General features: G+C 45.9%; 4 protein-coding genes across 5 annotated transcripts; all 4 read left to right on the forward strand.

Moving 5' to 3' along the window:
* Positions 1–2,592: 2,592 nt before the first annotated feature.
* isca1 (iron-sulfur cluster assembly 1) lies at positions 2,593–13,347 on the forward strand. Its single transcript, XM_036936547.2, has 4 exons — positions 2,593–2,737; positions 5,530–5,583; positions 6,695–6,800; positions 10,665–13,347. Exons 1-4 carry the CDS (start codon positions 2,639–2,641, stop codon positions 10,811–10,813), a joined length of 408 nt encoding a protein of 135 aa, XP_036792442.1. The 5' UTR covers positions 2,593–2,638; the 3' UTR covers positions 10,814–13,347.
* Positions 13,348–13,906: 559 nt separating this feature from the next.
* LOC110536506 (uncharacterized) lies at positions 13,907–27,833 on the forward strand. The gene is made up of 4 exons (XM_036936549.2): positions 13,907–14,121; positions 14,761–15,192; positions 21,211–21,307; positions 23,865–27,833. Exons 1-4 carry the CDS (start codon positions 14,065–14,067, stop codon positions 23,960–23,962), a joined length of 684 nt encoding a protein of 227 aa, XP_036792444.1. The 5' UTR covers positions 13,907–14,064; the 3' UTR covers positions 23,963–27,833.
* A 7,571-nt stretch (positions 27,834–35,404) lies between these two features.
* Positions 35,405–64,869, forward strand: psat1 (phosphoserine aminotransferase 1). Its single transcript, XM_036936550.2, has 9 exons — positions 35,405–35,646; positions 36,257–36,317; positions 36,761–36,830; positions 39,458–39,663; positions 47,473–47,645; positions 48,248–48,417; positions 52,343–52,471; positions 52,894–53,031; positions 63,375–64,869. The coding sequence occupies exons 1-9, from the start codon at positions 35,590–35,592 to the stop codon at positions 63,475–63,477; spliced, it is 1,107 nt and encodes a 368-aa protein (XP_036792445.2). The 5' UTR covers positions 35,405–35,589; the 3' UTR covers positions 63,478–64,869.
* A 5,545-nt stretch (positions 64,870–70,414) lies between these two features.
* Positions 70,415–100,433, forward strand: ppil2 (peptidylprolyl isomerase (cyclophilin)-like 2). 2 transcript variants are annotated; one of them, XM_036936551.2, is made up of 20 exons: positions 70,415–70,653; positions 72,130–72,179; positions 72,338–72,383; positions 72,534–72,596; positions 72,926–72,977; positions 78,029–78,080; positions 78,420–78,511; positions 79,533–79,622; positions 79,768–79,843; positions 80,636–80,796; positions 82,456–82,531; positions 84,199–84,305; positions 87,254–87,343; positions 87,905–87,938; positions 92,352–92,469; positions 93,848–93,904; positions 95,479–95,551; positions 96,591–96,653; positions 98,021–98,172; positions 98,780–100,433. In XM_036936551.2, exons 1-20 carry the CDS (start codon positions 70,622–70,624, stop codon positions 98,871–98,873), a joined length of 1,578 nt encoding a protein of 525 aa, XP_036792446.2. In that variant the 5' UTR covers positions 70,415–70,621; the 3' UTR covers positions 98,874–100,433. The 2 variants fall into 2 exon arrangements, with proteins under 2 accessions (XP_036792446.2, XP_036792447.2); XM_036936552.2 differs by lacking the exon at positions 70,415–70,653 and adding an exon at positions 71,561–71,910 and having other exon boundaries at positions 98,780–99,700.
* Positions 100,434–144,179: the final 43,746 nt, after the last annotated feature.

Raw genomic sequence — 144,179 nt, forward strand, 5'->3', positions numbered from 1 at the left:
GGTCCATACACATTTTAACATTTAATTCAGTGATTGAAATTACGACCCCATCCTCAGTAGCCTATTCCAGCAGGCTATTGGGGGAAACAAGCACTTCTAATTTGCGAAATCGTCTCCCTATCCATGTCAGTTAATTTGTACTAAGCAAACTGCTAAATCGTTCAGTTTCCATTTGGCCTACATCTCGTCTAGGCTACCTAACATGAGATGTGGGGCTATAGGCTACCACCTGCCTTTATCTAAGCAAACCATGGCAAAGTGGAATTACAATCATAAACCCAGATTTTAGTCTGAAGCCTATGCCTATTGAAAAGTTAAGTCAATCTCGCAAATGCACCATTTTATAAGGGTTTGTCGTCTTAACATCTGGCACATAACAGCACAATGACCAGAAAGTAGCCTAACACTTTTTCATGTTCATCTAAGTTTTTCTTGCTCTGATTTTGAAATCCTCTGTCCAACTTTAATCACTCAAACTCTCCTGTCAAATGCACATGCGCAAAGGGGATTTATTTACAATTAGAAACGTGGTTCGAGCCCTGAATGCTGATTGTCTGAAAGGTATGACAACGTTACTTTTTACTGTACTAATTACATTGGTAACCAGTTTATAATAACAATAAGCCCCCGGTATATGGCCAACATACCACCGCTAACGGCTGTATCCAGGCACTCCGCGTTGCGTCGAGTTTAAGAACAACCCTTAGCGGTGGCATATTGGCCATATACCATATCCCCTTGTGCCTTATTACTTAATCATAGCAGTCAAGAGAGTAAAATCGATATTCATTTAACGGAAAATGATCTGGGAGTTAAGGGACAATTATCTTGTCACATTTAAATTACTTTACATTTTTTGTTTTATTTAACCTTTATTTAACTAGGCAAGTCAGTTAAAAACAAATTCTTATTTACAATGACGGCCTACATATGTCAAAATTATTATTTTAAAGGAAACCTGATTTTTTTGCTTCTAACGACGTTACAAGTTACCATGATCGTCCTTAACTGGCTCGATAACGTTATGGGGAAAAAATGAGTTTATTGTATAGATGTGGCATCTCCCCTCTTTGGGCTAGTTCAGGTCTTTTGGGAAGGTTTGAATGGTCAATGTGCTAGAAATGTTTGCTTGACCTGGCAACCCTGGCTAGCACAGAGTTTCTAACCCAGAGGAGCAACATCTCCGAGACCTCCGTGAATTACTTGTTCAACTACTTAAGACATTGCATCAAATCTAGATTGTGCCTTTTAGATTTCAAGAAAATGTAAAACAATGAAATAATTTTTTACATCGCTCATCGATTTCTCAAACCTGGTCTGTTTCAGACCAGAGAAGTAAAACAACATTTAATTGTTTTACATTTTCTTGAAATCTAAAAGGCACAACCTCGATTTGAGCCAATGTCTTAAATAGTTGAACAAGTAATTTTACTCAAACCTCGTGAAAGTGACAAACTGACAGTTGAAGGCAAAGACATGGCGACTTTGGCTACCGGTCGTCTCGCTCCGAACTGCGCATGTGCGGGCTGTCAGTTTGTCACTCTCACGATGTTGGAGTAATGTAAGACGTTGACCTAAAACATGGTCTCAAATCTAGGAGGTTCCTTTAGATTGCGAGAAAATTAATGAAGAATTGTCCACTTCCCCCGTTGACTTCTCAAACCCTGGGCTGGTCTGGCTGTTAGCGAGACTTTCGGGAACATTGGCAAAACTATGTTGCGCCTCTGGGTTTAGAAACTCTGCCAATATATAACTCAGTGATCTAGCCTGCCTAATGAACTTAATTGTTGCGTTGATCACATTTTTGAAGGTGTCATACAGTGTCGTAACCTCACTGGATTTCTATTGGCTCAAGCGCCTGTCATTCAATAAATCAACCTATTGTGGATCCGTTTACTAAACCGCTGGGTTGGCTGTTTCTCGCTCATGCGCACACCGGTGTTTTCATGTTCGTTTACATAAATGTGTTCTGTAGCTAAAAGGGTTTAAATAAAGATTTTTATAAGTAAACCAAGATAGACCACAGTTTACCATTTGAGTCATAGTGGGCAGAGCCAAGCACTGCTAGTGACGCATTCTTGTCAATCTACATATTTCCGTTAGAGAACGCCTACTCTGTGAAGTGCGCAGTAACTCAATTTACCTTTCCACTCCTAAACAGCGCGATTTTGTACAACCTTTGCAAAAGTCAGAGTCTGCAAAAATGTGTCCAGTCTTTTAATAACAGAATCTAGTTTTTCTTTGGAATAGAACTGTATTGAATTTAAATGTTTAATCGACGAGAAAATATCGGACCAAAATCCATCTCGTTTCATCTTCTCCCACTGTGTGCCAGTGGGCTTCCAATTCAATTCAAGGGGCTTTATTGGCATGGGAAACATGTGTTAACATTGTCAAAGCAAGTGAAGTAGATAATATACAAAAGTGAAATAAACAATAAAAATTAACAGTAAACATACAGAAGTTTCAAAAGAATAAAGACAATTACAAATGTCATATTATGTAAAAAATAGAGTGTTGTAACGACGTACAAATCTCTCACTACCATATTTGGTAGTGGGTGGAAACGCCCACCGGATACTTCACATTTATACAACCAGTGAACTATCTGAGTCATTGTTCCATCTGTGGTTCAGATATGTCATTACCGAACATGTCTGCCTCCATGGTGGCTAGGGCGACCGTCCGAGCAGTCAGTAAAAGAAAGATATTAGCCACTAGAGCGGCTTTAACGCTGGTAAGTGTGTAAAAAAATATATTATTTTCCTCTCCAAACACTTAAGTGTCGGTGAATATTGTTAAAACCGTTTACTCCGAAGTTACAGAAAGCTATATTACATGACAGCCAGCTCGCTATGTCGTCGTTTTTGGTGGCACTCATCATGTGTTAATTCAATTCTCATAATCCAAGTTAGCCGATTAAACTCAACGATTTACAATGGAGTTGATGACCGACTGGGGTGAATGGACTGGAGCTCCGACGTCACAAAATTACGGTTTATATATTTATTTCTGCATACAAACAAACTACTGATTTCAGCACCCAACGTTTTGCCCGCTGTTGTTTTGGTGCTGAAATGTCGTTTTTAATAGTTTCGGAGCTCCTGTCTGCCCACACTACCTGCTGTTTAATCCGCTAAATCCTTGCCTTCATTTCGGATTGAGGCTTTTCAAAAATGAGTGAGTGTGGTGGTGATTTGAGAACTGTGTTTTAACTAGGTAACATAGCTAATATCTCTAGCCAGCGAGCCAGTGATTAGGAATACACTAGTTTTTATCTATAGCTACAGTAGCTACCTAAAGGACGTTTGTCACTCATGTCCAATGACACAGAAAGCTACTTCCGGGCCCGATGAGAAGGGAGCAGCACAGTTACTTACATGAAATGTTAAGCAGCTTGTTAACATCAACTGTCTGCAGGCACGGGGTTTTGGAGATAAAGGCCTCTGTGGCGTTGTGATAAAGTAGCTCAGCTCACTGTAGTTGCTGTTGGATAGCCCAGTCCCTCTGTCGAGTTGACCCAAACTGCTGTTGTGACAGAACAATGACAACAACACGGTTATGGGACAAAACGTCAAGAAACATTAACAACTTAGAATGGACTTGTGATTATATGAGCTCATAGGGATGCAAACCGTTATTACCTATTTGGTGTAGAGCTGTTAGGTGACCAACTAATTTAAATGTCACGATTATCTGAGTTTGTCGCGACAGATGTAGCCAATTGAATACCCTATCATTATAGAATATGCATTTAAATGCATATTCAAATAGCAATGTCTGCCTATGCTACACATTGTCTCAATAACATTTTCTATTTGTAATACCATCAAACACCAAGTTAGTCGCAGGCTACCTCATTTCCAAAATAGGCCACCACTCATCATGCCTACTAGTTCTTTACATTTTACTGGTAAAACGTCCCAACTGAATCTCCATGTCAATCTTCTGATCTCAATCCATTTCATGGGAATATGTGTTTAGGTCTTCTTAAATAACCTTTTCTTGTGTTTTGTTTCAATCAACGCGTATGTTCTGCCTAGTGGTGTCCGCTCAGAGTTTTGGGCGCTTGAGAAAGAAAATGTGACTATTCTGCTCCAGCTAACCATCCTAAAATGTAATTAGAAATTAGGTGTGTTTTGGTGTTAATGTTATAGACCTACTATACTATTATAGTGAACAAAAATATAAACGCATCTTGTCAAGTTTTGGTTTCATGGAGCTGAAATAAAAGATCCCAGAAATGTTCCATAACAACAAAAAGCTTATTTCTCTCAAATGTTGTGGACAAATGTGTTTTCATCCCTGTTAGTGAGCATTTCTCCTTCGCCAAGATAATCCATCCCCCTCACAGGTGTTGCATATCAAGAAGCTGATTGAACAGCATGATCATTACACAGGTGCACCTTGTGCTAGGGACTTTTTTTTTTTTTCACAACACAATGCCACATATGTCTCAAGTTTCGAGGTAGGTGTGCAATTGGCCTTGCCAGAATTGTTGCCATAAAAGGTTCAATTCTCTACCATAAGCCACCTCCAATGTAGTTTTTGAGAATTTGGCAGTACGTCCAACTGGCCTCACTACCGTAGACCACGTGTAACCACGCCAACCCAGGACCTCCACATCTGGCTTCTTCACCTGCGGGATCATCAGAGACCAGCCACCTAGACAGCTGATGAAACAACCAAAGAATTTCTACAAAAACTTTGTAGAACCTGTCTCAGGGAAGCTCATCGTCCTCAGCGGGGTCTTGACCTGACTGCAGTTCGGTGTCGTAACCGGCTTTAAGTGGTCAAATGCTCACCTTCGATGGCCGCTGGCAGGCTGGAGAAGTGTGCTCTTCACAGATGAATCCCGGTTTCAACTGGACTGGGATGATGGCAGATGATGTGTATGGCATCATGTGGGCGAGTGGTTTGCCGATGTTAACGTTGTGAACAGAGTGCCCCATTGTGGTGGGGTTATGGTATGGGAAGGCTTAAGCTACGGACACGACTGCATTTCATCGAAGGCAATTGAATGCACGGACATACCGTGACGAGATCCTGAGGCCCATTGTCGTGCCATTCAGCCACTGCCATCAACTCGTGTTTCGGAATGATAACGCAAGGCCCTCTGTGTGAAGGGGATGTGTCACGCTGCATGAGGCAAATGGTGGTCACACCAGATACTGACTGGTTTTCTGATCCACTCCCCTACTTTTTTTTTTAAGGTATCTGTGACCATCAGGTGTATATCTGTATTCCCAGTCATGTGAAATCCATAGATTAGGGCCCTATTTATTTAAATTGACTGATTTCCTTATGAACTGTTTGTCAGTAAAATCAATGAAATTGTTGCATTTTATATTTGTGTTGACTGGTGTTTGTGACAGTGTTGTGGTTATACTACAATGGGATGTAAGGAGTTGAATTCTCAGATTAGCCATATATCTGGTACCAGAGATTCCTAGAGTTGCCGTAGGAAGATTGTGCGTATGATACTGTAATGGACTGTGTCGTCGACCCCTCTGGTCTCTCTCTCTCCAGACCCCATCTGCTGTGAATAGGATCAGGAACTTACTCGAGGATAAACCAGAATACGTGAGTATCCCTCCAACCTAACCCAGGAATCTCCAACTCTCCTGGAGACCTCCTTTTTAGAGCATGCTTTTGTTCCGGGCCTAGCGCTGTGTCCAGATTGGTCTGAAGGTGGTGTTATGGGTAGTGGTCTGAAGGTGGGTGTGAGGGGTTATGGGTAGTGGTATAATGGTGGTTGTGTTGTGTCTAGCTTGGTCTGAAGGTGGGTGTGAGGGGTTTATGGGTAGTGGTATAATGGTGGTTGTGTTGTGTCTAGCTTGGTCTGAAGGTGGGTGTGAGGGGTTATGGGTAGTGGTATAATGGTGGTTGTGTTGTGTCTAGCTTGGTCTGAAGGTGGGTGTGAGGGGTTATGGGTAGTGGTATAATGGTGGTTGTGTTCCAGATTGGTCTGAAGGTGGGTGTGAGGGGTTATGGGTAGTGGTATAATGGTGGTTGTGTTCCAGATTGGTCTGAAGGTGGGTGTGAGGTGTTATGGGTAGTGGTATAATGGTGGTTGTGTTCCAGATTGGTCTGAAGGTGGGTGTGAGGGGTTATGGGTAGTGGTATAATGGTGTTTGTGTTCCAGATTGGTCTGAAGGTGGGTGTGAGGGGTTATGGGTAGTGGTATAATGGTGGTTGTGTTCCAGATTGGTCTGAAGGTGGGTGTGAGGGGTTATGGGTAGTGGTATAATGGTGGTTGTGTTCCAGATTGGTCTGAAGGTGGGTGTGAGGGGTTATGGGTAGTGGTATAATGGTGGTTGTGTTCCAGATTGGTCTGAAGGTGGGTGTGAGGTGTTATGGGTAGTGGTATAATGGTGGTTGTGTTCCAGATTGGTCTGAAGGTGGGTGTGAGGGGTTATGGGTAGTGGTATAATGGTGTTTGTGTTCCAGATTGGTCTGAAGGTGGGTGTGAGGGGTTATGGGTAGTGGTATAATGGTGGTTGTGTTCCAGATTGGTCTGAAGGTGGGTGTGAGGGGTTATGGGTAGTGGTATAATGGTGGTTGTGTTCCAGATTGGTCTGAAGGTGGGTGTGAGGGGTTATGGGTAGTGGTATAATGGTGGTTGTGTTCCAGATTGGTCTGAAGGTGGGTGTGAGGGGTTATGGGTAGTGGTATAATGGTGGTTGTGTTCCAGATTGGTCTGAAGGTGGGTGTGAGGACACGGGGCTGTAACGGTATGACCTACACTCTGGACTTCACCAAGCAGAAAGATCAGGCTGATGAGGAGGTGCTGCAGGACGGTGAGCAAACACCATTATCCTAAATGACATTATCCCAACTTTATCCTAAATGACATTATCCCAACGGTATCTTAATATTTAGAGTTGCATCCTTGTTGGACCACTTTGGAAAACCGTGAATGTTGTTGAGTTATCCTCATCTTGTCAGATGTTTTTATTTAATCTACAATCTAAATGAAATCCTCAACATTATGTTGAAATGTTCTCCTTAACATGATAAGTGATTTATTATTATTGCTGTAAAATACTGTTGTGGTTTTACTGTAATGTTACAATGTCTCAGTGCGCTCCTAATGTTGCTGTAAAATACTGAGTTGTGGTTTTACTGTAATGTTACAATGTCTCCTAATGTAGCTGTAAAATATTTTATCCTTTTTAAAAAGCAGTGTATTGAGTTACAGACAAACTAGGTTTTGATTGTAAGGGATGGAAACAAAATCATCTGTATTATGTTTTTTAAAAACATTTTCACCATAAACACCCAGCTGTTAATGCTCCAATGTTGCCGTGGGCCTCTGCTCCCTCTGATCAATGTTGCCGCGGGCCTCTGATCAATGTTGCCGCGGGCCTCTGCTCCCTCTGATCAATGTTGCCGCGGGCCTCTGATCAATGTTGCCGCGGGCCTCTGCTCCCTCTGCTCAATGTTGCCGTGGGCCTCTGCTCCCTCTGATCAAAGTTGCCGCGGGCCTCTGCTCCCTCTGCTCAATGTTGCCGCGGGCCTCTGCTCCCTCTGCTCAATGTTGCCGCCGGCCTCTGCTCCCTCTGCTCAATGTTGCCTTAGACCTCTGCTCAATGTTGCCGTGGGCCTCTGCTCCCTCTGCTCAATGTTGCCGCCGGCCTCTGCTCCCTCTGCTCAATGTTGCCTTAGACCTCTGCTCAATGTTGCCGTGGGCCTCTGCTCCCTCTGCTCAATGTTGCCGCGGGCCTCTGCTCCCTCTGCTCAATGTTGCCGTGGGCCTCTGCTCCCTCTGCTCAATGTTGCCGTGGGCCTCTGCTCCCTCTGATCAATGTTGCCGTGGGCCTCTGCTCCCTCTGATCAATGTTGCCGCGGGCCTCTGATCAATGTTGCCGCGGGCCTCTGCTCCCTCTGCTCAATGTTGCCGTGGGCCTCTGCTCCCTCTGATCAAAGTTGCCGCGGGCCTCTGCTCCCTCTGCTCAATGTTGCCGCGGGCCTCTGCTCCCTCTGCTCAATGTTGCCGCCGGCCTCTGCTCCCTCTGCTCAATGTTGCCTTAGACCTCTGCTCAATGTTGCCGTGGGCCTCTGCTCCCTCTGCTCAATGTTGCCGCCGGCCTCTGCTCCCTCTGCTCAATGTTGCCTTAGACCTCTGCTCAATGTTGCCGTGGGCCTCTGCTCCCTCTGCTCAATGTTGCCGCGGGCCTCTGCTCCCTCTGCTCAATGTTGCCGTGGGCCTCTGCTCCCTCTGCTCAATGTTGCCGTGGGCCTCTGCTCCCTCTGATCAATGTTGCCGCGGGCCTCTGCTCCCTCTGATCAATGTTCTTTGACGTCAAGGTGCTACACATAGGATTGTTTAGGGTTTTTGAGTTGTAATTTCAGAATCTTTAATATATCTGCAGTAATTCTTGAATAATAGTGTTACTCGGTGTTGTCATTGCCTGGAATAGTAACCTATTGATTTCTCTCACCGGAGTGGAATCTGTCAAAATGGGGATGCTGTTCTGGCTTTGGAAATCACTTGTAGAATTTTTGCAACCAGGAAATGATTCATTGTTTGTTCAATTTTAGTTTATGAGAGAGAACCAGCCCTGACTCGTGTAGGGAATCATTTCACCGTCTCTAAATAGCAACAAAAACAAACAGTTTGAAGCTTTTTAAAAAAAAATTATCACCAGCTTCTAACATCTGTTTAAAAAAACATTTTAAAAACATGTAAATGCTATTGAAAATATTCCACAGCGATTTAGATGGTACAATGCTGCGCTTGAAATGTGAAGAAATAAGTTCAGCAACATTTGAAGGTGACCATTCTGATCTGTTGCATCAGACTCATTTTCTTTTTAACATTTTAAACAGGGGTTGTGCAGGGTAGGTAGTCTGCGGGGTAGGTAGTCTGCGGGGTAGGTAGTCTGCGGGGTAGGTAGTCTACTTTCTGCATTCAGAAAGTATTCAGACCCCTTGACTTTTTCCACATTTTGTTACGTTACAGCCTTATTCTAAAATGGATTCAAGATGTTTTTATCTCATCAATCTACACACAATACCCCATAATGACAAACCGAAAACAAGTTTCTAGAAATGTTCAAATGTATTAAATAAAATACAGATACCTTATTTGCATTCAGACCCTTTGCTATGAGACTGGAGATTGAGCTCAGGTGCATCCTGTTTCCATTGATCATCCTTGATGTTTCTACAACTTGATTGGAGTCCACTTGTGGTAAATTCAATTGATTGGACATGATTTGGAAAGGCACACACCTGTCTATATAAGATCCCACAGGTGACAGTGCATGTCAGCAAAAACCAAGCCCTGAGGTCAACGGAGTTGTCTGTAGAGCTCTGAGACAGGATTGTGTCGAGGCACAAATCTGGGGAAGGGTACCAACACATTTCTGCAGCATTGAAAGTCCCCAAGAACACAGTGGCCTCCATTCTTAAATTGAAGAAGTTTGGAACCACCAAGACTCTTCCTAGAGCTGGCCGCCTGGCCAAACGGAGCAATCGGGGGAGAAGGGCCTTGGTCAGGGAGGTGACCAAGAACCCGATGGTCACTCTGAGAGAGCTCTAGAGTTCCTCTGTGGAGATGGGAGAAACTTCCAGAAGGATAACCATCTCTGCATAACTCCACCAACCAGGCCTTTATGGTAGAGTGGCCAGACGGAAGCCACTCCTCAGTGGGGATGTTTTTCAGCAGAAGAGACTGCGAGAGACTAGTCAGGATCGAGGGGAAAGATGAACGGAGCAAAGTACAGAGAGATCTTTGATGAAAACCTGCTCCAGAGCGCTCAGGACCTCCGACTGGGGCGACGGTTCATCTTCCAACAGGACAACGACCCTAAACACACAGCCAAGACAACGCAGGAGTGGCTTCGGGACAAGTCTCTGAATGTCCTTGAGTGGCCCAGCCAGAACCTGATCAAACATCTCTGGAGAGACCTGAAAATAGCTGTGCAGCAAAGCTCACCATCCAACCTGACAGAGTTTGAGAGGATCTGCGGAGAATGTTTTTATGCTTTGTCATTATGGGGTTTAGTAAAGAATATTTTTTTTTTGTGGGGGGTACAATTGAATCCATTTAAAAAAAAAAGGCTGTAACGTAAAGAGGTGTAGAAAAAGTCCATGGCTCTGAGTACTTTCCGAATGTCCTGTTTTGTAGCGCTTATGATGTGAATAAATCGTTCAGCTACGTTTTAAGCTAAACGTTCTGATCTGTTGCATCAGACACTGCTTTAAAAGAATGTTTTACAAAATGTAGCCTGGGCCTGCTGGTTGTATGAATTAGGGATCTATCATCTCACAACTGTCCCAGAGTCTGTTTCGGAATAGGCCGTTTTTTCTTCATCGTCATCATCGGTTAAGAAGAAGAAGGAGGATCTCGTTGCGTCCTTGACTTGAATGTTCTGTTTTAATATAAATTACCATATTCGAAAGGTGATCTGTCATTCTGAGCACCGTTGGTGGACGCCCTAATCCGCTTACTCACCCAATGCATCATGGGTACATTTTAAAATGCTGCTGGGCATAATGTCCGGCGGACACATTTTCCTGACGGAAACCTTGGCACAGCAGAGTGTGTTGTGTTGTGTTTTAAAAAGGTCTTTGAGGAAACGATTAGGAAATAATTTTACATTTAATGTCACGCATTAACTTCGACAGCCCTAATAATTATTAGTCCTCTCCTGCAGGTGTGCGTGTATTTATAGAGAAGAAGGCCCAGCTCACTCTGCTGGGGACCGAGATGGACTTTGTGGAGTCCAAGCTATCCAGTGAGTTTGTCTTCAACAACCCCAACATCAAGGGCACCTGCGGCTGTGGAGAGAGCTTCAACATGTGAGAGGGCTTCCTGCTGAGGCCTGGTCTCCCTACACAGCCAAACGTCATCCTCGCCACCCACAAACCCCCACTCACACACACCTCCCAACCCTCTCACACACACACACACACCTCCCAACCCTCTCACACACACCTCCCAACCCTCTCTCACACACACACACACACACCTCCCAACCCTCTCTCACACACACACACACACCTTACCTGGAGGCCTGGGAGTGAAGTGAATAAAGGCCTGATAAAGACAACGTGAGACGTGAGAGAAGGAGTGAGACGTGAGAGGAGGAGTGAGACAGACATGGATGTTTCTGTGCTGCTACAGAACAGGATGAGTTGTCTTCCTGTTGCTGTGGGTCTTGTGATGGTGTACTGTAGGGCTAATATAATCTAAACACTGGGCTGTGACATGCTGAGCTCCCTAAAACTACATCTACCATGAATCTAAACACTGGCTGTGACATGCTGAGCCCCCTAAAACTACATCTACCATGAATCTAAACACTGGGCTGTGACATGCTGAGCCCCCTAAAACTACATCTACCATGAATCTAAACACTGGGCTGTGACATGCTGAGCCCCCTAAAACTACATCTACCATGAATCTAAACACTGGGCTGTGACATGCTGAGCCCCCTAAAACTACATCTACCATGAATCTAAACACTGGGCTGTGACATGCTGAGCCCCCTAAAACTACATCTACCATGAATCTAAACACTGGGCTGTGACATGCTGAGCCCTTAACCTTGTTACATAGACATGCATGTGGTTCTGGTAGTAACCATAGACACAGTACCTGAGAGACTTGGAGAGCTGCCGAAGTAAAGGAAACACCAATATATAGTGTCTCAATAGGGCGTTGGGCCTCCACCAATCAGAACAGCTTCAGTCCATCTTGGCATGCATTCTACAAGTGTCTGGAACTCTATTGGAGGGATGAGACGCCATTCTTCCACGAGAAATTCCATCATTTTGTGTTTTGTTGTTGATGGTGGTGAAAAACTCTCAGGTGTCGCTCCAGAATGTCCCGTAAGTGTTCAATTGGGTTGAGATCTGGTGACAGAGACGTCCACGGCATATGGTTTACATCGTTTTCATGCTCATCAAACCATTCAGTGACCACTGCCATCCACAGGGCATGAAACTAATGGCTCACCCAAAATTTGTATACGTGACCCTAAGCATGATGGGATGTTAATTACTGAATTTAACTCAGGAACCACGCTTGTGTGGAAACACCTGCTTTCAATATACTTTGTTTCCCTAATTTACTCCAGTGTTCCCATTATTTTAGTAGTTACCTGTAGGTTGAATACAGTCACATAAAGACAGGACTTGTTGGGCGTGTTTGATGGGTAATGCTAAAGTCAGCGACTGTAGACGAGTCGAGGAAGCAGCATGACATTGTTTCCTGAGAGAGAAATGGAGGTCTGTGACCGCCTCAATAGTGCTGCCCATGCTATCTCAATTTTAAAGTAGTCCATTTTATTAATTGGCTGGGGCCTCCCAAGTGGCGCAACGGTGCCAAGACTGTGCAAAGCTGTCATCAAGGCAAAGGGTGGCTATTTTGAAGAATCTCAAATATTAAAATATATTCTGATTTGTTGAACACTTTTTTTTTTGGTTACTACATGATTCTATGTGTTATTTCATAGTTTTGATGTCTTCACTATTATTCTACAATGTAGAAAATAGTAAAAAATAAAGGCAAACCCTTGAATGAGTAGGTGTTCTAGAACCCTGGAATGAGTAGGTGTTCTAAAACCCCTGGAATGAGTAGGTGTTCTAGAACCCTGGAATGAGTAGGTGTTCTAGAACCCTGGAATGAGTAGGTGTTCTAGAACCCTGGAATGAGTAGGTGTTCTAGAACCCTGGAATGAGTAGGTGTTCTAAGACTTTTGACCGGTGGTGTGTATATATGTGTGTGTATATAGGCCTATAAAGAATGAACTGAGTGTACAAAACATTAGGAACACCTTCCTAATATTGAGCTGCACCTCCTTTTGCCCTCAGAACAGCCTCAATTCATTGGGACGTGGACTCTACAAGGTGTTGAAAGCATTCCACAGGGATACTGGCCCATGTTGACTCCAATGATTCCCACAGTTGTGTCAAGTTGGCTGGATGTCCTTTGGGTGGTGGACCATTCTTATTACACACAGGAAACTGCTGAGTGTGAAAAACCCAGCAGCGTTGCAGTTCTTGACACAAACCGGTGCGCCTGGCACCTTCTACCATACCCTGTTCAAAGGCGCTTAAATATTTTGTGTTGCCCATTCGTCCTCTGAATGATTAAAAATCCTTCTTTAACCTGTCACCTCCCCTTCATCTACACTGATTTTGAAGTGGATTTAGTGACCTCAATAAGGGATCATAGCTTTCACCTGGATTCACCTGGTCAGTCTGTCATGGAAAGAGCAGGTGTACTTAATGTTTTGTACACTCAAAACACAGGCTGTGTGCTGTGAATACTACAGATATGTAACTAGTGTACAGTTGGTGACTCGTCGACGAGAATAAATATATTTTAAATCTGTGGTTACACTCCTTGTCATTTCTACTGTTTCTGTCTCAGTAAAACATGGTATGGATCATTAAGGGTTGTGTTGTGAAGCGAATGATCATTTCTGTTGTGATGATTTATTTTGAAGTTTTGGTTAGATTTCTATTGTGTAGTGAGTGATAGTGAGATGATATCAGGGTTGTGTAGTGAGTAATAGTGAGATGATTTCAGGGTTGTGTAGTGAGTGATAGTGAGATAATATCAGGGTTGTGTAGTGAGTAATAGTGAGATGATTTCAGGGTTGTGTAGTGAGTGATAGTGAGATGATATCAGGGTTGTGTAGTGACATAGTGAGATGATTTCAGGGTTGTGTAGTGACATAGTGAGATGATTTCAGGGTTGTGTAGTGACATAGTGAGATGATTTCAGGGTTGTGTAGTGACATAGTGAGATGATTTCAGGGTTGTGTATTGACTGATAGTTAGCTAGAATTATTATTTTGTTTTTGTCCTCTGTAATTGTTATGAAACAATTATTTATAGCCAAATGTTCAAGTATCGGTCACTGTAATGTATCCACTAGTCAAGGTCTGATCCCAAAGGACGTCGTCACTTCAGGTCACTATTACATCAGAAGGGACGCTTCCTGTTGTTATTATGACATCACCTCCAGGACCGTTAGCAGAGTCAGTGGGTTTACTGTATGCAATGTTTTTAAATGTTCTGCCCGAGTCACTACTGAGATGAATCATGGGAAACCGACGGAGGAAGAGAGGGCGAGAACACAAAGATTTTTACGGGATTAAGGTAGGTAACCATGGAATTATGTCAATGTCATTTATTCAACTGGAAACTCGGGAAGATGAAAAAAAGATATATTAAAAAATGAGGTCAAATCATCACGCGGCATGAAACAATTGTCAAGTCCCTGCTTGACTAGGTGAGCAGGCTTTGTATTTCGTCAAACAATATTTGTGTGCCACGTCATCGACTGCAGTCGGGCATCCGCTTGCTGTATCGTGTGGTTAGCTGATGTTAACCTATACAGGAGTTGTCAGATGTTGAGACGGTAAAACAGTCCAGGGTTGACGTGTTCCGTCCTCATGGCTCCTCCTGGGGTGTAATTCAGCAGGGACCAAACATTGTTTTCCGTTGCAAAACGTTTCACTGAGGTTTCCACTAATGAAAACAACCCTGGGGTGTATTCATTAGTCAATTCCGTTGCAAAACGTTTGGTCTGGTGCAAAACTTTTCCAATATAAACTGTTTACTCCAAATGGAAAATGTTTTTCAATGAAAACAACATGAGTTTCTAATGGAAACATCCGCGTAGGTCCCGCTCTGTTTCACGTCGTTTGCTTCCGTTTGGTTCCTGGAGTAAACCGTACACAGTTTCTATTGCAAAACGTTTTGCAGAGGAATCTAATGAATACACCCCTGTTTCAGATCTCTGAGCTGCTGACCCAACTGGCTGTGAGAACCACACCCCCTAATGGGCCCCTCCCCCATAACATCAGCCTCCTCCCCTCCTTCACCCTCCCCGCAGTCCGAGAAACGACCGCCACCACCCGCTCCAAGGCCCAGCTCCCAGAATGCATCACGAGACTCTCAGACACCCAGTGTCGGAAGTGGTACCACCAGAGACCAGCCACGCCCTTCTCCGCCTCTACCCCCACCCCAGCCCTTAACCCTAGGCCTGCCCCCAACACCCCGGGACACACCACTGGTCTCGCCTCCACCAATAGCAGCCAACCAAGGAGCGAGAGACCCAGCCTGGTTTCCCCTGATTTGTTTTTCCTACCCTATCTTGCGGCATGGAGGACTGCGAAGAGCTGTGATTCGCTGTCATTGGTGAGGGATCTGTTCCAGAAGGGTGAGGTATGTAATGTTGAGGGGAGGCTGTTATTGCTCCGGGTGAAACGAGCCTGCCCCAGGTTAAGGTGACTCAAATTGGGTTTTGCTCCTAGCAGAACTCGGCTAGACGAAGGGAATGTCTGTGCCTCGCATCACTGAAAAACACCTTAGCGGCAATATTATTGTTTGTCCCTCTTGAGACGTCGTAGCAACAACATATCCAGTACACACTTCCTTAAAATAGTTTGAATGAGTCTAAGGTAAATCAAGACATTTTAAATAAATGTTTGCTTTTGCCGAGGTGGTCTTCGTTGAGCAATTTTGCTGTCGTATTTCTCAAATAAAAAAATGTGCACGAAAACTGGTCGTTGAATGACAACAGGTGGAGAAAAGAGAAAAAAACCTGCCCAACACGTCATCATAATGTATGCGCAAACTGTTGACTGGGAGGCAGGCACAGTGGTAGTTTGACTGGGAGGCAGGCACAGTGGTAGTTTGACTGGGAGGCAGACACAGTGGTAGTTTGACTGGGAGGCAGACACAGTGGTAGTTTGACTGGGAGGCAGCCACAGTGGTAGTTTGACTGGGAGGCAGACACAGTGGTAGTTTGACTGGGAGGCAGGCACAGTGGTAGATTGACTGGGAGGCAGACACAGTGGTAGTTTGACTGGGAGGCAGCCACAGTGGTAGTTTGACTGGGAGGCAGACACAGTGGTAGATTGACTGGGAGGCAGACACAGTGGTAGTTTGACTGGGAGGCAGGCACAGTGGTAGTTTGACTGGGAGGCAGACACAGTGGTAGTTTGACTGGGAGGCAGACACAGTGGTAGTTTGACTGGGAGGCAGGCACAGTGGTAGTTTAACTGGGAGGCAGACACAGTGGTAGTTTGACTGGGAGGCAGGCACAGTGGTAGATTGACTGGGAGGCAGACACAGTGGTAGTTTGACTGGGAGGCAGCCACAGTGGTAGTTTGACTGGGAGGCAGACACAGTGGTAGATTGACTGGGAGGCAGACACAGTGGTAGTTTGACTGGGAGGCAGCCACAGTGGTAGTTTGACTGGGAGGCAGACACAGTGGTAGTTTGACTGGGAGGCAGACACAGTGGTAGTTTGACTGGGAGGCAGTGGTAGTTTGACTGGGAGGCAGTGGTAGATTGACTGGGAGGCAGACACAGTGGTAGTTTGACTGGGAGGCAGGCACAGTGGTAGATTGACTGGGAGGCAGACACAGTGGTAGTTTGACTGGGAGGCAGGCACAGTGGTAGTTTGACTGGGAGGCAGTGGTAGTTTGACTGGGAGGCAGGCACAGTGGTAGTTTGACTGGGAGGCAGACACAGTGGTAGTTTGACTGGGAGGCAGACACAGTGGTAGTTTGACTGGGAGGCAGGCACAGTGGTAGTTTGACTGGGAGGCAGTGGTAGTTTGACTGGGAGGCAGGCACAGTGGTAGTTTGACTGGGAGGCAGGCACAGTGGTAGTTTGACTGGGAGGCAGACACAGTGGTAGTTTGACTGGGAGGCAGTGGTAGTTTGACTGGGAGGCAGACACAGTGGTAGTTTGACTGGGAGGCAGACACAGTGGTCGTTTGACTGGGAGGCAGTGGTAGTTTGACTGGGAGGCAGACACAGTGGTAGTTTGACTGGGAGGCAGACACAGTGGTAGTTTGACTGGGAGGCAGTGGTAGTTTGACTGGGAGGCAGACACAGTGGTAGTTTGACTGGGAGGCAGTGGTAGTTTGACTGGGAGGCAGACACAGTGGTAGTTTGACTAGGAGGCAGTGGTAGTTTGACTGGGAGGCAGACACAGTGGTAGTTTGACTAGGAGGCAGTGGTAGTTTGACTGGGAGGCAGACACAGTGGTAGTTTTACTGGGAGGCAGACACAGTGGTAGTTTGACTGGGAGGCAGTGGTAGTTTGACTGGGAGGCAGGCACAGTGGTAGTTTGACTGGGAGGCAGACACAGTGGTAGTTTGACTGGGAGGCAGTGGTAGTTTGACTGGGAGGCAGTGGTAGTTTGACTGGGAGGCAGACACAGTGGTAGTTTGACTGGGAGGCAGTGGTAGTTTGACTGGGAGGCAGACACAGTGGTAGTTTGACTGGGAGGCAGGCACAGTGGTAGTTTGACTGGGAGGCAGGCACAGTGGTAGTTTGACTGGGAGGCAGGCACAGTGGTAGTTTGACTAGGAGGCAGGCACAGTGGTAGTTTGACTGGGAGGCAGTGGTAGTTTGACTGGGAGGCCGTGGTAGTTTGACTGGGAGGCAGACACTGTGGTAGTTTGACTGGGAGGCTGACACAGTGGTAGTTTGACTGGGAGGCAGTGGTAGTTTGACTGGGAGGCAGTGGTAGTTTGACTGGGAGGCAGGCACAGTGGTAGTTTGACTGGGAGGCAGGCACAGTGGTAGTTTGACTGGGAGGCAGACACAGTGGTAGTTTGACTGGGAGGCAGTGGTAGTTTGACTGGGAGGCAGTGGTAGTTTGACTGGGAGGCAGACACAGTGGTAGTTTGACTGGGAGGCAGTGGTAGTTTGACTGGGAGGCAGTGGTAGTTTGACTGGGAGGCAGACACAGTGGTAGTTTGACTGGGAGGCAGCCACAGTGGTAGTTTGACTAGGAGGCAGGCACAGTGGTAGTTTGACTGGGAGGCAGGCACAGTGGTAGTTTGACTGGGAGGCAGGCACAGTGGTAGTTTGACTGGGAGGCAGTGGTAGTTTGACTGGGAGGCAGGCACAGTGGCAGTTTGACTGGGAGGCAGGCACAGTGGTAGTTTGACTGGGAGGCAGTGGTAGTTTGACTGGGAGGCAGGCACAGTGGTAGTTTGACTGGGAGGCAGGCACAGTGGTAGTTTGACTGGGAGGCAGTGGTAGTTTGACTGGGAGGCAGGCACAGTGGCAGTTTGAGCATGTACATCTTGGCGGGGGGGGGGGGGTGCATGCCAGCAAAGCCACAACACTAAGAAATACATGAATTGCACTATAATGGTGACAAACGGTGCCCACAAACTGTTAGGGCCTAGATGAAGCTGTCCCAACACCTTACCACTGCTACACCTGGCTATCAGCAGAGTCCCAACACCTTACCACTGTTACATCTTGCTATCAGCAGAGTCCCAACACCTTACCACTGTCACACCTGGTTATCAGCAGAGTCCCAACACCTTACCACTGTTACACCTGGCTATCAGCGGTGGCAGTGAAACAGTTCATTCAGCCTCATTTACTGCTTTTTAAAAGAACACAGCTGATATGGCTGACTTGCTTAAACAAATGTTGTTTCTACTGACAATTGAGATGCACAAACTATGGCATAAGGGAACGACAAGCGGATAAGAGACAATCCGTCATTTAGAATAAGACATTAATGAGCGAGCTAGGATGGACGTAGTCAATATTACTATTTGTTCATGTACAATGACAGAATTCTTAGTGTTCTCCCTGTACACCAAGTCAAAACCGTAGGATAAATAAACGGACCATATAAGCAAACCATGAAAGTTCTTAAAATATTCTATTACATTTATCTAAAATAGGCTATAGGCTACATGTGCACCACCAAGTCAGAACAGTAGGCGAAATTTAAGAGGTGTAAATTGACCAAATTATTAGGGTGATGTAAATGGGCTACTAACAGCTTACTACACAACATACACTTAGTATTACTTTCTTGGCTACAGTATACATATCTCCCTGGCATGTTACATATTTTTAGAAGCAGCATTCAAGGCATTTTTGGACTCACCTTGTTGTGCTGTGCTCAATTGAACAGGAAGGTGGTGCGGCGGTCATTCGTGGTCAAATTTTCTCATCAAAGTTTGGCATTCTTTGGATTTCTGTTGCTTTCAAGACAACTGGGAACTCGGGGGGGGGGGGGGGGGCGTTGGGAGGGGGACAAGGTCAAATCAGGAAAAAGGCCACAGTTCCCAACTTACAATTCCGAGTTGGATGCCCATTCAAAAAATAATAATTGCCAGTCTGAGCTCGTTTTTTCCGATGAGCACCGATACGTTTTATCTATAAATTCTCTTTATTATTTCTCTTCATATGACAAGGATTAAAAATTATTTGCCAGTAGATTGTCAACTTGATCCATGATGATGCTAGCTAAGACTTTGAAAGTATAAAAGTTGACATGATCAGTACAATCAAAGCTACTGTAGATATAACGTGATTTGATGTCATTCTATCTGTGACCAATGACCTTGAGCTTTCTTGGATGGGCACTTCTAATGTAAGTCTATGGCAGCACCCAATGGGGCTTGAATTTTTAGAAGCTCTACCCTTAGGCATGGCAGTGACGTAGTGTCCCCATGAGTGACAGAACACTGAGCCAATCATGGCGCAACTAGAGAACATTACCAACCCCTACACTCTGTATTTTTCACTGGCTGCCTCTCCACCACAGAAAGCACTGAGCTAAGCTGAAACACCTGCATCTTGGAGCTGCCTTACTCAAGAAAGCAATAAAGAGACCCTGTTTGTATGGAGGCTTTATTAACTAAATACATTTATATATTTTTTTACATTGTTTGCAAACTGATGTGAGAAGTATTAATGCCAAAATAACATGCAAAACAGGCAACCCCCGCCACAAAAATGTATTTTGTTTTTATTTAGCGAACAATGTGGGGCTCACAACTGAATGACAGGTCGCCAATGAGCATGTGACAGGCTTCAGCGTTGATTAAGGCCCCAGGCCTTCCACTGGTTAGTGTTGATTAAGGCCCCAGGCCTTCCACTGGTTAGTGTTGATTTAAGGCCCCAGGCCTTCCACTGGTTAGTGTTGATTTAAGGCCCCAGGCCTTCCACTGGTTAGTGTTGATTAAGGCCCCGGGCCTTCCACTGGTTAGTGTTGATTAAGGCCCCAGGCCTTCCACTGGTTAGTGTTGATTAAGGCCCCGGGCCTTCCACTGGTTAGCGTTGATTAAGGCCCCAGGCCTTCCACTGGTTAGTGTTGATTTAAGGCCCCAGGCCTTCCACTGGTTAGTGTTGATTAAGGCCCCAGGTCTTCCACTGGTTAGCGTTGATTAAGGCCCCGGGCCTTTACCGCGTGGAGCCAGGTGCCCAGTTTTGGCTGATGGCGAATTCGGCTCAATACAAAAGTGATGTGGGTCACGTGGAGTAATGAGTAGGATTTTTTTTTGTGATTGCTGTTGATTAAAAAAAAGGCTTTGATCTGACTTCCCAATGAAAACTATTTTGAAAATTGTAACATATTTTATGGAAGATGTTTCTGGACGATGCACCATGCTGCCTTGTTGACAACATGACCGAGCCGCAGATTACTGTTGTATTTAATAAGCAGATTACTGTTCTATATGTGAAGCAGATTACTGTTCTATTTGAGAAGCAGATTACTGTTCTATTTGAGAAGCAGATTACTGTTCTATTTGAGAAGCAGATTACTGTTCTATATGTGAAGCAGATTACTGTTCTATTTGAGAAGCAGATTACTGTTCTATTTGAGAAGCAGATTACTGTTCTATTTGAGAAGCAGATTACTGTTCTATTTGAGAAGCAGATTACTGTTCTATTTGAGAAGCAGATTACTGTTCAATTTGAGAAGCAGATTATTGTTCTATATGTGAAGCAGATTACTGTTCTATTTGAGAAGCAGATTACTGTTCTATTTGAGAAGCAGATTACTGTTCTATATGTGAAGCAGATTACTGTTCTATTTGAGAAGCAGATTACTGTTCTATATGTGAAGCAGATTACTGTTCTATATGTGAAGCAGATTACTGTTCTATTTGAGAAGCAGATTACTGTTCTATATGTGAAGCAGATTACTGTTCTATTTGAGAAGCAGATTACTGTTCTATATGTGAAGCAGATTACTGTTCTATTTGAGAAGCAGATTACTGTTCTATTTGAGAAGCAGATTACTGTTCTATTTGAGAAGCAGATTACTGTTCTATGCTCCTCCTTCACTGCTTTTTCCAGATCAAGTCATGGGCTTAAACCTGGTACCCTTAACTCCCTCGCTGTCTCCGGTAGGACCAACCTTCAACTTTTTAAATTCTCAAATAAATCCAATCAATCCATTCAGGTGTGTCCAGACATCCTGGGGTTGAAGGAGAACCAGAGACCTGCAGCCTGGATCAAGGATACAGCAGTAGCAGCACAACGCATGGCGATAGAACCTGGTAAGCCCAACATGGCACCAAGTGTTTTCAAGTGGGGTGAAAATGTTGCTGTTTTGAAAGTGTATTTCCTGCCATTTTACACACATTACACCACCGCATACGGTATCTAAATTACATGTTCACAGTTCCATAAGGTGCAGTTTTATTATATTTTAAAATAATTTTGTTTAAAATGCTTGCATGTGTTACTTGATGTGGAATAGAGTTCCATGTAGTCATGTCTCTATGTAGTACTGTGGAATAGAGTTCCATGTAGTCATGGCTCTATGTAGTACTGTGGAATAGAGTTCCATGTAGTCATGGCTCTATGTAGTACTGTGGAATAGAGTTCCATGTAGTCATGGCTCTATGTAGTACTGTGGAATAGAGTTCCATGTAGTCATGTCTCTATGTAGTACTGTGGAATAGAGTTCCATGTAGTCATGGCTCTATGTAGTACTGTGGAATAGAGTTCCATGTAGTAATGGCTCTATGTAGTACTGTGGAATAGAGTTCCATGTAGTCATGTCTCTATGTAGTACTGTGGAATAGAGTTCCATGTAGTCATGGCTCTATGTAGTACTGTGGAATAGAGTTCCATGTAGTCATGTCTCTATGTAGTACTGTGGAATAGAGTTCCATGTAGTCATGTCTCTATGTAGTACTGTGGAATAGAGTTCCATGTAGTCATGTCTCTATGTAGTACTGTGTTTCCCAGAGTCTGTTCTGGATTTGGGGACTGTGAAGAGACCTCTTGTGGCATGTCTTGTGGGATATGCATGGGTGTCTGAGCTGTGTGCTAGTCGTTTGAACAGACACCTCAGTGCATCTCAACCTCTAAGACATGGGTCTATGCATTTATGTAAACAGGTAGAGTATCTCATGATAAGATGTAGATCACACTATCTACCTAAAGAAATGTCATCTGTATTTTTCGTAGCTGTCTACATATCACCACAGAGCGATGCTGGCACTAAATGAGCTGTGTAGGGCCATAAGCAAACAGGAAACCACTCATCCCGAGGCGGCGCCTCCTAGTGGTTGGAGACTTTAATGCAGGGAAACTTAAATCAGTTTTACCTCATTTCTACCAGCATGTTAAATGTGCAACCAGAGGTCCAAAAAAATAATTCAAGACCACCTTTACTTCACACACAGAGATGTGTACAAAGCTCTCCCTCTCCCTGAATTTGGTAAATCTGACCAAATCAAATGTATTTATATAGCCCTTCGTACATCAGCTGATATTTCAAAGTGCTGTACAGAAACCCAGCCTAAAACCCCAAACAGCAAGCAATGCAGGTGTAGAAGCACGGTGGCTAGGAAAAACTCTGAGGCTCTGAGGCGTGGCCTGTCCTCTTCTGGCTGTGCCGGGTGGAGATTATAACAGAACATGGCCAAGATGTTCAAATGTTCATAAATGACCAGCAGGGTCAAATAATAATAATCATGTCGTTGCACTTCATGATTGTGTCCCACTTGTTGTTGATTCTTCACAAAAAAATACAGTTTTATATCTTTATGTTTGAAGCCTGAAATGTGGCAAAAGGTCGCAAAGTTCAAGGGGGCCGAATACTTTCGCAAGGCACTGTATATATATATATATATATATATATATGTAGTATAGCAGGCGAAAACCTGAGGAAAATCAAACCAGGAAGTGCTGTTTTTCCTGAAAGCTCTCTGTTCCATTGGATGCCTTGCCTCCATTTAAAGGGATATCAACCAGACATAGTTTTAGGCTTTTATTTTGAAAAATGAGCTAGAAAGATAACATCACGTCAGTGGATAGCTGGGTGTTCGCAGAGTTTTGCTTGCGCAACAGAGTGGGGCAGCCATTGTCTCTCCCTCTCCTATTGAAAAAGTGACCGTCCCGGTTGATATATTATCGATGATATATTTTAAAAACAACCTGAGGATTGATTATAAAAAAACGTTTGACATGTTTCTGTGGGCATTACGGATATTACTTGGAATTTTGGTCTGCGATGTTGTGACCGCTCGAGCCTGTGGATTTCTGAACATAACGCGCCAAACAAATGGAGGTATTTTGGATATAAAAATAATCTTTATGGAACAAAAGGAACATTTATTGTGTAACTGGGAGTTTCGTGAGCGCAAACATCCGAAGATCATCAAAGGTAAGCGATTTAATCTATTGCTTTTCTGACTTTCGTGACCAATCTACTTGGCTGCTAGTGTTTGTAATATTTTGTCTACCAAGAGAGATGTCCTTACATAAACGCTTGGTATGCTTTCGCCGAAAAGCTGTATTGAAATCTGACACACGCCAGGTGGATTAACAACAAGCTAAGCTGTGTTTTGCTATGTTGCACTTGTGATTTCATGAAAATTAAATATTTTTAGTAATTTGATTTGAATTTGGCGCGCTGCAATTCAGAGGATGTTGATGAAAATGATCCCGCTAAAGGGATGGGTGCGTCAAGAAGTTAATCCGTGTTGAATTCAGTCTGTAACACAGCAAAATGTGGAATAAGTCAAGGAGTGTGAAATACACTCTGAAGACACTGTATGAATGTCAATCAACCAACCAACCAATCAATGTACTGTGTTCCAGGTGTGACTAGCGTGCATTACTTCGAGGACCTGAGGGACCTGCAGAGGAAGTTGTTCAGGGGGATCCTGTGGATGTCCAGCAGGGGTCGCGACCTTTGAGCTGGGTGAACATGACAACCTCTCCAGGACTTTATACACCATCAGCCTCAAACGCACCTCCCACAACACCTCCCTCCTCTGCTCCCCCACCATCACGCCTCACTCCTTTGCTCCCCCCACACCTCCCTCCTCTGCTCCCCCCCACAACCCTACCTGAAAGACATTTAATAAAAATATTATGTAAATGCCCTAAAACGTAAATATACATTATCTGATTTAAATATAACATTTTCTGATTGAAATATAACATTATCTGATTTAAATATAACATTTTCTGATTTAAATATAACATTATCTGATTTAAATATACATTATCTGATGAAATTGCTTTAGAAAGGGGCACAAGACAGGGATGTCCTCTCTCCCCTCTTCTGTTTGCACTGGTAATTGAACCACATGCAGAAAGAATTAGACAGGACCCACATGCAACAGGTATTGGGAGAGTGTTAGAACATAACGAACAAAATTACAGTTAACAAAAATGGCCGCTTAAACCAGTATAAACTCATGTATAGAATGTATTATACCAGAGACAAAATTCACAACATCTACAGCACAACGGCAGAGTTATGTCTCAAGTGTAAGCATTATTTTCACTCTGTCGTTTTAGGTTAGTATTGCGGAGTAACTACAATGTCATTGATCCATCCACAGTTTTCTCCTATCACAGCCAATAAACTCTGTAACTATTTTAAAGTCACCATTGGCCTCATGGTAACTAGCTGAGTGGTTTCCTTAGGAAGGATGCCTTTATCTTTGTAGTGACTGGGTGTATTGATACACCATTGTCATGACGTTGGCCTGTGGGTAAGGTTTACCCTCGACCTGCATGGCAAGCGGTACCGGAGTGCCAAGTTGAGGACAAAAAGGCTTCTCGACAGTTTTTACCCCCAAGCCAAAAGACTCAGGACTATTTGCATTGTTTCCCCCCCCAACCCCTCTTTTACGCTGCTGCTACTCTCGGCTCATCTTATACAATGGGGCAAAAAAGTATTTAGTCAGCCACCAATTGTGCAAGTTCTCCCACTTAAAAAGATGAGAGAGGCCTGTAATTTTCATCATAGGTACACTTCAACTATGACAGACAAAATGAGGAAAAAAAATCCAGAAAATCACATTGTAGGATTTTTAATGAATTTATTGTCATATATGCATAGTCACTTTAACCATACCCACATGTACTACCTCAATAAGCCTGACTAACAGGTGTCTGTATATACCCACATGTACTACCTCAATAAGCCTGACTAACAGGTGTCTGTATATAGCTTTGCTACTCTTTTTTCAAATGTATTTTTACTGTTGTTTTATTTCTTTACTTAACTACACACACACACACATATACCTTTTTTCCCCACACCATTGGTTAGAGCCTGTAAGTAAGCATTTCACTGTAAGGTCTACCTGTTGTATTCGGCGCACGTGACAAATAAACTTTGATTTGATTTGACCCTCTCACCCTTTACCATTTACCCTCTAAACTCTACCCGCTACCCTTTACCCACTACCATCCACTCTTTACCCACTACCCTTTACCCACTACCATCCACCCTTTACCCACTACCATCCACCCTTTACCCACTACCCTTTACCTACTACCATCTACCCTTTAAATGCTACCCTTTACCAAATTCCCTTCACCCGCTTCTCTTTACCCACAACCCTCTGCCCGCTGCCCTCTAACCACTACCCTTTACCCACTAACCTTTAAACTCAACCCTCTACCCTTTACCCGGTACCATCTACACATTACCCTCTACCCTTTACCTGGTACCATCTACACATTACCCTCTACCATTTACCTGGTACCATCTACACATTACCCTCTACCATTTACCTGGTACCATCTACACATTACCCTCTACCCTTTACCCGGTACCATCTACACATTACCCTCTACCCTTTACCCAGTACCATCTACACATTACCCTCTACCCTTTACCCGGTACCATCTACACATTACCCTCTACCCTTTACCCGGTACCATCTACCATTTACCCACCTCCCTTTACCCACTACCATTTACCCGCTACCCTCTACCATTTACCCACCTCCCTTTACCCGCTACCCTCTACCATTTACCCACCTCCCTTTACCCGAATCCCTCTACCATATACCCACCTCCCTTTACCTGAATCCCTCTACCATTTACTCACTTCCCTTTACCTGCTACCATTTACCATATACCCACCTCCCTTTACCCACATTACCCGCTACCCTCTACCATTTACCCGCTACCCTCTTACTATTGTTTACCTTCCTCCTACTACCCGCTTCCCTCTACCCTTTACATGCTACCCGCTACAGCAACCCTTTATCCACTGCACTTTACCCTCTAAAATGTTCCCTCTACCCTTTAAGCGCTTCCATTTACATGCCTTGCAACAGTATTCAGCCCCTTGGCGTTTTTCCTATTTTGTTGCGTTACAACCTGTAATTTAAATAGATTTTTATTTGGATTTAATGTAGTGGACATACACAAAATAGTGAAATGAAAAAAATTACTTGTTTCAATTGTTTTTAAATATATCACAAATGGAAAAGTAGTGTTTTTTTTTTTTGCTTGTTTCAAAATATTACAAAAAAAATCCAAATGAAAAGTGGTGCGTACATATTTATTCACCCCCTTTGCTATGAAGCCCCTAAATAAGATCTGGTGCAACCAATTACCTTCAGAAGTCACAGAATTAGTTAAATAAAGTCCACCTGTGGGCAATCTAGGTGTCACATGATCTGTCACCTGTTCTGAAAGGCCCCAGAGTCTGCAACACCACCAAGCAAGCGGTACCATGAAGACCAAGGAGCTCTCCAAACAGGTCAGGGGCAAAGTTGTGGAGAAGTACAGATCAGGGTTGGGTTATAAAAAAATATACAAAAGTTTGAACATCCCACGGAGCACCATTAAATCCATTATTTAAAAAATGCTAAGAATATGGCACCACAACAAACCTGCCAAGAGAGGGCCGCCCACCAAAACTCACGGACCAGGCAAGGAGGGCATTAATCAGAGAGGCAACAAAGAGACCAAAGATAACCCTGAAGGAGCTGCAAAGCTCCACAGCGGAGATTGGAGTATCTGTCCATATTACCACTTCAAGTCGTACACTCCACAGTGCTGGGCTTTACGGAAGAGTGGCAAGAAAAAAAGCCATTGCTTAAAGAAAAAAAAAAAAAGCGTTTGCCAAAAGGCATGTGGGAGACTCCCCAAACATCTGGATGAAGGTTATCTGGTTAGATGAGAGTAAAATTGAGCTTTTTGGCCATCAAGGTAAACGCTATGTCTGGCACAAACCCAACACCTCTCATCACCCCGAGATCATCATCCCCACAGTGAAGCATGGTGGTGGCAGCATCATGTTGTGGGGATGTTTTTCATCGGCAGGGAAACTAGTCAGTACTGAAGGAATGATGGATGGGGCTAAATAAAGGGACATTCTTGAGGGAAAACTGTTCCAGTCTTCCAGAGATATGAGACTGGGACGGAGGTTCACCTTCCAGCAGGACAATGACCCTAAGCATCCAGCTAAAGCAACACTCGAGTGGTTTAAGGGGAAACATTTAAATGTCTTGGAATGACCTACTTAAAGCCCAGACCTCAATCCAATTGAGAATCTGTGGTATGACTTAAAGATTACTGTACACCAGCAGGAACCCATCAAACTTGGAGGAGCTGGAGCAGTTTTAAGCTTGGCTCGATGTGCCAAGCTTATAGAGACATATCCCAAGAGACTTGCAGCAGGAATTGCTGCAAAAGGTGGCTCTACAAAGTATTGGCTTTAGGGGGGTGAATAGTTATGCACACTCAAGTTTTCAGTTTTTTTGGTCTTATTTCGTGTTTGTTTCACAAGAAAAAATATTTTGCATCTTCAAAGTGGTAGGCATGTTGTGAAAATCAAATGATGCAAACACCCCAAAAACTATTTTAATTGTAGGTTGTAAGGCAACAAAATAGGAAAAATGCCAAGGGAGGTGAATACTTTCTCAAGGCACTGCACCATCTACCACCCGCTACCCTCTACCATTTGGGCTCCCGAGTGGCGCAGCGGTCTAAGACAGGCTGCAGTACCTGGTTCGAATCCAGGCTGCATCACATCCGGCCGTGATTGGGAGTCCCATAGTGCGGCGCACATTTGGCCCAGCGTTTGGCCCAGCGTCATCCTGGTTTGGCCGGAGGTAGGCCGTCATTGTAAATAAACGTTTGTTCTTAACTGACTTGCCTAGTTGTTAAATAAAGGTTACATTTAAAATATTAATAATTTGACCTGCATGTCCTGATCCCATCTGGTGTGGATGGACAATATCAACATGTTCGCGGATGGACAACCTTCAGGAAACAGGTACAGGCTTATAACATCACCAATGCCTTCACGGCAGATGGCTTGAATCTCGCAGAGCACTCCTGCCCGGTAAGTGTTCTACAGAAACAATATCCTCATCTACGAAGATTGCCTCTTCCTAACCTGGCCAGAGTAGCGCCACTTATCCTGATTGGGTCAGACCACCCACATCTCGTCACCCCGACGGAGCCTATACGAGCTGGACCAGAAGGAGGGCCCATTGCTGTCCATACATCCTTGGGTTGGGCTGTGCAAGGTCCATCCCATCTACTTCTCTCCACCCAAGCTGTACAGTCACAGTCCTCTTCACCAGAAGCAATCCAGATCCATTCCCCTGTGCAGCCACTGACCTCCTTCGGAATGTTGTGGAAGATGGACACCAACCGGAAGCTACAGGAGGTCATTCGCTCGAAACTTGACTCCTATGCATTAGACCTCCTGGAGAAGAGCACCACCACCACTGAAATGGATGGCGTTCGCAGGTATGCAACCCCACAGGTATGCAACCATCCTCCTCTGGCAACCACGGGCTGTACTCCCACTACTGCGTGGAACGGAGCGACGCCTGGTGAAGAATCCTGAGCTTGCAGAAGTTCATAACCGAGAGATTCATAACCTTGTGAAGGCAGGCTACGTCACTGAAGTGACAGCTCATGAAGAGGGAAACGCACTTCGTGAATCCTGGTATCTCCCTCACCATGTTATCCAGCAACATGGTGGGAAGTATAGACTTGTCTTCAACTGTTCATTCCAAGCTGCTGGTCAAAGCCTGAATGACTGTCTACTCCCCGGACCAACCTTAGGTCCTGTCTTGCTCGTTGTCCTTCTCCGGTTCCGGCAGCACTCTACAGCCATCAGTGGAGACATCAAAGCCATGTTTCATCAGATTCGTTTCTCCGGTTCATATGGCGAGATATGGAATGAGACGCAATGCCCACCACCTATGAATGGCAAGAACTCCCATTTGGCACCACCTGCAGTCCTTGCTGTGCCTTATACGCTCTGCACAGATACCCAGACAGTGACCCAGAGGTATGGGATTCAGTGGAAAATGCCTTCTGTGTGGATAACTGCTTACAGAGCATCCCATCCACGGCTGAATAGGTTACTATATCAGGAATAGTTTAGTGAGTTTTCAGATCAGTGTAATCATGTTTTTTTTTACCTACTGTCTCCATATTTACTATCAACTGAATCCTATGGGCTATAGTGGCAATAAATCAGAAATGAAAATATTATTTCATTGTTTTTTTCCCCAACATTTTTGGGGGTGGTTCTCAGGAGCATATGAGGATATGGATTGGATTGGACATGATTTGGAAAGGCACACACCTGTCTATATAAGGTCCCACAGTTGACAGTGCATGTCAGAGTAAAAAGCAAGCCATGAGATCGAAGGAATTGTCCGTAGAGCTCCGAGACAGGATTTTGTCAAGGCACAGGTCTGGGGAAGGGTACAAAAACATTTAATTTCTGCAGCATTGAAGGTCCCCAAGAACACAGTGACCTCCATCATTCTTAAATGGAAGAAGTTTGGAACCACCAAGACTCTTACTAGAGCTGGCTGCCCGGCCAAACTGAGTAATCGGGGAGAAGGGCCTTGGTCAGCGAGTGCCAAGAACCCGATGGTCACTCTGACAGAGCTCCAGAGTTCCTTTGTGGAGATGAGAGAACCTTCCAGAAGGACAACCATCTCTGCATCACCCCACAAATCAGGCCTTTATGGTAAAGTGGCCAAACAGAAGCCACTCCTCAGTAAAAGGCACGTGACAGCCTCCTTGGAGTTTGCCAATAGGCACCTAAAGGACTCTCAGACCATGAGAAACAAGATTCTCTGGTCTGGTGAAACCAAGATTGATCTCTTTGGCCTGAATGCCAAGCGTCACGTCTGGAGGAAACCTGGCACAATCCCTATGGTGAAGCATGGTGGTGGCAGCATCATGCTGTGGGGATGCTTTACAGCGCCAGCGACTGGGAGACTAGTCAGGATCAAGGAAAAGCTGAATGGAGAAAAGTACAGAGATCTTTGATGAAAACCTGCTCCAGAGCACTCAGGACCTCTGACTGGGGCAACGGTTCACCTTCCAACAGGACAACGACCCTAAGCACACAGCCAAGACAGCGCAGGAGTGGCTTCAAATCAAATCAAATTGTATTTGTCACATACGCATGGTTAGCAGATGTTAATGCAAGTGTAGCGAAATGCTTGTGCTTCTAGTTCCGACAGTGCAGTAATAACCAACAAGTAATCTAGCTAACAATTCCAAAACTACTACCTTATAGACACAAGTGTAAGGGGATAAATAATATGTACATAAAGATATATGAATAAGTGATGGTACAGAGCGACATAGGCAAGATACAGTAGATGGTATTGAGTGCAGTATATACATATGAGATGAGTATGTAAACAAAGTGGCATAGTTAAAGTGGCTAGTGATACATGTATTACATAAAGATGCAGTAGATGATATAGAGTACAGTATATACGTATGAGATGAATAATGTAGGGTATGTAAACATTATATTAGGTAGCATTGTTTAAAGTGGTGTAGTGTAGTGATATATTTTACATCATTTCCCATCAATTCCCATTATTAAAGTGGCTGGAGTTGAGTCAGTGTGTTGGCAGCAGCCACTCAATGTTAGTGGTGGCTGTTTAACAGTCTGATGGCCTTGAGATAGAAGCTGTTTTTCAGTCTCTCGGTCCCAGCTTTGATGCACCTGTACTGACCTCGCCTTCTGGATGATAGCGGGGTGAACAGGCAGTGGCTCGGGTGGTTGTTGTCCTTGATGATCTTTATGGCCTTCCTGTGACATCGGGTGGTGTAGGTGTCCTGGAGGGCAGGTAGTTTGCCCCCGGTGATGCGTTGTGCAGACCTCACTACCCTCTGGAGAGCCTTACGGTTGTGGGCGGAGCAGTTGCCGTACCAGGCGGTGATACAGCCCGACAGGATGCTCTCGATTGTGTATCTGTAGAAGTTTGTGAGTGCTTTTGGTGACAAGCCGAATTCCTTCAGCCTCCTGAGGTTGAAGAGGCGCTGCTGGACAAGTCTCTGAATGTCCGTGAGTGGCCCAGCCAGAGCCCGGACTTGAGCCCGATCTAACATCTCTGGAGAGACCTGAAAATAGCTGTGCAGCAACGCTCCCCATCCAACCTGACAGAGCTTGAGAGGATCTGCAGAGAAGAATGGGAGAAACTCCCCAAATACAGGTGTGCCAAGCTTGTCATGTCACACCCAAGATCACTCAAGGTTGTAATCGCTGCAAAAGGTGATTCAACAAACTACTGAGTAAAGGGTCTTATGATGTCGTTATGGGGGTATTGTGATGTCGTTATGGGGTATTGTGATGTCATTATGGGGTATTGTGATGTCGTTATGGGGTATTGTGATGTCGTTATGGGGTATTGTGATGTCATTATGGGGTATTGTGATGTCGTTATGGGGTATTGTGATGTCGTTATGAGGTATTGTGATGTCGTTATGGGGTTTTGTGATGTCATTATGGGGTATTGCGATGTCATTATGGGGTATTGTGTGTAGATTGTTGAAGGAAAAAAATATTTGAATCCATTTTAGAATAAGGCTGTGATCTAACAAAAAATGTCCAGGGGTCTGAATACTTTCACTGTATAATACAATAACACAGATTTATGTTCAACCTTTTTTTGAGAAAAGTACATGTCAGATAAAACACATTTTCGTGACAGGCCTGATGGAAACATAATTATTTTTGGTAAACTTTCCAAATGTCGACAAAACAAAATATGCTAGACAAGGGGAGAACTTTTTTGTGTCTGTAAAATGTATTATGTTTGATCTAATAACCATCATGTCTAAATAAATCCCACTACGATTTGTAGGGAAAGTGTGCAGTTTATTAGGCTACAGATAAAATAAATTATGAACGTCACAGGGTGTTGAAAGTGCAAGGTGACGAACTTGATGCTCCTTTCCAATAAATCTTGAAGGTCTTATTCTGGTGACTTGATGATCGACTGATTTTGAAAAAATTAAAATAATCTCATGTAGGCAATACATTTGCTCTAGCCAACCGTGTGCAGATGGCATACCAGAGTGGGTACACTCGCTATATACAGTCGTGGCTAAAAGTTTTGAGAATGACACAAATATACATTTTCACAAAATTTGCTTCTTCAGTATCTTTAGATATTTTTGTCAGATGTTACTATGGAATAATGAAGTATAATTACAAGCATTTCATAAGTGTCAAAGGCTTTTATTGACAATTACATGAAGTTGATGCAAAGAGTCAATATTTGCAGTGTTGACCCTTCTTTTTCAAGACTTCTGCAATCCGCCCTGGCATGCTGTCAATTAACTTCTGGGCCCCATCCTGACTGATGGCAGCCCATTCTTGCATAATCATTGCTTGGAGTTTGTCAGAATTTGTGGGGTTTTTGTTTGTCCACTCACCTCTTGAGGATTAACCACAAATTCTCAATGGGATTAAAGTCTGGGGAGTTTCCTGGCCATGGACCCAAAATATCAATGTTTTGTTCCCCGAGCCACTTAGTTATCACTTTTGCCTTATGGCAAGGTGCTCCATCATGCTGGAAAAGGCATTGTTTGTCACCAAACTGTTCCTGGATGGTTGGGAGAAGTTGCTCTCGGTGGATGTGTTGGTACCATTCTTTATTCATGGCTGTGTTCTTAGGAAAAATTGTGAGTGAGCCCACTCCCTTGGCTGAGAAACAACCCCACACATGAATGGTTTCAGGATGCTTTACTGTTGGCATGACACAGGACTGATGGTAGCGCTCACCTTGTCTTCTCCGGACAAGCTTTTTCCGGATGCCAGAGATAATCGGAAAGGGGATTCATCAGAGAAAATGACTTTACCCCAGTCCTCAGCAGTCCAATCACTGTACCTTTATGCAGAATATCAGTCTGTCCCTGATGTTTTTCGTGGAGAGAAGTGGCTTCTTTGAAGCCCTTCTTGACACCAGGCCATCCTCCAAAAGTCTTCGCCTCGCTGTGCGTACAGATGCACTCACACCTGCTTGCTGCCAGTCCTGAGCAAGCTCTGTACTGGTGGTGCCCCGATCCCACAGCTGAATCAACTTTAGGAGACGGTCCTGGCGCTTGCTGGACTTTCTTGGGTGCCCTGAAGCCTTCTCACAACAATGGAACCGCTCTCCTCGAAGTTCTTGATGATCTGATGAATGGTTGATTTAGGTGCAATCTTACTGGCAGCAATATCCTTGGTTGTGAAGCCCTTTTTGTGCAAAGCAATGATGACGGAACCTGTTTCCTTGCAGGTAACCATGGGTGACAGGAAGAACAATGATTCCAAGCACCACCCTCCTTTTGAAGCTTCTAGTCTGTTATTCGAACTCAATCAGCATGACAGAGTGATCTCCAGCCTTGTCCTCGTCAACACTCACACCTGTGTTAACGAGATCTTTTTTGTGGCAGGGCTGAAATCCAGTGGAAATGTTTTTGGGGGATTCAGTTCATTTGCATGGCAAAGAAGGACTTTGCAATTAATTGCAATTCATCTGCTCACTCTTCATAACATTCTGGAGTATATGCAAATTGCCATCATACAAATTGAGGCAGCAGACTTTGTGAAAATTAATATTTGTGTCATTCTCAAAACTTTTGGCCACGACTGTACACTCATTCTCTGAGAGTCAGAGTTGTTTTTTTTGTGTGGGGGATGTCTGTTGACACACCAGCAGTCAAGAGTGAGTTTCCTGTAAACAGTAAATGTTATATTCCTTTTCTTTTAGCCATGTAAAGACTAATCTTATTTTGGCCACAACTGGATAATGCAACTTTTTGTGTTGAGTTCAGTTGAGTTAAATTGAAACCCATGTAACTTGTATTTATTTTGTCGGTATATGGGAATGCACCCGCAAGATATATTTTTATGTGCGTTATGTCATCACGAACAGTCTTTTGTCTGCCACCGGTCCATTGGATTGAAACATCTCTGGTGGGAAAATGTGCACATTTGGCACCAAAAATGTTTTATTGTGAGATGGCATCATTGAGATTTCTCGAGCCCGGGAAATGAGTCCACTGTGCCACCAGGATAGAGTTAGCATGCCATGGATTTTACACATACAAAACTGTTCATTTTAAGTCTATTCAAACAGACCCCATTTCAAAGAAAACAGCACTGATAATATTGTCCTTTTAGTAGACGAGTGCATGCATTTAACACACACAACGCCTTGGCGTTGTACGCGCTATGCTCTACCTACCGAGACACATAGGACCACATTAAGATCAGCTGTGACCAATTAGTGGGCGCAGCCAACACACCTGAAGACACTTAACAAGAGATGCTAGAGAGTGTTGTTGACCCTGAGAACGGAATATACTGTTTATGTTTTTAAATAACATTCTTACAATGTTTTCTGAATGTTACTTATGTTTTCTTGTGATTTTTTATGGAAATGTTTCATGTTTTGAGAAGAGATTTGAAAGCTAGTTGATGTTAATGTATAGAATATATATATATATTTGTTTTACATTCCCAGAATATTGGCAAGAACTGATATAAAAGAGAACCATACATTATATGAACGTTCTGAGAACGGAATGTACTAAAATAATATATTAAATACAACCACATCGGGAACTTGTGCAGAATGTTCTGTGCAAGTACTGAAATTCTCACAGATGAACAGTGTTAACGTTCTCTGAACTATTGGAGAACATTCCCAATATCAAACCAGCTGGACAACATTCCTAGAACATTACCGAAAATGAAATTAAATGTAGCCATGTTTGATCTTTTAGGAAAATTCTGTTAAAGTAAAGAAATAAATAGCAACAAAAATAAATGTTTGTTACGTTCCTTAAATGTGCTGAGAATAGCAAATATATCCTACAGCACTCCCGTGAAGTTGTCGGAAGGTTTTATACAAAAAAATAACCATAGGACAACCAAGCTTTAAGGTTTAAGAAACATGGTTCTCAGAAAATGATGTGATGTTCTGTGACCTGCTGGCGGGGTACTTGCGTGCGTGTGTGCTGGACACGTTTTGGTGGCGTGATAGATAAACCAATCACAATCGCAACAACAAAAAAAATGATATCAACCAATGACTGCCTGAACATTCCTCCCTGGGCATGTGAGATTGCCCAATAGGAACGCTGACTGTGGGTTTTGGATGCGGTCCGCGGTGCTGCTACATGATGAACAGACAGAGGAGCTAGAGGAGCAGTTGTGTAATCCGCATCACTGAGGATCTGATTTGGACGGAGCAGGAAGCAACAGACACTTTACAGAAGGAACTCAATCACTTTAAACATGGAAAAAAAACACACCATTAACTTCGGCGCTGGACCTGCAAAACTACCACAGTCTGTAAGTTGACTTTTTACTGTACATTGAAAACCGAAAATGTAATGATTGTAGCCTGTAACATGAAGATAAACCGAAATGAATTGTATGGATGCTACTTTTTCCGTAATGCAATTAGCAAAAGTGCAAAGTTTAATAGAAAATATTTGATACAAAATCAAGCGTTTTATTTGATGAGAGCAGGCAAGCGGTTGCATCTCTTCGTCGTTGAAACAACATGATACATTTATCTTTTGTAAACTGACCATTTGATGTCTATGAACAGAAACGGCCTGTTAAAACATGACGACATATATTTTATCATGCAAGACGAGTAGGCTGGCAGGCCTTTGGTGAAACGAGGTAGTTGCATCAGCCGCGTAAACATCCATGCGGGAAATGTTCCGGTGTCTGCTCCGGTGCCAAGCGACGCTATAACACCTCTAGACGGCGCTAGAACCACTGTCAAATCGGTCGGGCTTTATCCCGGTGCCACCGGTCTGGTTTTTATAGACATATTCATTTAGTTCCCCGATCTTGTTTTTTTTAAAGAATGACCTGTATTCAAGCTAAAATAATTGTATTCAAGGACTTGTAAGGGGTTTTCATTGAAGTGAATGTGCTGTGTTTTCAGGTGCTGTTACAGGCGCAGAAAGAACTGCTCGACTATAATGGTAGCGGAGTCAGTGTCCTGGGTGAGTGTGTCTCTCTCAGACAGCGAGGCACACACTGGTTGAATCAACGTTGTTTCCACCTATTTATTATAGAAATATATATATCACACACAGTACCAGTCAAAAGTTTGTACACACCTACTCATTCCAGGGTTCTAGAACACCTACTCATTCCAGGGTTCTAGAACACCTACTCATTCCAGGGTTCTAGAACACCTACTCATTCCAGGGTTTTTATTATATTTGTACTATTTTCTACAATGTAGAATAATAGCGAAGACATCAAAACTATGAAATAACACATATGGAATCATGTAGTAGGCAAAAAAGTGTTAAACAAATTAAAATATATGTTTGAGATTCTTCAAAGTTTCCATCCTTTACCTTGATGACAGCTTTGCACAGTCTTGGCATCCTCAGGGTGTCTTAATAGCTATTTATTGTATTTGATTCTGTCCTTGCAGAGATGAGCCATCGGTCGTCAGACTTCACCAAGATCATGAACACCACAGAAAACCTGTTGCGGGAGCTACTGTGAGTATAAACACACACACACTCACACCATCCTACTGGTCATGAGCTTCTCTCCTTCTATCTATCCATTATTTTCTGGCTCTGCTCCTGATTTCTGTTTAAATATAGTGTTTAAGAAACAACTGTCTGGGAGAACGTGTTGGTGTCAGCATGTGTTTTCAACTGTCTGGGAGAAAGTGTTTCATCTTTCTTCTGATTGAACTCGTGACATTATACCCTGACTGCCTTTCAGACTAGTTGTGCATTCTAGAACACCCCACATCATTGGCTAGGCAACAGTGTATCATTCTAGAACACCACACATCGTTGGCTAGGCAACAGTGTATCATTCTAGAACACCCCACATCGTTGGCTAGGCAACAGTGTATCATTCTAGAACAGTGGTTCCCAAACTTTTTAAAGTCCCGTACTCCTTCAAACATTCAACCTCCAGCTGTACCCCCTCTAGCACCAGGGTCAGCACACTCTCAAATGTTGTTTTTTTGCCATCATTGTAAGCCTGCCACACACACTATATGATACATTTATTAAACATAAGAATGAGTGTGAGTTTTTGTCACAACCCGGCTCGTGGGAAGTGACATAGAGCTCTTATAGGACCAGGGCACAAATAATAATATAACAATAATCAATAATTATGCTCTTAATTTATAGCCATCTTACATATAAAACATGATTTGTTCATCGAAGATTGTGAATAACTCACCACAGGTTAATGAGAAGGCTGTGCTTGAAAGGATGCACATAACTCTGCACTGTTGGGTTGTATTGGAGAGTCTCAGCCGTAAATCATTTTCCACACACAGGTCTGTGCGTTATTTAGTTTTCATGCTAGTGAGGGCCGAGAATCCACTCCCACATAGGTACGTGGTTGCAAAGGGCATCTGTGTCTTAACAGCGTGATTTGCCAAGGCAGGATACTCTGAGCGCAGCCCTATCCAGACATCTGGCGGTGGCTTCTGATTAAATTAAATTTTCACAGAACCGCTTGTTGCAATTTCGATGAGGCTCTCTTGTTCAGATATCAGTAAGTGGACTGGAGGCAGGGCATGAAAGGGATAACGAATCCAGTTGTTTGTGTCGTCTGTTTCTGGAAAGTACCTGCGTAATTGCGCACCCAGCTCACTCAGGTGCTTCGCTATATCACATTTGACGTTGTCTGTAAGCTTGAGTTCAATTGCACACAAAAAAATCATACAATGATTGAAAGATCTGTGTGTTGTCCTTGTTAATGCAGACAGAGAAGAGCTCCAACTTCTAAATCATGGCCTCAATTTTGTCCCGCACATTGAATATAGTTGCGGAGAGTCCCTGTAATCCTAGATTCAGATCATTCAGGCGAGAAAAAACATCACCCAGGTAGGCCAGTCGTGTGAGAAACTCATCATCATGCAAACGGTCAGACAAGTGAAAAACATCTTTCAAACTGTCAGGCATTCCCTTGGCAGCAAGGGCCTCTCGGTGGATGTGGCAGTGTACCCAAGAGCCTCTCGGTGGATGCTGCAGTGTACCCAAGAGCCTCTCGGTGGATGCTGCAGTGTACCCAAGAGCCTCTCGGTGGATGCGGCAGTGTACCCAAGTGGCGTTGAGAGCAACTGCTTGCACGCGCGTTACCACTCCACTATGTCTCCCTATGTTTGGCTACATACGGACCGTTAGTGGAATTCCCGCGAGAGAGTAACGGTTAATGTGATTGGAGGAGTAACGGTTAATGTGATTGGATGAGTAACGGTTAATGTGATTGGATGAGTAACGGTTAATGTGATTGGATGAGTAACGGTTAATGTGATTGGATGTTAATTATTTGACTGGGCTACCTGTATTTGACATTGTGTTGTTATTTCGCTGAACACTAGATGGTGTCATTTTATTTTTGGCAATGAAACGAGGCTCCTGATACGAGAGAAAAAAAACTTGACCAAATGTTTAGTCCCTTTGGACAATATAAATGAACTGTTTGAACATGTGAAGAAAAAAATGTGAATCATATTTTGATGTGGCGTCCCCCTGGGGGTCCCCCAGTTTGAGAATACCTGTTCTAGAACACTCCACATTGTTGCCTAGCCATCAGTGGTATCATTCTAGGTTGGAGGTTTTTCCACACATCGTTGTGTTTGAATAGACACATCGTTGTGTTTGAATAGATACATCTTTGTTTGTTTAGTGTGTTCCAATTATTATTTTTTTAAGTGATTACATTCTCTGTATTCTTCAAATACATTGAGCTGATTTCTGACGTGCTGTTCCTTCTTATCCCGATAGTGTGTTTCTGTATTGTTTTAGTGAGTCACCATAGTGAGGGCTCAGGTTTTCTGGGTCTCTGTGTTTTTGGTTGGACAGATTCCTCAATTCCTTTTTTAGGGATTTGCATTCTTAGGCTATCTAGTTGATTTACATTTTTTTTTGATTCTCTCTCTTCCCCCCCCCCCCCCCCTCTGTCTCTCTGTCTCTCTCCCTCCCTCTCTATCTCTTTCTCCTTTCTCTCTCTCTCTCTCGCCCTCTCTCTCTGTCTCTCTCCCTTTCGCCCTCTCTCTCACTCTCTTTCTCCTCTCTCTCTCTTTCTCTCTCTCGCCCTCTCTTTCTCGCCCTCTCTCTCTCTTTCTCTCTCTCCCTATCTCTCTCTCCAGGAGTATCCCAGACAACTACAAAGTCATGTTCTTCCAGGGGGGCGGGACGGGCCAGTTTAGCGCCGTCCCCCTCAATTTGATTGGTCTAAAGGAGGACAGGTGTGCTGATTACCTAGTGACGGGCACCTGGTCGTCCAATGCTGCCAAGGAAGCTGAGAAATACGGCAAGGTCAACGTGGTTCACCCCAAACTGGACACCTACACCAGTAAGGGGGGTGGGGTTGGGTGTGTGTGTGTGTGGAGCCAGTTGTTGCCCATGAGTGATAACAGGAGACACGGTGTTCCGTGTTAACAGTTTAATGTAGCAGAATGACTCCTCATGTCTCCTGTTGACACTATCTATCTGCCTCACACCATTAACCCACACTAACAACACGTGACTGATTCCCACACTAACAACAATACATTTCACATGCTGTTGTGCAAATGGAATAGACAACAGGTGGAAATTATAGGCATTTAGCAAGACACCCCCAGTAAAGGAGTGGTTCTGCAGGTGGTGACCACAGACCACTTCTCAGTTTCTATGCTTCCTGGCTGATGTTTTGGTCACTTTTGAATGCTGGCGGTGCTTTCACTCTAGTGGTAGCATTAGACGGAGTCTACAACCCACACAAGTGGCTCAGGTAGTGCAGCTCATCCAGGATGGCACATCAATGCGAGCTGTAGCAAGAAGGTTTGCTGTGTCTGTCAGCGTAGTGTCCAGACCATGGAGGCACTACCAGGAGACAGGCCAGTACATCAGGAGACGTGGAGAAGGCCGTAGGAGGGCAACAACCCAGCAGCAGGACCGCTACCTCCGCCTTTGTGCAAGGAGGAGCAGGAGGAGCACTGCCAGAGCCCTGCAAAATGACCTCCAGCAGGCCACAAATGTGCATGTGTCTGCTCAAACGGTCAGAAACAGACTCCATGAGGGTGGTATGAGGGCCCGACGTCCACAGGTGGGGGTTGTACTTACAGCCCAACACCGTGCAGGACGTTTGGCATTTGCCAGAGAACACCAAGATTAGCAAATTCGCCACTGGCGCCCTGTGCTCTTCACAGATGAAAGCAGGTTCACACTGAGCACATGTGACAGACGTGGCAGAGTCTGGAGGCGCCGTGGAGAACTTTCTGCTGCCTGCAACAGCCTCCAGCATGACCGGTTTGGCGGTGGGATCCTCAGACCCCTTGTGAGACCATATGCTTGTGCGGTTGGCCCTGGGTTCCTCTTAATGCAAGACAATGCTAGACCTCATGTGGCTGGAGTGTGTCAGCAGTTCCTGCAAGAGGAAGGCATTGATGCTATGGACTGGCCTGCCCGTTCCCCAGACCTGAATCCAATTGAGCACATCTGGGACATCATGTCTCGCTCCATCCACCAATGCCACGTTGCACCACAGACTGTCCAGGAGTTGGCGGATGCTTTAGTCCAGGTCTGGGAGGAGGTCCCTCAGGAGACCATCCGCCACCTCATCAGGATCATGCCCATGCGTTGTAGGGAGGTCATACAGGCACGTGGAGGCCACACACACTACTGAGCCTCATTTTGACTTGTTTTAAGGACATTACATCAAAGTTGGATCAGCCTGTAGTGTGGTTTTCCACTTTAATTTTGAATTGACTGACGAGTTATCAGATCTAGTGTGAGGGTTCTATGAGCCCAGATTAGACCTCTGATTTGCTGACCAGGTCAAATGAGGCAGGTTAGGAGAGCGTTGCCCCTAGCAACAGAGTGTTCCAGAAGCAGAGGTGTGACCGTTGGGGGGGGGGAGCAGAGTGCCCTGTAAACACTAGCTCTTCTCTCTGCAGGTTAATACGTGTTTTATGGCACATTCACATACAGGATTTATCCCAGTGTTTTTTTTTTTTACCAAAAACGCTTAGACTTTTCTGTTACCATCTACTCAAGCCCGGGACCAATGTTCCCTCGCGCAGCTCCACAGGGACTGCCGCACACAAGAAATATTATCGCACGCAGAGAAAAACTATCAATGTTTCCCTTTACTGTGGGAATTGTGATTGAATCAACACAATATTAGCTACTTTCAATGCAACATACCGAAACATAACGACCAAGACTTAGTATGCAAAACTAACTATACAAGAGATGTTGTTGTAGGCAGAATGCATCTGAGTAGGATTCTATTGCATTGAGAGGCACGACTCGGGCACATACTCTACACAGACCGCTGCGCCATAACCAATCAGAGCTGCACTAGGCCTATATGACAATAGACCATTGCCATATATGGATCCATTCACTTTGAACTGGACTGTGTTTACAGCATGAGCGGTCGTGAGTAAATGAGCTTGTTTTGAGATCAAAGCAAACGTTACATGTAGCGATGTGTGTACATTTGTTCATATCGTTTGCTAGTTAGTGAGTTATCAGCCCAGTTATAGGCAATGTGTAGTCAGCAATGGGGGAGTGGTTGCTTCCTAGAAGAGCACAAAACGGGTACATTTCTAGACATCTTTGAAAAGCCAGTCAGGGAAATAACTTTGTCTTGTCTTAAAGGGGCAGTGTTGTATTTTGAGAGAGGCTCGACTCAGCTAAGTAGCCAATAGGCAGAGGGTAGCATAATTTGTCTGATTCTCTGTAATAATGGTATGGGAATAATAATGCATGTTATTTTGTAAAGTGGTTTCTTGCATCAAACAACACAGCACCATTTTCAGTCACCTCCTTGTCTGAAGGACAAGTGGATAAACAGATGTATTTTCTCCATTGTTTTTGATGGTAGGCCATTCTGGTACGCCTACATTATGATCAACATTATTATGTAGACCTGAAATGTACTCGGTGATGAAAAATATTAGAGGTAACATTGGCTGGCACCCTTGTCTCACTGGGTCATGGCTCTGGTGGACCTAAACTCACTTTGGGCCAAAGACGGGCCACTTTTCAGCCAGCATTTACATAACAATGGCTAACAGGGAACTTTAACACCTCACAAAGCAACTGTTTTGATTATACAGACCTTGGTGAGTCCTCACTTCAGTCCTAGCTATGGAAACAATTTTCCTAGTATTTATATACATTTTTATTTATTTCACCTTTATTTAACCAGGTAGGCCAGTTGAGAACAAGTTCTCATTTACAACTGTGACCTGGCCAAGATAAAGCAAAGCAGTGCGACACAAACAACAACACAGAGTTACACATGGAGTAAACAAACGTACAGTCAATAACACAATAGAAAAATCTATACACAGTGAGTGCAAATGGAGTAAGGAGGTAAGGCCATAAATTGGCCAATAGTGGCGAAGTAATTACAATTTTGCAAATGAACACCGGAGTGATAGATGTGCAGATGATGATGTGGAAGTAGAAAAAGTAAATAAAAACAATATGGGGATGAGGTAGTTGGATGGGCTATTTACAGATGGGCTATGTACAGCTGCAGCGATCGGTAAGCTGCTCAGATAGCTGATGTTTAAAGTTGGTGAGGGAAATTAAAGTCTCCAACTTCAGTGATTTTTTTGCAATTCGTTCCAGTCATTGGCAGCGGAGAACTGGAAGGAAAGGCGGCCAAAGGAGGTGTTGGCTTTGGGGATGATCAGTGAGATATACCTGCTGGAGCGCGTGCTACGAGTGGTGACCAGTGAGCTGAGATAAGGCGGGGCTTTACCTAGCAAAGACTTATAGATGTGTTATATGTACAACATAAGGGCGTACTAGTGGAACACGGGTATTAGTCGAAAAGCAGCATTAGTGTTAGAGCGTTACACCAAATACAATAGAGCTCGTCATTCTCTGAGAGACTGTCTGGCATGCAGGCTATGTTTCCACGTGGTTGGGTATCAGTTCAGGGCAGGCTATGTTTCCACGTGGTTGGGCATCAGTTCAGGGCAGGCTATGTTTCCACGTGGTTGGGCATCAGTTCAGGGCAGGCTATGTTTCCACGTGGTTGGGCATCAGTTCAAGCTCTGTGTTTGGACTGCATAGTTGTCTGCATTGTTATCTTCACACTCATCAGTGTAGAATGAGCAGGTTTTGACAATGTCCTCATACATAGCTAGACTTTATCCCGGTCAGTCTCAGACTAGGTAGCCCCTGTGTCCTCATCCATAACTAGACTTTATCCCGGTCAGTCTCAGACTAGGTAGCCCCTGTGTCCTCATCCAAAACCTTATCCTGATCACTCAGACTAGGTAGCCCCTGTGTCCTCATCCAAAATCTTATCCTGATCACTCAGACTAGCCCAGTTGGCAATGAGCACTCGGGAGGCCGGCATCCCTCCAGAGTGGTCGAGCGGCACATTTTTCCACACCGATCTTGACAAACCATTTCTGTATGGACCTCGCTTTGTGCACGGGCGCATTGTCATGCTGAAACAGGAAAGTGCCAAAAGTCCAAACTTTTGCCACCAAGTTGGAAGCACAGAATCGTCTAGAATTTAATTGTATGCTGTAGCGTTAAGATTGCTCTTCACTGGAATTGAGGCGCCTGAACCATGAAAAACAGCCCCAGACCATTATTCCTCCACCAAACATTACAGTTGGAACTATGCATTCGGCCAGGTAGCAATCTCTTGGCATCAGCCAAACACAGATTTGTCCGTTGGACTGCCAGATGGTGAAGCATGATGCATTACTCCAGAGAATGCGTTTCCACTGCTCCAGAGTCCAATGGCGGTGAGCTTTACACCACTCCAGCTGAGGCTTGACATTGCGCATGGTGATCTTATGCTTGTGTGCGGCTGTTCGGCCATAGAAATCCATTTCATGAAGCTCCCAGAGAACAGTTATTGTGCTCACGTTGCTTCCAGAGGCAGTTTAGAACTCTCTAGTGAGTGTTGCAACCGAGGACAGACAATTTTTACGTTCTTCAGATCTCGGGGCTCCCGTTCTGTGAGCTTGTGTGGCCTACCACTTCGCGGCTGAGCCATTGTTGCTCCTAGGCATTTCCTATGACGGTGCCAGGTTGAAAGTCACTGAACTCTTCAGTAAGGCCATTCTACTGCCAATGTTTGTCTATGGAGATTGCATGGCTCTGCACGGTTTTATACACCTGTCAGCAACGGATGTGGCTGAAATAGCCAAATTCACTATTTTGAAGGAATGTCCACATACTTTTGGCCATGTAGTTTAGTAATTAAAGTAACATAGTAAAGAAATCAAATAAGTGACATTGTAAATATACTAAAAATACAACAAAAACCTATAGGCATATAGCAGGGGTCTCCAACCTTTTCTAGCATGAAAAATGTAACATGTCGCAAGCTATATTTGATATTTTCCCAAATTGTCAGTTTTGTACTCGATTACAATTGTTCATAGATTAAATTGGATATTCTGAGTCCATGTCAATGCTTAAATCACATCAGAATATATTTTTTGGGTCAGAAAGGAAATGAATCAATGAAGGAATGTGCCGACCTATGCTGCTGCTGATGATGGTTCCCAGTGGGGTGGTGATGGTTCCCAGTGGGGTGATGATGGTTCCCAGTGGGGTGGTGATGGTTCCAGTGGGGTGGTGATGGTTCCCAGTGGGGTGATGATGGTTCCCAGTGGGGTGGTGATGGTTCCCAGTGGGGTGATGATGGTTCCCAGTGGGGTGATGATGGTTCCCAGTGGGGTGATGATGGTTCCCAGTGGGGTGATGATGGTTCCAGTGGGGTGATGATGGTTCCCAGTGGGGTGATGATGGTTCCCAGTGGGGTGATGATGGTTCCCAGTGGGGGGTGGGGGGGGGGGGGTGATGATGGTTCCCAGTGGGGTGATGAGGGTTCCCAGTGGGGTGATGATGGTTCCCAGTGGGGGGTGGGGGGGGTGATGATGGTTCCCAGTGGGGTGATGATGGTTCCCAGTGGGGTGATGATGGTTCCCAGTGGGGTGGTTATGGTTCCCAGTGGGGTGGTTATGGTTCCCAGTGGGGTGATGATGGTTCCCAGTGGGGTGGTGATGGTTCCCAGTGGGGTGATGATGGTTCCCAGTGGGGTGATGATGGTTCCCAGTGGGGTGATGATGGTTCCCAGTGGGGTGGTGATGGTTCCCAGTAGGGTGATGATGGTTCCCAGTAGGGTGATTATGGTTCCCAGTGGGGTGGTGATGGTTCCCAGTGGGGTGGTGATGGTTCCCAGTAGGGTGATGATGGTTCCCAGTAGGGTGATGATGGTTCCCAGTAGGGTGATGATGGTTCCCAGTAGGGTGATGATGGTTCCCAGTGGGGTGATGATGGTTCCCAGTGGGGTGATGATGGTTCCCAGTCGGGTGATGATGGTTCCCAGTCGGGTGATGATGGTTCCCAGTGGGGTGATGATGGTTCCCAGTGGGGTGATGATGGTTCCCAGTGGGGTGGTGATGGTTCCCAGTGGGGTGATGATGATTCCCAGTAGGGTGATGATGGTTCCCAGTAGGGTGGTGATGGTTCCCAGTGGGGTGATGATGGTTCCCAGTGGGGTGATGATGGTTCCCAGTGGGGTGATGATGGTTCCCAGTGGGGTGATGATGGTTCCCAGTGGGGTGATGATGGTTCCCAGTGGGGTGATGATGGTTCCCAGTGGGGTGATGATGGTTCCCAGTGGGGTGATGATGGTTCCCAGTGGGGTGATGATGGTTCCCAGTGGGGTGGTGATGGTTCCCAGTGGGGTGATGATGGTTCCCAGTAGGGTGATGATGGTTCCCAGTGGGGTGATGATGGTTCCAGTGGGGTGATGATGGTTCCCAGTGGGGTGATGATGGTTCCCAGTGGGGTGATGATGGTTCCCAGTCGGGTGATGATGGTTCCCAGTCGGGTGATGATGGTTCCCAGTGGGGTGATGATGGTTCCCAGTGGGGTGATGATGGTTCCCAGTGGGGTGATGATGGTTCCCAGTAGGGTGATGATGGTTCCCAGTCGGGTGATGATGGTTCCCAGTGGGGTGATGATGGTTCCCAGTCAGGTGATGAGAGCAGTGGTCCCACTTAATTTCGCTTTCTAGATACTTTACTGAGGACAGCTAATCAGCCGTACCAGTGATTGTCCGGGAGGTGAGTTTATCGTCTCTACCTTGTGTTGAGATTCAAAGTTCAAACCACTTTAAATGTGCAGCTTGATGCTTTTCTGGTCTGCTATGTTCATTTCTTAATTCATCATTTATACAGCTTGTTTGAAAGGGGCAATTCCGTCAGGCTGACACGCTCTCTGACCTCACGCGGAGTCGTGACTGTAACGGTTTTCTTCTGTTGAAGGAGAGGAGGACCAAAATGCAGCGTGGTTAGTGTTCAACATCTTTAATATAGACGATAAACGAGAACACTACAAAATACAAAACAACAAATGTGAAAACCGAAACAGGTGCAATGACACAAAGACAGAAGACAACCACCCACAAAACAGGCTACCTAAATATGGAGACAATGACTAATACCTGCCTCTGATTGAGAACCATATCAGGCCAAACATAGAAATAGACAAACTAGACATACAACATAAAATGCCCACTCAGCTCACGTCCTGACCAACACTAAAACAAAGAAAACACAAAATAACTATGGTCAGAACGTGACACGTGACTTGTTATGTAAAACAATTCTCTTATTGTTTCTCAAATCACATCCCTCTCTTAACAAAAACACTTTCATATTTTTTCAAATTACATGTACAATGTATGGAAACTTGGTATATGTAGTGGGTATACTTTCCAAGTTACAGTATTTCCTTTGTTCTATTTTTTAATGACATCACAAAATAATAAAATGACATTAGTGCTCTATAGATCGCCTCTGACCATTCCCCACGGTCTACGTTAGAAATATTGTTCCAGTAGTTGCTTTTGAGCGTGTTATAGTTTCGGCGGGAAAAAGTATCTTGGAAACAAATTACATTCCTTAGGTGAATATTGGAGAGGGAGACCTGAAAGCTCCGCCCTTGATTTACGACAGGACGTGAGTTGTTAATCACCACTAGTTCGCCCCCCCCCCCCCCACCCTGCGGGGGTCTGATTGAAGTTATTCACCTGATCTGACCTATTTAGATTCTCGTGGTCAGTCATTGACAAATGATTCTGACCGTGTGGTCTAATGATTCTGACTGTGTGGTCCTCCAGAGATCCCTGACCCCAGCAGTTGGTCGTTGACCCCTGGATCGTCCTACGTGTATTACTGCTGCAACGAGACAGTGCACGGCGTGGAGTACAACTTCATCCCCGAAACCCACGGAGCCGTCCTGGTCTCTGACATGTCATCTAACTTCCTGTCCCGACCCGTCGACGTCTCCAAGGTAAGGTTGAGCTTTTCACTTGGTTACCACGACACAACCACGCTGCAAAGTCAAAATCGGCTACATCATTTCATGTTTTACCTTTATTTAACCTTTATTTTACTAGGCAAGTCCCTTTTAAGAACAAATTCTTCTTTACAATGACAGCCTAGGAACAGTGGGTTAATAACTGGTCTAGGAACAGTGGGTAAACTGGTCTAGGAACAGTAGGTTAACTGGTCTAGGAGCTGCCTTGTTCAGGGGAACAGTGGGTTAACTGGTCTAGGAACAGTGGGTTAACTGTTCTAGGAACAGTGGGTTAACTGGTCTAGGAACAGTAGGTTAACTGGTCTAGGAGCTGCCTTGTTCAGGGGAACAGTGGGTTAACTGCCTTGTTCAGGGGCAGAACAACAGATTTACATAATTAAAATGCATGGAAATGAGATTTGAGGTGCTGATTTGAGGTTATGGTTATGCAGCATAATGTATGGTAAAGGAAAGCTTACCAACTACTGCATGTTTTTGTTTTTTAGCATGTTATTTTACCCTGCAGAAATGACCTAAAACATTTGAAGGGTAATAACTTCCTGTGTGTTGGTGTTTATTCAATGTGTTATTAATAGTTTGGGCTGATCTTCGCTGGGGCTCAGAAGAACGTGGGCTGTGCTGGTGTTGCTGTGGTGATCGTGAGAGAGGATCTCATTGACCACGCCCTGACGGAGTGTCCCATTGTCCTTAACTACCAAGTGCAGGCTAAGAACAACTCCCTGTACAACACACCAGCCTGCTTCAGGTAACACACACAGTTCCCTGCTTCAGGTAACACACACACAGTGCCCTGCTTCAGGTAACACACACATTGCCCTGCTTCAGATAACACAAACACAGTGCCCTGCTTCAGGTAACACACACACACACAGTGCCTTGCTTCAGGTAACACACACACACACACAGTGCCTTGCTTCAGGTAACACACACACACACAGTGCCTTGCTTCAGGTAACACACACACACAGTGCCTTGCTTCAGGTAACACACACACACAGTGCCCTGCTTCAGGTAACACACACACACAGTGCCCTGCTTCAGGTAACACACACACACAGTGCCCTGCTTCAGGTAACACACACACACAGTGCCCTGCTTCAGGTAACACACACACAGTGCCTTGCTTCAGGTAACACACACACACAGTGCCTTGCTTCAGGTAACACACACACAGTGCCTTGCTTCAGGTAACACACACACAGTACCTTGCTTCAGGTAACACACACACAGTGCCTTGCTTCAGGTAACACACACACAGTGCCTTGCTTCAGGTAACACACACACACAGTGCCTTGCTTCAGGTAACACACACACAGTGCCTTGCTTCAGGTAACACACACACAGTGCCTTGCTTCAGGTAACACACACACAGTGCCTTGCTTCAGGTAACACACACACAGTGCCTTGCTTCAGGTAACACACACACAGTGTCTTGCTTCAGGTAACACACACACAGTGCCTTGCTTCAGGTAACACACACACAGTGCCTTGCTTCAGGTAACACACACACAGTGCCTTGCTTCAGGTAACACACACACAGTGTCTTGCTTCAGGTAACACACACACAGTGCCTTGCTTCAGGTAACACACACACAGTGTCTTGCTTCAGGTAACACACACACAGTGCCTTGCTTCAGGTAACACACACACGGTGTCTTGCTTCAGGTAACACACACACAGTGTCTTGCTTCAGGTAACACACACACAGTGCCTTGCTTAAGGTAACACACACACACAGTGCCCTGCTTCAGGTAACACACACACACAGTGCCTTGCTTCATTTACTGCAGGTTTACAGCAGGTATGGGTGTGCAGGCTTCTGGACCCCACCCTTCACTGCCATATTGTGGACCCATATAGTGGACCCATATACTGGACCCCACCCTTCACTGCCATATAGTGGACCCATATAGTGGACCCCACCCTTCACTGCCATATGGTGGACCCCACCCTTCACTGCCATATAGTGGACCCATATAGTGGACCCCACCCTTCACTGCCATATAGTGGACCCATACAGTGGACCCATATACTGGACCTCACCCGTCACTGCCATATTGTGGACCCATATAGTGGACCCATATACTGGACCCCACCCTTCACTGCCATATAGTGGACCCATATAGTGGACCCCACCCTTCACTGCCATATAGTGGACCCCACCCTTCACTGCCATATAGTGGACCCATATAGTGGACCCCACCCTTCACTGCCATATAGTGGACCCATACAGTGGACCTCACCCTTCACTGCCATACAGTGGACCCCACCCTTCACTGCCATACAGTGGACCCATATAGTGGACCCCACACTCCACTGCCATACAGTGGACCCATATAGTGGACCCCACACTCCACTGCCATATAGTGGACCCATACAGTGGACCCATACAGTGGACCCATAAAGTGGACACATATAGTGGACCCATATAGTGGACCCCACCCTTCACTGCCATACAGTGGACCCATATAGTGGACCCCACCCTTCACTGCCATACAGTGGACCCATTCAGTGGACCCATATAGTGGACCCATACAGAAATACAGAAAATCACATTGTAAGATTTTTTTAATGAATTTATTTGCAAATTATGGTGGAAATTAAGTATTTGGTCACCTACAAACAAGCAAGATTTCTGGCTATCACAGACCTGTAACTTCTTCTTTAAGAGGCTCCTCTGTCCTCCACTCGTTACCTGTATTAATGGCACCTGTTTGAACTTATTATCAGTATAAAAGACACCTGTCCACAACCTCAAACAGTCACACTCCAAACTCCACTATGGCCAAGACCAAAGAGCTGTCAAAGGACACCAGAAACAAAATTGTAGACCTGCACCAGGCTGGGAAGACTGCATCTGCAATAGGTAAGCAGCTTGGTTTGAATAAATCAACTGTGGGAGCAATTATTAGGAAATGGAAGACATACAAGACCACTGATAATCTCCCTCAATCTGGGGCTCCACGCAAGATCTCACCCCGTGGGGTCAAAATGATCACAAGAACGGTGAGCAAAAATCCCAGAACCACACGGGGGACCTAGTGAATGACCTGCAGAGAGCTGGGACCAAAGTAACAAAGCCTACCATCAGTAACACACTACGCCGCCAGGGACTCAAAACCTGCAGTGCCAGACGTGTCCCCCTGCTTAAGCCAGTACATGTCCAGGCCCGTCTGAAGTTTGCTAGAGAGCATTTGGATGATCCAGAAGAAGATTGGGAGAATGTCATATGGTCAGATGAAACCAAAATAAAACTTTTTGGTAAAAACTCAACTCATCGTGTTTGGAGGACAAAGAATGCTGAGTTGCATCCAAAGAACACCATACCTACTGTGAAGCATGGGGGTGGAAACATCATGCTTTGGGGCTGTTTTTCTGCAAAGGGACAAGGACGACTGATCCGTGTCAAGGAAAGAATGAATGGGGCCATGTATCATGAGATTTTGAGTGAAAACCTCCTTCCATCAGCAAGGGCATTGAAGATGAAACGTGGCTGGGTCTTTCAGCATGACAATGATCCCAAACACACCGCCCGGGCAACGAAGGAGTGGCTTCGTAAGAAGCATTTCAAGGTCCTGGAGTGGCCTAGCCAGTCTCCAGATCTCAACCCCATAGAAAATCTTTGGAGGGAGTTGAAAGTCCGTGTTGCCCAGCAACAGCCCCAAAACATCACTGCTCTAGAGGAGATCTGCATGGAGGAATGGGCCAAAATACCAGCAACAGTGTGTGAAAACCTTGTGAAGACTTACAGAAAACGTTTGACCTCTGTCATTGCCAACAAAGGGTATATAACAAAGTATTGAGAAACTTTTGTTATTGACCAAATACTTATTTTCCACCATAATTTGCAAATAAATTCCTACAATGTGATTTTCTGGACTTTTTTTTCTCGTTTTGTCTGTCATAGTTGAAGTGTACCTATGATGAAAATTACAGGCCTCTCTCATCTTTTTAAGTGGGAGAACTTGCACAATTGGTGGCTGACTAAATACTTTTTTGCCCCACTGTATGTCTCCACGACACCATGTTTCCAGTAGGATTATGATGTCCCTTGATGTTTTTAATCCATTCTGGATGTTTTAGAACCAAAATACAAAGAGTATAGGCCCTATAATACAGAACATTAGGAACACCTGCTCTTTCCATGACAGACTGACCAGGTGAATCCAGGTGAAAGCTATGATCCCTTATTGATGTCACCTGTTAAATCCACTTCAATCAGTGTAGATGAAGGAGAGGAGACGGTTAAAGGATTTTTAAGCATTGAGACATTTGAGACATGGATTGTGTATGTGTGCCATTCTGAGGGTGAATGGGGGGGGGGCAAGACAAATAGATTTAAGTGTCTTTGAACGGGGTATGGTAGAAGGTGCCAGGCGCACCGGTTTGTGTCAAGAACTGCAACGCTGCTGGGTCTTTTTTAGTTTCCTGTGTGTATCTAGAACGGTCCACTACCCAAAGGACATCCAGCCAACTTGACATAACTGTGGGAAGCATTGGACTCAACATGGGTCAGCATCCCTGTAGAACGCTTTCGACATCCTGTAGAGTCCATGACCTGACGAATTGAGGCTGTTCTGAAGGCAAAATGATAGGGTGAAACTCAATATTAGGAAGATGTTCCTAATGTTTTGTACACTCAGTGTATCTCTTTCTCTCTCTCTCTCTAGTATCTACATCATGAGTCTGGTTCTGGAGTGGATAAAGAACAACGGAGGTGTTGACGCCATGGAAACGCTCAACAAGAAGAAGTCCAGTATGATCTATGATATCATCAACTCCTCCAACCAGTTCTACACGTTAGTATCCTTTCAGAGGGGGGGGGGGGGGAAGGAAGGAGGAAAGAGGCGAGGGAGGGAGAGAGAGTGGAGAGGGAGGGAGAGAGAGTGGAGAGGGAGGGGAAGGAGGGGAAGAGAGTGGAGAGGGAGAAGGAGGGGAAGAGAGTGGAGAGGGAGAGGGAGGGACGGGGAGAGGGAGGGAGGGACGGGGAGAGGGAGGGAGGGAGGGACGGGAAGAGAGTGGAGAGGGAGGGAGGGAGCGAGCGAGAGGAATTCTGAACAGAAAATAACATTCAGTGGGAGTAGGCTCAAACCTGTCTCCATGGTAACTGCCGTGTATTGGAAAGTGTTACAAGGTGTTCGGTATACGAGATGGAGTTTGTAACCTGTGTAACATGCTGTGAGCGTGCCTGTCTCCATGGTAACTGGTGTGTGTGTGTTAGGTGTCCGGTGGACGTGGCGTGTCGTAGTCGTATGAACGTTCCGTTCCGCGTGGGAAAGAAACAGGGTGACGAAACTCTGGAGAAGGAGTTCCTGGATGGAGCCTCCAAACTGGGGATGATCTCACTGAAGGGGCACAGGTACATACACGCACGCATGCACGCACGCACACACACACACACACACACACACACACACACAGGTACACACACACACAGTGTGCATGTGTGACTGATGGGTCAGGGGGACCTTCCGTCTGTGTCTCTGCTCAAGGTGTGTTTGTGTAATTTAATAACCATGTAAACAGTGGTGGACAAAGTACCCAGCTGTCCTACTAGAGTAAAAGTAAAGACACCTTAATAGAAAATGACTCAAGTATAAGTGAAAGTCACCCAGTAAAATACTACTTGAGTAAAAGTCTAAAAGTATTAGGTTTTAAATATAGTTCAGTATGAAAAGTAAATGTAATCGCTAACACAGACTCAAAAGTAAAAGTGTAAACCATTTCAAATTCCTTAAATGAAACAAACCAGACGACACCATGAAAATGACGGATAGCCAGGGTCACGCTCCAACAACAGTTGTGTGTCGCCCTATGGAACTCCCTGTCACGGCTGGGTGTGACACAGCCTGAGATCGAACCCGGGTCTGTAGTGACGCCTCAACACTGCGGATGCAGTGCCTTAGACCCCTTAAACGCTGCTGTTGGCTTTGATTGGCGGGTCCTTTTTAAAGGGGAGTTTTCTGATTTTCTTTAAATGTCCGTTCGCAAAGTTTCCTCAAGTAGACTGGACTCTCTTTAGTAATAAATACAACGCTCTTGACATGATGTCATCTTGTAAAGGGGCTGTTTTCACTTCGATTGCATTACATCTCATTACGGCGGCATCTCTTTTAAGAACGGTCGAGTGACCGCAGCAGGGTTTGTGATGTTATGTGACTATTTCTGGAAAAGTGTTAGAAAACCCAGCGACGGTGAAATAGGATCTGTGAGAAGTGTTTTTCAGGGATGTTCTCTGTTTAGTGAGTCTGCATAAAAGCCAACAGACAAGGACGGCAGATCTTCATGTTGACTCGGTTAATGTTGTCGATATGAAAATGTAACAGATCCTCTCCAACCTGGCATTTCTTCCTGTTTTATTCATATTTATAAGTAATAACCTGAATAATAATAATAAGAAGAAATGTGATTATAATTATGAAGTGTAGTGGCTGGTTTCAAATAGGTTGTTATTAAGAAACATATCCCTGTCAACAAGTACTAACAGAATGGTGACCTCCCCTTTTAGACCCTGTCTGTCTGTCTAACCCTGTCAACAAGTACTAACAGAATGGTGACCTCCCCTTTTAGACCCTGTCTGTCTGTCTAACCCTGTCAACAAGTACTAACAGAATGGTGACCTCCCCTTTCAGACCCTGTCTGTCTAACACTAACCCTGTCAACAAGTACTAACAGAATGGTGACCTCCCCTTTTAGACCCTGTCTGTCTAACCCTGTCAACAAGTACTAACAGAATGGTGACCTCCCCTTTTAGACCCTGTCTGTCTGTTTAACCCTGTCAACAAGTACTAACAGAATGGTGACCTCCCCTTTTAGACCCTGTCTGTCTGTTTAACCCTGTCAACAAGTACTAACAGAATGGTGACCTCCCCTTTTAGACCCTGTCTGTCTAACCCTGTCAACAAGTACTAACAGAATGGTGACCTCCCCTTTTAGACCCTGTCTGTCTAACCCTGTCAACAAGTACTAACAGAATGGTGACCTCCCCTTTTAGACCCTGTCTGTCTGTCTAACCCTGTCAACAAGTACTAACAGAATGGTGACCTCCCCTTTTAGACCCTGTCTGTCTAACCCTGTCAACAAGTACTAACAGAATGGTGACCTCCCCTTTTAGACCCTGTCTGTCTGTCTAACCCTGTCAACAAGTACTAACAGAATGGTGACCTCCCCTTTTAGACCCTGTCTGTTTAACCCCGTCAACAAGTACTAACATAATGGTGACCTCCCCTTTTAGACCCTGTCTGTCTGTCTAACCCTGTCAACAAGTACTAACAGAATGGTGACCTCCCCTTTTAGACCCTGTCTGTCTAACCCTGTCAACAAGTACTAACAGAATGGTGACCTCCCCTTTTAGACCCTGTCTGTCTGTCTAACCCTGTCAACAAGTACTAACAGAATGGTGACCTCCCCTTTTAGACCCTGTCTGTCTGTCTAACCCTGTCAACAAGTACTAACAGAATGGTGACCTCCCCTTTTAGACCCTGTCTGTCTAACCCTGTCAACAAGTACTAACAGAATGGTGACCTCCCCTTTTAGACCCTGTCTGTTTAACCCTGTCAACAAGTACTAACAGAATGGTGACCTCCCCTTTTAGACCATGTCTGTCTGTCTAACCCTGTCAACAAGTACTAACAGAATGGTGACCTCCCCTTTTAGACCATGTCTGTCTGTCTAACCCTGTCAACAAGTACTAACAGAATGGTGACCTCCCCTTTTAGACCCTGTCTGTCTGTTTAACCCCGTCAACAAGTACTAACAGAATGGTGACCTCCCCTTTTAGACCCTGTCTGTCTGTCTAACCCTGTCAACAAGTACTAACAGAATGGTGACCTCCCCTTTTAGACCCTGTCTGTCTAACCCTGTCAACAAGTACTAACAGAATGGTGACCTCCCCTTTTAGACCCTGTCTGTCTAACCCTGTCAACAAGTACTAACAGAATGGTGACCTCCCCTTTTAGACCCTGTCTGTCTGTCTAACCCTGTCAACAAGTACTAACAGAATGGTGACCTCCCCTTTTAGACCCTGTCTGTCTGTCTAACCCTGTCAACAAGTACTAACAGAATGGTGACCTCCCCTTTCAGACCCTGTCTGTCTAACACTAACCCTGTCAACAAGTACTAACAGAATGGTGACCTCCCCTTTTAGACCCTGTCTGTCTAACCCTGTCAACAAGTACTAACAGAATGGTGACCTCCCCTTTTAGACCCTGTCTGTCTGTTTAACCCTGTCAACAAGTACTAACAGAATGGTGACCTCCCCTTTTAGACCCTGTCTGTCTGTTTAACCCTGTCAACAAGTACTAACAGAATGGTGACCTCCCCTTTTAGACCCTGTCTGTCTAACCCTGTCAACAAGTACTAACAGAATGGTGACCTCCCCTTTTAGACCCTGTCTGTCTAACCCTGTCAACAAGTACTAACAGAATGGTGACCTCCCCTTTTAGACCCTGTCTGTCTGTCTAACCCTGTCAACAAGTACTAACAGAATGGTGACCTCCCCTTTTAGACCCTGTCTGTCTAACCCTGTCAACAAGTACTAACAGAATGGTGACCTCCCCTTTTAGACCCTGTCTGTCTGTCTAACCCTGTCAACAAGTACTAACAGAATGGTGACCTCCCCTTTTAGACCCTGTCTGTTTAACCCCGTCAACAAGTACTAACATAATGGTGACCTCCCCTTTTAGACCCTGTCTGTCTGTCTAACCCTGTCAACAAGTACTAACAGAATGGTGACCTGCCCTTTTAGACCCTGTCTGTCTAACCCTGTCAACAAGTACTAACAGAATGGTGACCTCCCCTTTTAGACCCTGTCTGTCTGTCTAACCCTGTCAACAAGTACTAACAGAATGGTGACCTCCCCTTTTAGACCCTGTCTGTCTGTCTAACCCTGTCAACAAGTACTAACAGAATGGTGACCTCCCCTTTTAGACCCTGTCTGTCTAACCCTGTCAACAAGTACTAACAGAATGGTGACCTCCCCTTTTAGACCCTGTCTGTTTAACCCTGTCAACAAGTACTAACAGAATGGTGACCTCCCCTTTTAGACCCTGTCTGTCTAACCCTGTCAACAAGTACTAACAGAATGGTGACCTCCCCTTTTAGACCATGTCTGTCTGTCTAACCCTGTCAACAAGTACTAACAGAATGGTGACCTCCCCTTTTAGACCCTGTCTGTCTGTTTAACCCCGTCAACAAGTACTAACAGAATGGTGACCTCCCCTTTTAGACCCTGTCTGTCTGTCTAACCCTGTCAACAAGTACTAACAGAATGGTGACCTCCCCTTTTAGACCCTGTCTGTCTAACCCTGTCAACAAGTACTAACAGAATGGTGACCTCCCCTTTTAGACCCTGTCTGTCTAACCCTGTCAACAAGTACTAACAGAATGGTGACCTCCCCTTTTAGACCCTGTCTGTCTAACCCTGTCAACAAGTACTAACAGAATGGTGACCTCCCCTTTTAGACCCTGTCTGTCTGTCTAACCCTGTCAACAAGTACTAACAGAATGGTGACCTCCCCTTTTAGACCCTGTCTGTCTGTTTAACCCCGTCAACAAGTACTAACAGAATGGTGACCTCCCCTTTTAGACCCTGTCTGTCTGTCTAACCCTGTCAACAAGTACTAACAGAATGGTGATCTCCCCTTTTAGACCCTGTCTGTCTGTCTAACCCTGTCAACAAGTACTAACAGAATGGTGACCTCCCCTTTTAGACCCTGTCTGTCTAACCCTGTCAACAAGTACTAACAGAATGGTGACCTCCCCTTTTAGACCCTGTCTGTCTGTCTAACCCTGTCAACAAGTACTAACAGAATGGTGACCTCCCCTTTTAGACCCTGTCTGTCTAACCCTGTCAACAAGTACTAACAGAATGGTGACCTCCCCTTTTAGACCCTGTCTGTCTAACCCTGTCAACAAGTACTAACAGAATGGTGACCTCCCCTTTTAGACCCTGTCTGTCTAACACTAACCCTGTCAACAAGTACTAACAGAATGGTGACCTCCCCTTTTAGACCCTGTCTGTCTGTTTAACCCTGTCAACAAGTACTAACATAATGGTGACCTCCCCTTTTAGACCCTGTCTGTCTAACCCTGTCAACAAGTACTAACAGAATGGTGACCTCCCCTTTTAGACCCTGTCTGTCTGTCTAACCCTGTCAACAAGTACTAACAGAATGGTGACCTCTCCTTTTAGACCCTGTCTGTCTGTTTAACCCTGTCAACAAGTACTAACAGAATGGTGACCTCCCCTTTTAGACCCTGTCTGTCTAACCCTGTCAACAAGTACTAACAGAATGGTGACCTCCCCTTTTAGACCCTGTCTGTCTAACCCTGTCAACAAGTACTAACAGAATGGTGACCTCCCCTTTTAGACCCTGTCTGTCTGTTTAACCCTGTCAACAAGTACTAACAGAATGGTGACCTCCCCTTTTAGACCCTGTCTGTCTAACCCTGTCAACAAGTACTAACAGAATGGTGACCTCCCCTTTTAGACCCTGTCTGTCTAACCCTGTCAACAAGTACTAACAGAATGGTGACCTCCCCTTTTAGACCCTGTCTGTCTAACCCTGTCAACAAGTACTAACAGAATGGTGACCTCCCCTTTTAGACCCTGTCTGTCTAACCCTGTCAACAAGTACTAACAGAATGGTGACCTCCCCTTTTAGACCCTGTCTGTCTGACACTAACCCTGTCAACAAGTACTAACAGAATGGTGACCTCCCCTTTTAGACCCTGTCTGTCTGTTTAACCCTGTCAACAAGTACTAACAGAATGGTGACCTCCCCTTTTAGACCCTGTCTGTCTAACCCTGTCAACAAGTACTAACAGAATGGTGACCTCCCCTTTTAGACCCTGTCTGTCTGTCTAACCCTGTCAACAAGTACTAACAGAATGGTGACCTCCCCTTTTAGACCCTGTCTGTCTAACCCTGTCAACAAGTACTAACAGAATGGTGACCTCCCCTTTTAGACCCTGTCTGTCTGTCTAACCCTGTCAACAAGTACTAACAGAATGGTGACCTCCCCTTTTAGACCCTGTCTGTCTGTCTAACCCTGTCAACAAGTACTAACAGAATGGTGACCTCCCCTTTTAGACCCTGTCTGTCTAACCCTGTCAACAAGTACTAACAGAATGGTGACCTCCCCTTTTAGACCCTGTCTGTTTAACCCTGTCAACAAGTACTAACAGAATGGTGACCTCCCCTTTTAGACCCTGTCAACAAGTACTAACAGAATGGTGACCTCCCCTTTTAGACCATGTCTGTCTGTCTAACCCTGTCAACAAGTACTAACAGAATGGTGACCTCCCCTTTTAGACCCTGTCTGTCTGTTTAACCCCGTCAACAAGTACTAACAGAATGGTGACCTCCCCTTTTAGACCCTGTCTGTCTGTCTAACCCTGTCAACAAGTACTAACAGAATGGTGACCTCCCCTTTTAGACCCTGTCTGTCTAACCCTGTCAACAAGTACTAACAGAATGGTGACCTCCCCTTTTAGACCCTGTCTGTCTAACCCTGTCAACAAGTACTAACAGAATGGTGACCTCCCCTTTTAGACCCTGTCTGTCTAACCCTGTCAACAAGTACTAACAGAATGGTGACCTCCCCTTTTAGACCATGTCTGTCTGTCTAACCCTGTCAACAAGTACTAACAGAATGGTGACCTCCCCTTTTAGACCCTGTCTGTCTGTTTAACCCCGTCAACAAGTACTAACAGAATGGTGACCTCCCCTTTTAGACCCTGTCTGTCTGTCTAACCCTGTCAACAAGTACTAACAGAATGGTGACCTCCCCTTTTAGACCCTGTCTGTCTGTTTAACCCCGTCAACAAGTACTAACAGAATGGTGACCTCCCCTTTTAGACCCTGTCTGTCTGTCTAACCCTGTCAACAAGTACTAACAGAATGGTGATCTCCCCTTTTAGACCCTGTCTGTCTGTCTAACCCTGTCAACAAGTACTAACAGAATGGTGACCTCCCCTTTTAGACCCTGTCTGTCTAACCCTGTCAACAAGTACTAACAGAATGGTGACCTCCCCTTTTAGACCCTGTCTGTCTGTCTAACCCTGTCAACAAGTACTAACAGAATGGTGACCTCCCCTTTTAGACCCTGTCTGTCTAACCCTGTCAACAAGTACTAACAGAATGGTGACCTCCCCTTTTAGACCCTGTCTGTCTAACCCTGTCAACAAGTACTAACAGAATGGTGACCTCCCCTTTTAGACCCTGTCTGTCTAACACTAACCCTGTCAACAAGTACTAACAGAATGGTGACCTCCCCTTTTAGACCCTGTCTGTCTGTTTAACCCTGTCAACAAGTACTAACATAATGGTGACCTCCCCTTTTAGACCCGGTCTGTCTAACCCTGTCAACAAGTACTAACAGAATGGTGACCTCCCCTTTTAGACCCTGTCTGTCTGTCTAACCCTGTCAACAAGTACTAACAGAATGGTGACCTCTCCTTTTAGACCCTGTCTGTCTGTTTAACCCTGTCAACAAGTACTAACAGAATGGTGACCTCCCCTTTTAGACCCTGTCTGTCTAACCCTGTCAACAAGTACTAACAGAATGGTGACCTCCCCTTTTAGACCCTGTCTGTCTAACCCTGTCAACAAGTACTAACAGAATGGTGACCTCCCCTTTTAGACCCTGTCTGTCTGTTTAACCCTGTCAACAAGTACTAACAGAATGGTGACCTCCCCTTTTAGACCCTGTCTGTCTAACCCTGTCAACAAGTACTAACAGAATGGTGACCTCCCCTTTTAGACCCTGTCTGTCTAACCCTGTCAACAAGTACTAACAGAATGGTGACCTCCCCTTTTAGACCCTGTCTGTCTAACACTAACCCTGTCAACAAGTACTAACAGAATGGTGACCTCCCCTTTTAGACCCTGTCTGTCTGTTTAACCCTGTCAACAAGTACTAACAGAATGGTGACCTCCCCTTTTAGACCCTGTCTGTCTAACCCTAACCCTGTCAACAAGTACTAACAGAATGGTGACCTCCCCTTTTAGACCCTGTCTGTCTGTTTAACCCTGTCAACAAGTACTAACAGAATAGTGACCTCCGCTTTTAGACCCTGTCTGTCTAACCCTGTCAACAAGTACTAACAGAATGGTGACCTCCCCTTTTAGACCCTGTCTGTCTGTATAACCCTGTCAACAAGTACTAACAGAATGGTGACCTCCCCTTTTAGACCCTGTCTGGCTGTCTGTCTAACCCTGTCAACAAGTACTAACAGAATGGTGACCTCCCCTTTTAGACCCTGTCTGTCTAACCCTGTCAACAAGTACTAACAGAATGGTGACCTCCCCTTTTAGACCCTGTCTGTCTGTTTAACCCTGTCAACAAGTACTAACATAATGGTGACCTCCCCTTTTAGACCCTGTCTGTCTAACCCTGTCAACAAGTACTAACAGAATGGTGACCTCCCCTTTTAGACCCTGTCTGTCTGTTTAACCCTGTCAACAAGTACTAACATAATGGTGACCTCCCCTTTTAGACCCTGTCTGTCTAACCCTGTCAACAAGTACTAACAGAATGGTGACCTCCCCTTTTAGACCCTGTCTGTCTGTCTAACCCTGTCAACAAGTACTAACAGAATGGTGACCTCTCCTTTTAGACCCTGTCTGTCTGTTTAACCCTGTCAACAAGTACTAACAGAATGGTGACCTCCCCTTTTAGACCCTGTCTGTCTAACCCTGTCAACAAGTACTAACAGAATGGTGACCTCCCCTTTTAGACCCTGTCTGTCTAACCCTGTCAACAAGTACTAACAGAATGGTGACCTCCCCTTTTAGACCCTGTCTGTCTGTTTAACCCTGTCAACAAGTACTAACAGAATGGTGACCTCCCCTTTTAGACCCTGTCTGTCTAACCCTGTCAACAAGTACTAACAGAATGGTGACCTCCCCTTTTAGACCCTGTCTGTCTAACCCTGTCAACAAGTACTAACAGAATGGTGACCTCCCCTTTTAGACCCTGTCTGTCTAACACTAACCCTGTCAACAAGTACTAACAGAATGGTGACCTCCCCTTTTAGACCCTGTCTGTCTGTTTAACCCTGTCAACAAGTACTAACAGAATGGTGACCTCCCCTTTTAGACCCTGTCTGTCTAACCCTAACCCTGTCAACAAGTACTAACAGAATGGTGACCTCCCCTTTTAGACCCTGTCTGTCTGTTTAACCCTGTCAACAAGTACTAACAGAATAGTGACCTCCGCTTTTAGACCCTGTCTGTCTAACCCTGTCAACAAGTACTAACAGAATGGTGACCTCCCCTTTTAGACCCTGTCTGTCTGTATAACCCTGTCAACAAGTACTAACAGAATGGTGACCTCCCCTTTTAGACCCTGTCTGGCTGTCTGTCTAACCCTGTCAACAAGTACTAACAGAATGGTGACCTCCCCTTTTAGACCCTGTCTGTCTGTCTAACCCTGTCAACAAGTACTAACAGAATGGTGACCTCCCCTTTTAGACCCTGTCTGTCTAACCCTGTCAACAAGTACTAACAGAATGGTGACCTCCCCTTTTAGACCCTGTCTGTCTGTTTAACCCTGTCAACAAGTACTAACAGAATGGTGACCTCCCCTTTTAGACCCTGTCTGTCTGTTTAACCCTGTCAACAAGTACTAACAGAATGGTGACCTCCCCTTTTAGACCCTGTCTGTCTGTTTAACCCTGTCAACAAGTACTAACAGAATGGTGACCTCCCCTTTTAGACCCTGTCTGTCTAACCCTGTCAACAAGTACTAACAGAATGGTGACCTCCCCTTTTAGACCCTGTCTGTCTGGCTAACCCTGTCAACAAGTACTAACAGAATGGTGACCTCCCCTTTTAGACCCTGTCTGTCTAACCCTGTCTGTCTGTCTGTCTAACCCTAACCCTGTCTGTCTGTTTAACCCTAACCCTATCTGTCTGTCTGTTTAACCCTAACCCTGTCTGTCTGTCTAACCCTGTCTGTGTCTAACCCTGTCTGTCTGTCTAACCCTGTCTGTCTGTCTAACCCTAACCCTGTCTGTCTGTCTAACCCTAACCCTGTCTGTCTAACCCTAACCCTGTCTGTCTAACCCTAACCCTGTCTGTCTGTCTGTTTAACCCTAACCCTGTCTGTCTGTTTAACCCTAACCCTGTCTGTCTGTTTACCCCTAACCCTGTCTGTCTAACCCTAACCCTGTCTGTCTGTTTAACCCTGTCTGTCTGTCTAACCCTAACCCTGTCTGTCTGTTTAACCCTAACCCTGTCTGTCTAACCCTAACCCTGTCTGTCTGTCTATTTAACCCTAACCCTGTCTGTCTGTCTGTTTAACCCTAACCCTGTCTGTCTGTCTGTCTAACCCTGTCTGTCTGTCTAACCCTGTCTGTCTGTCTGTTTAACCCTGTCTGTCCAACCCTAACCCTGTCTGTCTGTTTAACCCTGTCTGTCTAACCCTAACCCTGTCTGTCTGTTTAACCCTGTCTGTCTGTCTGTCTGTCTAACCCTAATCCTGTCTGTCTGTCTGTCTAACCCTAACCCTGTCTGTCTGTTTAACCCTAACCCTGTCTGTCTGTTTAACCCTAACCCAGTCTGTCTGTCTGTCTAACCCTGTCTGTCTGTCTGTCTGTCTAACCCTGTCTGTCTGTCTGTTTAACCCTAACCATTTCTGTCTGTCTGTCTGTCGATCTGTCTCTACTTGCTCATGGTGTTTGTGTCTCCCCCTACAGGTCAGTGGGAGGAATACGTGCGTCTCTCTACAACGCTGTGACAGTGGAAGACGCTCAGGCTCTGGCCAATTACATGAAGGAGTTCCTCAAGGAGCACCAATAGGAGAAGGCCATACACCATGCTGGACCAATCAGAGCAGGCTATGCTGCTGGATCTGTGGGACCAGGGTTCAGTAAGGTGAAACATTCACAACGTTACAGATGGAGATGCACTGAATAGAGCCAATCATATTGCACCTGACAGCCAATCATATTGTACCTGACAGCCAATCAAATGAAATGATATTAGTTACATGCGCTGAATACAACAGGTGTAGACCTAACAGTGAAATGCTTACTTACGAGCCCCTAACCAACAGTGCAGTTTAAAAAATATGGATAAGAATAATAGATAATACTAACAAGTAATTAAACACACTGACCCCAGACCAGCTCAACACACTGACCCCAGACCAGCTCAACTCACTGACCCCAGACCACATGTTGTATCAGCTCAACTGACCCCAGACCAGCTCAGCTCAACTTACCCCAGACCAGCTCAACTCACTGACCCCAGACCAGCTCAACACACTGACCCCAGACCAGCTCAACACACTGACCCCAGACCAGCTCAACACACTGACCCCAGACCAGCTCAACACACTGACCCCAGACCAGCTCAACACACTGACCCCAGACCAGCTCAACTCACTGACCCCAGACCACATGTTGTATCAGCTCAACTGACCCCAGACCAGCTCAACTCACTGACCCCAGACCAGCTCAACACACTGACCCCAGACCAGCTCAACACACTGACCCCAGACCAGCTCAACACACTGACCCCAGACCAGCTCAACTCACTGACCCCAGACCACATGTTGTATCAGCTCAACTGACCCCAGACCAGCTCAGCTCAACTTACCCCAGACCAGCTCAGCTCAACTTACCCCAGACCAGCTCAACTCACTGACCCCAGACCAGCTCAACACACTGACCCCTGACCACATGTTGTATCAGCTCAACTCACTGACCCCAGACCAGCTCAACTCACTGACCCCAGATCAGCTCAACTCACTGACCCCAGAACAGCTCAACTCACTGACCCCAGACCAGCTCAACTCACTGACCCCAGACCAGCTCAACTCACTTAATTTGAACTACTGGCCACAGTCAGTCGTAGATATCTCCAATCTCTCCAGACTGTTTAACTCTCTGTGTTACTAGTAGTAGAACCCATGGGTTCGGGGTGCCATGTGGGTCAGACACCATAGAGGATATATATATATAGCTCTGGTGAGGTGCACTTTTTACCAGAGTGTTGGAAAGGCAATGTCACATCTCCTTAATTAACCACTTTGACATTGTCTCTGTCGCTCGTTAGCTCCAGCTGTGTCACGTCAGTGGATTTACTCCAGACGATTAGGGCATTGATTTACATAGATAAATGTTGAATCTGTTTTTCTGTCTAAAGTGTCATTGACATTCCATTAAAGACTAACTCTGTAACTTGTAACGTTATTCCTGTCTTGTATTGTATGAGACACTGACACAGGGATGAATCCACGATACTGAACAGGCCACTAGGTGGAGTTACTGACACAGGGATGAATCCACGTTACTGAACAGGCCACTAGATGGAGACACTGACACAGGGATGAATCCACGATACTGAACAGGCCACTAGGTGGAGACACTGACACAGGGATAAATCAACGATACTGAACAGGCCACTAGGTGGAGACACTGACACAGGGATGAATCCACGTTACTGAACAGGCCACTAGGTGGAGACACTGACACAGGGATAAATCAACGATACTGAACAGGCCACTAGGTGGAGACACTGACACAGGGATGAATCCACGTTACTGAACAGGCCACTAGGTGGAGACACTGACACAGGGGTGAATCCACATTACTGAACAGGCCACTAGGTGGAGACACTGACACAGGGATGAATCCACGATACTGAACAGGCCACTAGGTGGAGACACTGACACAGGGGTGAATCCACGTTACTGAACAGGCCACTAGGTGGAGACACTGACACAGGGATGAATCCACGTTACTGAACAGGCCACTAGGTGGAGACACTGACACAGGGGTGAATCCACGTTACTGAACAGGCCACTAGGTGGAGACACTGACACAGGGATGAATCCACGATACTGAACAGGCCACTAGGTGGAGTTACTGACACAGGGATGAATCCACGTTACTGAACAGGCCACTAGGTGGAGACACTGACACAGGGATGAATCCACGATACTGAACAGGCCACTAGGTGGAGACACTGACACAGGGATAAATCAACGATACTGAACAGGCCACTAGGTGGAGACACTGACACAGGGATGAATCCACGTTACTGAACAGGCCACTAGGTGGAGACACTGACACAGGGATAAATCAACGATACTGAACAGGCCACTAGGTGGAGACACTGACACAGGGATGAATCCACGTTACTGAACAGGCCACTAGGTGGAGACACTGACACAGGGGTGAATCCACATTACTGAACAGGCCACTAGGTGGAGACACTGACACAGGGATGAATCCACGATACTGAACAGGCCACTAGGTGGAGACACTGACACAGGGGTGAATCCACGTTACTGAACAGGCCACTAGGTGGAGACACTGACACAGGGATGAATCCACGTTACTGAACAGGCCACTAGGTGGAGACACTGACACAGGGGTGAATCCACGTTACTGAACAGGCCACTAGGTGGAGACACTGACACAGGGATGAATCCACGATACTGAACAGGCCACTAGGTGGAGTTACTGACACAGGGATGAATCCACGTTACTGAACAGGCCACTAGGTGGAGACACTGACACAGGGATGAATCCACGATACTGAACAGGCCACTAGGTGGAGACACTGACACAGGGATGAATCCACGTTACTGAACAGGCCACTAGGTGGAGACACTGACACAGGGATGAATCCACGTTACTGAACAGGCCACTAGGTGGAGACACTGACACAGGAGTGAATCCACGTTACTGAACAGGCCACTAGGTAGAGACACTGACACAGGGGTGAATCCACGTTACTGAACAGGCCACTAGGTGGAGACACTGACACAGGGATGAATCCACGATACTGAACAGGCCACTAGGTGGAGTTACTGACACAGGGATGAATCCACGTTACTGAACAGGCCACTAGGTGGAGACACTGACACAGGGATGAATCCACGATACTGAACAGGCCACTAGGTGGAGACACTGACACAGGGATGAATCCACGATACTGAACAGGCCACTAGGTGGAGACACTGACACAGGGGTGAATCCACATTACTGAACAGGCCACTAGGTGGAGTTACTGACACGGGTGAATCCACGATACTGAACAGGCCACTAGGTGGAGTTACTGAAACAGGGATGAATCCACGCTACTGAACAGGCCACTAGGTCGAGACACTGACACAGGGATGAATCCACGATACTGAACAGGCCACTAGGTGGAGACACTGACACAGGGGTGACTCCACATTACTGAACAGGCCACTAGGTGGAGTTACTGACACAGGGGTGAATCCACATTACTGAACAGGCCACTAGGTGGAGTTACTGACACAGGGGTGAATCCACGTTACTGAACAGGCCACTAGGTGGAGACACTGACACGGATGAATCCACGATACTGAACAGGCCACTAGGTGGAGACACTGAAACAGGGATGAATCCACGTTACTGAACAGGCCACTCCAACTGGACCCAATTGGACATGACCTCTGTTAATATGTGTGAGTGTGATGAGAACTGAGCAAGCTTGTTATTTGTTTCAGCCAATTATAACTCAATAAAACGTATAGCTTCTGTCCAGCTGGAAATGGGTTCCGGCTGTTCCCCTCAAGTGCGCCTGCTGCTGAGGAGGGAGGGGCTGCATTTCAATCTCAAAGTAGACAGCCCCCGGCCATAAACACTCAGTCCTTGAATGACATTTTACATCGTCACATCCAAGTGTACCTTAAAACTTCTTATGGCTGCAATCCCGTTAACGGGTGATATGACAACAGCCAGTGAAAGTGAAATCTCATAATTAAAATTCCTCAAACATACATGTATCTTATACCGTTTTAAAGGTAATCTTGTTGTTAATCCCACCACCGTGTCTGATTTCAAATAGGCTTTACAGCGAAAGCACCACAAACGATTATGTTAGGTCACCACCAAGCCACAGAAAAACACAGCCATTTTTCCAGCCAAAGAGAGGAGTCACAAAAAGCACAAATAGAGATAAAATTATGAGAATTCCTTTGTGTCTAGAGAAGCAAGGTAGGTCGATATCATGTGGAATGCGCATGACCAGGAAATGGCTCTCTGCCAGGAACCTGACTCATTCAGCTCTTATTCAGTCCCACAACACAGTAGAAGCCTCATTCAAGTTTCTAAAGATGGTTGACATCTAGTGGAAGTCCTAGGAAGTGCAACTTCATCCATATCCCACTGTGAATTCAATAGGGCCTGTGATTTCTCACTTACTGTTTGAATTTCTTCTCAGGATTTTGCCTGCCATCTGAGTTCTGTTATACTCACAGACATCATTCAAACAGTTTTAGAAACTTCAGAGTGTTTTCTATCCAAAATAATAATAATAATATGCATATATAAGCAACTGGGACTGAGGAGCAGGCCTTTTACTCTGGGCACCTCTGGGCACCTTTCATCCAAGCTACTCAATACTGCCCCTGCAGCCATAACAAGTTAAATGTCCCTTGCACAAGTAAGTATGCCCATGATCGGAGAGGCAACGTCTTTGGTGGAAATCTGGAAGTTGAGCTTAAAAACAACCAACCTTAAGCTATTAATGTATCTAGTAAGCTAACGTATCTAGCTAGCACTCCTGTCAAGTAGCTAGCTACAGTTACCCATAGCTGAGTAGCTAGCTTTATAGTTTGGTCGTTTCAGAATTCCCCAAAATCTGTTTATGAATCTAGCTACATTTTACAGGCTCCTCACTATGAGACTAAGCCAATTTGCCAACGCTAAAATCAATTTCTATATATTTTTTTTGCAAGCTAGCTTCATACTTTTTTCTGACATGCCGAAAATGCAGCCTTGTTGATTCAATTCGACACTTTGCGGCCACCAGAGTTTGACACGTGACTACAGTTTGCATTGAATTGTGGGTCATATCAACCCCACAACCAAAGTTGTTCACTTGCTCCCTCAAAGCTAAATTTGAGGGACAATTTGAACTCTACTTAATATGGCAATCAAACTGCATCCAGTTTTCGACCGGGATTCCCCCGGGGGAAAGTGCCTAGCGCTGAGGGAGTAAAAATAACGTGTTTGGAATGCAGCCTCTCTCAGGTTCTCTATTCCTTGTATATTTATTTTGTAAATATTCATATCATTCACTGGACTCCTAAGCCTATAGTCCTATACATGCAAATGTCCTGATACACTAAGTGCTCAACTTAGTGAGCAATAAAATGCTAATTAATTACTTAAAAATCATACAATGTGATTTTCTGGATTTTTGTTTTAGATTCCGTCTCACAGTTGAAGTGTACCTATGATAAAAATTACAGACCTCTGCATGCTTTGTAAGTAGGAAAACCTACAAAATCGGCAGTGTATCAAATACTTGTTCTCCCCACTGTATACATATATATAAATATAATAAAATATAGGCCAAAACACACATCACGACAAAAGAGACACCACAACACTACATAAAGAGAGACCTAAAACAACAACATAGCATGGCAGCAACACATGACAACACAACATGAAACATGGTAGCAACACAACATGGTAGCAACACAACATGGTAGCAACACAACATGGTACAAACATTATTGGGCCCAGACAACAGCACAAAGGGCAAGAAGGTAGAGACAACAATACATCACACAAAGCAGCCACAACGGTCAGTAAGAGTGTCCAAGATTGAGTCTTTGAATGAAGAGATAGAGATAAAACTGTCCAGTTTGAGTGTTTGTTGCAGCTCGTTCCAGTCGCTAGCTGCAGCGAACTGAAAAGATGAGCAACCCAGGGATGTGTTTGCTTTGGGGACCTTTAACAGAATGTGACTGGTAGAACGGGTGTTGTATGTTGGAGGATGAGGGCTGCAGTAGATATCTCAGATGGGGGGGGGGGGGGGGGGGGGGGTGAGGCCTAAGATAGTTTTATAAATAAGCATCAGTGGGTCTTGCGACGGGTATACAGAGATGACCAGTTTACAGAGGAGTATAGAGTGCAGTGATGTGTCCTATAAGGAGCATTGGTTATCAAAATGTCACGCCAGGGTATGTAACACAGACCTTATTTTAAGTGTTTTTAAAATCCTCTATGGGAAAAACGATTGGAACCGTTTTCCTGTTTGACTGCTAGGTTTTATGGATATTATGACACCTCCACTGTGGGGCTCTATACCAGTATATTCTTATCAACCTAGCCATTACGAAAATGAGATTCTATCAAATAAGCCTAATGTAGATAATTAGCAACTCACTCTCTCATTGACCTCCATACAAAAATGATTGGAAAGATTTTGGGCTGTGTAAAATCTCTTGCTTCGCCTTTTCCTTTCTGCAATTGGGCAATATAGTATAATATCGCTTTCCCTTTGCTTTTGGGCACTAGAGTCAAAGATTTTCATAACTAAACCAGGATAGACCACAGCCTGTCATTTCCAATGGGAATAAATGAGTAATAGTGGACAGAAAAAGCAAAGAGGTGGGTCGATCCAAGCACGAGCTTGCGAGATCCTATTGGCGCGTTCTAGCAAGCATCTGCATATTATTCCCTTTAGGGAACACCTATATTCGACTTTGCACTCCGAAACAAAGCATTTTTTTAAAAACTTTTGCAAAGGGAAAGGTCTACAAAACCTACTCTGTTCATAACATATTGTAGTTTTGGGAACAGAAAACTGTTTTGAGATCTAATGCTTCATCGAATAATTTCTTCCAAAAGCCAGCTTGTAACAAAAAATAAACAAAATAATCCTCTCAAACTGCCGGGTATTGGGCTAGTTGGTGCTAGCTAGTAACTACATTCACTTGGAAACGCCAAGTGAATGCTTCATATTTATACATCCGGTAAAATATCTGTCTCATTGTTCTATCTTTGATAGATTCTCCCTCTCTATATCTATGGTACTTCCGCAAACTCGAATACAATTCAAAACTTCCGGTTTAGTCAAACGACGAAGTCTATTTTGATATTTTGTCTAGCTAGCGACATAGTTTATGAAATAAGTTTAATAGTAATTTATTAACACCTCAATCAAAATGGGGAAGCGTCAACATCAGAAGGATAAAATGTAAGTTCTGAACATAATATTTTCAAGTATGTAACGTCAAAAAGCTTGATAAAGTAGCCAGCCAAATAACGTTACTACACTAACAGAGAGCAAAGAAACAGATTAGCCGCTAGCTATCTGCTTTAGCAGAGAGGAAGATACGAAGCGAGACATGTGTCCTTTTTGTATGGACGTCTATGCCAGTGTTGAATTACGCGAGGGTTATTTGATCGGTGATACGTTTCGTAGTTAATGTTTAGGCTGTTATAAATGTACAGATGTAGGTGAACGCACGTGGTATTCCGGCAACTGAGAAAAAAAACGACTTTGTGCCTGTTGATCACAAACGCACGTCTCCTCTCAAGCCCTCTCAAGTCCTCTCAAGCCCCGTTGACTTTGAAGTCAACCCGGTTTGGAGGGGCGGGTGGCCCTTGGTGGGCTGCCTCCAGAATAATGTCATGTTGCTAGGTAGCCAATATGTGACTACAGCTGGCTTCGCTAACTAACTTGGTAAGATGTTGAAGAATTATGTTCACCCTCTCGCCGTGTTGTATCCAACGTTTTCCCTATAGTCGTGCCAGACAGACTCAGACCCTTGTATTTAGCTTGCTAAACGGTTATCATCGTCGCTAGCGTAATTCCTACCATGCCAATGTATTGGCTGTTAATATATAAGGTTTGATATTACGTAGCTTTCAATACGACCTGGCCAGCTAAAATTCCAGTTGGCTTGTTTCAACTCTGATTTGCTATCTAACTTTAGGTCTCTAACATTCGAGGGCAACCTGTTCTCATAAAAGTTGAATGTAGTTTCCGGTGGTAATTCGTGTCATGTCTTACTACATATGTTTGTCCATATGCTAGCTAACAGCAACAAGTCCAGACGAGCTAGCTAGCTAAACACGGTGCCGTCAGCTAGCTGGTGGTTGCATAGTAACGGCGTCACCAGACCGAATTCTGGTCGAGCTGGCACCAGTTGTGACGCGGGCCCCGGATTTCCGGGTTTCCGCTCCATTCGAACCCTAATTCGAATTTGGCCCTAATTTTAAGTGCTAATTAAAATAAGGATTCATTGGCTAGAATGGTTCCCACCCGATGTCGCCTGCCTTCAATCGTTGAGGACATGTCAATATAATAATTGATGCTAGCAATATAATAATTGGTGCTAGCTAGTAACTACCTAGCTTCTGCTAAACTTAACTTTAGCTAACTATTTATTATTTGCCCGAATTTTATTAAATTTAAGTCCGGTTGACAGACCGTCATCAAAACTTGTAGGTAGGGTTTAATTTGTGATAGGGAGAACTTCGTCAGCGTTTTGTAACTTTAGCCTGTGTGTATGCTAGCCATGCTGGATCATTGACTTAATGTTGTTTTCTGACCATGTTGCCATCTAACCAAGTTTTCCAATTGAGTTTGATAGTAACATCTTTTTTTATCCTGCTTCTAAAGTTCAAGGACTGTGTCACAGTTTGTTTCTTTTCGTTTTGTCTCCAGGTACATCACATGTGCTGAGTACACCCATTTCTATGGAGGGAAAAGATCAGGTAGGAGTAGGATTCTTTGCTATTGTCCCTTATTAAGAGGCGGCGTAGAACCCAGTTGTTCACTACTCAACATACTGAATCATGTTGATGATTAGGAACAGTTATTCACTAACAATGTTGATGCATTCTGTCTTTTTTTTAAAATATATATCTTTAAGAAATTCCAAAGTCAAATTTTCGACGTCTTCCATTTGACCATTGCAGGTAAGACATCATTTCACCAGTCCTGAGCTAAAGTACAGTTTGTAAGAGGCAAAAAGACCTTAGCGACCTTAGTGTTGAATGTAAGGTCTTTGCAGTGATGCTATATTTTAATTGTGTGTACTCAATAATCTTGCCCCTGTCCCATTTCAGCTTGTCTCTGCAGCCGTTTGAATATCCCATGTGCACTCCCGAGGGAATCGTCTTTGACCTGCTGTAAGTAGGGATCTATATGTAGTTCTATGATATACCCTGGCTGGTTTACTCTGGAAGGTTGTTTACTGATGGAAATGTGAAGCTGAAATCTGTAATAGTACTGTCATTTTGAAGCCTGGTCTATAACCAACGTATGTACGTATGACAGAACTACAAGTAGCTACGCATAAATGGCTTTGCGTATCAAAACCCACGTAGGTGTGAACAGCCCCTCGATTTATCTCGACGCAGGATCACCATTTTGCTAAGCATTCTTGCTTTGTATACGTAGAGTAAGTATAAACCAGCCTGTAGTGTTGACCAACCCCCTCTGTGTCCTGTGCTTTTAGGAGCATCGTTCCTTGGATAAAGAAGTTTGGCACCAATCCCATCTCTGGAGAGGTAAGTAGTCAACCAACCACAACAGGATTGTTCCTGGCAGGTCTAAGAAATAGATTATTTTAAGCATGACAGTACCTCTCCCAGCCACTGGAGGGAGTCAACCTCCACAGCATGTTGAGACGGTCGTCTGAGTCAGAGCTCTATATATAATGACGAGATGCTCATGACTCCGTCCCAACAATCGGAGTCGTTATCCCAAAGGCGGGAAGGCAAGGCGACAAGCTTCGGTCCAAAATAAGCCCATAGTAACGCATTGGACTTATTTTGGACAGATTTAGGTTATAGAGTGAAACCTCTGGCTTGGCCTCTTCCTCTCTGGCTGAGTGCATGTCTTTCCATGTGGACTTTACAGGGAAGCCCCCCCTAGCATACCAGCTACCATTCTTTCCTCAATTAAAGTAACTGAGTTTCAACTTGGTGGATAAAACACATGTCCAGGTCACGCCATGACAGGTTTATAATAATAATTCCATGTGCACCAACTGATAGATGAGACGTGCTCGTATCAATCAGCCTGCACATGTGTCAGTGTGTGGGTGAGAGAGCGACACTTAATGTGTGTCCGTCCAGCTGGATCCTGCTGTCAGGATTGATTAGTCTGGCTGCAGAGAGATGTTTTCTAGACCAGGGAGGTAAATAACCCTGGTCCCGGAGTGCTGAAGGTACAAAACATGTACGGTTGAAACCCGACCTGGAAAACCAGGCGTATTGAATTAATTAAGACAATCATTGAACTGATCAATTAGGTCAGGTGGTCAGGTGTGGTGCCAAGTTGGACCCAAATCCTACTGTACCTGTGGTTGTCTATCCCTGTTCTAGATACGTCTGGACTAGTTCTGCTGAGGCTGTGGTTGTTTATCCCTGTTCTAGATACGTCTGGACTAGTCCTGCTGAGGCTGTGGTTGTTTATCCCTGTTCTAGATACGTCTGGACTAGTCCTGCTGAGGCTGTGGTTGTCTATCCCTGTTCTAGATACGTCTGGACTAGTCCTGCTGAGGCTGTGGTTGTCTATCCCTGTTCTAGATACGTCTGGACTAGTCCTGCTGAGACTGTGGTTGTCTATTCCTGTTCTAGATACGTCTGGACTAGTCCTGCTGAGGCTGTGGTTGTCTCCCTGTTCTAGATACGTCTGGACTAGTTCTGCTGAGACTGTGGTTGTCTATTCCTGTTCTAGATACGTCTGGACTAGTCCTGCTGAGGCTGTGGTTGTCTATCCCTGTTCTAGATACGTCTGGACTAGTCCTGCTGAGGCTGTGGTTGTCTATTCCTGTTCTAGATACGTCTGGACTAGTCCTGCTGAGGCTGTGGTTGTCTATCCCTGTTCTAGATACGTCTGGACTAGTCCTGCTGAGGCTGTGGTTGTTTATTCCTGTTCTAGATACGTCTGGACTAGTCCTGCTGAGGCTGTGGTTGTCTATTCCTGTTCTAGATACGTCTGGACTAGTCCTGCTGTGGTTGTTTATCCCTGTTCTAGATAAGTCTGGACTAGTCCTGCTGTGGTTGTTTATCCCTGTTCTAGATACGTCTGGACTAGTCCTGCTGAGGCTGTGGTTGTCTATCCCTGTTCTAGATACGTCTGGACTAGTCCTGCTGAGGCTGTGGTTGTTTATTCCTGTTCTAGATACGTCTGGACTAGTCCTGCTGAGGCTGTGGTTGTCTATTCCTGTTCTAGATACGTCTGGACTAGTCCTGCTGTGGTTGTTTATCCCTGTTCTAGATAAGTCTGGACTAGTCCTGCTGTGGTTGTTTATCCCTGTTCTAGATACGTCTGGACTAGTCCTGCTGAGGCTCTTGCTCTCTCTCCACTTGTGAAGGAATAATTCAGGGGTCGTTCCACCTCAAAGCACAAGAAAGAGGATTTCAGCTTCCACCATCTGAGCCTGTTCTGAAATCGTTTCTGTAGTTAGTAACAGATGATTATAATTTCTGAAGCATTATTTTGTAAAAGTTTTAATGTGATCTCTGATAAATTAAGGTAATTGATTGCACCCAAATTGGCATTTAAATAATAAAAAATAATTATAGTATTTGGATAGTATTCAATATTATATCCAACATCCAATTTGGACCAAACTTCTTCCTTCTAATGGGTAAGTTGTATCAAATGGACCCCCCCCCCCCCCACACACACACACACACACACCAATCCCACCCTAACAACAGTTAAATTAAATACAAAAACAACCAGTATACAGTATCAGTTCTTTGTTTGACAAGATGTATGGAGCTGCGTCTTGGCGTATTGGTTCTTCATACTATCTAATGTATTCTCGTGAAGATAGACGGTGCATTCGGAAAGTATTCAGACCCCATGACTTTTCACACATTTTGTTAGCCATATAATACAATTTATTAAATAGTTGTTTTCCTCATTAATCTACACACACTACCCCATAATGACAAGGCAAAAACAGATTTTTAGAAATGTTTACAAATTTATAATTAAAAATATAGAAATATCACATTTCCGACTTCAACTGTATGTAAGTTTACATACACCTCAGCCAAATACAATTAAACTACATTTTTCACAATTCCTGAAATGTAATCCTAGTAAAAATTCCCTGTCTTAGGTCAGTTAGGATCACCACTTTATTTTAAGAATGTGAAATGTCAGAATAATAGTAGAGAATCTTTTCTTTCATCACATTCCCAGTGGGTCAGAAGTTTACAAACACTCAATTAGTATTTGGTAGCATTGCCTTTAAATCGTTTAACTTGGGTCAAACGTTTCATGTGGCCTTCCACAAGCTTCCCACAATAAGTTGGGTGAATTTTGGCCCATTTCCTCCTGACAGAGCTGGTGTAACTGAGTCAGGTTTGTAAGGCCTCCTTTCTCACACATGCTTTTTCAGTTCTGCCCACACATTTTCTATTGGATTGAGGTCAGGGCTTTGTGATGGCCACTCCAATACCTTGACTTTGTTGTCCCTTAGCCACTTTGCCACAACTTTGGAAGTTTCTTTGGGGTCATTGTCCATTTGGAAGACCCATTTGTGACCAAGCTTTAACTTCCTGTCTGATGTCTTGAGATGTTGCTTCAATATATCCACAACTTTCCTTCCTCATCATTCCATCTATTTTGTGAAGTGCACCAGTCCCTCCTGCAGCTAAGCACCCCCACAACATGATGCTGCCACCCCCGTGCTTCACGGTTTGGATGGTGGTCTTCTGCTTGCAAGCCTCCCCCTTTTTCCTCCAAACATAACGATGGTGATTATGGCCAAACAGTTCTATTTTTGTTTCATCAGACCATGGCTGTTTTGGAGCAGTGGCTTCTTCCTTGCTGAGCTGCCTTTCAGGTTATGTCGATATAGGACTTGTTTTACTGTGGATATAGATACTTTTGTACCGGTTTCCTCCAACATCTTCACAAGGTCCTTTGCTGTTGTTCTGGGATTGATTAGCACTTTTTGCACCAAAGTACGTTCATCTCTAGGAGACAGAACGCGTCTCCTTCCTGAGCGGTATGATGGCTGCATGGTCCCATGGTGTTTATACTTGCTTACTATTGTTTGTACCGATGAACATGGTACCTTCAGGCATTTGGAAATTGCTCCCAAGGATGAACCAGACTTGTGGAGGTCTCCAATTTATTTTATGAGGTCTTGGCTGATTTCTGTTGATTTTCCCATGATGTCAAGCAAAGAAGCACTGAGTTTGAAGGTAGGCCTTGAAATACATCCACAGGTACACCTCCAATTGACTCAAATTATGTCAATTAGCCTATCAGAAGCTTCTAAAGCCAAGACATAATTTTCTGGAATTTTACAAGCTGTTTAAAGGCACAGTCAACTTAGTGTATGTAAACTTCTGACCCACTGGAATTGTGATACAGTGAAATAATCTGTCTGTAAACAATTGTTGGAAAAAATGATTTGTCATGCACAAAGTAGATGTCCTAACCGACTTGCCAAAACTATAGTTTGTTAACAAGAAATTAGGGTAGTGGTTGAAAAATGAGTTTTAATGACTCCAACCTAAGTGTATGTAAACTTCAGACTTCAACTGTGAGTATTCAGACCCTTGACTCAGTACTTTGTTGAAGCACCTTTGGCAGTGATTACAGCCTCTAGTCTTCCTGGGTTTGACGCTGCAAGCTTGGCACATCTGTATTTGGGAAGTTCCTCCCATTCTTCTCGGCTGATACACTCAAGCTGTCAGGTTGAATGGGGAGCGTTGCTGCACAGCTATTCTCAGGTCTCCACATATGATCGCTCGGGTTCAAGACTGGGCTCTGGCTGGGCCACACACGGACATTCATAAACTTGTCCCGAAGCCACTCCTGCGTCTATCTAAAAAAATATATATATATATTTTTAAACCACTCAGAGTAAATGAGTCATTTTAGTCTCCAGCATGTTTTACCATAAAGTACCCGTATTTGACCATTAGAGGCCGCTGTTCCTGGTACAGCTCCACACTGTCCATTTAGCTGGTCTCTTGTGTGTTTTAAAATGTATTAGAACATTGCCTCTTCAACTTAGGGTAGAAAACCAATTGTCTCCTTTATAAATAATGAATCATCAAAATGAGCCAGTACATTATTAGATGTTCTTTACCATTCGGCCATCAGATTTGCCACCAATAGCTTACAATTGGCTCATTCATCCCCCCCCTCCTCTCCCCTGTAACTATTCCCCAGGTCGTTGCTGTAAATGAGAACGTGTTCTCAGTCAACTTACCTGGTAAAATAACGGATACAAAAAAAAAAATAGGACACATCACTGCCCCTCTATACTCCTCTGTAAACTGGTCATCTCTGTATACCCGTCACAAAACCCACTGGTTGATGCTTATTTATAAAACCCTCTTAGGCCTCACTCCTCCCCCCTATCTGAGATACCTACTGCAGCCCTCATCCTCCAACATACAACACCCGTTCTGCCAGTCACATTCTGTTAAAGGTCCCCAAAGCACACATCCCTGGGTCGCTCCACTTTTCTGTTCACTGCAGCTAGTGCCTGAAACGAGCTGCAACAAATACTCAAACTGGACACTTTTATCTCTTCATTCAAAGGCACATTCTCATTCCTTCTCTTCTCCCTCAGAAACTGGAAGCGAAGTCCCTCATCAAGCTAAACTTCGCCAAGAACAACGATGGTAGGTTTTTCAGTGATATTCAAAGCGTTCCGAACGACCTTCATTCCCAACTTTAGTCTCAAGTCTAACTGACTGCAGAACTGTCATCGTAGGACAGACTGCTAACTGACCACAGGAGCGTCTTCGTAGGACAGACTGCTAACTGACCGCGGGGCCGTCATCGTAGGACAGACTGCTAACTGACCGCGGGGCCGTCATCGTAGGACAGACTGCTAACTGACCGCATGGCCGTCATCGTAGGACAGACTGCTAACTGACCACGGGGCCGTCATCGTAGGACAGACTGCTAACTGACCGCGGTAGCGTCATGGTAACTACCCTACTTTTTCATTTGGCCAGGTAAATACCACTGTCCCGTCCTGTACACAGTCTTCACAAACAACTCCCATATCGTCACCAACAAGCTCACTGGCAATGTGTTCTCTCACGAGGTAAGATATTCTGGGGGGTTTTAAAACACACACACACACACACACGAGGTTAACGCGATGGGCCAGTAAGCGAAAGGTCACTGGATCGAACCAGGAAGATAAAAATGTGCATTAGAGCAAGACTCTCAACCCTGACTGCCCCAGGGTCGCCGTAGGTGATGATTGACCCTGGCCGTGACCCCACTCTCTGAGGGCGTCTCAAGGGGGAGTTGGGGATATGCAACAAAAACACGTTTCCAATTCACGTGTATTAATACACACTGGTGTGAAATAGGATAAATCTAGGGAAAGGAAACAGGGGGGTACCTAGTCAGTTATAATGGTTTTACCACAGCTACAACACTATTAAAAGGGGGGTACCTAGTCAGTTATAATGGTATTACCACAGCTACAACACTATTAAAAGGGGGGTACCTAGTCAGTTATAATGGTTTTACCACAGCTACAACACTATTAAAAGGGAAAGGGGGATACCTAGTCAGTTATACAACTGAATGAATTCAACTGAAATGTGTCTTCCACATTTAAGCCAACTCCTCTGGAATATAAGGGGCAGCAGGTAGCCTAGTGGTTAGAGGCAGGTAGCCTAGTGGTTAGGGTTGGACTAGTAACCAGCAGGTAGCCTAGTGGTTAGGGTTGGACTAGTAACCAGCAGGTAGCCTAGTGGTTAGGGTTGGACTAGTAACTAGCAGGTAGCCTAGTGGTTAGGGTTGGACTAGTAACCAGCAGGTAGCCTAGTGGTTAGTGTTGGACTAGTAACCAGCAGGTAACCTAGTGGTTAGTGTTGGACTAGTAACCAGCAGGTAGCCTAGTGGTTAGTGTTGGACTAGTAACCAGCAGGTAGCCTAGTGGTTAGAATCTGTCATTCTGTCCCTGAACAAGGCAGTTAACCCACTGTTCCTAGGCCGTCATTGAAAATAAGAATTTGTTGACTTGCCTAGTTAAATAAAGGTTAAATTAGCACCCACCTGATGATGATGAGAATTCCACACGTTGTTTCTAAGAAGTGTCTTTACCTCAGGCTGTGGAACAGCTCAACGTCAAGACGAAGAGTTACAGAGACCTGCTCTCTGATGAACCTTTCACCAGACAGGACATCATCACCCTGCAGGTATTCAATGTGGATGTTTACTGATCTTCATCATGTCTGTTCTGAGCCTGAAGCCTGCTATAAGCATCATGGGAAATGTAGGATTCAGGTTGTAAATGTAGTCCTGAGTCCTTAACTTTTTCTGGTGTTTGTTTCTACACGACAGGATCCAACCAACCTGGATAAGTTCAATGTCTCGGACTTCTTCCACGTCAAGAACAACCTCAAAGTACTGGACCCTGGTGGGTAACTGTTGGGTCTGAGTCCCAAATGGTCAACTATTCCCTATCTATTGCACCATAGGGTTCTGATCTAAAGTAGTGCACTATGTAGGGGGCCATAGGGCTCTCGTCTAAAGTAGGGGGCCATAGGGCTCTGGTCTAAAGTAGTGCACTATATAGGGGGCCATAGGACTCTGGTCTAAAGTAGTGGGCCATAAGGCTCTGGTCTAAAGTAGTGCACTATGTAGGGGACCATAGGACTCTGGTCTGAAGTAGGGGGCCATAGGGCTCTGGTCTGAAGTAGGGGGCCATAGGGCTCTGGTCTGAAGTAGGGGGCCATAGGGCTCTGGTCTGAAGTAGGGGGCCATGGGGCTCTGGTCTGAAGTAGGGGGCCATAGGGCTCTGGTCTGAAGTAGGGGGCCATAGGGCTCTGGTCTGAAGTAGGGGGCCATAGGGCTCTGGTCTGAAGTAGGGGGCCATAGGGCTCTGGTCTGAAGTAGGGGGCCATAGGGCTCTGGTCTGAAGTAGGGGGCCATAGGGCTCTGTTCTGAAGTAGGGGGCCATAGGGCTCTGGTCTGAAGTAGGGGGCCATAGGGCTCTGGTCTGAAGTAGGGGGCCATAGGGCTCTGGTCTGAAGTAGGGGGCCATAGGGCTCTGGTCTGAAGTAGGGGGCCATAAGGTTCTGGTCTAAAGTAGTGCACTATATAGGGGGTAGGGGATGTTTGATGGAAGGACCTCTCTGGGTGTTCCTGTTTGAGATGGCGTTGAGGAGGAAGTTGTTTTTCTAAACTCCAATGTTTTTGCTGTGTGTAGATGAGGAGAAGGCTAAGCTGGACCCTGGTTACCACCTGAACAGTACGAACATGGAGACCAGAGAGACCCTGGCTGAGCTCTATAAGGATTATAAAGGAGACGCTCTACTGGCCTCCACCATGAAGGAACCACAGGCCAAGAAGACAGACAAACTTAACGCGGTGATGACACTGACCCCTGTCTGTCTGTCTCTGTCTGTAACCCTCTCTATCCTGTCTGTCTGTCTGCCTGTAACCCTCTCTATCCTGTCTGTCCTGTCTTCCTGTAACCCTCTCTATCCTGTCTGTCCTGTCTACCTGTAACCCTCTCTATCCTGTCTGTCTTGTCTACCTGTAACCCTCTATCCTGTCTCTGTCTGTCTGTAACCCTCTCTATCCTGTCTGGTCTGTCTGTCTCTGTCTGTCATTAATAAAGTAACAATGATAGTAGTAGTGGAAACAGACTGTGCTCTGTGGGCAGCCTGACTGTGCTCTGTGGGCAGCCTGACTGTGCTCTGTGGGCAGCCTGACTGTGCTCTGTGGGCAGCCTGACTGTGCTCTGTGGGCAGCCTGACTGTGCTCTGTGGGCAGCCTGACTGTCCTCTCTGGGCAGCCAGGTTTGTCTGTGACGACCGGTCTCTATAGCCAGACTGTCCTCTCTGGACAGCCAGGTCTGTCTGTGACGACCGGTCTCTATAGCCAGACTGTCCTCTCTGGACAGCCAGATTTGTCTGTGACGACCGGTCTCTATAGCCAGACTGTCCTCTCTGGACAGCCAGGTCTGTCTGTGACGACCGGTCTCTATAGCCTGACTGTCCTCTCTGGGCAGCCAGGTTTGTCTGTGACGACCGGTCTCTATAGCCAGACTGTCCTCTCTGAGTCTGTACCTAGTCAGTGTTTTCCTCATTGGTGGCTGGGCTGAAAGATGTTGGTGTGAGGGGAGTCACCATGGTAACGTCAGTCTGTCTGGGTGTTGTTAACGTTCTAAGAGGGACTGCTCAGCCCAGGTGACGTTCCCACTGTTCTGCCGTGTCCTACTTCTGGGAAACAGGAATGTTGGAGCAGTGCACTACTGCTGGCCATAAGCTGTAGGGCTGTAGAGCTATAGGGCTGTAGGCCTGTAGAGCTGTTATAGAGCTGTAGGCCTGTAGAGCTGTAGGCCTGTAGGCCTGTAGAGCTGTAGAGCTGTAGAGCTATAGGGCTATAGGGCTGTAGAGCTGTAGGCCTGTAGAGCTGTAGAGCTGTAGGCCTGTAGAGCTGTAGGCCTGTAGAGCTATAGGCCTGTAGAGCTGTAGGCCTGTAGAGCTATAGAGCTATAGGCCTGTAGAGCTGTAGGCCTGTAGAGTTGTAGAGCTATAGAGCTATAGGCCTGTAGAGCTGTAGCGCTATAGGGCTGTAGGCCTGTAGAGCTATAGGCCTGTAGAGCTATAGGCCTGTAGAGCTATAGGCCTGTAGAGCTATAGGCCTGTAGAGCTGTAGCGCTATAGGGCTGTAGGCCTGTAGAGCTATAGGCCTGTAGAGCTATAGGCCTGTAGAGCTATAGGCCTGTAGAGCTATAGGCCTGTAGAGCTATAGGCCTGTAGAGCTATAGGCCTGTAGAGCTGTTGTAGGGCTGTAGAGCTGCTGTAGGGCTGGAGAGCTGTAGAGCTGTTGGGCTGTAGGGCTTTAGGATTGTAGAGCTGTAGATCTGTTGGGCTGTAGAGCCTAGGTGTTCAGTGTCGAAGGCAAGGTGTTATTGACAGGACCAATGACTCACCTCCCTCCCTCGGGTTTACAGGCAGAGTATCTAGGGGCTAAGGGTTTAGTGTGTAGGGTACTAACTGTTTTCTCTCCCTCCCCTAGGCTCATTACTCTACTGGCAGAGTGTCTGCTTCCTTCACCTCCACAGCCATGACCCCTGCTACCGAACACACTGCGGGTTAGTAGTCTCTGGTGGTAACAACACACTGCGGGTTAGTAGTCTCTGGTAACAACACACTGGGTTAGTAGTCTCTGGTAACAACACACTGGGTTAGTAGTCTCTGGTAACAACACACTGCGGGTTAGTAGTCTCTGGTAACAACACACTGCGGGTTAGTAGTCTCTGGTAACAACACACTGCGGGTTAGTAGTCTCTGGTAACAACACACTGCGGGTTAGTAGTCTCTGGTGGTAACAACACACTGCGGGTTAGTAGTCTCTGGTGGTAACAACACACTGCGGGTTAGTAGTCTCTGGTAACAACACACTGCGGGTTAGTAGTCTCTGGTGGTAACAACACACTGGGTTAGTAGCCTCTGGTAACAACACACTGGGTTAGTAGCCTCTGGTAACAACACACTGGGTTAGTAGCCTCTGGTAACAACACACTGGGTTAGTAGTCTCTGGTAACAACACACTGCGGGTTAGTAGTCTCTGGTAACAACACACTGGGTTAGTAGTCTCTGGTAACAACACACTGGGTTAGTAGCCTCTGGTAACAACACACTGGGTTAGTAGTCTCTGGTAACAACACACTGCGGGTTAGTAGTCTCTGGTAACAACACACTGCGGGTTAGTAGTCTCTGGTAACAACACACTGCGGGTTAGTAGTCTCTGGTGGTAACAACACACTGCGGGTTAGTAGTCTCTGGTGGTAACAACACACTGGGTTAGTAGTCTCTGGTGGTAACAACACACTGGGTTAGTAGCCTCTGGTAACAACACACTGGGTTAGTAGCCTCTGGTAACAACACACTGCGGGTTAGTAGTCTCTGGTAACAACACACTGGGTTAGTAGCCTCTGGTAACAACACACTGGGTTAGTAGTCTCTGGTAACAACACACTGCGGGTTAGTAGTCTCTGGTAACAACACACTGCGGGTTAGTAGTCTCTGGTAACAACACACTGCGGGTTAGTAGTCTCTGGTAACAACACACTGCGGGTTAGTAGTCTCTGGTAACAACACACTGCGGGTTAGTAGTCTCTGGTAACAACACACTGCGGGTTAGTAGTCTCTGGTAACAACACACTGCGGGTTAGTAGTCTCTGGTAACAACACACTGCGGGTTAGTAGTCTCTGGTAACAACACACTGCGGGTTAGTAGTCTCTGGTAACAACACACTGCGGGTTAGTAGTCTCTGGTAACAACACACTGCGGGTTAGTAGTCTCTGGTAACAACACACTGCGGGTTAGTAGTCTCTGGTAACAACACACTGCGGGTTAGTAGTCTCTGGTAACAACACACTGCGGGTTAGTAGTCTCTGGTAACAACACACTGCGGGTTAGTAGTCTCTGGTAACAACACACTGCGGGTTAGTAGTCTCTGGTAACAACACACTGGGGGTTAGTAGTCTCTGGTAACAACACACTGGGTTAGTAGTCTCTGGTAACAACACACTGCGGGTTAGTAGTCTCTGGTAACAACACACTGCGGGTTAGTAGTCTCTGGTAACAACACACTGCGGGTTAGTAGTCTCTGGTAACAACACACTGCGTTAGTTAGTAGTCTCTGGTAACAACACACTGCGGGTTAGTAGTCTCTGGTGGTCTCTCCACTCAGAGAACAGCTCAGCAACATGTCTGTGTTTGAGGAACACATTATGTTTTTTCTGGTTGTTGTAGATGCCATCTCAGACGACACGGTGCGTTATTCCTATGTGAAGAAGAAAGGCTATGTTCGGCTCCACACCAACAAGGGAGACATCAACCTGGAGCTGTACTGTGACAAGGTGTGTGGTCCTTCGTAGTTCACTTTAGTCCAACATGGCTCTTGCCATGGTGGGATAGTGTGTTCCATTTCCCTCGTCCAGCCCTCTTTCTTCTCTCCTCCCTCTTTCCTCTCTCCTCCCTCTTTCCTCTCTCCTCCCTCTTTCCTCTCTCCTCCCTCTTTCCTCTCTCCTCCCCCTCTCCTCCCTCCTCCCCCTCTCCTCCCTCTCTCCTCCCTCCTCCCTCCTCTCCCTCCCTTGCTCTCTCTCTCTCCCTCTCTCTCTTGCTCTCGCTCTCGCTCTCCTCCTCCCTCCATGCATGGTTTTCCCTCAAAGTCAATTAACTTCCAAAATAACATTGTCGCTGTTGTAGAACGTTCATTATAATTGGTGATTTTGTGAATGTATGAACCCCATCAGGTAGCCTGATTTTCAGATGTCACGAAAACAAGATTATCAGGGAAATCCTTCTTCCGACACAGCATGTTAGCATTTTTAAATCCAACTATTATATAAATCGTTCTATTCAGAATAATCATATTATTGTGTGCCAGCCGTGTTCCTATTGGTCAGTCACCGGGATTGGCTCGTATCACCAGCCACACTACACGATGAATGCACTGCCAGAACTTTGTGGGCGCCTACGACCTCACGGAACGAGGAGCCAAGACGTAGTGGTACTGAACCAGGAGCCAAGACGTAGTGGTACTGAACCAGCAGTCCTAGACCCTGTCTCACTGAACGAGGAGCCAAGACGTAGTGTTACTGAACCAGCCAAGACGTAGTAGTACTGAACCAGCCAAGATGTAGTGGTACTGAACCAGCCAAGACGTAGTGGTACTGAACCAGCAGACCTAGACCCTGTCTCACTGAACCAGCAGACCTAGACCCTGTCTCACTGAACCAGCCAATACGTAGTGGTACTGAACCAACAGACCTAGACCCTGTCTCACTGAACCAACAGACCTAGACCCTGTCTCACTGAACCAGCAGACCTAGACCCTGTCTCACTGAACCAGCAGACCTAGACCCTGTCTCACTGAACCAGCAGACCTAGACCCTGTCTCACTGAACCAGCAGACCTAGACCCTGTCTCACTGAACCAGCAGACCTAGACCCTGTCTCACTGAACCAGCAGACCTAAACCCTGTCTCACTGAACCAGCCAATACGTAGTGGTACTGAACCAACAGACCTAGACCCTGTCTCACTGAACCAGCAGACCTAGACCCTGTCTCACTGAACCAGCCAAGACGTAGTGGTTCTGAACCAGCCAAGATGTAGTGGTACTGAACCAGCCAAGGCGTAGTGGTACTGAACCAGCAGACCTAGACCCTGTCTCACTGAATCAGCAGACCTAGACCCTGTCTCACTGAACCAGCCAAGATGTAGTGGTACTGAACCAGCAGTCCTAGACCCTGTCTCACTGAACCAGCCCAAGATGTAGTGGTACTGAACCAGCAGACCTAGACCCTGTCTCACTGAACCAGCCAAGATGTAGTGGTACTGAACCAACAGACCTAGACCCTGTCTCACTGAACCAGCCAAGGCGTAGTGGTACTGAACCAGCAGACATAGACCCTGTCTCACTGAACCAGCCAAGATGTAGTGGTACTGAACCAGCAGACCTAGACCCTGTCTCACTGAACCAGCCAAGACGTAGTGGTTCTGAACCAGCAGACCTAGACCCTGTCTCACTGAATCAGCAGACCTAGACCCTGTCTCACTGAACCAGCAGACCTAGACCCTGTCTCACTGAACCAGCCAAGACGTAGTGGTTCTGAACCAGCCAAGATGTAGTGGTACTGAACCAGCCAAGGCGTAGTGGTACTGAACCAGCAGACCTAGACCCTGTCTCACTGAATCAGCAGACCTAGACCCTGTCTCACTGAACCAGCCAAGATGTAGTGGTACTGAACCAGCCAAGATGTAGTGGTACTGAACCAGCAGACCTAGACCCTGTCTCACTGAACCAGCAGACCTAGACCCTGTCTCACTGAACCAGCAGACCTAGACCCTGTCTCACTGAACCAGCAGACCTAGACCCTGTCTCACTGAACCAGCCAAGACGTAGTGGTTCTGAACCAGCCAAGATGTAGTGGTACTGAACCAGCCAAGGCGTAGTGGTACTGAACCAGCAGACCTAGACCCTGTCTCACTGAATCAGCAGACCTAGACCCTGTCTCACTGAACCAGCCAAGATGTAGTGGTACTGAACCAGCCAAGATGTAGTGGTACTGAACCAGCAGACCTAGACCCTGTCTCACTGAATCAGCAGACCTAGACCCTGTCTCACTGAACCAGCCAAGACGTAGTGGTACTGAACCAGCCAAGACGTAGTGGTACTGAACCAGCAGACCTAGACCCTGTCTCACTGAATCAGCAGACCTAGACCCTGTCTCACTGAACCAGCCAAGACGTAGTGGTACTGAACCAACAGACCTAGACCCTGTCTCACTGAACCAGCCAAGACGTAGTGGTACTGAACCAACAGACCTAGACCCTGTCTCATTGAACCAGCCAAGACGTAGTGGTACTGAACCAGCAGACCTAGACCCTGTCTCACTGAACCAGCAGACCGAGACCCTGTCTCACTGAACCAGCAGACCTAGACCCTGTCTCACTGAACCAACAAACCTAGACCCTGTCTCACTGAACCAACAGACCTAGACCCTGTCTCACTGAACCAGCAGACCTAGACCCTGTCTCACTGAACCAGCAGACCTAGACCCTGTCTCACTGAACCAGCCAAGACGTCTGACAATCCTTTACGACCTATGACTTTGTCACACGGCGTGGACATGCTGTCTGGGACGGCAAAATCGTGGTGTATGACTGCTAAAATCAGTCTGTGAGGGGGGGAGCCATTAACAAGCCTTCTGGAAATATGATGTGGAGTGACACAGGACAGGTCTTTAACTTTGTCTCGTACAGGACTGTGGTTTTAAAAACTCCTCCTGCTCTCTCGCCCAGGTTCCTAAAGCAGGAGAGAACTTCACCAAGCTGTGTAAGAAGGGTTACTATGACGGAACTGTCTTCCACAGATCTATCAGGAACTTCATGGTGAGACTAAACACACTACTGCTTCATTATGACTCACCTGTCTCAACACTACTGATTCATTATGACTCACCTGTCTCAACACTACTGATTCATTATGACTCAACCTGTCATCACTACTGATTCATTATGACTCACCTGTCTCGACGCTACTGATTCATTATGACTCACCTGTCTCGACGCTACTGATTCATTATGACTCACCTGTCTCGACGCTACTGATTCATTATGACTCACCTGTCTCGACGCTACTGATTCATTATGACTCACCTGTCTCGACGCTACTGATTCATTATGACTCACCTGTCTCGACGCTACTGATTCATTATGACTCACCTGTCTCGACGCTACTGATTCATTATGACTCACCTGTCTCGACGCTACTGATTCATTATGACTCACCTGTCTCATCACTACTGATTCATTATGACTCACCTGTCTCCACTACTGATTCATTATGACTCACCTGTCTAGAATTAACTATACTCACCACCTGTTACCACAACAAACACTTTGTTAATTCATCAATGTTTGTAAATAGATATATTTCCCAATGTGTTTCAGATCCAAGGAGGAGACCCAACTGGGACTGGTTTAGGTAAGTTTAGACCCTACAACATGAGTAATGGAGAGTAAAACCCCTTGACTACTGTGGGAGGGGGGGGCGTACGGTGGGGGCGTACGGTGGCGTACGGTGGGGGCGTACGGTGGGGGAGGGGGGGGGGCGTACGGTGGGGGCGTACGGTGGGGGAGGACGGTGGGGGAGGGGGGGGGAGGACGGTGGGGGAGGGGGGGGCGTACGGTGGGGGAGGGGGGGGCGTACGGTGGGGGAGGGGGGGGCGTACGGTGGGGGCGTACGGTGGGGGAGGGGGGGGGGGGGGGGGCGTACGGTGGGGGCGTACGGTGGGGGAGGGGGGGGGGGGCGTACGGGGGGGGGGGGGGGCGTACTGTGGGCAGGTGGAGAGCTGCTCTAGCAGGCGTCGGAGGGGCCTTTATTGCGACCCCCAGTACTACCTATTAGACTAGTGTGTGTGTGTGTGTGTGTGCCAGCCAAATTATGTCTGGGACACTAAAATTACACCAAGAAAAAAGAATGAGCTTTGTGATGTCTCTGAAACAACACATCTATTACTCGTAAGAGGTGACTAATGTGGTAAATTTAATAATTAAACATTTTTAACCAAAATATCATAGAGACGACGTCAAAAATGTTCACCTGCCCCTTTAAGGGCGGGAGGTTACCGTGGTAACGTCACTGGAGTCATGTTAGTGCCTGTGAGATTGAGTCTGACGAGTAGAAGCCTTGTCTTTTCTTCCCTAGCTGATGAAAGTCAAAAGTTAGGAGAAAAACAACCTAGCTTGTGAACAAAACAATGTGAATATTCAAGAAACACAACGACAGTCTCACTGACCACCTTTCAACTAGGCTGGTGAAGTGGACATCTGACCACCTTTCAACTAGGCTGGTGAAGTGGACATCTGACCACCTTTCAACTAGGCTGGTGATTTGGACATCTGACCACCTACCAACTAGGCTGGTGAAGTGGACATCTGACCACCTTTCAACTAGGCTGGTGAAGTGGACATCTGACCACCTGCCAACTAGGCTGGTGAAGTGGACATCTGACCACCTGCCAACTAGGCTGGTGAAGTGGACATCTGACCACCTACCAACTAGGCTGGTGAAGTGGACATCTGACCACCTTTCAACTAGGCTGGTGAAGTGGACATCTGACCACCTTTCAACTAGGCTGGTGAAGTGGACATCTGACCACCTTTCAACTAGGCTGGTGATTTGGACATCTGACCACCTACCAACTAGGCTGGTGAAGTGGACATCTGACCACCTTTCAACTAGGCTGGTGAAGTGGACATCTGACCACCTGCCAACTAGGCTGGTGAAGTGGACATCTGACCACCTTTCAACTAGGCTGGTGAAGTGGACATCTGACCACCTTTCAACTAGGCTGGTGAAGTGGACATCTGACCACCTTTCAACTAGGCTGGTGAAGTGGACATCTGACCACCTTTCAACTAGGCTGGTGAAGTGGACATCTGACCACCTGCCAACTAGGCTGGTGAAGTGGACATCTGACCACCTGCCAACTAGGCTGGTGAAGTGGACATCTGACCACCTTTCAACTAGGCTGGTGAAGTGGACATCTGACCACCCGCCAACTAGGCTGGTGAAGTGGACATCTGACCACCTGCCAACTAGGCTGGTGAAGTGGACATCTGACCCGCCAACTAGGCTGGTGAAGTGGACATCTTTACCCGCCAACTAGGCTGGTGAAGTGGACATCTTTACCCACCAAAATCGACCGCCATTTGTCAGGTTGCGGATGTTAATTTGTAGCCCTGGGTGGATGTGATCATGTCTGTATGTTTGGCAGAGAGCCAGCTGTGCGGAGGGAAATGTCAGCCAGGTGATAAATTATGCACTAATGTCACCAGGTGTGTTTATGGATGAGAGGAGACAATCAGGAGATGATTGGCCAGCTAGCTGTAAAATTATCCCAGCATGCACAGGACTGTAGAACACGCCTCCGTTCAATAGATTCTCCGTCGTCGTTGTGAAAAGACGAGATCCTAGCCAGCTTGTTTTGAAATGAATGTTTAACAAGGTCTGGTTTAGACAAGACACCGGTCCTGTTGGGCTGGGCGATATGGCCAAAATATAATTTCAAGGTATACGTTATTTTATGTTTTTAAATGGATGTTATTTGGTGGCAACGCAGGGCGTGGCCCTAGGGCGGCGACGCAGGGAGGGAGGGTGGCCCTAGGGCGGCGGCGACGCAGGGAGGGAGGGTGGCCCTAGGGCGGCGGCGACGCAGGGAGGGAGGGTGGCCCTAGGGCGGCGGCGACGCAGGGAGGGAGGGTGGCAACGCAGGGCGTGGCCCTAGGGAGGCGACGCAGGGAGGGAGGGTGGCAACGCAGGGCGTGGCCCTAGGGCGGCGACGCAGGGAGGGAGGGTGGCAACGCAGGGCGTGGCCCTAGGGCGGCGACGCAGGGAGGGAGGGTGGCAACGCAGGGCGTGGCCCTAGGGCGGCGACGCAGGGAGGGAGGGTGGCAACGCAGGGCGTGGGCGGCGACACAGGGGGGGAGGGTGGCGACGCGGGGTGGGCGGCGACGCAGGGGGCGGCAGGGTTTTGATTTGATTTCCTTGTGTGTTTGAATAACGGGGTTGTTTAGTGGAGTTTTAACAGGAGACTCTCTCAGGGTTCATCTCTTGGGGTTTCAGTGCATTGAATTGTTATGAGGTTTTGTGGCTTAATTTCCAATGGTGCCACCATTTCACTGCCCTGTAATTTAGATTTCCAGTCAAAGGGAGTCGACTGAGTTACTGCTCCTTTATGTAGGATAATTCTGGGTCTAGATGTTCTATTGGATTTTTCTCCCAATACTTAGAATCCTAATTACAAATTGGTTAATCTCACTCTGTCTGCCCCCCCCCCCCTCGCTCGCGCTCTCTGTCTTCCCCCCCCTCGCTCGCGCTCTCTGTCTTCCCCCCCCTCGCTCGCGCTCTCTGTCTTCCCCCCCCTCGCTCGCGCTCTCTCTGTCTGCCCCCCCCCCTCGCTCGCGCTCTCTCTGTCTGACCCCCCCTCGCTTGCTCTCTCTCTCTCTCTGACCCCCCCTCGCTCGCTCTCTCTCTCTGACCCCCCCTCGCTCGCTCTCTCTCTCTGACCCCCCCTCGCTCGCTCTCTCTCTCTGACCCCCCCTCGCTCGCTCTCTCTCTCTGACCCCCCCTCGCTCGCTCTCTCTCTCTGACCCCCCCTCGCTCGCTCTCTCTCTCTGACCCCCCCTCGCTCGCTCTCTCTCTCTGACCCCCCCTCGCTCGCTCTCTCTCTCTGACCCCCCCTCGCTCGCTCTCTCTCTCTGACCCCCCCTCGCTCGCTCTCTCTCTCTGACCCCCCCTCGCTCGCTCTCTCTCTCTGACCCCCCCTCGCTCGCTCTCTCTCTCTGACCCCCCCCTCGCTCGCTCTCTCTCTCTGACCCCCCCTCGCTCGCTCTCTCTCTCTGACCCCCCCTCGCTCGCTCTCTCTGTCTGATACCCCCTCGCTCGCTCTCTCTCTCTGTCTGACACCCCCTCGCTCGCTCTCTCTCTCTGTCTGACCCCCCCTCGCTCGCTCGCTCTCTCTCTGTCTGACCCCCCCTCGCTCGCTCGCTCTCTCTCTGTCTGACCCCCCCTCGCTCGCTCGCTCTCTCTCTGTCTGACCCCCCCCTCGCTCGCTCTCTCTCTGTCTGACCCCCCCCCTCGCTCGCTCTCTCTCTGTCTGACCCCCCCCTCGCTCGCTCTCTCTCTGTCTGACCCCCCCCCTCGCTCGCTCTCTCTCTGTCTGCCCCCCCCCTCACTCGCTCTCTCTCTCTGCCCCCCCCTCGCTCGCTCTCTCTCTCTCTCTCTGCCCCCCCCTCGCTCGCTCGCTCTCTCTGTCTGCCCCCCCTCGCTCGCTCTGTCTGCCCCCCCTCGCTCGCTCTGTCTGCCCCCCCTCGCTCGCTCTGTCTGCCCCCCCTCGCTCGCTCTGTCTGCCCCCCCTCGCTCGCTCTGTCTGCCCCCCTCGCTCGCTCTGTCTGCCCCCCCTCGCTCGCTCTGTCTGCCCCCCCCTCGCTCGCTCTGTCTGCCCCCCCTCGCTCGCTCTGTCTGCCCCCCTCGCTCGCTCTGTCTGCCCCCCCTCGCTCGCTCTCTCTCTCTCTGCCCCCCCGCTCGCTCTCTCTCTGCCCCCCCTCGTTTGCTCTCTCTCTGTCTGCCCCCCCCTCGCTTGCTCTCTCTCTGTCTGCCCCCCCCTCGCTCGCTCTCTCTCTGTCTGCCCCCCCCTCGCTCGCTCTCTCTCTGTCTGCCCCCCCCCTCGCTCGCTCTCTCTCTGTCTGCCCCCACCTCGCTCGCTCTCTCTCTGTCTGGCCCCCCCCCTGCTCGCTCGCTCTCTGTCTGACCCCCCACTCGCTCTCTTTGTCCCCCCTTCGCTTGCTCGCTCTCTGTCTGCCCCCCCCCCCCTCGCTCTCTGCCCCTCTTCAGGAGGAGAGTCATTCTGGGGTAAGCCCTTCAAAGATGAGTTCCGTCCCAACCTGTCCCACACCGGACGAGGGGTTCTCAGCATGGCCAACTCAGGACCCAACACCAACAAGTCCCAGTTGTGAGTTGTCATTGTCTTATGTCCCAGTTATCCCTCTTTCCTCCTAAAGTGTGCACTGGTTCACTTCCCTTAACTGATTTGAAAGGAAATGGCTGGTATCAGAAATGTGGTGGAAACCTCCACTAGCCCAAGCCGCCTCCAATGCTTTTACATTTGTAGGAAGTAGTGAACGAGTGTACACTTCAGCATGAAGTGATACTGTCTTTTGCTCCCTCCTTTTGCTCCCGTTACTCTCTCCCCCATTTTGCTCCCGTTACTCTCTCCCCCATTTCCTCCCGTTACTCTCTCCCCCCATTTCCTCCCGTTACTCTCTCCCCCCATTTCCTCCCGTTAGTGTGTCTCCTTCCCCCCTTTCCTCCTGTTAGTGTCTCTCTCCCCCCATTTCCTCCCGTTAGTGTGTCTCCCTCCCCCCTTTCCTCCTGTTAGTGTCTCTCTCCCCCCCATTTCCTCCCGTTAGTGTCTCTCTCCCCCCATTTCCTCCCGTTAGTGGAGCCGAAGAGACATTGACCTGATGATATTAGAGAGGCCGTGCTGCTGAGATGTTATGACAGAGACATTGACCTGATGACATTAGAGAGGCCATGCTGCTGAGATGTTATGACAGAGACATTGACCTGATGACATAGAGGCCATGCTGCTGAGATGTTATGACAGAGACATTGACCTGATGACATTAGAGAGGCCATGCTGCTGAGATGTTATGACAGAGACATTGACCTGATGACATTAGAGAGGCCATGCTGCTGAGATGTTATGACAGAGACATTGACCTGATGACATAGAGAGGCCATGCTGCTGAGATGTTATGACAGAGACATTGACCTGATGACATTAGAGAGGCCATGCTGCTGAGATGTTATGACAGAGACATTGACCTGATGACATTAGAGAGGCCATGCTGCTGAGATGTCATGACAGAGACATTGACCTGATGACATAGAGAGGCCATGCTGCTGAGATGTTATGACAGAGACATTGACCTGATGACAGAGAGGCCATGCTGCTGAGATGTCATGACAGAGACATTGACCTGATGACATTAGAGAGGCCATGCTGCTGAGATGTCATGACAGAGACATTGACCTGATGACATTAGAGAGGCCATGCTGCTGAGATGTCATGACAGAGACATTGACCTGATGACATTAGAGAGGCCATGCTGCTGAGATGTCATGACAGAGACATTGACCTGATGACATTAGAGAGGCCATGCTGCTGAGATGTCATGACAGAGACATTGACCTGATGACATTAGAGAGGCCATGCTGCTGAGATGTCATGACAGAGACATTGACCTGATGACATTAGAGAGGCCATGCTGCTGAGATGTCACGACAGAGACATTGACCATACTTGAATGTGTTGTTTCCTTTCCCAGCTTCATCACCTTCCGGTCATGTCCTTACCTGGACAGGAAACATACCGTGTTTGGAAGGTAAGAGACATACGGATTTCATTTAAAATATCTCTGTTGTATTGGTTGAATATGTGATGGAGATGGCATGTCTGTGCTCTGGGTACCAGACTGGCCAGAGAGCCCGGGTTCTAACCCCGGACCGGAGAGCCCTGTTTGGTTGTAATGGGGGGGGAGGAGGCATTGCTGTGCCCTCTTCGTGTGTTTGGATCATGATAGATCCTTTTGTACACTGCTCAAAAAAATAAAGGGAACACTTAAACAACACAATGTAACTCCTAGTCAATCACACTTCTGTGAAATCAAACTGTCCACTTAGGAAGCAACACTGATTGACAATACATTTCACATGCTGTTGTGCAAATGGAATAGACAACAGGTGGAAATTATAGGCATTTAGCAAGACACCCCCAATAAAGGAGTGGTTCTGCAGGTGGTGACCACAGACCACTTCTCAGTTTCTATGCTTCCTGGCTGATGTTTTGGTCACTTTTGAATGCTGGCGGTGCTTTCACTCTAGTGGTAGCATGAGACGGAGTCTACAACCCACACAAGTGGCTCAGGTAGTGTAGCTCATCCAGGATGGCACATCAATGCGAGCTGTGGCAAGAAGATTTGCTGTGTCTGTCAGCGTAGTGTCCAGAGCATGGAGGCGCTACCAGGAGACAGGCCAGTACATCAGGAGACGTGGAGGAGGCCGTAGGAGGGCAACAACCCAGCAGCAGGACCGCTACCTCCGCCTTTGTGCAAGGAGGAGCAGGAGGAGCACTGCCAGAGCCCTGCATAATGACCTCCAGCAGGCCACAAATGTGCATGTGTCTGCTCAAACGGTCAGAATGTCAAGCATCACTTCTGGAAGAAATCTGGCACCATCCCTACGGTGAAGCATGGTGGTGGCAGAATCATGCTGTGGGGATGTTATCAGCGGCAGGGACTGGGGAGACTAGTCAGGACCGAGGCAAAGATTAATGGATCAAAGTACAGAGATCCTTGATTGCGCTCAAGACCTCAGACTGGGGTGAAGGTTCACCTTCCATCAGGACAAAGAAATAATTTAATCAATTTTAGAAAAAGGTTGTAGCCTCACAAAGTGGAAAAAGTCAAGGGGTCTGAATACTTTCCAAAGGCACTGTATGTATGTGTCACTGTGTAGAGTGAAGGTAAATCTTGAGTTTGTCCCCTTCTGGTTGCACACGTGACCATATTGGTAGAAATGAGGTGAAACTGATTTAAGTTTCCCTGCATTAAAGTCCCCAGCCACTAGGAGCGCCACCTCTGAATGAGCGTTTTCTTGTTTGCTTATGGCCTTTTTAATACAGCTCAGATCGGTCTGCGGTGGTATATAGACGGCTACGAAAAATATAGATGAACTCTCTTGGTAAATAGTGTGGTCTACAGCTGATCATGAGGTATTCTAACGGAGGAGAGAAGAACCTCGAGACTTCCTTAATATTAGAGATCACACACCAGCTGCTGCTAACAGAGACACACCCCTCCCCCCTTAAGCTCCCCCGACGTTGTGGTTCTGTCCGGCCGACACGTAGAAAGGGAAGCTTTGTGTAGTTTTGAAGATATGTTGTCTTGTTTCTTCCCAGGGTGGTGGGAGGCTTCGAGGCTCTGACAGCCATGGAGAACATAGAGGCTGATCCTAAAACCGATAAACCCAAGGTACACACACACACACACACACACCAGGGTTTCCGTTAGGAAAAATGTGGCGTGGTGTATTTAACCAGCAGCGTTTTAAATTGACTGGACATTTTGAGAAATGTACAGGACCCATATGCATTGGGTGGATATGAAATAACATGAGAATATAGTAATTCATCTCAACAGTCGAGGAAGCAGTGATTCTTACCCACTTTGAGGATGTTAAGTTTACTTTTCATCAGCCAACGAGACGAGTAACGAACGGCAAAAATCACTAGCCAATGTCAATCTGCTGTCTGCCAGAGTAGAAAAGTGAACCTATTCTATTGGTCAGCTTGTTGAGAAAGAAATGGCCTTTTCTCAAACAGACTCTGGGACAGTTGTGAGATGATGGATCCCTAATTCATACAACCAGCAGGCCTAGGCTAATTAAAAAAATTTAAAAAATTAAAGTTAAGTATCTAATGAAACAGATCAGAACGTTGAGCTTAAAATGTTGCTCAACAATGTATTCACGTAAGCGCAGCAATGCGCAGTAGGCGATGCGTAAATGTGAGATCCATAGTGTAATTAACGGGAGAACACTGTCAACAGCATGTACACTGTACACCTGCAAGTGTAACGCATTCCACTAAATTATGCAAATTCACAGACTGATAAGCACGATGTATTTCCGTCAATGGATATGCTAAAAAGAATTATTTTTCTTCTCTCGGACAATGGGCCAGCGGCAATCTTATTTATCGTCTTTTCTATCTTTTTTCTATCTTTTTTTTATTTTTATTATCGGCTAAAAGCCAGCTATTACCGGCTAACGGAAACTGACACACACACACACACACTGTATGGAGCAGAGAAGTACAATCAATATCCCTCGTTTTATCTCCTTCCTCCTGTCTGCTGTTGTGATCCCCTGTTCACACCTGTTACCTGTCACTCACTTAAGTAGAAACAGACTCCCAGAATTCAGTTGTAACTTATCTAGAACTGACTGAAGACACCAGCGACCACTAACCCAGCGAGGGCTTAAACTGTACTTTCTCTTCTCTTTCTCCAGTCTGAGATCAAGCTGCTGAGTGCCACTGTGTTCGTGGACCCGTATGAAGAGGCAGATGCCCAGGTTGGTTTGTGTGTTTGGTCTATGAATTACAGTAATGTGTTGTCAGTTAGCTGCCCGACGCGTTTCAACTGTCGTCAGTTAGCTGCCTGACGCGTTTCAACTGTTGTCAGTTAGCTGCCCGACGCGTTTCAACTGTTGTCAGTTAGCTGCCCGACGCGTTTCAACTGTCGTCAGTTAGCTGCCTGACGCGTTTCAACTGTCGTCAGTTAGCTGCCTGACGCGTTTCAACTGTCGTCAGTTAGCTGCCTGACGCGTTTCAACTGTTGTCAGTTAGCTGCCTGACGCGTTTCAACTGTTGTCAGTTAGCTGCCTGACGCGTTTCAACTGTTGTCAGTTAGCTGCCTGACGCGTTTCAACTGTCGTCAGTTAGCTGCCCGACGCGTTTCAGCTGTTGTCAGTTAGCTGCCTGACGCGTTTCAACTGTCGTCAGTTAGCTGCCCGACGCGTTTCAACTGTTGTCAGTTAGCTGCCTGACGCGTTTCAACTGTCGTCAGTTAGCTGCCTGACGCGTTTCAACTGTTGTCAGTTAGCTGCCCGACGCGTTTCAACTGTTGTCAGTTAGCTGCCCGACGCGTTTCAACTGTCGTCAGTTAGCTGCCTGACGCGTTTCAACTGTCGTCAGTTAGCTGCCTGACGCGTTTCAACTGTCGTCAGTTAGCTGCCTGACGCGTTTCAACTGTTGTCAGTTAGCTGCCTGACGCGTTTCAACTGTTGTCAGTTAGCTGCCTGACGCGTTTCAACTGTTGTCAGTTAGCTGCCTGACGCGTTTCAACTGTCGTCAGTTAGCTGCCCGACGCGTTTCAGCTGTTGTCAGTTAGCTGCCTGACGCGTTTCAACTGTCGTCAGTTAGCTGCCCGACGCGTTTCAACTGTTGTCAGTTAGCTGCCTGACGCGTTTCAACTGTCGTCAGTTAGCTGCCCGACGCGTTTCAACTGTCGTCAGTTAGCTGCCCGACGCGTTTCAACTGTTGTCAGTTAGCTGCCTGACGCGTTTCAACTGTCGTCAGTTAGCTGCCTGACGCGTTTCAACTGTTGTCAGTTAGCTGCCTGACGCGTTTCAACTGTCGTCAGTTAGCTGCCTGACGCGTTTCAACTGTTGTCAGTTAGCTGCCTGACGCGTTTCAACTGTTGTCAGTTAGCTGCCTGACGCGTTTCAACTGTTGTCAGTTAGCTGCCTGACGCGTTTCAACTGTTGTCAGTTAGCTGCCTGACGCGTTTCAACTGTTGTCAGTTAGCTGCCTGACGCGTTTCAACTGTCGTCAGTTAGCTGCCCGACGCGTTTCAACTGTTGTCAGTTAGCTGCCTGACGCGTTTCTGATGAGCACTGAGATTGGAAAATGCACTACCGTCTGGTGTTTGTGTGTGTAGATTACAGCGGAGCGTCAAAAGGAGTTGGAGAAGCAGGAGGAGGATCGAGCTCAGACCAGTTTGTCTCAGAGGAAGACTAAAGCAGATCAGGCTCCCAAGACCTTCAAGGCTGGCATAGGGAAATACATCAACCCCGTGACCTCTACCACCACGTGAGGCGACACGCACACCAGACACGCACACCAGACACGCACACCAGACACGCACACCGCACACCAGACACGCACACCGCACACCAGACACGCACACCGCACACCAGACACGCACACCAGACACGCACACCGCACACCAGACACGCACACCAGACACGCACACCGCACACCAGACACGCACACCGCACACCAGACACGCACACCAGACACGCACACCAGACACGCACACCAGACACGCACACCAGACACGCACACCAGACACGCACACCAGACACGCACACCAGACACGCACACCAGACACGCACACCAGACACGCACACCAGACACGCCAGACACGCACACCGCACACCAGACACGCACACCGCACACCAGACACGCACACCAGACACGCACACCGCACACCAGACACGCACACCAGACACGCACACCGCACACCAGACACGCACACCAGACACGCACACCAGACACGCACACCGCACACCAGACACGCACACCAGACACGCACACCAGACACGCACACCAGACACGCACACCAGACACGCACACCGCACACCGCACACCACACATACACACCACACACACCATTAACCCCTTCCTGTGTGTGTAGGAAACGTCCAGCAGTAGAGGACAGCGGACCGTCCACCAGCGGAGCCAAGAAGGCCAAAGGAAAGACTGGCTTTGGAGACTTCAGCTCCTGGTAACTCCGTGGACACGCAGCCCCGTGGACACGCAGCCCCGTGGACGCCTTCTGTGTCCCACCACTACTTTAGACCAGAGCCCTATGGCACCCTATTCCCTATATAGTGCACTACTTTAGACCAGAGCCTATGGCACCCTTTTCCTGAAATAGTGCACTACTTTTGACTAGGGTCCATAGGACACTATGTAGTTATGGTCAAATATATAGGAACCAGGCTTTGGTCAAAAGTTGTGGTCTATGTAGGGAATAGGCTTGTACCCCCCTGATACCCTATTACCCCCTGCCACTACCAGTCATCCCCTGATGCCCTATTACCCTCCCTGCTACTACCAGTCACCCCCTGATACCCTATTACCCCCTGCTACTACCAGTCACCCCCTGATACCCTATTACCCCCTGCTACTACCAGTCACCCCCTGATACCCTATTACCCCCTGCTACTACCAGTTACCCCCTGATACCCTATTACCCCCCCCCCCCCCCGCTACTACCAGTCACCCCCTGATACCCTGGTATATTACCCCCTGCTACTACCACTCACCCCCTGATACCCTATTACCCCCTGCTACTACCAGTCACCCCCTGATACCCTGGTATATTACCCCCTGCTACTACCAGTCACCCCCTGATACCTTGGTGATATTACCCCCTGCAACTACCAGTCACCCCCTGATACCCTGGTGATATTACCCCCTGCTACTACCACTCACCCCCTGATACCCTATTACCCCCCTGATACCCTATTACCCCCTGCTACTACCAGTTACCCCCTGATACCCTATTACCCCCCCCCCCCCCCGCTACTACCAGTCACCCCCTGATACCCTGGTATATTACCCCCTGCTACTACCAGTCACCCCCTGATACCCTGGTATATTACCCCCTGCTACTACCAGTCACCCCCTGATACCGTGGTGATATTACCCCCTGCTACTACCAGTCACCCCCTGATACCCTATTACCCCCCTGATACCCTATTACCCCCTGCTACTACCAGTTACCCCCTGATACCCTGGTATATTACCCCCTGATACCCTATTACCCCCCCCCCGCTACTACCAGTCACCCCCTGATACCCTGGTATATTACCCCCTGCTACTACCGCTCACCCCCTGATACCCTATTACCCCCTGCTACTACCAGTCACCCCCTGATACCCTGGTATATTACCCCCTGCTACTACCAGTCACCCCCTGATACCCTGGTGATATTACCCCCTGCTACTACCACTCACCCCCTGATACCCTATTACCCCCTGCTACTACCACTCACCCCCTGATACCCTATTACCCCCTGCTACTTCCAGTCACCCCCTGATACCCTGGTGATATTACCCCCTGCTACTACCAGTCACCCCCTGATACCCTATTACCCCCTGATACCCTATTACCCCCTGATACCCTATTACCCTCTGCTACTACCAGTCACCCCCTGATACCCTATTACCCCCTGCTACTACCAGTCACCCCCTTATACCCTATTACCCCCCCTGCTACTACCACTCACCCCCTGATACCCTATTACCCTCTCTGCTACTACCAGTCACCCCCTGCTACTACCAGTCACCCCCTGATACCCTGGTATATTATCCCCTGATACCCTATTACCCCCCCCTGCTACTACCACTCACCCCCTGATACCCTGGTATATTACTCCATGATACCCTATTACCCCCTGTTACTACCACTCACCCCCTGATACCCTGGTATATTACTCCCTGATACTCTATTACCCCCCCTACTACTACCACTCACCCCCTGATACCCTATTACCCCCTGCTACTACCAGTTACCCCCTGCTACTACCACTCACCCCTGATACCCTATTACCCTCCCTGCTACTACCAGTTACCCCCTGATACCCTATTACCCTCCCTGCTACTACCAGTTACCCCCTGATACCCTATTACCCTCCCTGCTACTACCAGTTACCCCCTGATACCCTATTACCCTCCCTGCTACTACCAGTTACCCCCTGATACCCTATTACCCTCCCTGCTACTACCAGTTACCCCCTGATACCCTATTACCCTCCCTGCTACTACCAGTTACCCCCTGATACCCTATTACCCTCCCTGCTACTACCAGTTACCCCCTGATACCCTTTTATAGTGCACTAATCGTGTGTCAATCAAATAAAGGTGTGACATGATTATTAGAAAATAACAATCCATTTTGGGGCTTTTAGTTGTGGTCAAATTACAGTGTTCAAATTATAATTATGGTTCTGGCCACGCTGACAAAAATCAGCCCGAGGCTGAATCTAGTTGGGGCCATGTGAGACCGTTTGTTCTGCTGTGACGCTAGACGCCAACCCCCCCCCCCCCCCCCCCAGTTACCCCCTGATACCCTATTACCCCCCCGCTACTACCAGTCACCCCCTGATACCCTGGTATATTACCCCCTGCTACTACCGCTCACCCCCTGATACCCTATTACTCCCTGCTACTACCAGTCACCCCCTGATACCCTGGTATATTACCCCCTGCTACTACCAGTCATCCCCTGATGCCCTATTACCCTCCCTGCTACTACCAGTCACCCCCTGATACCCTATTACCCCCTGCTACTACCAGTCACCCCCTGATACCCTATTACCCCCTGCTACTACCAGTCACCCCCTGATACCCTATTACCCCCTGCTACTACCAGTTACCCCCTGATACCCTATTACCCCCCCCCCCCCCCCGCTACTACCAGTCACCCCCTGATACCCTGGTATATTACCCCCTGCTACTACCACTCACCCCCTGATACCCTATTACCCCCTGCTACTACCAGTCACCCCCTGATACCCTGGTATATTACCCCCTGCTACTACCAGTCACCCCCTGATACCTTGGTGATATTACCCCCTGCAACTACCAGTCACCCCCTGATACCCTGGTGATATTACCCCCTGCTACTACCACTCACCCCCTGATACCCTATTACCCCCCTGATACCCTATTACCCCCTGCTACTACCAGTTACCCCCTGATACCCTATTACCCCCCCCCCCCCCCCGCTACTACCAGTCACCCCCTGATACCCTGGTATATTACCCCCTGCTACTACCAGTCACCCCCTGATACCGTGGTGATATTACCCCCTGCTACTACCAGTCACCCCCTGATACCCTATTACCCCCCTGATACCCTATTACCCCCTGCTACGCTACTACCAGTTACCCCCTGATACCCTGGTATATTACCCCCTGATACCCTATTACCCCCCCCCCGCTACTACCAGTCACCCCCTGATACCCTGGTATATTACCCCCTGCTACTACCGCTCACCCCCTGATACCCTATTACCCCCTGCTACTACCAGTCACCCCCTGATACCCTGGTATATTACCCCCTGCTACTACCAGTCACCCCCTGATACCCTGGTGATATTACCCCCTGCTACTACCACTCACCCCCTGATACCCTATTACCCCCTGCTACTACCACTCACCCCCTGATACCCTATTACCCCCTGCTACTTCCAGTCACCCCCTGATACCCTGGTGATATTACCCCCTGCTACTACCAGTCACCCCCTGATACCCTATTACCCCCTGATACCCTATTACCCCCTGATACCCTATTACCCTCTGCTACTACCAGTCACCCCCTGATACCCTATTACCCCCTGCTACTACCAGTCACCCCCTTATACCCTATTACCCCCCCCCTGCTACTACCAGTCACCCCCTGCTACTACCAGTCACCCCCTGATACCCTGGTATATTATCCCCTGATACCCTATTACCCCCCCCTGCTACTACCACTCACCCCCTGATACCCTGGTATATTACTCCATGATACCCTATTACCCCCTGTTACTACCACTCACCCCCTGATACCCTGGTATATTACTCCCTGATACTCTATTACCCCCCCTACTACTACCACTCACCCCCTGATACCCTATTACCCCCTGCTACTACCAGTTACCCCCTGCTACTACCACTCACCCCTGATACCCTATTACCCTCCCTGCTACTACCAGTTACCCCCTGATACCCTATTACCCTCCCTGCTACTACCAGTTACCCCCTGATACCCTATTACCCTCCCTGCTACTACCAGTTACCCCCTGATACCCTATTACCCTCCCTGCTACTACCAGTTACCCCCTGATACCCTATTACCCTCCCTGCTACTACCAGTTACCCCCTGATACCCTATTACCCTCCCTGCTACTACCAGTTATCCCCTGATACCCTATTACCCTCCCTGCTACTACCAGTTACCCCCTGATACCCTTTTATAGTGCACTAATCGTGTGTCAATCAAATAAAGGTGTGACATGATTATTAGAAAATAACAATCCATTTTGGGGCTTTTAGTTGTGGTCAAATTACAGTGTTCAAATTATAATTATGGTTCTGGCCACGCTGACAAAAATCAGCCCGAGGCTGAATCTAGTTGGGGCCATGTGAGACCGTTTGTTCTGCTGTGACGCTAGACGCCAACCCCCCCCCCCCCCCAGTTACCCCCTGATACCCTATTACCCCCCCCCCCCCCCCCCCCGCTACTACCAGTCACCCCCTGATACCCTGGTATATTACCCCCTGCTACTACCGCTCACCCCCTGATACCCTATTACCCCCTGCTACTACCAGTCACCCCCTGATACCCTGGTATATTACCCCCTGCTACTACCAGTCACCCCCTGATACCCTGGTGATATTACCCCCTGCTACTACCACTCACCCCCTGATACCCTATTACCCCCTGCTACTACCAGTCACCCCCTGATACCCTATTACCCCTGATACCCTATTACCCCCTGCTACTACCAGTCACCCCCTGATACCCTATTACCCCCTGCTACTACCAGTTACCCCCTGCTACTACCAGTTACCCCCTGCTACTACCAGTCACCCCTTATACCCTATTACCCCCTGCTACTACCAGTCACCCCCTGATACCCTATTACCCCCTGCTACTACCAGTTACCCCCTGCTACTACCAGTCACCCCCTGATACCCTATTACCCCCTGCTACTACCAGTCACCCCCTGATACCCTATTACCCCCTGCTACTACCAGTCACCCCCTGATACCCTATTACCCCCTGCTACTACCAGTCACCCCCTGCCATTCGCCTCATGGACATTTTATTTTTATTTTCTGAGTCATGTGAATTATATAGAATGTTGTCTTTCACTTAGTATGACATCATCAAATAATGTTGTCTTTCTAATGATGCATTTATTTTATTTTTTTATTTGTGTTTTAATAAATTCAAGTTTTTCCAGTATTTTTATTAATGCTTCACAATTTGCACATTTTCATATCTTTCATCGGTTTCTCGTGAGGCCGAGCCCTGCTGTTTTTCAATTGGCACCCTATCCCCTATATAGTGCACTACTTTAGACAGGGCACTATGGCACCCAGCAGGCCCGTAGGGCAGGAGTCAGCAAAAATATATATATATATATATATATATATATATATATATATATATATATATATATATATATATATATATATATATATATATATATATATATATAATTCATTCATTCATTCATTGCTGGATAGAAAAACATCAAGAAAGACTTCAGATGAAAAGGTGTTTCAGAAATCTGATTCCCACAAATAAAATGTAATGATGTGTGATCGTGTGTCAATCAAATAAAGGTGTGACATGATTATTAGAAAATACCAGTCCATTTTGGGGCTTTTAGTTGTGGTCAATTTACAGTGTTCAAATTATAATTATGGTTCTGGCCACGCTGACAAAAATCAGCCCGAGGCTGAATCTAGTTGGGGCCATGTGAGACCGTTTGTTCTGCTGTGACGCTAGACGCCAACCCCCCCTGATTGTCGGTCAGACGGTACAGACAGCATTACTGAATAGCCTTAGTCTGGAGACGACCAAGTGGAGGCTGAGAGCTCTTCTCACAACATGCTGCTGAAGCTTGGAAGGACTTGTATTTGGTTAGGAATTAATACGGTGGTGGGGGGGGGGTACTAAGCTAACCAATAGGTGGGGGGGGGGGGGTACTAAGCTAACCTATAGGTGATGTGGGGGGGAGGGGGGGTACTAAGCTAACCTATAGGTGATGAGGGGGGGTGTACCGGTACAGAGTCAATGTGGAGACTATATACAGTGGGTACAGAGTCAATGTGGAGGCTATATACAGGGTATTACGGTACAGCGTCAATGTGGAGGCTATATACAGGGTATTACGGAGGTACAGAGTCAATGTGGAGGCTATATACAGGGTATTACGGTACAGAGTCAATGTGGAGGCTATATACAGGGGGTACCGGTACAGAGTCAATGTGGAGACTATATACAGGGGGTACAGAGTCAATGTGGAGGCTATATACAGGGGGTGCAGAGTCAATGTGAAGACTATATACAGGGGGTACAGAGTCAATGTGGAGGCTATATACAGGGGGTGCAGAGTCAATGTGAAGACTATATACAGGGGGTACAGAGTCAATGTGGAGGCTATATACAGGGGGTGCAGAGTCAATGTGGAGGCTATATACAGGGGGTACAGAGTCAATGTGGGGACTATATACAGGGGGTACAGAGTCAATGTGGAGACTATATACAGGGGGTACAGAGTCAATGTGTAGGCTATATACAGGGGGTACCTGTACAGAGTCAATGTGGAGGCTATATACAGGGGGTACCGGTACAGAGTCAATGTGGAGGCTATATACAGGGTATTACGGTACAGAGTCAATGTGGAGGCTATATACAGGGCATACCGGTACAGAGTCAATGTGGAGGCTATATACAGGGGGTACTAGTACAGAGTCAATGTGGAGGCTATATACAGGGGGTACCAGTACAGAGTCAATGTGGAGGCTATATACAGGGGGTACCAGTACAGAGTCAATGTGGAGACTATATACAGGGTATTACGGTACAGAGTCAATGTGGAGGCTATATACAGGGGGTACCGGTACAGAGTCAATGTGGAGGATATATACAGGGGGTTCTGGTACAGAGTCAATGTGGAGGCTATATACAGGGCTGTCTCGCCGTGCTGTCTCGCAGTGCTGTCTCGCCACGCTCCCTCACCGTGCTGTCTCTCCGTGCTCCCTCACCGTGCTGTCTCACCTTGCTGTCTCGCCGTGCTGTCTCGCCGTGCTCCCTCACAAATTTATTCACCGGATTCAGATTGTCAGTGATGTGAACGGTAAGGAACTTGAAACTTTCCACCTTCTCCACTACTGTCCTGTCGATGTGGACAGGGGGGTGCTCCCTCTGCTGTTTCCTGAGTTCCACGATCATCTCCTTTGTTTTGTTGACATTGAGGGAGAGGTTATTTTCCTGGAGAGCCCTCACCTCCTGATGGCCGTCTCGTCATCGTTGGTAATCAGGCCTACTACTTTTGTGGTGTCTGCAAACTTGATGATTGAGTTGGAGGCGTGCTTGGCCACGCAGTCATGGGTGAACAAGGAGTACAGGAGGGGGCCGAGCATGCACCCTTGTGGGGCCCCAGTGTTGAGGATCAGCAAAGTGGAGATGTTGTTTCCTACCTTCACCAACTGGGGTTGGCCCGTCAGGAAATCCAGGATCCAGTTGCACAGGGCCGGTTTCTGGTTTGGGTAGTTTTTAATAGTCACCGTGGGAACAATATCCCATATACACTTCCTGATGATCTCAGTCAGCATGTCCATGTAACAATTGCCTGTTTTCTTAATTACCTTTCATATTCACGTCAGTCATTAACCGAAAAAGTGCTACTTTGATCTTCCCGACTGAGCATCATACATGGTCACAAAACAAAAAGGTATGTGGTGCGCTAGCGCGGTGCGTTACTCTGACCCGGCGCGGTGCGTTACTCTGACCCGGCGCGGTGCGTTACTCTGACCCGGCGCGGTGCGTTACTCTGACCCGGCGCGGTGAGTTACCCTGACCCGGCGCGGTGCGTTACCCTGACCCGGCGCGGTGCGTTACCCTGACCCGGCGCGGTGCGTTACTCTGACCCGGCGCGGTGCGTTACTCTGACCCGGCGCGGTGAGTTACCCTGACCCGGCGCGGTGAGTTACTCTGACCCGGCGCGGTGCGTTACCCTGACCCGGCGCAGTGAGTTACTCTGACCCGGCGCGGTGAGTTACCCTGACCCGGCGCGGTGAGTTACCCTGACCCGGCGCGGTGCGTTACCCTGACCCCGCGCGGTGCGTTACCCTGACCCGGCGCGGTGAGTTACTCTGACCCGGCGCGGTGCGTTACCCTGACCCGGCGCAGTGAGTTACTCTGACCCGGCGCGGTGCGTTACCCTGACCCGGCGCGGTGAGTTACTCTGACCCGGCGCGTTACCCAGACCCAGAGCGTTACCCAGACCCAGAGCATTACCTTGACCCATTTTTGGATGGCGTTTCAAAGGAAAAAAAATTTGATCAAAGAACAAGAGGAATGTATCAGTTCAGACTTCTTGCCCACGGCCACGAAACACTTGGCGGTAAGGTTGACGATTGGCAGGTGTGACGCGTTAGCTTGCTTAGCTAGCTAGTCTCTAGAGACAGACGGGTTGTCTTCACAATGTTCCAGCATAGGTTGGAGGTTTCAGAGAGTTCTTATTAGCTAGTTAGTCAGATTTCTTGCTAGCTAGCCTGTTTGATAATTTTCTTGCCAACTTTCCTACACTGTGGTATGCTGCTCACTTAAGTTTGCTCTGTCGGTTGCTAGCTACTGTAGTTCGCAAAATATCATAGCAAGTATGCTATTGTGCAATTATTTCTTTCTACAATTTTTCTAACTAAATCTATTTTAACTAAGCTAAACTAGTTGTAGTGGGTGAGACTCACTGGGCTACATAGCCTATCTAGCTAAATCAAAAGTTATTTTGTTTGTTTTTAAGTTAGTTGGGCTCTGTAACCCAACATAAGATGCTCACTGTCAGGGTTGTTGCTAACTTAGCTAGCTAGCTATGGTTTCAGTAACATGCTACCCAAATCAATTAAGCCACACTACAGTTTTCCTGCTGTTGAATAGTTTTTTTTTCTACCCAAATAAATGCCTGTATTCAATCATAACTCAAATAATAATAGTGTGTTAGTCCAGTGTTTTTTAAATTTTATATTTGAGTATTTCTAGACAAACAATATAAACCACCATTGACATCCTTGCATCGACGGCTTTGTCCATGTGTGAGTGGCTACATGTTCCAACCCTGACTTAATCAAACAGGGGCATGCGATTTTTTACAAATTTTTATTTCACCTTTATTTAACCAGGTAGGCCAGTTGAGAACAAGTTCTCATTTACAACTGCGACCTGGCCAAGATAAAGCAAAGCAGTGCGACACAAACAACAACACGGAGTTACACATGGAACAAAGAAGTGTACAGTCAATAACACAATAGAAATAAAAGATGGCGTGAGGAGGTAAGGCAATAAATAGACCATAGTAGCGAAGTAATTACAATATAGCAGATTAACACTGGAGTGATAGAAGTGCAGATGATGATGTGCAAGTAGAGATACTGTTGTGACTGAGGCCTGGCCAAGATGAAGCAAAGCAGTGCGACAAAAATGTAAAGTGAAACATATGTGTTTCAAAATGGTGGACAACAGTGGGGTAAAACTACAATCCTTAATTGAAACAATAACAAGGTGTTCACTCCACTGTTGTTTTACTTCTACTGAGGTGTCATAGTTAAAGTCATTTACATAGGTTTTTTTCAGAGGAGGCATAACAATGGAAGGACCCTGAGCGGGAACAGTCAGCCAGGTGACATGTAGGAAGGAGTGCAGAGATGCACAGCCGTCTACAGATGGCCAAAAACAAGCAAAACTACAACCAGGACGACCACGCAGCTCACAAAGCCAGCTTTAATCACCTGATATTTGACTTCACCGTAGAGGATGTGTAACACTGTTCACTAGTAGAGAGCCTTCATTCCGCATAGCTAGTAAGAAGGAATCGCTGGTTGGAGAATGATGCAACAAACCGAAAGGGAATTTGAGTCCATGAAAGAAGCTCTCTCTCTCCACCTAACTCCAGAGCAGTAAAGTCAGTGTGCACCACAGCAGACATCTGGGCTGCCCATAACCGAAGCTTTTTCATCATGACATGCCACTGGATCGAGGAGAACGCCTTGGAGAGGAAGCTGGCTGCTTTGGTCTGTGCGAGACAGAGGGAATCACACCTATGATGTGATTGTTGCCACGTTAAGTGAAACACATGCAGACTTTTTACAATTTCTGCAGAAAGTGAGGGCCACAGTGACAGACAGTGTAAGCTCCTTTTTGTCAAGGCATTCTGGGAGTTCAGTGGTATTGAAGAGATGGATGATGGAGTGAGGTTTTATGATTCTTTAGGAGGAGGTTGTTGAGCAAGAACCTTCTCCACATCGACGTTGTATAGCGCACCCTCAACCTCACCTCCACCAATGAGGTGGTGAGTCATTTAGTAGACTCTCTGATCCAGAGCCACTACAGTAGTGAGTCATTTAACAGACTCTCTGACCCAGAGCCACTACAGTAGTGAGTCATTTAGTAGACTCTCTGATCCAGAGCCACTACAGTAGTGAGTCATTTAGTAGACTCTCTTATCCAGAGTCACTACTGTAGTGAGTCATTTAGCAGACTATCTGATCCAGAGCCACTACAGTAGTGAGTAATTTAGTAGACTCTCTGCTCCAGAGTCAGTACTGTAGTGAGTCATTTAGCAGACTCTCTGATCCAGAGCCACTACAGTAGTGAGTAATTTAGTAGACTCTCGTATCCAGAGTCACTACAGTAGTGAGTCATTTAACAGACTCTCTGATCCAGAGCCACTACAGTAGTGAGTAATTTAGTAGACTCTCTGATCCAGAGCCACTACAGTAGTGAGTCATTTAGTAGACTCTCTGATCCAGAGTCATTACAGTAGTGAGTCATTTAGCAGACTCTGATCCAGAGCCACTACAGTAGTGAGTCATTTAACAGACTCTCTTATCCAGAGCCACTACAGCAGTGAGTCACTTAACAGACTCTCTGATCCAGAGCCACTACAGTAGTGAGTCATTTAGTAGACTCTCTGATCCAGAGTCATTACAGTAGTGAGTCATTTAGCAGACTCTGATCCAGAGCCACTACAGTAGTGAGTCATTTAGCAGACTCTCTGATCCAGAGTCACTACAGTAGTGAGTCATTTAACAGACTCTCTTATCCAGAGCCACTACAGTAGTGAGTCATTTAACAGACTCTCTGATCCAGAGCCACTACAGTAGTGAGTCATTTAGCAGACTCTCTTATCCAGAGCCACTACAGTAGTGAGTCATTTAACAGACTCTCTGATCCAGAGCCACTACAGTGAGTAATTTAGTAGACTCTCTGATCCAGAGCCACTACAGTAGTGAGTCATTTAGTAGACTCTCTGATCCAGAGCCACTACAGTAGTGAGTCATTTAGTAGACTCTCGTATCCAGAGTCACTACTGTAGTGAGTCATTTAGCAGACTCTCTGATCCAGAGCCACTACAGTAGTGAGTAATTTAGTAGACTCTCTGATCCAGAGCCACTACAGTAGTGAGTCATTTAGCAGACTCTCTGATCCAGAGCCACTACAGTAGTGAGTCATTTAGTAGACTCTCTGATCCAGAGTCATTACAGTAGTGAGTCATTTAGCAGACTCTCTGATCCAGAGCCACTACAGTAGTGAGTCATTTAGCAGACTCTGATCCAGAGCCACTACAGTAGTGAGTCATTTAGCAGACTCTCTGATCCAGAGTCACTACAGTAGTGAGTCATTTAACAGACTCTCTTATCCAGAGCCACTACAGTAGTGAGTCATTTAACAGACTCTCTGATCCAGAGCCACTACAGTAGTGAGTCATTTAGCAGACTCTCTGATCCAGAGCCACTACAGTAGTGAGTCATTTAGCAGACTCTGATCCAGAGCCACTACAGTAGTGAGTCATTTAGTAGACTCTCTGATCCAGAGTCATTACAGTAGTGAGTCATTTAGCAGACTCTCTGATCCAGAGCCACTACAGTAGTGAGTCATTTAGCAGACTCTGATCCAGAGCCACTACAGTAGTGAGTCATTTAGTAGACTCTCTGATCCAGAGCCACTACAGTAGTGAGTCATTTAGCAGACTCTGATCCAGAGCCACTACAGTAGTGAGTCATTTAGCAGACTCTCTGATCCAGAGCCACTACTGTAGTGAGTGCATACATTTTCATACTTCTTCGTACTGGTGTCCTGTTTAGCACCGTTTAGCACCGTCCATGTTGCTGTGTTACTTAAGCCCTTACATTTTAAAACCAGGTATAAGTATCTTTTGTCCTGCATGTGCCCACTTTTTAGACAGGTGTACATGATTAAAATATGCATTGTGGTCTGACTGTGATCAGATCTTATAGAGGTGTAAATCAGAGATCAGGATGAAGGACACAATGTTTTGTGATCTGTTCTAATGTGGCTCTGCTTAGTGGCTCAAACATCCTGAAATAACTGTTAAAACAAGAAAAAAATACAAATTTACGGGTGAAATAATCCAAAAGTAACTGAAAGTAATCCGATTACATGACTGAGTTGAGGTATTTTAGACCGGTAACTAGTAATAGATTACATTTAAAAAGTAACCCACCCAACCCTGTGTGGTTGCATACTACAGTGCTTGAAATAAACAGCAGGTCTTTATTTAGAGCTAACGTTGACCCGTGACGTGAGTGTTGGATAATAGATAGATAGAGAGAGGCCTGGTTCTCTTCATTATGGGGGGAGGGGGGTTCCTCCTGGTTCTCTTCATTATGGGGGGAGGGGGTTCTTCCTGGTTCTCTTCATGATGGGGGGAGGGGGTTCTTCCTGGTTCTCTTCATTATGGGGGGAGGGGGTTCTTCCTGGTTCTCTTCATTATGGGGGGAGGGGGTTCTTCCTGGTTCTCTTCATTATGGGGGGAGGGGGTTCTTCCTGGTTCTCTTCATTATGGGGGGAGGGGGTTCTTCCTGGTTCTCTTCATTATGGGGGGAGGAGGTTCTTCCTGGTTCTCTATGATGGGGGAGGAGGTTCTTCCTGGTTCTCTATGATGGGGGGGGGGTGAGATTTTGCACATTGTCAGCGCGGGGATTCAAACTAGCGACTTTTCTGTTACTGACCCAACGCTTTAACCGCTAGTCTTTGATTTAAAAGTTGTGAGAAATAATGAAACCAGTGTCTGTGTTTGGCTGACAGGAGTTTTATGTCAACATGAAAACATAATGAAGAGAGAGCTACCCGGTTCTACGTGTTTCACTGCTCTGTGACTCACTGACACCGCCTCCCGTTAGAGGGGAATAAATCAGCCCAAGAGTTAACAGGAACTTTATTTAAACACACAGAGGAAGATGAATAGTGAGAGAGGTAGTGGAATAGCAGTGGTTCTGTGATGGACTGAAACAGAGGTAGTGGAATAACAGTGGTTCTGTGATGGACTGAAACAGAGGTAGTGGAATAACAGTGGTTCTGTAGTGGACTGAAACGGAGGCAGTGGAATAACAGTGGTTCTGTAGTGGACTGAAACAGAGGCAGTGGAATAACAGTGGTTCTGTGATGGACTGAAACAGAGGTAGTGGAATAGCAGTGGTTCTGTGATGGACTGAAACAGAGGTAGTGGAATAACAGTGGTTCTGTGATGGACTGAAACAGAGGTAGTGGAATAACAGTGGTTCTGTGATGGACTGAAACAGAGGTAGTGGAATAACAGTGGTTCTGTGATGGACTGAAACAGAGGTAGTGGAATAGCAGTGGTTCTGTGATGGACTGAAACAGAGGTAGTGGAATAACAGTGGTTCTGTGATGGACTGAAACAGAGGTAGTGGAATAACAGTGGTTCTGTGATGGACTGAAACAGAGGTAGTGGAATAACAGTGGTTCTGTGATGGACTGAAACAGAGGTAGTGGAATAGCAGTGGTTCTGTAATGGACTGAAACAGAGGTAGTGGAATAACAGTGGTTCTGTAGTGGAATAACAGTGGTTCTGTAGTGGACTGAAACAGAGGTAGTGGAATAACAGTGGTTCTGTGATGGACTGGAACAGAGGTAGTGGAGTAACAGTGGTTCTGTGATGGACTGGAACAGGGGTAGTGGAATAACAGTGGTTCTGTAGTGGAATAACAGTGGTTCTGTAGTGGAATAACAGTGGTTCTGTGATGGACTGAAACAGAGGTAGTGGAATAACAGTGGTTCTGTAATGGACTGAAACAGAGGTAGTGGAATAACAGTGGTTCTGTGATGGACTGAAACAGAGGTAGTGGAATAACAGTGGTTCTGTAATGGACTGAAACAGAGGTAGTGGAATAACAGTGGTTCTGTAGTGGACTGAAACAGAGGTAGTGGAATAACAGTGGTTCTGTAATGGACTGAAACAGAGGTAGTGGAATAACAGTGGTTCTGTAATGGACTGAAACAGAGGTAGTGGAATAACAGTGGTTCTGTAATGGACTGAAACAGAGGTAGTGGAATAACAGTGGTTCTGTAGTGGACTGAAACAGAGGTAGTGGAAAACACCAGGCCACAAAGTCACAGATACAGAATCTAGCAGTAAGGGCTGTATAGATGATATATGCCACATGCAGAGTATTACACCACCCAGTCAACTCAGAGGGCAACATATAATAGTAACAACTAACTATAAAGAACAACATGAACATGTCACACAACTCTCTTTGAGCTCACACACCATCTCACAAGTCCAGGTCCAGGTGTTGATGGGCAGAGACTGAGACGTTGCTGTCTAGCCACTGAGACTGAGACGTTGCTGTCTGGCCACTGAGACGTTGCTGTCTGGCCACTGAGACGTTGCTGTCTGGCCACTGAGACGTTGCTGTCTAGCCACTGAGACTGAGACGTTGCTGTCTGGCCACTGAGACGTTGCTGTCTGGCCACTGAGACGTTGCTGTCTGGCCACAGAGACTGAGACGTTGCTGTCTGGCCACTGAGACTGAGACGTTGCTGTCTGGCCACTGAGACGTTGCTGTCTGGCCAATGAGACGTTGCTGTCTGGCCAAAGAGACGTTGCTGTCTGGCCACTGAGACTGAGACGTTGCTGTCTGGCCACTGAGACTGAGACGTTGCTGTCTGGCCACTGAGACGTTGCTGTCTGGCCACAGAGACTGAGACGTTGCTGTCTGGCCACAGAGACTGAGACGTTGCTGTCTGGCCACAGAGACTGAGACGTTGCTGTCTGGCCACTGAGACGTTGCTGTCTGGCCACTGAGACGTTGCTGTCTGGCCAAAGAGACGTTGCTGTCTGGCCACTGAGACTGAGACGTTGCTGTCTGGCCACTGAGACTGAGACGTTGCTGTCTGGCCACTGAGACGTTGCTGTCTGGCCACTGAGACGTTGCTGTCTGGCCACAGAGACTGAGACGTTGCTGTCTGGCCACAGAGACAGAGACGTTGCTGTCTGGCCACAGAGACTGAGACGTTGCGGCCTGGCCACTGAGACTGAGACAGTACTGTGTGACCTGTAGAGTCGAGATGGGCAGATGTACGGCCCCCTAGTAACCTCCCTGGCAACCTACCAGGGCACAGGTCACGCAGGTCAGAGAGCATTTGAGAGGCAGGCTCATAGTGCTCCCTAGAGACTCAGGCTCCTGTTGTGAGGGGTGGGAGTGAAAGGTGCAACTCAGGGTTGGAATGTGTAACAGTAATGACATCCAGGGGTAACTAATACTCTCCTTACTGTAATCCTTACTGTAGTCCTTACTGTAATTGAGTAGGTTTTCCGAGTTCTTTGAGGATTTTTCAAAGTCAGTACTTTTGCTGAAGTATGTTTTGAATATTCAGTTTATTCGGAAAGTATTCAGACCCCTTCCCTCCTTCCACATTTTGTTACAGTACAGCCTTATTCTAAAATTGATGAGGATTGATTTAAATAAAAATAAATCTACCCACAATACCTCATAATAAAAAACAAATACCTTATCTACATAAGTATTCAGACCCTTTGCTATGAGACTCAAAATTGAGCTCAAGTGCCTGTTTCCATTGATCATCCTTGATTGGAGTCCACCTGTGGTAAATTCAATTGATTGGACATGATTTGGAAAGGCAAACACCTGTCTATATAAGGTCCCTCAGTTGACAGTGAATGTTAGAGTAAAAACCAAGCCACGGGGTCGAAGGAATTGTCTGTAGAGCTCAGAGACAGGATTGTGAAGAGGCACAGATTTTGGGAAGGGTACCAAAACATTTCTGCAGCATGTAAGGTCCCCAAGAACACAGTGGCCTCCATCATTCTTAAATGGAAGAAGTTTGGAACCACCAAGACTCTTCCTTGAGCTGGCCGTCTGGCCAAACTGAGCAATCGGGGGAGAAGGGCCTTGGTCAGGGAGGTGACCAAGAATCCGATGGTCAGTCTAACAGAGCTCCAGAGTTACATTGAGGAAAATGCTAAATGACCAGGGATGTTTATATGTATTTAGCCAATGGTAGAAATAGAGTCATGGTAGAAATAGAGTCATGGTAGAAATAGAGTCATGGTAGAAATAGAGTCATGTTAGAAATAGAGTCACGGTAGAAATAGAGTCACGGTAGAAATAGAGTCACGGTAGAAATAGAGTCACGGTAGAAATAGAGTCACGGTAGGTAGAAATAGAGTCATGGTAGAAATAGAGTCACGGTAGAAATAGAGTCATGGTAGAAATAGAGTCACGGTAGAAATAGAGTCACGGTAGAAATAGAGTCACGGTAGAAATAGAGTCACGGTAGAAATAGAGTCATGGTAGAAATAGAGTCATGGTAGAAATAGAGTCACGGTAGAAATAGAGTCACGGTAGAAATAGAGTCACGGTAGAAATAGAGTCACGATAGAAAGAGTCACGGTAGAAATAGAGTCATGGTAGAAATAGAGTCATGGTAGAAATAGAGTCACGGTAGAAATAGAGTCATGGTAGAAATAGAGTCATGGTAGAAATAGAGTCATGTTAGAAATAGAGTCATGGTAGAAATAGAGTCATGGTAGAAATATGCCATTAATTGAGTTCATCTGTTCTAAATATATTACCTTAAAACACTCACAGTACTTATTTACCACCATAATTTGCAAATAAATTCATTAAAAATCCTACAATGTGATTTTCTGGAGTTTTTTTCTTTCTAATTTTGTCTGTCATAGTTGAAGTGTACCTATGATGAAAATTACAGGCCTCTCATCTTTTTAAGTGGGAGAACTTGCACAATTGGTGGCTGACTAAATACTTTTTTGCCCCACTGCATATATATATATTTTTTTTGTGTGTTTACAGATGTCTATTGATTAAAATGATATGCAATGATTCTATAACTTGTGTTAATAAGAAGTTCCTCGTACATTGCACCTTATATGAAATCCAATAGGAAGGCATTACGTCCAGCAGAGCGCTGCAGTTAGACAGGTTAATTAACCATTTCTGCAAAATGACTTCGTAATGACTGCACCAAATTTGACATAAATCGAGGGAAAGTCTAAACCAGATGGTTCTGAACTCTGACCCTATGAGGTACGACGCCTGCTGGTTTTCTGTTCTACCTGATAATTAATTGCACACACCTGGTGTCACAGGTCTAACTCAGTCCCTGATTAGAGGGGAATCACACACCTGGTGTCACAGGTCTAACTCAGTCCCTGATTAGAGGGGAATCACACACCTGGTGTCACAGGTCTAACTCAGTCCCTGATTAGAGGGGAATCACACACCTGGTGTCACAGGTCTAACTCAGTCCCTGATTAGAGGGGAATCACACACCTGGTGTCACAGGTCTAACTCAGTCCCTGATTAGAGGTCTAATCACACACCTGGTGTCACAGGTCTAACTCAGTCCCTGATTAGAGGGGAATCACACACCTGGTGTCACAGGTCTAACTCAGTCCCTGATTAGAGGGGAATCACACACCTGGTGTCACAGGTCTAACTCAGTCCCTGATTAGAGGGGAATCACACACCTGGTGTCACAGGTCTAACTCAGTCCCTGATTAGAGGGGAATCACACACCTGGTGTCACAGGTCTAACTCAGTCCCTGATTAGAGGTCTAATCACACACCTGGTGTCACAGGTCTAACTCAGTCCCTGATTAGAGGGGAATCACACACCTGGTGTCACAGGTCTAACTCAGTCCCTGATTAGAGGGGAACATTTTTTTTAAAATGCAGTGGAACTGGCTGGGAGGTCCAGAGTTGAGTTTATGGGGTCTACACAATGGTGCCTAGCTACTACTGATTTTAATAATAGAGTACACATTTTCCAATATGGCCGCCAACCAGCTCCATCCCACTGACCACACACTGGTTGAATCAACGTTGTTTCAAATTAATTTGTTAACCTGTAGAATCCATCTTGAAAACATATTTGGATTTGCAAAAAGTAATCAAGCATCAAACTGTTTTCATCTAATTTCAACCAGCGTTGTAGACATTGAAATTAGAGTAGAACCGCAACTCCAATACAATGACTTAACCTGACTAAACAGGTTGTTCCATCAATCTAATTTCAACATAAACATACGTTGAGATTGAGTTGAAAATAGTGCAAAAGGTGTGAGGAAGATGAAGATGAAGAGCTCTATTGTATGTGGTCCTCTGTGGCTGCTCTGTCAACCTTTTTGTTTTGGCCCACTGGGCCTCCGTTGTGTGTAGGGCAGGCTGAGGCCTATAGCTGGGGTAGGGAGCTAGCTGGATGGAGTGGTGCCCCTTTGCGGCCTTGGCAGCAGGTGGAGATTGGGCCCCCTTGCCTGAGTTGGTCCCCCCCCTGTCTGTCCCTCCTCTCTCCTCTCTCCAGCTCATAGTGTGATGGCGCTCTGGGGACTCTGTTGTCGTTTTGTTGCTCCCATCAGTCTGTTGCCGGGGTGACGGCTGGCAGGGAAACGTTGGGAATGTCGCAGGAGAACATTTAGGGGACGTTCTTGTTGCTCTTCATTCCTGCTACTTTCTCTCTGACTCACCAAGGACGTTGGCCCCTCCCTCTGACGATGTCACTGTTCTGTAAATAGCAGCAACACCGGGGCCTAAAGCAGTGGGAGCCTACTGAGTGGCTGGGAGGGAGGGAGTATGTGTGACCACTACATCCAGCTGTGAGAGAGATCAGGATACGAAGCCGGATGGAGTCCCGGGAAGAAGAAGAAGAAAAAGAAAAAGTTCAATCAAATTCAGAAGAATTCAGTAGAACAGAGTTTGATGGAACAGTTTTGACCAGACAGAGAAGCCCCAGCGGTGTTGACATTTGGCAGTCTCTTTAAAATGAGGACACCAGCCTCTCTCTCTTCCCTCCTAATCAGGATGTTGTCATCCCAAGAGTTCGTCTTCTCGCCATTTGAAAAACTAACAAGTCGGTCGGAGTAATAGTTGATGTAGTTTGGGTAGAGTAGTCATAGAGGTGTCGTAGAAGGTGGTAGAGGTGTCGTAGAAGGTTGTAGAGGTGTCAGATGTGTCAGAAGGTGGTAGAGGTGTCAGAAGGTGGTAGAGGTGTCAGAAGGTAGTAGAGGTGTCATAGAAGGTAGTAGAGGTGTCGTAGAAGGTGGTAGAGGTGTCGTAGAAGGTGGTAGAGGTGTCGTAGAAGGTGGTAGAGGTGTCGTAGAAGGTGGTATAGGTGTCGTAGAAGGTGGTAGAGGTGCCGTAGGTGGTGGTAGAGGTGTCGTAGAAGGTGGTAGAGGTGTCAGAAGGTGGTAGAGGTGTCGTAGAAGGTGGTAGAGGTGTCGTAGAAGGTGGTAGAGGTGTCGTAGAAGGTTGTAGAGGTGTCGTAGAAGGTTGTAGAGGTGTCGTAGAAGGTGGTAGAGGTGCAGTGGAGGGTGAGGTGCCATAGAAGGTGGTAGAGATGTCGTAGAAGGTAGTAGAGGTGTCGTAGAAGGTGGTAGAGGTGTCGTAGAAGGTGATAGAGGTGTTGTAGAAGGTGTCATAGAAGTGTCAGAAGGTGGTAGGTGTCGTAGAAGGTAGTAGAGGTGTCGTAGAAGGTAGTAGAGGTGTCGTAGAAGGTAGTAGAGGTGTCGTAGAAGGTGGTAGAGGTGTCGTAGAAGGTGGTAGAGGTGTCGTAGAAGGTGTCATAGAAGTGTCAGAAGGTGGTAGGTGTCGTAGAAGGTAGTAGAGGTGTCGTAGAAGGTAGTAGAGGTGTCGTAGAAGGATCTGGCATGGATGGTGGTCATGGACCGAGGTTGGTATCTGGCCTAACAGGGTCAGCCCCCAGTCATGAACTGTGGTTTTGCTGAGCCTGCTGGCGAGGCCAACCCCCAGCCATAAGCAGAGATTGTGCTGGTCCCCCTGCTGGCGGGGACAGCCCCTGGTAGTCGACCGGGGTTGAGCTGGCCTGCCGTTGTGCAGGAATCCTGCAGTACGGTCTGCATGTGAGACAGATGGAGTGAAGAAGGATACCGTTTAAATACTATGAGGGGGGTTGATGAAGCAAGGGGATTCAGGTGAGTGAGGCGGGCTTGTGGCTAATGAAGACTGGATGCAGGTTTGGAATTAGCAAGGTCACCTCTCTATGTCCGTATAGCTTCCATATATGGAGTTCCTGCTCCATGGCCATGTTACAATATGAATTTCGTATGGAGTTCCTGTTCTGGGCAGCATTCCAATAGGAGCATCTGTGCCCATGTATGGAGTTCCTGTTCTGGGCAGCATTCCAATAGGAACGTCTGTGCCCATGTATGGAGTTCCTGCTCGAAGGCTACATTCCAATAGGAACGTCTGTGCCCATGTATGGAGTTCCTGCTCGAAGGCTGCATTCCAATATGGAGGAACAGTTCCTGCTGTGGATTTGATATCATCATAAGCTTTTAACGCTCCTCCTGAAATTGCTTTCTAAATTACATTTACCTCAAACCCCCTCAGGGCTCTACAGTGCGACCATTTTACTTGCATGTACACCGTAACAATTTGTGCTGTCCAACCTGGAATTTTGAATTTAGAAGCATCAGCGAGCCGAGAAAAATTATTTTTGACTTCTAATATTTTTCATTGTGCTCCTAAATGTATTTTGTGTGCACACGTGCTCCCTGTGACGAGTTCAGCGTAGAGCCCCTTTCTCTCTCTTTTCCCTCTCTGTTCTGAGACACGTCGTCTGTGTTTACGTACTGCTGACCTGATTCTGCGTAGAGGGAGATGAGAGAGAGAATAGATAGCGAGGAGGGAGGGAGGGAGCGAGCATGTCACAGTGTCATCTCTAGGCAGTATAGCCAGACCAGACAGGAGCGTCATTGCAGATCATGCTGTTCTGTTGTTTTCTTACGACGTAGCTTAGCATCCAACAGAAATAGGTTAAGAAATTGAGACACTGATCCGACACTGATCCGAAAGGCATATTAAATCTGAGACACGGACATATTAAACATCCAGGCATATCATATGAAGTCTCTGTAGACCAGAGCCCTATACGATGTACCTGGCTTGAGGAGTTAGTGAGGAAGTTGACCAAAGTTAAACTCTGAAAAAACACCGATATTACGAAAGTGGCTAACCTTTTAGCCAGGAATCGTTCTGAGGCAACAAATCCATCGGAACTAACCTGCTTCCAGGCAGGCTGACTTCGAACCAACTCCATTTATCCAGAATAAAGTGTCTGAGACCAATGAAATCAGATTCCCTCCCCTTTAACCAAGATTGCGTCATTATCCCATTCATTTGACGAAGATGACTGATACCATATTTTTTTATTCATGCAATGTTTTTTTGTGTGTGTGTGTTAAAAGATGGTTGTGTTAAAATACCTACAACACATTTAGTAATGACAGAATGCATTTGAAACGTCATGCACAGTGAAACTTGTGGGTCCCGGACCCCAAGTTTGGGAACCAGTGTGCTACTAACCTCTCTCCCTGCTTGCTTCAATGCTTCCTCTCTCTGTGTAGAACCTCTCTCCCTGCTTGCTTCAAAGCTTCCTCTCTCTGTGTAGAACCTCCCTCCCTGCTTGCTTCAATGCTTCGTCTCTCTGTGTAGAACCTCTCTCCCTGCTTGCTTCCTCTCTCTGTGTAGAACCTCTCTCCCTGCTTGCTTCAATGGTTTGTCTCTGTGTAAAACCTCTCCCTGTTTGCTTCTTCTCTGTGTGTAGAACCTCTCTCCCTGCTTGCTTCAATGCTTCCTCTCTCTGTGTAGAACCTCTCTCCCTGCTTGCTTCAAAGCTTCCTCTCTCTGTGTAGAACCTCTCCCTTCTTGCTTCCTCTCTCTGTGTAGAACCTCTCTCCCTGCTTGCTTCCTCTCTCTGTGTAGAACCTCCCTCCCTGCTTGCTTGCTTCAATACTTCCTCTCTCTGTGTAGAACCTCTCTCCCTGTTTGTTTCAATGCTTCCTCTCTGTGTGTCTCCTCTGCCGCCTTCATTGCAGCCTGACTCAACACTGTCTGTCTCACTACTCTCTGTAAAGCAAAGTTATTTTGTTATGAGAACTTAAGTAGCCCATCTTTTGTTAAGATTATAATTAGTTTAATTAGCTTAAACTGCTCCTGCTGAGGTCAGGCTTTGTGCAATGTTAGCTTCTAACTCCATTCTTCTAGCCAGCTAGTTATAACTAGCTCGCTGGCTAGCAGTAGCCAAAGCCCTTGAGCTAGCTAGCTAGCCATCTGACTGAAATATCAGCGACTATTTACCAGTGGTAGACTGTACACTCACTCATTCTCTGAGAGTCTTTTCTGTTTAGGGGATGTCTGTTGACACGACAGGGTTCGAGGGCAGTTAAAGCAATGACGTTATGTCCTGGCATCTTGAAAATCCACTCTCAGCGGCATCTCTCTGCTACTTGCCAGCATTGGTCTGGGCTGAGGTAGTTGATTTCACGTCTCGGGCCCGCCGTGGGCGGAGTTTGCTGTTGGATAATGGTGAATGAATGTGCTGGTAACACGGCCAATCAGAGGCGAGCAGGGGAACATGAGGAGCACATCAGAGGTTAAATTAGAACACAGATCGAGAAGCCTTCTGAGTGTCGAACATCGCTGGGAACGTAATAACAAGTGGGAAAACGATCATTAACCAAATAAAAAGGTGCATAAATGGCATTTACGTGTTTTTACCCTCCACTACATCCCTGGTTCAATTAAATTTTTAATAACACTGCTAGTTTATGCTAGTTGACATGCATCAGTGAGATTCAAAACTATAATCTTGTTTTCTATCCAATGGAATGAGTCCACTGCGCCACCAGGATGGAGCTAGCATGGAGCTAGCATGGAGCAAGCATGGAGCTAGCATAAAGCTAGCATGGAGCTAGCATGGAGCTAGCATGGAGCAAGCATGGATGTTTTATTACTCATACAAAGCAGTTTATTTTAGTCTCTTCAATCAGACCCCATTTCAAAGGAAACAAGTACTCATTAAGATCCGGTTTGGCCAATTAGTGGGTGTGGTGAACACACCTGAACACACTTAACAAGATAGAGGATAAGAAAGAGTTTTATAGATGCTGAGAACGGAATGTTTGTTTTTAAATAACATTCTTAGATCATTGTCTGAACGTTACTAATGTTTTCTTGTGGTTTTTAAGTTTTCTTAATTAACGTTCTCGGAACAAATTGAGATCATGAATTTCAATAGAACCATGAGCAAACCTGTAGGAAACATTATGAAGTACTGACATTTCAACAGCGTTGTTTCTTAATGTTCTCTGAACTATTTGAGAACATTCCCAATGTCAAACCAGTTGGAGAACCTCCCTATAACATGACCAACATTTAAATTAAATGTAAAACCATGTTTGAACTGTTAGGAAATGTTCTATTAAAGTAATGCAATGCCCCCCCCCCCCCAAAAAATGTGTTTTTGTTAAGTTCTTTAAATGAGAATGTTTCAAAGACATGCAACTATCCTGCACCGTTCCCAGAAAGCTGAAACCGTTCAGCAGAAAGCTGCTGTCACCAAGCAGTAAGGTTCTCAGAACGTTAAGTGTAAGCTAGGAAGGGAGGGTAGGTAGGGTACTCTTTTCCTGGTCCAGTCAGTGTGCCCCAACTGCAAAATAGAGCGACAGATATATATATATTTTTGTAATTAGTTTACCATCTGAAATAGAGCTGAGAGAGCTTAGAGCTTCCAGTTATTTTCCTGACACCACACTTCGAGGGCCCTCACCTCCTCCCTGTAGGCCGTCTCGTCGTTGTTGGTAATCAAGCCTACCACTGTAGTGTTGTCTGCAAACTTTTTTTGCTTTTTTTTTTCAAACTTTTAGAAAACCCCAATTTCGTGGTATCCACTTGGTGGTAGTTACAGTCTTGTTTCATCGCTGCAACTCCCGTACGGACTCGGGAGAGGCAAAGGTCGAGAGCCATGCGTCCTCTGAAAAACAACACAACGAAGCCGCACTGCTTCTTAACACAATGCCCATCGAACCCAGAAGCCAGCCGCACCAATGTGTCGGAGGAAACACCGTACACCTGGCAACCTTGGTTAGCGCGCACTGCGCCCCGGCCTGACACAGGAGTCGCTAGTGCGCGATGAGACAAGGATATCCCTGCCGGCCAAACCCTCCCTAACCCGGACAACGCTGGGCCAATTGTGCGCCGCCCCATGGGCCTCCCAGTTGCGACCGGTTGCGACAGAATCATCTGCAAACTAGATGATTGAGTTGGAGGCGTGCATGGTCATGCAGTCGTGAGTATAGGAGATGTCTGAGAACGCACCCTTGTGGGGCCCCAGTGTTGAGGATCAGTGAGGTGGAGATGTTGTTTCCTACCCTCACCACCTGGGGGTGGCCTGTCAAAGTCCAGGACCCAGTTGCACAGGGCGAGGTCGAGACCCAGGGTCTCGAGCTTAATGACAAGTTTGGAGGGTATTATGGTGTTAAATGCTGAGCTGTAATTGATGAACAGCATTCTTACATAGGTATTCCTCTTGTCCAGATGTGTTAGGGCAGTGTGATTGAGATTGTGTCGTCTGTGGACCTATTTGGGTGGTAAGCAAATTGGAGTGGGTCTAGGGTGTCAGGTAGAGTGGAGGTTATATGATCCTTGTCTAGTCTCTCCACCATAATTTGCAAATAAATTCATTAAAAATCCTAGAATGTGATTTTCTGGATTTTTTTTCTCATTTTGTCTGTCATAGTTGAAGTGTACCTATGATGACAATGACAGAACTTGCACAATTGGTGGCTGACTAAATACTTTTTTGCCCCACTGTACATATTCTCATTTTGAAACGTCCAGATGATGGCTGTTATGGTGAAGCGGCTCAGATTGTGCTGACATCTCTGCCCAGCCTCTCTCAAGGTCAAACCATGGTGGCCTGAATTTCATCAGAGATTACTGTCCTTGTTCTTGGTCTTCCTCTACCTGGCTCCCATCTCCTAGCTTTAGCCCTGGCTCCCATCTCCTAGCTCTAGTCCTGGCTCCCATCTCCTAGCTTTAGCCCTGGCTCCCATCTCCTAGCTTTAGCTCTGGCTCCCATCTCCTAGCTTTAGCCCTGGCTCCCATCTCCTAGCTCTAGTCCTGGCTCCCATCTCCTAGCTTTAGCCCTGGCTCCCATCTCCTAGCTCTGGTCCTGGCTCCCATCTCCTAGCTCTAGTCCTGGCTCCCATCTCCTAGCTTTAGCCCTGGCTCCCATCTCCTAGCTTTAGCCCTGGCTCCCATCTCCTAGCTTTAGCCCTGGCTCCCATCTCCTAGCTTTAGCCCTGGCTCCCATCTCCTAGCTCTAGTCCTGGCTCCCATCTCCTAGCTCTGGTCCTGGCTCCCATCTCCTAGCTCTAGTCCTGGCTCCCATCTCCTAGCTTTAGCCCTGGCTCCCATCTCCTAGCTCTAGTCCGATTTCAAGTTTTCATAACAATCGGAAATCAGTTTTGGACAATTTTTTTATATATAGATATTTTTTTACACACCTTTATTTGACTCATATTTATTTAACTAGGTAAGTCAGTTAAGAACAATTTCTTATTTTCAATGACGGCCTACCGGGGAACAGTGGGTTAACTGCATTGTTCAGGGGCAGAACGACAGATTTTTACCTTGTCAGCTCGGGGATTCAATCTTGCAACCTTACAGTTAACTAGTCTAATGCTCTCACCACCAGGTGAAATTGTCACTTCTCTTGCGTTCATTGCACGCAGAGTCAGGGTATATGCAACAGTTTGGGCCGCCTGGCTCGTTGAGAACTAATTTGCCAGAATTTTACGTAATTATGACATAACATTGAAGATTGTGCAATGTAACAGGAATATTTAGACTTATGGATGCCACCCGTTAGATAAAATTCGTAACGGTTCCGTATTTCACTGAAATAATAAACGTTTTGTTTTCTAAATGATAGTTTCCAGATTTGACCATATTAATGTCCAAAGTATTTCTGTGTGTTATTATATTATAATTAAGTCTATGATTTGATATTTGATAGAGCAGTCTGACTGAGTGGTGGTAGGCAGCAGCAGGCTCGTAAGCATTCATTCAAACAGCACTTTACTGCGTTTTGCCAGCAGCTCTTCGCTGTGCTTCAAGCATTGAGCTGTTTATGACTTCAAGCCCATCATCTCCCGAGATGAGGCTGGTGTAACCGAAGTGAAATGGCTGGCTAGTTAGCGGTGTGCGCGCTAATAGCGTTTCAAACGTCACTCACTCTGAGACTTGGAGTCTTGCTCTGCATGGGTAACGCTGCTTCGATGGTAGCTGTTGTCGATGTGTTCCTGGTTCGAGCTCAGGGAGGACCGAGAGGGATGGAAGCTATACTGTTATACTGGCATTACTAAAGTGCCTATAAGAACATCCAATAGTCAAAGGTATATGAAATACAAATGGTATAGAGAGAAATAGTCCTATAATTCCTATATTAACTACAACCTAAAACCTCTTACCTTGGAATATTGAAGTCTCATGTTAAAAGGAACCACCAGCTTTCATATGTTCTCATGTTCTGAGCAAGGAACTGAAACGTTAGCTTTCTTACATGGCACATATTGCACTTTTACTTTCTTCTCCAACACTTTGTTTCTGCATTATTTAAACCAAATTGAACATGTTTCATTATTTATTTGAGGCTAAATAGATTTTTATTGATGTATTATATTAAGTTAAAATAAGTGTTCATTCAGTATTGTTGTAATTGTCATTATTACAAATCAATTTAAAAATCGGCATCGGCTTTTTTGGTCCTCCAATAATTGGGATCTGCGTTGAAAAATCATAATCGGTTGACCTCTAATCTACTAAATCCATGTGTATGTATAGTGTGTATGTTTTCATGTGTGTCTGCATGTGTCTGTGCCACTGTTTGTGTTGCTTCACGGTCCCCGTCAGGTGTTTTTTTAATCAGTTTTTTAAATCTAATTGTACTGCTGCATCAGTCATCACCTGATGTGGAATAGAGTTCCATGTAGTCATGGCTCTATGTAGTACTGTGGAATAGAGTTCCATGTAGTCATGGCTCTATGTAGTACTGTGGAATAGAGTTCCATGTAGTCATGGCTCTATGTAGTACTGTGGAATAGAGTTCCATGTAGTCATGGCTCTATGTAGTACTGTGGAATAGAGTTCCATGTAGTCATGGCTCTATGTAGTACTGTGGAATAGAGTTCCATGTAGTCATGGCTCTATGTAGTACTGTGGAATAGAGTTCCATGTAGTCATGGCTCTATGTAGTACTGTGGAATAGAGTTCCATGTAGTCATGGCTCTATGTAGTACTGTGGAATAGAGTTCCATGTAGTCATGGCTCTATGTAGTACTGTGGAATAGAGTTCCATGTAGTCATGGCTCTATGTAGTACTGTGGAATAGAGTTTCATGTAGTCATGGCTCTATGTAGTACTGTGGAATAGAGTTCCATGTAGTCATGGCTCTATGTAGTACTGTGGAATAGAGTTCCATGTAGTCATGGCTCTATGTAGTACTGTGGAATAGAGTTCCATGTAGTCATGGCTCTATGTAGTACTGTGGAATAGAGTTCCATGTAGTCATGGCTCTATGTAGTACTGTGGAATAGAGTTCCATGTAGTCATGGCTCTATGTAGTACTGTGGAATAGAGTTCCATGTAGTCATGGCTCTATGTAGTACTGTGGAATAGAGTTCCATGTAGTCATGGCTCTATGTAGTACTGTGGAATAGAGTTCCATGTAGTCATGGCTCTATGTAGTACTGTGGAATAGAGTTACATGTAGTCATGGCTCTATGTAGTACTGTGGAATAGAGTTACATGTAGTCATGGCTCTATGTAGTACTGTGGAATAGAGTTCCATGTAGTCATGGCTCTATGTAGTACTGTGGAATAGAGTTCCATGTAGTCATGGCTCTTAGGACTGTGGAATACAGTTCCATGTAGTCATGGCTCTATGTAGTACTGTGGAATAGAGTTCCATGTAGTCATGGCTCTATGTAGTACTGTGGAATAGAGTTACATGTAGTCATGGCTCTATGTAGTACTGTGGAATAGAGTTCCATGTAGTCATGGCTCTATGTAGTACTGTGGAATAGAGTTCCATGTAGTCATGGCTCTATGTAGTACTGTGGAATAGAGTTCCATGTGGTCATGGCTCTATGTAGTACTGTGGAATAGAGTTCCATGTAGTCATGGCTCTATGTTGTACTGTGGAATAGAGTTCCATGTAGTCATGGCTCTATGTAGTACTGTGGAATAGAGTTCCATGTAGTCATGGCTCTTAGGACTGTGGAATACAGTTCCATGTAGTCATGGCTCTTAGTACTGTGCGCCCCTCACACAGTCTGTTCTGGACTTGGGGACTGTGAAGAGACATCTTGTGTCCTGTCTTGTGGGGTATGCATGGGTGTCTGAGCTGTGTGCCAGTAGTTTAGACAGACAGCTTGGTGCATTCAACATGTCAATACCTCTCATAAATACAAGTAGTGATGAAGTCAATCTCTCCTCCACTTTCAGCCAGGAGAGATTGACATGCATATTGTTAATATTAGCTCTCTGTGTACATCCAAGAGCCTGCCCTGCTGCCCTGTTCTGAGCCAATTTTTTGTGTCACCTGACCACACGACTGAACAGTTGTTCAGGTGCAACTAAACTAGGACCTGTAGGACCTGCCTTATTGATAGTGTTGTTAAGAGCAGCTCTTTATTATGGACAGACTTTCCCCCATCTTAGCTGCTGTTGTATCAATATGCTTTGACCAGGACAGGTTACAATCCAGGGTTACTCCAAGCAGTTTAGTCACCTCAACTTGCTCAATTTCCACATGATTTATTACAAGATTTAGTTGAGGTTTAGGGTTTAGTGAATGATTTGTCCCAAATACATTGCTTTTAATTTGTTTAATATTTAGGAGTAACTTATTCCTTGCTACCCATTCTGAAACTAACTGCAGCTCCTTGTTGAGTGTTGCAGTCATTTCAGTCACTGTAGTAGCTGACGTGTATAGTGTTGAGTCATCCTCATACATAGACACACTGGCTTTACTCAAAGTTAAAGTGGCATGTCGTTCGTAAAAATTGAAAAAAGCAAGGGTCCTAAACAGCTGCCCTGGGGAATTCCTGATTCTACCTGGATTATGTTTGAGAGGCTTCCATTAAAGTTCACCCTCTGTGTTCTGTTAGACAAGTAACTCTTTATCCACATTATAGCAGGGGGTGTAAAGCCATAACACAAGTTTTTCCAGCATCAGACTATGACTGATAATGTCAAAGGCTGCACTGAAGTCTAACAAAACAGCCCCCACAATCATTTATCATCAATTTCTCTCAGCCAATCATCAGTCATTTGTGTAAGTGCTGTGCTTGTTGAATGTCCTTCCCTATCAGCATGCTGAAAGTCTGTTGTCAATTTGTTTACTGTGAAATAGCATTTTAACTAGTCAAACACAAACACCAAGGGTTGGTAACAGGCCAATTGGTCGGCTATTTGAGCCAGTGAAGGGGGCTTTACTATTCTTGGCTAGCGGAATGATTTGAGCTTCCCTCCAAGCCTGAGGGAACACACTTTCTAGTAGGCTTAGAATGAAGATGTGGCAAAGAGGAGTGGCAATATCGTCTGCTATTATCCTCAGTAATTTTCCATCCAGATTGTTAATTCTTTCACCTCTTCCATACGGACTTTACAGAATTCAAAAGTACAATTCTTGTCTTTCATAATTTAGCTTATCTTGCCAGTAAAAAAGTAATTAAAGTAGTTTGCAATATCAGTGGGATTTGTGATGACTGAGCCATATGATTCAATGAATGAAGGAGCCAAGTTTTCATTTAAGGTGCTCCAAAGGTTTTTACTATCACTCTTTATATAATGTATCTTTGTTTCATAGTGTAGTTAATTTTTTAAATTCAGTTTAGTCACATGATTTCTTGATTTGCAGTACGTTTACCAATCAGTTGTGCTACCAGACTTAATTGCCATACCCTTTGCCTCATCCCTCTCAACCATACAATTCCTCATCAATCCATGGGGATTTAACAGTTTCTACAGTCATTTTCTTAATGGGTGCTTCGTGCTTGTTAGTAACTGGAATAAGTAGTTTCATAAATGTGTCAAGTGTAGCGTCTGGTTGCTCCTCATTACACACCACAGACCAGCAAATATTCCTTACATCATCAACATTTGAATCACTAGAGTGGCCACTTGAACACTTGGAGTGGCCAGGACAGTCGCCGGATCTCAACCCTATTGAGCTGTTGTGGGAGCAGCTTGGTACATAAGAAGTGCCAAACAAGTCAATCCAACTTGTGGGAGGTTCCTCAGGAAGCATGGGGTGAACTGTCTTCAGATTACCTCAACACATTGACAACTAGAATGCCAAAGGTCTGCAAGGCTGTAATTGCTGCAAATGGAGGATTCTTTGACATAAGCAAAGTTTGAAAGACACAATTATTATTTCAATTAAAAGTCATTATTTATAACCTTGTCAACATCTTGACTATATTTCCTATTCATTTTGCAACTCATTTCATGTATGTTTTCATGGAAAACAAGGACATTTCTAAGTGACCACAAACTTTTGAACGGTAGTGTATGCACACACATATCAGCATTGTGAGGACACAGACACATATCAGCATTGTGAGGACATAGACACATACCAGCATTGTGAGGACATAGACACATATCAGCATTGTGAGGACATAGACACATCAGCATTGTGAGGACATAAACACATATCAGCATTGTGAGGACATAGACACATATCAGCATTGTGAGGACATAGACACATATCAGCATTGTGAGGACATAGACACATATCAGCATTGTGAGGACATAGACACATATCAGCATTGTGAGGACATAGACACATCAGCATTGTGAGGACATAAACACATATCAGCATTGTGAGGACATAGACACATATCGTCATTGTGAGGACATAGACACATCAGCATTGTGAGGACATAGACACATATCAGCATTGTGAGGACATAGACACATGTCGGCATTGTGAGGACATAAACACATATCAGCATTGTGAGGACATAGACACATCAGCATTGTGAGGACATAGACACATCAGCATTGTGAGGACATAAACACATATCAGCATTGTGAGGACACAGACACATATCGGTATTGTGAGGACATAGACACATAAGCATTGTGAGGACATAGACACATATCAGCATTGTGAGGACATAGACACATGTCGGTATTGTGAGGACATAGACACATCAGCATTGTGAGGACATAAACACATATCAGCATTGTGAGGACACAGACACATATCGGTATTGTGAGGACATAGACACATATCAGCATTGTGAGGACATAAACACATATCAGCATTGTGAGGACATAGACACATCAGCATTGTGAGGACATAGACACATCAGCATTGTGAGGACATAAACACATATCAGCATTGTGAGGACACAGACACATATCGGTATTGTGAGGACATAGACACATAAGCATTGTGAGGACATAGACACATGCACACAGAACAACATCTAGTCGCTGTCTGTTATTGTAAGGTCGGCAGTGAACAGCACCTGTGTGTGACAACTCAACATTGATCTGCTCATCCATCTCACATCATTATCTATATAGTGACCTGAGGTTAGTTTGTATGGATTGGTTCTTGTATTTTAGTTGGCTGAGAGGTTTGAGGTTTTGGGTGAAGGTGAAGGTGAAGGTGTTGTATTTTAATTGGCTGAGAGGTTTGAGGTTTTGGGTGAAGGTGAAGGTGTTGTATTTTAATTGGCTGAGAGGTTTGAGGTTTTGGGTGAAGGTGAAGGTGTTGTATTTTAATTGGCTGAGAGGTTTGAGGTTTTGGGTGAAGGTGAAGGTGTTGTATTTTAATTGGCTGAGAGGTTTGAGGTTTTGGGTGAAGGTGAAGGTGTTGTATTTTAATTGGCTGAGAGGTTTGAGGTTTTGGGTGAAGGTGAAGGTGTTGTATTTTAATTGGCTGAGAGGTTTGAGGTTTTGGGTGAAGGTGAAGGTGTTGTATTTTAATTGGCTGAGAGGTTTGAGGTTTTGGTGAGGGTGTTGTTCTTTTAATCATTCCAGAAAAGGAGGGTAGAGGAGAGACAGACATGTGACTGTATGGATCAGGATCATTGATTGGCTGGGAAACATTGATCTACAGTGACCTCAACCAACTGATGATGAGGCTGTTGTTGTTGTCTGTAGGTTAGTGTGATTGTGCAACAGTTCTTGTGCTGATGTTGCTACCAGTGGCAGTTAGGAACTCGGTAGTGAGTGTTGAAACCGAGGACAGGCCATTTTTACGCGCTATGCACTTCAGCACACGCCCGCCGTCCTGTTTTTTGAGCTTGTGTGGCCTACCACTTCATGGTTGATCCGTTGTTGCTCCTAGACGTTTTCACCTCACAATAACTGCACTTACAAATCAAATCAAATGTATTTATATAGCCCTTCGTACATCAGCTGATATCTCAAAGTGCTGTACAGAAACCCAGCCTAAAACCCCAAACAGCAAGCAATGCAGGTGTAGAAGCACGGTGGCTAGGAAAAACTATTTTAAGCATCTTTTAAGTATGCTCTCTCTAATTCTCTCTTTCTCTCTTTCTTTCTCTCTCTCGGAGGACTTGAGCCCTAGGACCATGCCTCAGGACTACCTGACAAGATGACTCCTTGCTGTCCCCAGTCCTCTTCTGGCTGTGCCGGGTGGAGATTATAACAGAACATGGCCAAGATGTTCAAATGTTCATAAATAATCACAGGCAGAACAGTTGAAACTGTCTGTCTGTTTCTCTCTCTCTCTCTCTCTCTCTCTCTCTCTCTCTCTCTCTCTCTCTCTCTCTCTATCTCTCTCTCTCTCTGTCTCTCTGTCTCTCTCTCTCTCAGCAGTCTGTCTCTCTGTCTCTGTCTCTCTATCTCTCTCTTTCTCTCTCGCTCTCTCTCTCTCAGCAGTCTGTCTCTCTCTGTCTCTGTCTCTCTGTCTCTGTCTCTCTCCCTCTCTCTCTCTCTCTCTCTCTCTCTCTCTCTCTCTCTCTCTCTCTCTCAGCAGTCTGTCTCTCTCCTCTCTCTCAGCAGTCTGTCTCTCTGTCTCTCTGTCTCTGTCTCTCTGTCTCTGTCTCTCTGTCTCTCTCTCAATTCAATTCAAGGGCTTTATTGGCATGGGAAACATGTGTTAACATTGCCAAAGCAAGTGAGGTAGACAACATACAAAGTGAATATATAAAGTGAAAAACAACAAAAATTAACAGTAAACATTACACATACAGAGGTTTCAAAACAGTAAAGACATTACAAATGTCATATTATATATATATATACAGTGTTTTAACAATGTACAAATGGTTAAAGGACACAAGATAAAATAAATAAGCATAAATATGGGTTGTATTTACAATGGTGTGTGTTCTCTCTCTCTCTCTCTCTCTCTCAGCAGTCTGTCTTTGTCTCTCTCTGTCTGTCTCTCTGTCTCTCTCTCTCGCTCTCTCTCTCTCAGCAGTCTGTCTCTCCCTGTTTCTCTCTCTCTCTCTTTCTCTCTCTCTCTCTCTCTCTCTCTCAGCAGTCTGTCTCTCTCCTCTCTCTCAGCAGTCTGTCTCTCTGTCTCTCTCTCTCTCTCTCTCAGCAGTCTGTCTCTTTCTCTCTCTGTCTCTCTCTCTCTCAGCAGTCTGTCTCTGTCTGTCTCTCTCTCTCCCTCTCTCTCTCTCAGCAGTCTGTCTCTGTCTCTCTCTGTCTCTCTCTCTCTCTCTCTCTCTCTCAGCAGTCTGTCTCTCTGTCTTTCTCCTCTCTCTCAGCAGTCTGTCTCTGTCTCTGTCTCTGTCTCTGTCTCTGTCTCTCTCTCTCTCTCTCTCTCTCTCTCAGCAGTCTGTCTCTCTGTCTCTCTCTGTCTGTCTCTCTCTCTCTCTCTCAATTCAATTCAAGGGGCTTTATTGGCATGGGAAACATGTGCTAACATTGCCAAAGCAAGTGAGGTAGATAATATGGTTGCTGTGATGGCACACTGGAATTTCACCCAGTAGATATGGGAGTTTATCAAAATTGGATTTGTTTTCGAATTCTTTGTGGATCTGTGTAATCTGAGGGAAATATGTATCTCTAATATGGTCATACGTTGGACAGGAGGTTAGGAAGTGCAGCTCAGTTTCCACCTCATTTTGTGGGCAGTGTGCACATAGCCTGTCTTCTCTTGAGAGCCAGGTCTGCCTACGGCGGCCTTTCTCAATAGCAAGGCTATGCTCACTGAGTCTGTACATAGTCAAATCTTTCCTTAAGTTTGGGTCAGTCACAGTGGTCAGGTATTCTGCCACTGTGTACTCTCTGTTTAAGGCCAAATAGCATTCTAGTTTGCTCAGTTTTTTTGTTAATTCTTTCCAATGTGTCAAGTAATTATCTTTTTGTTTTCTCGTGATTTGGTTGGGTCTAATTGTGTTTCTGTTCTGGGGCTCTGTGGGGTGTGTTTGTAAACAGAGCCCCAATACCAGCTTGCTTAGGGGACTCTTCTCCAGGTTCATTTCTCTGTAGATGATGGCTTTGTCCTTTTAGGTGGTTGTAGAATTTAACGTCCTTTTCTGGATTTGGATAATTAGCGGGTATTAGCCCGCTAAATTAATAATATAAAAGGAGCTTCTTGGAGTCACTCAGACTACAACACAGGCTGTAGGATAGACCTAGAGTCACTCAGACTACAACACAGGCTGTAGGATAGACCTAGAGTCACTCAGACTACAACACAGGCTATAGGATAGATCTAGAGTCACTCAGACTAAAACACAGGCTATAGGATAGACCTAGAGTCACTCAGACTACAACACAGGCTATAGGATAGATCTAGAGTCACTCAGACTACAACACAGGCTATAGGATAGATCTAGAGTCACTCAGACTAAAACACAGGCTATATGATAGACCTAGAGTCACTCAGACTACAACACAGGCTGTAGGATAGACCTAGAGTCACTCAGACTACAACACAGGCTATAGGATAGATCTAGAGTCACTCAGACTAAAACACAGGCTATAGGATAGACCTAGAGTCACTCAGACTACAACACAGGCTATAGGATAGACCTAGAGTCACTCAGACTACAACACAGGCTGTAGGATAGACCTAGAGTCACTCAGACTACAACACAGGCTGTAGGATAGACCTAGAGTCACTCAGACTACAACACAGGCTGTAGGATAGACCTAGAGTCACTCAGACTACAACACAGGCTGTAGGATAGACCTAGAGTCACTCAGATTACAACACAGGCTGTAGGATAGACCTAGAGTCACTCAGACTACAACACAGGCTGTAGGATAGACCTAGAGTCACTCAGATTACAACACAGGCTGTAGGATAGACCTAGAGTCACTCAGACTACAACACAGGCTGTAGGATAGATCTAGAGTCACTCAGACTACAACACAGGCTGTAGGATAGACCTAGAGTCACTCAGACTACAACACAGGCTGTAGGATAGACCTAGAGTCACTCAGATTACAACACAGGCTGTAGGATAGACCTAGAGTCACTCAGACTACAACACAGGCTGTAGGATAGACCTAGAGTCACTCAGATTACAACACAGGCTGTAGGATAGACCTAGAGTCACTCAGACTACAACACAGGCTATAGGATAGACCTAGAGTCACTCAGACTACAACACAGGCTGTAGGATAGACCTAGAGTCACTCAGACTAAAACACAGGCTGTAGGATAGACCTAGAGTGACTCAGACTACAACACAGGCTGTAGGATAGATCTAGAGTCACTCAGACTACAACACAGGCTATATGATAGACCTAGAGTCACTCAGACTAAAACACAGGCTGTAGGATATACCTAGAGTCACTCAGACTACAACACAGGCTATATGATAGATCTAGAGTCACTCAGACTGAAACACAGGCTATAGGATAGATCTAGAGTCACTCAGACTAAAACACAGGCTATAGGATAGATCTAGAGTCACTCAGACTACAACACAGGCTATATGATAGATCTAGAGTCACTCAGACTACAACACAGGCTATAGGATAGATCTAGAGTCACTCAGACTACAACACAGGCTATAGGATAGATCTAGAGTCACTCAGACTACAACACAGGCTATAGGATAGATCTAGAGTCACTCAGACTACAACACAGGCTATATGATAGATCTAGAGTCACTCAGACTACAACACAGGCTATAGGATAGATCTAGAGTCACTCAGACTACAACACAGGCTATAGGATAGATCTAGAGTCACTCAGACTACAACACAGGCTATAGGATAGATCTAGAGTCACTCTCATTCACTCAGTCACTGAGATGCAGTGCTTCTTTGTGGCACCTGACCACACAACTGAACAGTAGTCCAGGTGTGACAAAACTAGGGCCTGTAGGACCTGCCTTGTTGATAGTGCTGTTAAGAAGGTATAAACTAGGGCCTGTAGAACCTGCCTTGTTGATAGTGTTGTTAAGAAGGTAGAAACTAGGGCCTGTAGAACCTGCCTTGTTTATAGTGCTGTTAAGAAGGTAGAAACTAGGGCCTGTAGGACCTGCCTTGTTGATAGTGCTGTTAAGAAGGTAGAAACTAGGGCCTGTAGGACCTGCCTTGTTGATAGTGTTGTTAAAAAAGTATAAACTAGGACCTGCCTTGTTGATAGTGCTGTTAAGAAGGTAGAAACTAGGACCTGCCTTGTTGATAGTGTTGTTAAGAAGGTAGAAACTAGGGCCTGTAGGACCTGCCTTGTTGATAGTGTTGTTAAGAAGGTATAAACTAGGGCCTGTAGAACCTGCCTTGTTGATAATGTTGTTAAGAAGGTAGAAACTAGGGCCTGTAGGACCTGTCTTGTTGATAGTGTTGTTAAGAAGGTAGAAACTAGGGCCTGTAGGACCTGCCTTGTTGATAGTGTTGTTAAGAAGGTATAAACTAGGGCCTGTAGAACCTGCCTTGTTGATAATGTTGTTAAGAAGGTAGAAACTAGGGCCTGTAGGACCTGCCTTGTTGATAGTGCTGTTAAGAAGGTAGACACTAGGGCCTGTAGGGCCTGCCTTGTTGATAGTGCTGTTAGGAAGGTAGAAACTAGGGCCTGTAGGGCCTGCCTTGTTGATAGTGGTGTTAAGAAGGTAGAGCATCGCTTTATTATAGACAGACTTCTCCCCATCTTAGCTGCTGTTGTATCAATATGTTTTGACCATGACAGTTTACAATCCAGGGTTACTCCAAGCAGTTTAGTCTCCTCAACTTTCTCAATTCCACATTACTCATTACAATATTTAGTTGAGGTTTAGGGTTTAGTGAATGATTTGTCCCAAATACAATGCTCTTAGTTTATTTAATAGTTATGGCTAACGTATTCCTTGCCACCCATTCTGAAACTAACTGCAGCTCTTTGTTAAGTGTTGCAGTCATTTCAGTCACTGTAGTAGCTGATGTATCTAGTGTTGAGTCATCAGCATACATAGGCACTCTGGCTTTACTCAAAGTCAGTGGCATGTCATTAGTAAATATTGAAAAAAGTAGGGGGCCTAGACAGCTGCCCTGGGGAATTCCAGGAATTTATGTTGGAGAGGCTTCCATTAAAGAACACCCTCTGTGTTTTGTTAGACAGGTAACTCTTTATCCACATTATAGCAGGGGGTGTAAAGCTATAACACATACGTTTTTTCTAACAGCAGATTATGATCGATAATGTCAAAAGCTGCACTGAAGTCTAACAAGACAGCCCCCACAATATTTGTATTGTCAATTTCTCTCAGCCAATCATCAGTCATTTGTGTAAGTGCTGTTCTTGTTGAATTTACTTCCCTATAAGCATGCTGAAAGTCTGTTTACTAAGGGTTGGTAACAGGCTGATTGGTTGGCTAGTTGAGTCAGTAAACAGCGCTTTGATGTTCTTGGGTAGCGCAATGACTTTTGCTTCCCTCCAGACCTGAGGGCACACACTCTCTAGTAGGCTTCAATTGAAGATATGACAAATAGAAGTGGCAATACCATCCGCTATTATCCTCAGTAATTTTCCATCCAAGTTGTCAGACCCCGGTGGCTTGTCATTGTTGATAGACAATAATTTGTTCACCTCTTCCACATTTCATGTCTAAATTTGCTAACCTTGCCAATGAAAAAATGATTGAAGTAGTTGGCAATATGAGTGGGTTTTGTGATGAATGAGCAATCTGATTCAATGAATGAATGATTTTGCCTTTCTGTCCCAAATTTGATTTAAGGTGCTCCAAAGCATTTTACTATCATTCTTTATGTCATTTATCTTTGTTTCATAGAGTAGATTCTTCTTCTTTTTATTCAGTTTAGTCACGTGATTTCTCAATTTGCTCACCCTTGAGTAAGGCACAGTGATGCCGAAACGTTGGTAAATACCCATTAAATTGGCACAGTGATGCTGAAACGTTGGTAAATACCCATTAAATTGGCACAGTGATGCTGAAACGTTGGTAAATACCCATTAAATTGGCACAGTGATGCTGAAACGTTGGTAAATACCCATTAAATTGGCACAGTGATGCTGAAACGTTGGTAAATACCCATTAAATTGGCACAGTGATGCCGAAACGTTGGTAAATACCCATTAAATTGGCACAGTGATGCCGAAACGTTGGTAAATACCCATTAAATTGGCCAAGTGATGCTGAAACGTTGGTAAATACCCATTAAATTGGCACAGTGATGCCGAAACGTTGGAAAATACCCATTAAATTGGCACAGTGATGCTGAAACGTTGGTAAATACCCATTAAATTGGCCAAGTGATGCTGAAACGTTGGTAAATACCCATTAAATTGGCCAAGTGATGCTGAAACGTTGGTAAATACCCATTAAATTGGCACAGTGATGCTGAAACGTTGGTAAATACCCATTAAATTGGCACAGTGATGCTGAAACGTTGGTAAATACCCATTAAATTGGCACAGTGATGCTGAAACGTTGGTAAATACCCATTAAATTGGCACAGTGATGCTGAAACGTTGGTAAATACCCATTAAATTGGCACAGTGATGCCGAAACGTTGGTAAATACCCATTAAATTGGCCAAGTGATGCTGAAATGTTGGTAAATACCCATTAAATTGGCACAGTGATGCTGAAACGTTGGTAAATACCCATTAAATTGGCACAGTGATGCCGAAACGTTGGAAAATACCCATTAAATTGGCACAGTGATGCCGAAACGTTGGTAAATACCCATTAAATTGGCACAGTGATGCCGAAACGTTGGTAAATACCCATTAAATTGGCACAGTGATGCTGAAACGTTGGTAAATACCCATTAAATTGGCACAGTGATGCTGAAACGTTGGTAAATACCCATTAAATTGGCACAGTGATGCTGAAACGTTGGTAAATACCCATTAAATTGGCACAGTGATGCTGAAACGTTGGTAAATACCCATTAAATTGGCACAGTGATGCTGAAACGTTGGTAAATACCCATTAAATTGGCACAGTGATGCTGAAACGTTGGTAAATACCCATTAAATTGGCACAGTGATGCTGAAACGTTGGTAAATACCCATTAAATTGGCACAGTGATGCTGAAACGTTGGTAAATACCCATTAAATTGGCACAGTGATGCTGAAACGTTGGTAAATACCCATTAAATTACTGGGAGATTATACATGGAGTGTGCCACTTTCTTTATGTTGATAGCCTCATATCTCTCAACCATACAATTTTTCAATTCCTCATCCATCCACTGGGATTTAACAGTTTTTACAGTCATTTTCTAAATGGGTGTTTATTAGTAACTGGGATAAGCAATTTCAAGTGTCAAGTGCAACTGTAAGGGGTGCTTAATCAACGTAGAGAATAAACAGCTCTCTATGGTCAGGGCGTGTCAGGGTGTGTAATCAACTTAGAGAATAAACAGCTCTCTATGGTCAGGGCGTGACAGGGTGGATAATCGGTGGCAGGGAAGTCAGACACAGGAGAGCAGAACTTGGTAATAGCCGGAGCAGTTTAATAGCAAAACCCACAGCATCAAAAATAACAAGAATAATTGGGTACAAAAACCCATCGGGTACCAAACAACACGTGCACAAGCACTTACGATAAAAAATCCCACACAAATACATGGGGGGAACAGAGGGTTAAATACACAACAAATGATTGAGGGAATTGAAACCAGGTGTGAGGAAAAACAAGACAAAACAAATGGAAAATGAAAAGTGGATCGATGATGACTAGAAGACCAGTGACGCCGACCGAACAAGGAGAGGAACCGACTTCGGTGGAAGTCTTGACAGCAACGTCATTTTGTTCCTCAGTAAACACCACAGACCAACAAATATTCTTATTTTATGACCTCTTATAGACAGGGGCGGCAGGGTAGCCTAGTGGTTAGAGCGTTGGACTAGTAACCGGAAGGTTGCGAGTTCAAACCCCCGAGCTGACAAGGTACAAATCTGTCGTTCTGCCCCTGAACAGGCAGTTAACCCACTGTTCCCAGGCCGTCATTGAAAATAAGAATTTGTTCTTAACTGACTTGCCTGGTTAAATAAAGGTAAAATATTAGGCCCAGCCTTTGGAACTTTGGTTTTCCTAGATATGGCTACTATATTGTGATCACTACATCCGATGGATTTGGATACTGCTTTCAAGCAAATTTCTGCAGCATTAGTAAAGATGTGATCAATACATGTTGCTGATTTTTATTCCTGTGCTGTTTGTAACTACCCTGGTAGGTTGACTGATAATCTGAATCAGGTTGCAGGCACTGGATACAGTTTGAAGCTTTCTCTTAAGTGGGCAGCCTGATGAAAGCCAGTCAATATTTAAATCACCCATAAAATGTACCTCTGTTGATATCACATTCATTATCAAGCATTTCATCCGTTATCCAGATACTTTACAGGAATGTAGTCCTGAATATAAACAGACAGTCCAGACCAGAGGAGGCTCCTCAGAGGAGGAAGGGCCGGTCCAGACCAGAGGAGGCTCCTCAGAGGAGCAAGGGTTGGTCCAGACCAGAGTAGGCTCCTCATAGGAGGAAGGGCCGGTCCAGACCAGCGGAGGCTCCTCAGAGGAGGAAGGGCCGGTCCAGACCAGAGTAGGCTCCTCATAGGAGGAAGGGCCGGTCCAGACCAGAGTAGGCTCCTCATAGGAGGAAGGGCCGGTCCAGACCAGGGGAGGCTCCTCAGAGGAGGAAGGGCCGGTCCAGACCAGAGGAGGCTCCTCATAGGAGGAAGGGCCGGTCCAGACCAGCGGAGGCTCCTCAGAGGAGGAAGGGCCGGTCCAGACCAGAGGAGGCTCCTCAGAGGAGCAAGGGTCGGTCCAGACCAGAGTAGGCTCCTCATAGGAGGAAGGGCCGGTCCAGACCAGCGGAGGCTCCTCAGAGGAGGAAGGGCCGGTCCAGACCAGAGTAGGCTCCTCATAGGAGGAAGGGCCGGTCCAGACCAGAGTAGGCTCCTCATAGGAGGAAGGGCCGGTCCAGACCAGGGGAGGCTCCTCATAGGAGGAAGGGCCGGTCCAGACCAGGGGAGGCTCCTCAGGGGAGGAAGGGCCGGTCCAGACAAGAGGAGGCTCCTCAGAGGATGAAGGGCCGGTCCAGACCAGAGGAGGCTCCTTAGGGGAGGAAGGGGAAGAACATCCTCTTCAGTGAATTTCATAAAAATGTAAATTGTAAAACATTTAAAAGTTTATCATTTTTAGATAAAACTACACTAAATATAATCACGTCACCAAATAACGGATTAAACACTGTTTAGCAAATAAGGTCTACCTTAGCCTCAACAGCACTCTGTAGAGTAGCACCATGGTGTAGCCAGAGGACAGCTAGCTTCCGTCCTCCTCAATTGTGGTGAGTAGTTGATAGAGAAAGACAGTTTTGAACAAATTCATATTTTTTATGTTTTTGAAATCACTTTCAGTTTCACCTACTTAGCTAGCAAATGCAGCTAGCTAGTTTAGCCTACTCAAACACCCTTCTCAAACAGAGGGATGCTATGTTAGCTAGCTGGTTATAACAGAGGGATGCTATGTTAGCTAGCTGGCTATAACAGAGGGATGCTATGTTAGCTAGCTGGTTATAACAGAGGGATGCTATGTTAGCTAGCTGGCTATAACAGAAGGATGCTATGTTAGCTAGCTGGTTATAACAGAGAGATGTTATGTTAGCTAGCTGGCTATAACAGAGGAATGCTATGTTAGCTAGCTGGCTATAACAGAGGGATGCTATGTTAGCTAGCTGGCTATCCAACACAAAACTGAAACTGCGGTCACAACTTGTAGACTTGTTTACGTGCTGCTGTGCGGTTTGTTGCTAACCTTACTTTGCTATCTGCCAACTTTGCAGTTTTTACTTTTTAATTACCGTTTTACATTTACATTTTTTCCCTCGCTCAACTGTTTTCATTCAACTTTTTCACCCCAGGCGCTTTATCTGGACATGGTTCGTCAGGACCTCCACCAGACGAAGATAAGTAGTAACATTAACATGACGCCTTCTAATTGCAGTCACATTACATTAATATACAGGAGAACGATCGCCTTACAGCGAGGATAGCTGTGCTGCAAGCCCAGCTTCAGACGCAATCGTTAAACAAGGGTATTTTCAATGTAGGACAGGATGAAACAGTGTCTGTGCCACCAATAAGTACAGATAAACTCAAAATCAAATCAAATTTTATTTGTCACGTGCACCGAAAACAACAGGTGTAGGTAGACCTTAAAGTGAAATGCTGACTACAACAGGTGTAGTAGACCTTACAGTGAAATGCTGACTACAACAGGTGTAGTAGACCTTACAGTGAAATGCTGAATACAACAGGTGTAGTAGACCTTACAGTGAAATGCTGAATACAACAGGTGTAGTAGACCTTACAGTGAAATGCTGAATACAACAGGTGTAGTAGACCTTACAGTGAAATGCTGAATTCAACAGGTGTAGTAGACATCACAGTGAAATGCTGAATACAACAGGTGTAGTAGACCTTACAGTGAAATGCTGAAGTCAACAGGTGTAGTAGACCTTACAGTGAAATGCTGAATACAACAGGTGTAGTAGACCTTTCAGTGAAATGCTGAATACAACAGGTGTAGTAGACCTTACAGTGAAATGCTGAATACAACAGGTGTAGTAGACCTGACAGTGAAATGCTGAATACAACAGGTGTAGTAGACCTTTCAGTGAAATGCTGAATACAACAGGTGTAGTAGACCTTACAGTGAAATGCTGAAGTCAACAGGTGTAGTAGACCTTACAGTGAAATGCTGAATACAACAGGTGTAGTAGACCTTTCAGTGAAATGCTGAATACAACAGGTGTAGTAGACCTTACAGTGAAATGCTGAATACAACAGGTGTAGTAGACCTGACAGTGAAATGCTGAATACAACAGGTGTAGTAGACCTTTCAGTGAAATGCTGAATACAACAGGTGTAGTAGACCTTACAGTGAAATGCTGAATACAACAGGTGTAGTAGACCTTACAGTGAAATGCTGAATACAACAGGTGTAGTAGACATCACAGTGAAATGCTGAATACAACAGGTGTAGTAGACCTTACAGTGAAATGCTGAATACAACAGGTGTAGTATACCTTACAGTGAAATGCTGTATACAACAGGTGTAGTAGACCTTACAGTGAAATGCTGAATACAACAGGTGTAGTAGACCTTACAGTGAAATGCTGTATACAACAGGTGTAGTAGACCTTACAGTGAAATGCTGAATACAACAGGTGTAGTAGACCTTACAGTGAAATGCTGAATACAACAGGTGTAGTAGACCTTACAGTGAAATGCTGAATACAACAGGTGTAGTAGACCTTACAGTGAAATGCTGAATACAACAGGTGTAGTAGACATCACAGTGAAATGCTGAATACAACAGGTGTAGTAGACCTTACAGTGAAATGCTGAATACAACAGGTGTAGTAGACCTTACAGTGAAATGCTGTATACAACAGGTGTAGTAGACCTTACAGTGAAATGCTGAATACAACAGGTGTAGTAGACCTTACAGTGAAATGCTGAATACAACAGGTGTAGTAGACCTCACAGTGAAGTGCTGAATACAACAGGTGTAGTAGACCTTACAGTGAAATGCTGAATACAACAGGTGTAGTAGACCTTACAGTGAAATGCTGAATACAACAGGTGTAGTAGACCTTACAGTGAAATGCTGAATACAACAGGTGTAGTAGACCTTACAGTGAAATGCTGAATACAACAGGTGTAGTAGACCTTACAGTGAAATGCTGAATACAACAGGTGTAGTAGACCGTACAGTGAAATGCTGAATACAACAGGTGTAGTAGACCTCACAGTGAAATGCTGAATACAACAGGTGTAGTAGACATTACAGTGAAATGCTGAATACAACAGGTGTAGTAGACCTTACAGTGAAATGCTGAATACAACAGGTGTAGTAGACCTTACAGTGAAATGCTGAATACAACAGGTGTAGTAGACCTCACAGTGAAATGCTGAATACAACAGGTGTAGTAGACCTCACAGTGAAATGCTGAATACAACAGGTGTAGTAGACCTCACAGTGAAATGCTGAATACAACAGGTGTAGTAGACCTCACAGTGAAATGCTGAATACAACAGGTGTAGTAGACCTTACAGTGAAATGCTGAATACAACAGGTGTAGTAGACATCACAGTGAAATGCTGAATACAACAGGTGTAGTAGACCTTACAGTGAAATGCTGAATACAACAGGTGTAGTAGACCTCACAGTGAAATGATGAATACAACAGGTGTAGTAGACCTTACAGTGAAATGCTGAATACAACAGGTGTAGTAGACATCACAGTGAAATGCTGAATACAACAGGTGTAGTAGACCTTACAGTGAAATGCTGACTACAACAGGTGTAGTAGACCTTACAGTGAAATGATGAATACAACAGGTGTAGTAGACCTCACAGTGAAATGCTGAATACAACAGGTGTAGTAGACCTCACAGTGAAATGCTGAATACAACAGGTGTAGTAGACCTTACAGTGAAATGCTGAATACAACAGGTGTAGTAGACCTCACAGTGAAATGCTGAATACAACAGGTGTAGTAGACCTTACAGTGAAATGCTGAATACAACAGGTGTAGTAGACCTTACAGTGAAATGCTGAATACAACAGGTGTAGTAGACCTCACAGTGAAATGCTGAATACAACAGGTATAGTAGACCTTACAGTGAAATGATGAATACAACAGGTGTAGTAGACCTTACAGT

Source organism: Oncorhynchus mykiss, chromosome 11 (genome assembly GCF_057628025.1).
Source record: "Oncorhynchus mykiss isolate SJ-2025 chromosome 11, ASM5762802v1, whole genome shotgun sequence".
Classification (NCBI taxonomy): Eukaryota; Metazoa; Chordata; class Actinopteri; order Salmoniformes; family Salmonidae; genus Oncorhynchus; species Oncorhynchus mykiss.

Bases quoted from the DNA above. Each gene is read 5' to 3' on its own strand.
- psat1 (XM_036936550.2), top strand. From the start codon at position 35,590: ATGGAAAAAAAACACACCATTAACTTCGGCGCTGGACCTGCAAAACTA. The intron at 48,418-52,342 runs GTAACACACACA...CTCTCTCTCTAG, and splicing joins AACACACCAGCCTGCTTCAG to TATCTACATCATGAGTCTGG. The intron at 52,472-52,893 runs GTTAGTATCCTT...TGTGTGTGTTAG, and splicing joins TCCTCCAACCAGTTCTACAC to GTGTCCGGTGGACGTGGCGT.
- ppil2 (XM_036936551.2), top strand. From the start codon at position 70,622: ATGGGGAAGCGTCAACATCAGAAGGATAAAAT. The intron at 78,081-78,419 runs GTAGGTTTTTCA...TCATTTGGCCAG, and splicing joins CTTCGCCAAGAACAACGATG to GTAAATACCACTGTCCCGTC. The intron at 87,344-87,904 runs GTGAGACTAAAC...AATGTGTTTCAG, and splicing joins GATCTATCAGGAACTTCATG to ATCCAAGGAGGAGACCCAAC.
- LOC110536506 (XM_036936549.2), top strand. From the start codon at position 14,065: ATGGGAAACCGACGGAGGAAGAGAGGGCGAGAACACAAAGATTTTTAC. The intron at 14,122-14,760 runs GTAGGTAACCAT...CCCCTGTTTCAG, and splicing joins AAGATTTTTACGGGATTAAG to ATCTCTGAGCTGCTGACCCA. The intron at 15,193-21,210 runs GTATGTAATGTT...CAATCCATTCAG, and splicing joins ATCTGTTCCAGAAGGGTGAG to GTGTGTCCAGACATCCTGGG.
- isca1 (XM_036936547.2), top strand. From the start codon at position 2,639: ATGTCATTACCGAACATGTCTGCCTCCATGGTGGCTAGGGCGACCGTC. The intron at 2,738-5,529 runs GTAAGTGTGTAA...CTCTCTCTCCAG, and splicing joins CTAGAGCGGCTTTAACGCTG to ACCCCATCTGCTGTGAATAG. The intron at 6,801-10,664 runs GTGAGCAAACAC...CCTCTCCTGCAG, and splicing joins TGAGGAGGTGCTGCAGGACG to GTGTGCGTGTATTTATAGAG.